At 46.2% G+C, this 122,672-nt stretch overlaps 9 protein-coding genes across 11 annotated transcripts in view; 4 read left to right on the forward strand and 5 right to left on the reverse strand.

Annotated features, from left to right (window-relative positions):
- Positions 1 to 3,388: 3,388 nt before the first annotated feature.
- CKMT1A (creatine kinase, mitochondrial 1A) lies at positions 3,389 to 10,774 on the forward strand. The gene is made up of 10 exons (XM_056134332.1): positions 3,389 to 3,735; positions 4,586 to 4,873; positions 5,504 to 5,702; positions 5,905 to 6,000; positions 6,348 to 6,569; positions 7,030 to 7,115; positions 7,233 to 7,356; positions 9,471 to 9,605; positions 9,818 to 9,943; positions 10,525 to 10,774. The coding sequence occupies exons 2-10, from the start codon at positions 4,725 to 4,727 to the stop codon at positions 10,639 to 10,641; spliced, it is 1,254 nt and encodes a 417-aa protein (XP_055990307.1). The 5' UTR covers positions 3,389 to 3,735; positions 4,586 to 4,724; the 3' UTR covers positions 10,642 to 10,774.
- Positions 10,775 to 11,035: 261 nt separating this feature from the next.
- STRC (stereocilin) lies at positions 11,036 to 33,771 on the reverse strand. Its single transcript, XM_056133977.1, has 29 exons — positions 33,720 to 33,771; positions 32,122 to 32,910; positions 32,006 to 32,030; positions 29,546 to 30,800; positions 28,576 to 28,638; positions 28,358 to 28,468; positions 27,959 to 28,125; positions 27,598 to 27,784; positions 27,346 to 27,461; positions 26,964 to 27,096; positions 26,413 to 26,595; positions 26,151 to 26,189; positions 25,801 to 25,968; positions 25,518 to 25,583; positions 24,785 to 24,913; positions 24,419 to 24,477; positions 23,031 to 23,154; positions 22,820 to 22,932; positions 18,457 to 18,592; positions 17,959 to 18,155; positions 17,703 to 17,793; positions 17,345 to 17,501; positions 15,931 to 16,100; positions 14,663 to 14,818; positions 12,172 to 12,314; positions 11,840 to 11,988; positions 11,528 to 11,625; positions 11,293 to 11,440; positions 11,036 to 11,133 (listed from the first exon to the last, which is right to left on the reverse strand). Exons 1-29 carry the CDS (start codon positions 33,769 to 33,771, stop codon positions 11,036 to 11,038), a joined length of 5,322 nt encoding a protein of 1,773 aa, XP_055989952.1.
- A 5,441-nt stretch (positions 33,772 to 39,212) lies between these two features.
- Positions 39,213 to 62,948, reverse strand: CATSPER2 (cation channel sperm associated 2). Its single transcript, XM_056134455.1, has 12 exons — positions 62,752 to 62,948; positions 61,596 to 61,769; positions 61,154 to 61,222; positions 53,970 to 54,142; positions 52,291 to 52,446; positions 51,897 to 52,021; positions 50,285 to 50,463; positions 49,971 to 50,070; positions 46,910 to 46,966; positions 42,632 to 42,828; positions 39,708 to 39,875; positions 39,213 to 39,332 (listed from the first exon to the last, which is right to left on the reverse strand). Exons 1-12 carry the CDS (start codon positions 62,936 to 62,938, stop codon positions 39,301 to 39,303), a joined length of 1,617 nt encoding a protein of 538 aa, XP_055990430.1. The 5' UTR covers positions 62,939 to 62,948; the 3' UTR covers positions 39,213 to 39,300.
- An 841-nt stretch (positions 62,949 to 63,789) lies between these two features.
- PDIA3 (protein disulfide isomerase family A member 3) lies at positions 63,790 to 83,996 on the forward strand. Its single transcript, XM_056134456.1, has 13 exons — positions 63,790 to 64,103; positions 70,721 to 70,799; positions 72,935 to 73,052; positions 75,562 to 75,669; positions 76,700 to 76,829; positions 78,359 to 78,475; positions 78,757 to 78,882; positions 79,821 to 80,003; positions 80,446 to 80,554; positions 81,613 to 81,741; positions 82,242 to 82,321; positions 83,107 to 83,164; positions 83,727 to 83,996. The coding sequence occupies exons 1-13, from the start codon at positions 63,937 to 63,939 to the stop codon at positions 83,838 to 83,840; spliced, it is 1,518 nt and encodes a 505-aa protein (XP_055990431.1). The 5' UTR covers positions 63,790 to 63,936; the 3' UTR covers positions 83,841 to 83,996.
- Positions 83,997 to 86,812: 2,816 nt separating this feature from the next.
- Positions 86,813 to 90,361, reverse strand: ELL3 (elongation factor for RNA polymerase II 3). The gene is made up of 11 exons (XM_056134458.1): positions 90,218 to 90,361; positions 89,970 to 90,005; positions 89,551 to 89,669; positions 89,229 to 89,418; positions 89,061 to 89,140; positions 88,843 to 88,918; positions 88,024 to 88,234; positions 87,899 to 87,941; positions 87,602 to 87,773; positions 87,164 to 87,208; positions 86,813 to 87,084 (listed from the first exon to the last, which is right to left on the reverse strand). The coding sequence occupies exons 1-11, from the start codon at positions 90,347 to 90,349 to the stop codon at positions 86,974 to 86,976; spliced, it is 1,215 nt and encodes a 404-aa protein (XP_055990433.1). The 5' UTR covers positions 90,350 to 90,361; the 3' UTR covers positions 86,813 to 86,973.
- A 10,883-nt stretch (positions 90,362 to 101,244) lies between these two features.
- SERF2 (small EDRK-rich factor 2) lies at positions 101,245 to 103,070 on the forward strand. 2 transcript variants are annotated; one of them, XM_056134462.1, is made up of 3 exons: positions 101,245 to 101,399; positions 101,983 to 102,091; positions 102,711 to 103,070. In XM_056134462.1, exons 1-3 carry the CDS (start codon positions 101,393 to 101,395, stop codon positions 102,994 to 102,996), a joined length of 402 nt encoding a protein of 133 aa, XP_055990437.1. In that variant the 5' UTR covers positions 101,245 to 101,392; the 3' UTR covers positions 102,997 to 103,070. The 2 variants fall into 2 exon arrangements, with proteins under 2 accessions (XP_055990437.1, XP_055990436.1); XM_056134461.1 differs by having other exon boundaries at positions 101,247 to 101,399; positions 102,734 to 103,070.
- A 195-nt stretch (positions 103,071 to 103,265) lies between these two features.
- On the reverse strand, positions 103,266 to 108,125 carry SERINC4 (serine incorporator 4). The gene is given in 10 exon segments (XM_056133978.1): positions 103,266 to 103,346; positions 104,042 to 104,234; positions 104,421 to 104,591; positions 104,709 to 104,752; positions 105,156 to 105,229; positions 105,807 to 105,935; positions 106,442 to 106,495; positions 106,498 to 106,576; positions 106,578 to 106,616; positions 108,114 to 108,125. Coding segments are annotated over 10 exon segments (876 nt in total).
- Positions 108,126 to 108,435: 310 nt separating this feature from the next.
- On the forward strand, positions 108,436 to 109,716 carry HYPK (huntingtin interacting protein K). 2 transcript variants are annotated; one of them, XM_056134459.1, is made up of 4 exons: positions 108,436 to 108,725; positions 108,971 to 109,026; positions 109,358 to 109,409; positions 109,555 to 109,716. In XM_056134459.1, exons 1-4 carry the CDS (start codon positions 108,564 to 108,566, stop codon positions 109,648 to 109,650), a joined length of 366 nt encoding a protein of 121 aa, XP_055990434.1. In that variant the 5' UTR covers positions 108,436 to 108,563; the 3' UTR covers positions 109,651 to 109,716. The 2 variants fall into 2 exon arrangements, with proteins under 2 accessions (XP_055990434.1, XP_055990435.1); XM_056134460.1 differs by lacking the exons at positions 108,971 to 109,026; positions 109,555 to 109,716 and having other exon boundaries at positions 108,475 to 108,725; positions 109,358 to 109,417.
- Positions 109,717 to 111,508: 1,792 nt separating this feature from the next.
- MFAP1 (microfibril associated protein 1) overlaps positions 111,509 to 122,672 on the reverse strand; it is an 11,775-nt gene continuing 611 nt past the window's right edge. The window contains exons 2-9 of the mRNA XM_056133482.1: positions 118,227 to 118,446; positions 116,256 to 116,385; positions 115,449 to 115,636; positions 114,719 to 114,827; positions 114,435 to 114,595; positions 113,400 to 113,559; positions 112,169 to 112,258; positions 111,509 to 112,076 (exon numbers count right to left, since the gene is read on the reverse strand). Coding sequence (XP_055989457.1) covers positions 111,894 to 112,076; positions 112,169 to 112,258; positions 113,400 to 113,559; positions 114,435 to 114,595; positions 114,719 to 114,827; positions 115,449 to 115,636; positions 116,256 to 116,385; positions 118,227 to 118,446 — 1,241 coding nt within the window. The 3' untranslated portion in view covers positions 111,509 to 111,893. The remainder of the gene's footprint in view (positions 112,077 to 112,168; positions 112,259 to 113,399; positions 113,560 to 114,434; positions 114,596 to 114,718; positions 114,828 to 115,448; positions 115,637 to 116,255; positions 116,386 to 118,226; positions 118,447 to 122,672) is intronic.

Below are 122,672 nucleotides of genomic sequence, written 5' to 3' on the forward strand. Positions count from 1 at the left end.
GTGAAAAGCGAAGCCTCTGTTTGTTTCGTGAGAACGGAGTATAGGGGCCGAGAGAGGGTACAGCGGCTAGGGCGCTTGCCTTGCACGCGACTGGTCTGGCTCGATCCCTGGCACCCTATGTGGTCCCACGAGCACTGTCCGGAGTGATTCCTGCGCGCAGACCAGGAGTGAGCCCTGAGCTCCGCCGGGTGTGGCCCCAAAACGAACAAAACCAAAACAAAAAACAAAAACGAAGTTTGAAATATGCAGAGAGCCAATAGATGTAGGTTTAAAGTGTTAGTAGAATCAGAGGGAGGTCGGGAGGTGGGAGACAAAAATAGAGGCAAAGCAACATCTGAAAGCTAAAGAAGCAGGTTTGTTTATGGTTTGAGGATGTGAAAGATATGAACAAGGCAGCAAGTAGTTTTTTTTTTCGTTTTGGGTCACACCCAGCGATGCTCAGGGGTTCCTTCTAGCTTTGCACTCGGGAGTTACTCCTGGCGGTGCTCGGGGGACCATATGGGATGCTGGGAATCGAACTGGGCTGGCCCTGTTCAAGGCAAAAGCCCTAGCCGTGTGCTATCGCTCCAGCCCAGCAAGTAGATTCTTATCCCCACAACTTAGCTTGTACAACTTTGCTTGTTCTCAACTACCCAGGTGTGGAATCAGACAAGTCCTGATTTTATTGCTTGTCTTCACTTTTCCCTAAGCTGTGCAGCCTTGTGAACTGAAGGTTTATGAACTTTCCTCAGCCTCCATTTTCTCATCTTTAAGAGAGTGAAATGAAAAACTAAACACGAGGATACTGAATATGCTCAGAGCTTTCTCCTGGCTCTGTGTACTGAGTGCTCAGGGTTCTGAGGATTAAAGCTGGGTTGGTGAATCAAGGCAAGTCCTTTGACTCCTGTACTGTATCTCGGGCCCTGTATTGTCATTATTTTTGCATCCTCATTTAGGTTTTCTTGGTCAAAAATTCCCTGCATCTTCTCTGCAGTCTCAAGGATCATACCAATTTATCAGTGGAGTGCCTCATTATCCTGACTCCCAAGCCTTCTAAATGAGGTGGAGAAGATTCTAAGGACTGACCCTAAGGCAAACAATATTTCCCTAATCCATGCTCAGACTTCAAAACAATTCCACCACTCCAATCTTTAAAACAGGTTATTAAAAAATCTTCTAGATTAGAGGCAGAGCAATAATACAGTGGATAGGGCCCTGGACTCAATCCTCAGTACCACATATGTTTCCCGAGCCCTGCCAGGAGTGACCTCTGAGCGCAAAGCCAGGAGTTGAGCACTGCTTGATGTGGCAATTCTAGATGTCTTCTATTCCTTCTAAAAATGAAGACTCATTTTCTAGTTATCTACTATTAAAAAATGTAAGGAACATACATTATTCCTCACACTATAAAGATATTGAATATTAATGATCACCATAATAATTATTAAATTCAATATCACATTGATGGGCTGGAGTGATAGCACAACACCCTTTATTTGGTGCTCCCTTCTCTATCTGAGCTGCTTTTTTCCCCTAGCATGTATGGCTGGCCTCCAAGCCATGGACTTTTAATGAGTCTTATGGCTAGAGAGATAGCTCGAAGAGTTGGAGCACATGTTTTGCATATGAGAGTCCTGGGTTAGTCACCAGCACTGCACGGTCCCCTGACACTTTGTGCTTTCTTACTCTCACTGAAAATAAATAGACAAACTTGGGTCTTTTCTTAGTAGAGATATTCTTCAAATTTGCATAGATGCTCTCCCTGAACTTGAAATATTTCTCTGCTCATCTAGGCAAGTCTTGATTTTTCTTCTGTAATTCTCTTTTCCTGTTCCCTGGTGGGTTTTTTTGTTGTTTGATTTTTTTTTGGTGTTTGGGGGCCAATCTGGCAGTACTCAGGGGACCATATATGGTGTCATGGATGGAAACAGGTTGGTTGTAAGCAAAGAAACATGGCAAGTCTTGTTTTTCCTTCTGTAATTCTCTTTTCCTTTTCCCTGGTGGATTTTTGTTTGTTTGCTTTTGTTTGGGGATTTGGGAACCACTCTAGCAGTATACAGGGGACCATATATGGTGCCAGGGATGGAAACAGGGTTTGGTTGTAAGCAAGGAAACACGTGCCCCCCCCCCCCCCACACACACACACAGGGCAAGATATCTTTCCTGCCCTGTTTCTTATTTTTATTAATGTTAATGGATATCCTCTCAATCAAATAACAACTCTTCTTCTCTGGAAAATTATCTCCTTCTTTTATCTGTGTAAATATACACAACCCCAGTAGTTTTACTTGATGGCTTTACTTGATAGTTTTAGTTGAGGTTTATTTGATAGCTACTCCTTAACCTACCTAATAAATCCCCGCAACACAAGTAATAGTTTCCAGCTCTCAGAAAATGACCACATGCCAACTGCTGAACTCTATCTCTTCTCTAATAATTGCTTTTTTGCCAGCAGTAGTTAAGTAATGGACCCAGAGGAAAAGGGCTAGGCTTCTAAGGATACCCACAAATGAAGGAGGCAGATAAAAGAATATAAGGGAAACCTGAGTGGAAGAAAGGGAATGAGAATGTAGGAGTAAGGTGAGTCTCAGCAGTGGAGTCCAAACACAGTGCGAAAGGGATTTCTTTTTCTCAAATATTCTACCAGAAGACTTCTGAGTATTTAACTCTCAGGGGGTCAGTGATAACTGAGGGAAGGACTAATGCCACTATATGTAGCACTGTAGCACTGTCCTCCCATTGTTCATCAATTTGCTCGAGCGGGCCCAGTAATGGCTCCATTGTGAAACTTATTGTTATTGTGTTTGGCATATCGAATACATCATGGGTAGCTTGCCAGGCTTTGCCGCACGGGCGAGATACTCTCGGTAGCTTGCTGGGCTCTCCATATGTAGCCTACTTTAACTAACCCTACACACACACACACACACACACACACACACACACTGTAGTTGTTTGTTTTTAGCCACAACCAGCAGTACTTAAGACTAACTCCTGTCTCTGTGCTGCAGGATCACTCCTGGCCATGCTCATGGGACCATATGCTGTGCTGGGAATCAAATCTGGGCTGGACTTATGCAAGGCAAGCGCCTGATCCCCTGTCCCCTGTTCTCTCTCTCTCTCTCTCTCTTGCTCTTTCGCTCTCTCCCCTCCCTATTCTGTTCTGATTTGGTTTGGGGGGCCATACCCCGTGGTGCTCAGAAGCTATTTCTGACTTTATACTTAGGAGTAAGTCGGGAGTAAGCCCTGGCAGCGCTCAGGGACCATATGTGAAGCTGGGGATCAAACCAGAATAGGTCACTTAAAAGGCAAGTGCCTCAACCCCTGTGCTATCTCTCAGTTCCCTTCCATCTCACCTCAATTTTGGCTCTAGCAATTTTCTCTTTCCTTCCAGGACTAAGATGGAATCTCACCCAAGTCTGTTGGAGCTGTGGAAACAAAGGCCTCTCATATCTGAACATGCACCTTCTGAGGAGAGAGAACTGGGTGAAGGTGGAGAATCCCTGTGCACACCCCTTACAATCTGGGGTAAATAGCATTAGGCAACCGAGAGAGAAAGCATATGTGGTTGGGAACCTGTGCCTGCCTGTTCCATTCCTGCACCCAATCATCTCACCACACCCTTCGCTTCACCTCACATCCTCCTCCAGCCCAGGAACTGGGAGCTCCAGAGAGGGGAGAGAAAGGAGAGGAGGGAGAGGAAACTAATACTTCTCCCCTGCCCAACTCCAGCACCAGGCTCTGTGTATCCAACAGGTAAGAAAGATTTCAGAGACACCCAGGGACTCCTGTGAGCAGCAAAGGGTCGGAGCCTGGAAATGAGGTGAAGTCAAAGACTAAAGGTGAAGTAGGGCATGGAAAGGAGGGGGAAATAGTGGGGGTTGATTGATGAGACATGGAGGTGAGGCTTACAGGGTTTCAGATTTGGCAGGATGAAGCAGGGGAAGACAGCAGCGTTGGGCTGGGGTGAGAGTGAAAGTTTCCCTGATTTCTTTTAGGGAACTTTTCTGAACCTTGTAAGGGAAGCCCAGTATTGGCAGGGTGGAGCCTGGGTCTTCTTCCAGGTTTACAGGGTAAAGGTGACCTTGAACCTGCGGGTATCTTTTCCGTGTCTGCCTGTTACTCGGTGTTTTTCTCCAGTGTCTTCCGTTCGGACTGTGTTTGTTGGGCGGTTTCCCCGCCGCCGCCTCCCCTGGGGAAGATGGAGAGGTTGCTGGGGCAGGCCAGTAGCGGAGACGAGGTTGGGCAATGTCACCCTTTCACACCCACGGAGTGACGGATCGGGTTTCCAATTCGGGGCAGACGCTGGGGGGAAGGGTGTTCGGGCTTCTCCAGTCCCCTTGGGTGCTGTCCTCCACTTGGTGCTGAAACCTGGGCGACCGCGTCCCTGTGGGACCCGCACCCTCTAGACCAGGGGGGCGCGAATCTCCTCCCCCTCCCACCTACCTGCGTAGCACTGCCCACCTCTGCCCCGCACACCTAGCCGGGTGGCAGGCGGGAAGGCGGGGCGAGCGTGAGCCCCACCCCTGGAGACTGCGGCTTTGCCTCCCTCCCCTTCGCCGCCCGCTGCCCGCCGCCTCTCGAGCTCATTGCGCCTCTGCTGCAGCCTGCCTGCTGCCGGCTCCCACTCCCGCTGCAGCCTCCCACCCAGCCTCGACCTCAGTCGGCTCCGTGACATCCTCCCCCTCCGCTCCTGCCCTGCGCCAGCTCCTGTCCCCGGGACTCCGTAGCCGGACCTTCAAGCCATGGCAGGTCCCTTTTCTCGTCTGCTGTCTGCCCGCCCGAGGCTCGGGCTCTTAGCTCTGGCCGGAGCTGGGTCTCTCGCCGCTGGGTTTCTGCTCCGCCCGGAACCTTTTCGAGCTGCCGGTGAACGACGGAGGCTCTATCCCCCGAGGTATCCGTGTCTGGGGCGTGTGGTGGGGTGTGGGGAGCGCCGGTGGTGATGAGAACGGAGGAGATGAGGTCCTACAACAGGGCCCTAATCCCCAAGGCTCTGGAGTGGGGCGCCATACAGTCTGGAAACCTCAGGGGGGTTGGGGATGGAGGCCCAAATCAGAAAGCACAGGCATTCATTCCTGGGGACCTGTAACCCGCAGTCCCCGCCCCCAAGATCAGCTCTCGGCCTGTGAGTTCTCGAGGCATCCACTTTGGCCGGGTCCGTAATTGAGACAGCGGGGTCAATCCTTTTTTCTCTTCCTCCATCTCCTTTCGATTCACCCCCATTTTCCGACTTCCCCTCTTTCGTTCCCCCCCCTCCTCCACCCCTAATGTTGTGTTCCTGGAAGGAGAGAACAGAGCTTATCAGGAGGAATTGAATCAGCCTGCCAGAGGAAGCTAGACCAGCTGGGAAAGAATAGACCCGAAAGAAAGTCCCTAACGAGATTACCAAGGATTAGGCTTTCTCCAATCCCCCCTCCTCCCCAGGAGCAAGCCAGACATGGCCAACTGGACAGCTCCTATCTGACAGCACAGGGTCTAGGCCCATGTGCCCTCCCTCCATGGTGACTGGGTCCCCCCTCCCTAGCGCTGAGTACCCAGACCTCCGAAAGCACAACAACTGCATGGCCAGTCACCTGACCCCAGCCGTATATGCCCGGCTCTGCGACAAGACCACACCCACTGGTTGGACGCTAGATCAGTGTATCCAGACTGGCGTGGACAACCCCGGCCACCCCTTCATCAAGACTGTGGGCATGGTAGCTGGAGATGAGGAGACCTATGAGGTAGGGGGCCCCCAGAGTTTCCCTGATGACCCAACTCATCTTCCCAGTAATCCCAACTCCTTCTCCCTAAAGACCCCTCGCCCACCTTTAAGACCAGACCATCCATACTTGTGTTTTCTGACCCAGTGAAATCAATTCACAACTAATGCCTGGGAACACATTTTCTCCTTAACCACTCCCTCTCCCTCTAAATCCACCTTAGGTATTTGCAGAGCTCTTTGACCCTGTGATCCAAGAGAGACACAATGGATATGACCCCCGGACAATGAAACACACCACTGATCTGGATGCCAGCAAGGTGAGCTCCATGTTCCCCTTCTGATTGCCTGATGAACAACACATTGTTTCTCCCCTGCTTTCACCTGTTTGACTTCCTGACTCATGGCAATTATCAGCTCAGATTTTAATCTTGGTATGAGGAAAGAATTGAATCCTAAGTAAAGTGCAGATATGTACAGGAGGAGGGCAAATGCAAGTGACTATGCCCCAAATGTGGTTGGTTTCGGGTAGGAGCCATAGTGCCCCATAAAGTGGACTGCTTGTCCACTGGAACCCTCCTTACAGTGCATGCAGCAAAGATCCCCAAGGCTCCCAGCTCCCACTCACAGTGTTTCTGTGGCTGTATTAACCTCTCTCATTCTCCAGATCCGTTCTGGCTACTTTGATGAGAGGTATGTATTATCCTCGAGAGTCAGAACTGGCCGAAGTATCCGGGGCCTCAGTCTGCCTCCAGCCTGCACTAGGGCAGAGCGACGAGAGGTTGAACGTGTGGTAGTAGATGCCCTGAGTGGCCTGAAGGGTGACCTGACTGGACGTTACTATCGGCTCAGTGAGATGACGGAGGCTGAACAGCAGCAGCTTATTGATGTGAGTAGCTTACTGAGAAGGATCTGATGTGGGGTGGGGGGTGGGGGGAATTAGAAGAAGCTAGGAGGAGGGTGGGCCCCGATGAGCTAGATGGGCTTTAAGAGGCCCAAAAACTACTACCAGGATTTTCAATTTTTAATTATTTAGTTTTGGATTTTGGTTCACACCTGGCAGTACTCGGGGAAGCAAGTGGTGCTGGTAATAGAACCCAAGGCCTTCCCCCATGCAGATTATGTGCTCTAGGCCTTTGAGTAATCTCCCCAGCCCTTGAATACTGCCAGGATTTTTTCGGGAGAGGGGAGGACACTACCAGCTGTGCTCAGGGGTTACCTCTGGCGGTGCTAGGGGGCCATGTGAAATGCTGGGAATTGAACCTGGGTCGGTGATGTGCAAGGCAAGCACCTTACTTGCTGTAGTATCACTCCAGGAGTCTTAACCCACATCTTTTCACTCTCTTTAGGACCACTTTCTCTTTGATAAACCTGTTTCTCCGTTGCTGACAGCAGCAGGAATGGCTCGAGACTGGCCCGATGCTCGTGGAATCTGGTATGAGGCTTCTTTTGCCTCTTTCGTCCCCATCAATGCCCTCTTTTTCTCTTAGATTCTCTAATTCTTACACTGCTTCTTGATCACTATCTCTCTCTCTCTTTCACCTGCCCTCAGGCACAACAATGAGAAGAGCTTCTTAATCTGGGTGAATGAGGAGGATCATACTCGGGTCATCTCCATGGAAAAGGGTGGCAACATGAAGAGAGTGTTTGAAAGATTCTGCAGAGGCCTCAAAGAGGTTGGAGAAGAGTGATAAGGGAACTAGGTGGGAGGATATAAGAGAGAAAAATAAAGACCAGGATATAATGACCATATAATTTATAAAACCACTCAGGGAACCTCTTTGTTTTTGGGGTCATACCTGGCTATACTCAGGGTTTATTCCTAACTGTGCTCAGGGATTACTATAGGAGGGGTTGGGGGGACCATATGGGTTGCCAGGGACCAAACCTGAGTCTGCTGTGTTTAAGACAGCTGTGTAAGTACCTCATCTACTGTACTATCTCTCTGACCCAACCCAGGGCACTTTTTTTTTCTTTTTTAATTTTTATTAGTGAAACACCATGAGGTACAGTTGTAGACTTATACATTTTTGTGCTTGGATTTCAGTTATACAATGATCAAATACTCAACCCTCCACCAGTGCACCCAGGGCACTTTTGGTAGTGAAAGGGACCATAATCAATCACTTCAATACTATAGGTATAACTTGGGATTTTTTCTGGGTGTGGGGTGAAGGAAATAAGATTTATGGTTACCTTATAAAGAACATTAGAAATCGAAGGCCATGGAGATAGTACAGCATGCCTTGCATGTGGCCATCTTAATCTCAATTCCCAGCACCACCCAATATGGTCCCCTGAATCCCACAAGGGATGATCCCTGAGCGCAGAGCTCAAATCATAAAACTAAAGGAATATCAGGAATTTAAGGAAGTAAATTAAGCAGCTAATACAATGAAGAAATGATTGAGATGGTGGGTGAGTGCCTGTGATGTGTAGTTAGGATGTTGGGGTATGGAGAGTAGGAAAAGGTAGGAGCCTGGGTAGATGTAGGGATGAAAGATTGATGTATTTATGTGTTCTAGTATGATCTATCCAGTTTGAGCCAGGGTAGGCCTTGCCTCTGAATTCTGTCAATTTTGTTTTCTAATGTATCATATCTGTGCTTTACGCTGAGAAGGGGAGGGAAATTGGGGGGAGGTCAAAGATGGAAAGGTTTAACATTCCAGAATATGTGGGTGTAGATGCAGGGTTGAACCGAATCCACCGACATATACGGAAATGGTCTCCATATTTAATTCTAGGTTATAAATCCTCACAAACCCTCTATCATTCTATTTTGGACTTGTAAAGAGAGGGAGCTCCTCTTGCTTTCAGATTCTAACAGGGATGTTTCTGTGCTTTGTGACAAGTAATGGGCAACAGATTCTGACTGTAAAAGGGTTGGGAAGTACTTCATTATGTCTCAGTTTTCTCATCTGTAAAAACAGGATAATAAGACTTCTTGTCTTTTAGGCTGGTGTAGGGGTTGAATGAGATCATGCATGTACCTGGCCCATAGTAAATGCTCCAAAATGTTAGCTGCTATTCTTAGATAAAAGGATTTCCTCACACTGAGCTTGTAAGATAGCCCCCTGTGCTATAGGCTTTTTGTTTATCTGCCTTTTTTCCCCCTAAACTGTGAATACAGTCTGCCTTACTCTTGTTAGACAGTGGTCTTCATGTCCATCCCTCTCACAGATGCCCTGGGCCTTAAACTCTCATAGTCATCTTTGTGATTAGGATGCTTAAGAGAAACAAAAACAGCTTCCCACGCTCCCTTTCTTTCTCACACAAATTTATGAGTCCAGCTCATTTAAACTGTTTTTACCTCTCTGCTCTCTCACATGTGCTTTTTTCCACAGCTAACAGAAGGTCTCTCTTGCCTCTTCCTGTTGCAAAGCCTACACCCTCATTTTCTGTCTGAAAGAAATCTTCCGAGCTCTAGGCTCTTTAGCAAAGCAAAGACAGTCAGTGCATGCTGACTGAGTTCCTTGGGTAATCAATCTTTTCTCGGTTCAGCTTACCACCTCTGTTCGTTTCCCTAGATTATTCTCAACGTCATTCCTCCAAGTTTCTCTTTTTCACACACAAGCTATTTTTCATAATCTCATCATTATGGGCTTGCAACATCAAAATTACCCATGAGCATGATAATAACAAACCACTGGAGGGGGAAAAAAAAAAGAATGGTGTCATTCTTCCATGCACCAAATTTCTGGTTCTAGACATATACTTAGATTTCCTGTGGGTCTGGCTAGGGGAGGGTCACCTAGTCTGGACTTTCACTAACAGTTTTTGTTGGATTCAGGTGGAGCGGCTGATTCAGGAGCGTGGCTGGGAGTTCATGTGGAATGAGCGTTTGGGCTACATCTTGACCTGTCCATCTAACCTGGGCACTGGACTTCGGGCAGGAGTACACATCAAGCTGCCCCTTCTCAGCAAAGTAAAGGAGTTGTGGGGTTCTCAAAGGGCATGAGTGAGGGTGGTGGCTGGGGACTGTGTTGGGACAGGAGAGTGGGCACTTCGGAAAGCAGTCAGGGATATTGTACCAGGAGGGCTGGGGGAACAACCTCTGAGCAGACTCAGGACTCTTACAAATTGACCACACTTTACCCCTACCGACCCTCCACCCCCCAAACCCTATCATCTCTCTAGGACAGCCGCTTCCCAAAGATTTTGGAGAATCTAAGACTCCAGAAACGTGGTACTGGAGGAGTGGACACGGCAGCCACTGGCAGTGTCTTTGACATCTCTAATCTGGATCGGCTGGGCAAGTCAGAGGTGAGATCCTTGGGGATCAGGGTAAAGACTGATCTAGGTATGTGGAAGTTTTGGTTTTATTCTTTGGGGGTCATACCCAGCAGTGCTCAGGGGTCACTCCTGGGCAGAACTTGGGGGGCAATATGGAGTGCCAGAACAGAACCTAGGTCAGCCACATGCAAGGCAAGTGCCCTGCCCCCTCGACTATCACTCCAGCATCGATGGAATTTATAGTATGATGTGAGTAAATCTCAGGATTTTTGTTTTGTTTTGTTTTGGCTTTTGGTCTTTTGGTTTTGGGGCCAGATCCAGCAATGCTCAGAGGTTATTCCTAGTTATTACTCAGGAGTCACTCCTGGCAGTGCTCAGGGGACCATATGGGATGCTGGAGATCAAACCCAGGTCAGCCACATGCAAGGCAAATGCCCTGCCTGCTGTTACTATCGTGTCGGCCCCAAATCTCAAGATTATAATAGAACTGGAAATAAAATTCAGGTTAACTGGGGAAGCAATTGGAAATGAATTCCCAGAGCAGACAAATCAGTGCTAAAGTAGGAAACTGAGGTTATAAGAAACAGAGACCAAGGATTAGTGTCTTTCAGGTGGAGCTGGTGCAGCTGGTCATCGATGGAGTAAACTATTTGATTGACTGTGAACGGCGTCTGGAGAGAGGCCAGGATATCCGCATTCCTCCCCCTCTTATCCATGGAAAGCATTAATTTTCCACTCCCAGAAGATGACTGAAGACCCCTAGGACTTTCATTCATTCTGTGGCCCATTTCCTTGGCCCTGGATGTCCCCTTCATCCCATCACTCCCTCTGTCCTAGTAAAAATGTCTTGCTATGCTCCAATTGTCCGTGTTATTTCTAATGGTGGAAAGGAGGGTGGGGAGGTGGGAGCGGCCTCCAAGAAGGAAAAAGAGGCAATTAAGTAATTTGTGAAAGAAAGAAATTCCAAAAGTGACCTTCCAGGTACATTGATTCTCAGGTAGCATTAGCATTAGCCTTTTAGCCCTCTTCCTCACTAGTTTCTGAAGAATTATTAGAATGCACATCCATTTGTACTTTATTCATTATGACTTAAGGTTTTTTTCCCAACAATCTCGAGCAGATTCACTCCAAGAGACTCAGCAGGTTGCTGAAGAAGCAGATGGTCAGTGCAAGGGCCCAGAAGGGTAGTGGCCATTGGAGTCCCCAGGCTGTGCTTCGACCTATCAGGAGATGGGGATTGAGGGACTAATTCACATCCTTCCCAGGCGCTCCTGAAATTTGGAAGCTATCTGCCTGGAGACCTTTCCTCTAGGGATCTCCCTGGATAGGTTCTACATGGACTCTAGCTCAAGAGGAAAGGGTCATGCTATATAGCTCACCCAGCTGTTCTGGGCTCTCCTTCCCCTCATGTTGGGCCCATGCCACTGCTCGCCGCTGCTCAGGACTCAGAAAGGCCATTTGCTCAGGAGTGACTGCTGCTGCCTGGACACTGGTGAGACTGGATAGCTGTGCAGGGTTGAACACCACCTGGGGGCGGGCATGGCTGGAATGGGTACACACTGTAGCCCATCAGGCACTGGCTTGCTTGTGGCTACCCCAGTCAGTGATACTTACAGCGAATTTAGGAGCAGGAATGACAGAAACAGCAAGAGGTGTAAGGCCTTGGATCTGTTCCCGCAGCAGAGCTGAAAGAGCCAGGTCAGGGATCCCAGCTGTTGAAGCAAGTGAGAAACGCATTCAGCATTGTCGTAGATTAGCCTGCTCCCTTCTCTTTCACACTGTAGAGTTCTCAGTCTTTCCAACACACATCTGGCCTCTTACCTTAATACCTCCTCCACTCCCACCTGAAGAATTCCAGAGTATTTCATCCATGGTATGGATGCCAGCCCCTGACAATTAGCACTGGCAGTAGTCCAGCCTCCCTACCTGCGATTGTGCCAATTTCAGTGAAGATCTCAGGCCCCCAGTCACTAACTGGGCCAAAACCTCCAGGCAGAACCAGAAGCTGGGCCAGAACCTCCAGCTGCTCCTCAGAGCACTGGAGACGCAAGTTGCCAAGGAACAGGGCTGCTTGGCTGCAGAATGAAAGAAGGGATATTCAACCCAGGGAGAGGTCTGTGGTCATAAGGAGGTAGAGTGGGCACAGCTGGCTTCAAGCGAGTGCCCTTCCTCCATGGCACCTCCCCTTCACAATCCTTTCCTCAGTGAGCCCCCCTTTGCCTTGGCACCTCCTCCCCTACACCTCCCCCACAGATAACCTAAACTCCCAGCTGTTGATATGCTGTAGTTCCTCCGGCCGCAGTCCGCAGAGCGTGTAGCCCAGCGCAGTCAAGTGAAGGAAGTCCAGGTGGCTCACGTGCCGGCCACTCTGCCGCAGGAAACTGGACACCACCACCCGGAGCTGGAGTGGCAGAGTGTGCAGAGAACAAGGAGAGAAGTGAAGTAGGTTAATGGGAGAAACTGGTCAGGGACGTAGCAAGTGCTTCTAGATTATCCTCATTCATAAATAAAATTGCAGGCTCCAAGAGCCACGGGAAAAGTTAAGCATCCACCTGAGGGGACAGCAAGAGAGGAGGCCTCCAGGAAGAGGCAAGAAGAATTATGTGTCCAGGGCCTCAAAGTGTATTAAAAAGAATCCTTAAGGCTGCTAATACTGGTATCAAGAAAAGTCAAAAGAGGCAGCAGGTTATGAGGTCCTGGGTTTGTTCCCTGGCACTGCAAAGAAAATAATATATATATATGGGAATTTAAGTGGGAGAGCACATGCCCTACATGTATAAGACCTTGATTTGTTTGTTTGTTTTGCTTTTTGGGTCACACCCGGTGGTGCTCAGGGGTTACTTCCTGACTCTGCACTCAGGAATTACTTCTGGCAGTGCTCTGGGGACCATATGGGATGCTTGGGATTGAACCCAGGTTGGCCGTGTATAAGGCAAACGCCCTACCTGCTGTACTATAGCTCCTGCCCCGAGACTTTCATTTCTATGAAGTGCCTGGGTTCCCAGAAACCAAAATAAAGAAAAACAGATAAAAGAATGGCCAACCAACAAATACATTAAAAGATGCTCAGCATCGTTAGTTATTATGGTTGTGTAAATTGAAACCACAATGAAATAGCACCTCATACCTGTTGGCTATTAAAAAAAAGATAACGACCTGCTGATATGAAAGTTGAGAGAATGTGTACGAACAAAACACCTTGTATACTGTTGTTGTGAACGTAATAATATAACCACTATGAAAAACAGTATTGAGGAGCCTCATAATACTAAAAATAGAATTATCATTCTATAAGCACTTCTACTTCTCAGAATATATCCAAAGGAAAAGAAAACATTAAATCCAAAAGATTTCTGCATCCCCATGTTCATCGCTGTACTGTTTACAATAGCCAAGCCATGCAAACAGCCTAGGTGACCATTGTACATATGTATGCAAATACAATGAAATATTATTCAGTCATAAAAACAAGAAATGTCTGGGGCTGGGGAGGTGGTGCAAAAGGCTGATCACATCCAAAGGCCCAAGCTCAATTCCCAGTACTTCATGGTTTCCTGAGTCCCACCAGGAGAGAAAATCAGCATTGAGCCAGTAGTGCTCCTTAAGCACCACCAGGTATGTCCCTCAAATAAAAGAGAGAGAGAGAGAAAGAGAATTCTGCCACTGTGACAACATAGATAATCCCTAAATTATGGATAAATCCCTTATCCATAGATAAGTCATCATGCTAAGTAAAATTTGTCAAAGTAAATAAGTATTGCGTGATCTCACTTATTATAGATAACACTGATAACACCGTCCTCCCGTTGTTCATCGATTTGTTCGAACGTCTCCATTTTGAAACTTGTTACTGTGTTTAGCACATTGAATACGTCACGGGTAACTTGCCAGGCTTTGCCATGCGGGCGAGATACTCTCGGTAGCTTGCCGGGCTCTCCGAGTAGCTTGCCAGGCTCTCCAACTTATTATAGAGAGTCTTAAAAAGTCCCAACAGATAAAAGCACAACTAACCAATCTCACAGGAAGAGAAACCAGATTTATAGTGATCAGAGGTGAAAGGTATAGGGGTAAGGGAGAATTGGAGGAAAGTAGCTAATGGCAGAAACTTCCAGTTATAAGATACTACATACATAATGACTGTAGCTAATACTGCTTTATGATATATAGGAAATGTATTAAAAGAGTAAATCTTGACAGGAGTAAATTCTGAACACAGCCCCAAAACAAAAACAAACAGAAAAGGAAATATTGAGAGTTTTCATCACCAGGAGAAAACTTGTTTCTTTCTATTCTTGTTTTCTTTCTATAACCTCTATATGAGAAGATGGAAGTTAGAGCAACCTATTATGTGATATCATTTCATAATACATATAAATCAAATCATCACCTTAAACATATACCATGATGTTTATCAATCATGTCTAAATAAAAAAATGAATTTTTAAAAATAATCCCCAAGGGATCAGAAAGATAATACAGTGGGTTAGGCGCTAGTCTTGCATGTAGCTGACCAAGGTTCAGTCCCTAGCACCCCATATGGTTCCCTGGGCCAGTCAGGAGTGATCCCTGAAATGAATGCCAGGAATTAGCTCTGAGAAAAACTGAGGGTGCCCAAAAAGGAAGACACCATGCAGGGCCACAGTTTAATATTCCTTGACCTTTAAATGACCCAGTGCCCACCCAGGTGGAATGATTGTTTGGCAGTAAGGCAGTAAGGCAGTAAGGCAGTAAGATGGAAGAAGAGATTACCTGGCCAGAACTCCAGCCGTCTATCTGCCCCAGCGTGCTCAGTACTCCCCAGTCCACCAGCATCAACTCCTGCAGCTCCCGTTCTCCTAGACCTATTAAGAGCCGACCCAGCTGCAGGATCTGCTCAGGACGAAATCCCCGGGGGGGACCCCACAACTAGGGGAAAGAGAGGAACAATGTAAATGGAAAAGGTACGAGAAAGAGCCAGCAGGTTGAGTGTTAGTTTTGTCTAAGACCTTAACTATGTAACTCTAGCAAAAAAGAAAAAAAAAAAGAAAAAAGTCACTCTACTTCTCTATCTTTTGTTTGTTTTCCCGCCTGTTAAATGAGAGGGTTTCATTAGGGTTCCTCTGACTCAGACATTATTAAAAGACATTATTATTTTCCTTTTATAAACTATAATAGGAAATAAGGGCAGACTAGTATGCAAGTCCTAAACTTTTATGTGCTTTCCCTGGTTCCTACTAAAATGTTGATGCTAAGATCCTGTTCCAGAGGTTCTTTAGTTAGTTTAGTATGTATGTGACTCTGTTGTCAGTATTAAAAAGAAAAGAGATGGGGCTGGAGCAATAGCACAGCGGGTAGGGCGTTTGCCTTGCATGCGGCCGACCCGGGTTCAATTCCCAGCATCCCATATGGTCCCCTGAGCACCGCCAGGGGTAATTCCTGAGTGCAGAGCCAGGAGTAACCCCTGTGCATGCCAGGTGTGACCCAAAAAGCAAAAAAAAAAAAAAAAGAAAAGAGAATTCTTTTCTCCTTATTATTACTATTATTACCCAGGGTCTCATGCAAAATTTGTGCTTTCCACTGAGCCTCATCCCAGCTTCCCAGATGATTTGATACACATTAAAGTTTGGTAACTTTTGCTCTAGTTCTTCCAACCTTTGCACTAACCTTCTTTCCTCAACATTTGTCCTTTTTAACTTCCTGCTCAGATTTTAATCCTTTTCATTCATGTTTTGTTTGTTTTTCATTTTGGGGCCACTCCCAGTGATACTCAGGCATTATTCTTGGCTCTGTGTTCAGGAATTATTCCTGGTAATGCTAGGGAAACCATGCGGGATGCTGGGATTGAACCAGGGTTGACCATATGCAAGGCAAATGCCTACCTGCTGCACTATCTCTCTGGCCCCTAAATCCCTTTCATTCTTTTTAGCTTCTGTTTCCCTACTCTTCCCCCCACTCTCTGTTCTCTGTCCCACATCATACCCATCCAAGTTCTTCATATTTCCCCATCTTCAAACCCGAATAATCTCTTCAGCCCTAACCTGCTTTGCCTTGTTCATCGCTGCCCGGAGTTCCTCAGGTCCAAGTCCTGTGTCCACCGAAAACAGTGCCAGGCAGTCCTCAAAATCAGAGAGCTCCATTTCTGCAATCTGGGCTGCAGACCAGGCTGCAGGGAAAGTGCCCCGCACATCTGCACAATCTGGTACAGGTTCTGAAAGGGAACAGCAGGGCCAGGAGGTGAGTGCAATGTTGAACTTTTCGAAGAGAAATATCTGGAGATGATGGGTAATCCCTCCAACCTTTGGAGGATGGGGCAGTGTGGACTGCTGGGATATAGATAGACTAGTGTGAGATTTATAGGAGTCTGGGTATTAGAGGAAAAAATGACAAAGCCTCAGTTTTTAGATGGAAGATTGATGGAGTTCTGCCCAAGAATTTAGAATGATATCACTGTCACTGTCACTGTCCTCCCATTGTTCATCTATTTGCTAGAGTGGGTCCAATAACGTCTCCATTGTGAGACTTGCTGTTATTGTGTTTGGCATATTGAATACGTCATGGGTAGCTTGCCAGGCTTTGCCATGTGGGCGAGATACTCTTGGTAGCTTGCTGGGCTCTCCGAGAGGGATGGAGGAACTGAACTCGGCTCAGCCGGGCAGGCTGTGCGCAAGGCAAATGCCCTACCGCTGTGCTATCGCTCCAGGCCAAGAATGATATCTACACTTTTTAATTTCTTTGTTCCTAGGGCCACATCTGGTGGGACTGGGGGGCGGGGGGGCTCATATCCTGTATAGTGCTTGGCAGTGCTCTGGGGTCACTCGTGGAAGTGCTCAGGAAAACTATGTGTACCAGGGCTAGAACCTATAGCTCCTGCATCCAAGCATGCTCTGCAGCTCCTTGATTTGTTTTTGTTTGTTTGTTTTGGTTTTGGTTTAGTTTAGTTTTGCTTCTTTGGCTCACACTCAGTGGCATTCAGGGGTTATTCCTGCCTCTGTACTCCTAGCTATGCTCAGGGGACTATAGGTGGTACTGGGAATTCAAACCAGGATCTCTCTGACCCCTTCAAGCCATCTCCTCAGTCCAGCCCAAGGACTTATGGCAGAACAAACTTAGCCCCAGATTCTTAGTCCACAGTGTCTTCTTCCTCCATCCTCAGCATCTCCCTAACTGCACACTTAGCCAGACCTAGAGATGAGTCAACTGGAGTAAGAGAACAGGAAAAGGAGACTTCTGAGCTTAAAAAAAAGGGAGTGTGGTGGTTACTGTTTTTAAATTCCCCAAGTTAAAAGAAGACTTGAAGCCTCTAACCTTCAGGTTTTCTAGGTGAGAAACACCAAGTGCAGGGAGCAGGGCACAGTGGACCGTGAGTCCAGATTCCAGACTTCACAATTGTACACCCCACTTCTCCCCTGCAAGTGGATGGACATATGCATGTTTGGGGGGGGGGGGGTTCACCTGGAAGATCATCCAAAGCAGGTCGCACAATTCCAGCAACCAGGGCCGTTTTCTTGGGAGTGAGCTGGGGCCCCCCACACATCTGTCCGACTCGGCTCCGCTCCCAGCTCTGCTGTTTCTCTAGGAGACGCTCCAGGGTCTCGGGGCCCAAGGCCTCCTACAGAACAAGGCAGAAGGAAGGTGGGGAGACCAGAGCAAGCGGCTGCAGCTCTGACTGCAGAACCTTCTCTCCTTCCCAGACATTTCCTTCAGACTCAGGCTGCATATCTGCTGCCCTCAACCTCCTTGTCCTTAGTCGCTCAGAGCCAGCTCACCAGTCCCCTCTGCATTCACTCCCTCCTTGTTTCCCCCACCTCACCCTGGGAATCAAGGAAAGAGCCTCAGCAGACAGAGTGAATAACAGGCGTCCAGCTTGCTCTATTTCATCCTGGCTCCACAACTCTGGTTTCCTGAGGGGGCATGAAGAAGATCAAGGGCTGAGATTCTTAGAGGAAGCAGGAAGAGGATATGCCAGGATTGGGGGCTCAGAGCTCAATGAATAGACCATCACTAACGATGGTGATTAAAAGGTGGGGAAGGATGAGTTGGAATCTCCAATGCCTGGAGGTCCATACCCGAGAACAGCTTCCTGGGACAGCAGCCAGCCCAGCTCTGTAGCAAATGGCTCCCCTAGGCAGAAGGCTTGCAGCTGGCTGAGATGGGCCAGTAGGATGTGGAGGGGAATCCGCCTTGTGCTCTCGATGCCCAAGAATCCAACCAAAGGGCCCAATGCCTCCAGCACTTCCCGTGAGACTTCTCTCTCCTTTGGAGCCTGGATGGGAGCATCAGCCTTGAAATAATGCACTTTCAACTCAGAGAACCAGATTCCAAACAAGACACCAAGATCCTTGATCCTCCCTCCCTCCAACTCCCAATTGGACACCTTACGCAGTTGACTGTCTTTGTTAGCTTTTTGTTACACAATGAATACAGTTAAGAGCAGACAGGCAGATTGGGAAGTAGAATCCAGTGAGGTTCATTGACACAGATTTTCAAGGTGTAGGACCCATAGAGCCGGGGCAAGAATTTCACAGATATTAGGCAATCCCAGGTCTGATCAGGTGGGTTCTCACCAGGTTTTGTAACACCTTCTCTGCCAGGGCTGCACGGTGCAGTGGGGTCAGGCTCAGCAGCTGCTCGGGAGCCCCCTGCACCAGCTCCACCACCAACATGACAGATTCATTGGACAATCTGTCCATCAACCGGACCCTGTAACAGTTTGATAGCAAGGATCCTCAGAGCTGAGCAAGCTGAGGGAGAAAACACCGAATGCCACATTCCTCAGAAAAGAGGACAACACCAAGCCAACAGGAACTCAAACTGAACAAGTCCCTAAATTCAAGTTCCACCACTGTGCTCAAAGGAAGAGAACAAAGGATGTGACCTAATTCTCGGGACCAGGGATGTAGCTCCATGGTAAAGTTTATGCTTTGTGAAACCCTGGACTCCATCCCTGGCCACCCCCTCCAAAATAAGAAAAGACATTTTCAGTCTTTCTGAAAAGAAATAACAATCCTACCTTATCCCATAGAATGAAAAGTCACAAATATAAATATAAAATACTACTTTTTTTATTTTCAAAGAGTTATTCACAGTAACTGATTACATTCAGCATTTCAACACCAATCCCACAACCATTACACCTCCCACCACCATTATTTCAGTTTTACTACCATCACCCAAGCCTGCCCCAAAAGCCGATGCTAAATAATTAATTTTGTTAAATACTACTTTTAAATGTTCTCATATTTGGCTAGAGAAATACAAAAGGGGATAAAGCACTTGCCTTGCACATCATTGACCCTGATTCTCTTCCTGGCACTGTATACCGTCCCTCTAGTACTGCCAGGAGTGACCCCAGAACAAAGAACAAGGAGTAAGACCTGAGCACACCTGTGTATGGTTCCAAAACAAAAACCAAAAGCAAAAGAACTATTAAATTGCCCTGACACAGAGGCAGGGTGGGGTGGGGGGATGGGGTGGGGTGGTGGGATCATTGGTGGTAGAGAATGGGCACTTGTAGAGGGAAGGGTACTTGATCATTGTATGACTGAACTGCAAACACAAAAGTTTCTAAGTCTGTAACTGTACCCCACAGTGATTCACTAATAAATATTTTTTAAAAAATGAACTATTTAACTTCCTCATATTATAGATTGAAAGACATTCACAGAGATCAAATGGTCAGGGTTTGCCCCCAATTCCCATTTTCCACAATGCCACTTTTCCTCCACTGCTGCAAAGTGGTTCTCTCCTGTTTGCAGTTATATAAGTTACATATATTTGATATGCTTTGTTTTCTCATTGGGCTGGAGTGATAGCACAGTGGGTAAGGCGTTTGCCTTGCACGCAGCCAACATGGCCGACCCGAGTTCGATTCCTCCGCCCCTCTCGGAGAGCCCGGCAAGCTACCGAGAGTATCTTGCCCGCACGGCAGAGCCTGGCAAGCTCCCCGTGACGTATTCGATCTGCCAAAAACAGTAACAACAAAGTCTCGAGATGGAGATGTTACTGGGCCCGCTTGAGAAAATCGATGAACAACAGGAGGACAGTGACAGTGACAGTGTTTTCTCATTAGATTCAATCTCAGCACCAAAGAAGAAAAGGAAGGAAGGAAGGAAGGAAGGAAGGAAGGAAGGAAGGAAGGAAGGAAGGAAGGAAGGAAGGAAGGAGATACCTATTTTACCCCTAGGTTTTTTCATATGAATCAAATGATAATGGTTCCCTGAGCACAGCCAGGAATCACTCCGGCATCACATGTAGTCCCCCGCAAGCACTGTCAGGGGTCACTTCTAAACATAGGGCCAGAAATAGCCCTTAAATACCAGCAGGTATGTCCTGATGACCTATGCATTTAATATAAATTTCCATGGATCTCATGTTTGTTTTAGGGTAACACATCCAGTGTTAGGGGTTGCATGCAATGGTGTTCAGGGGACCCTACAGTGCCAGGCAGGAATCAAACCTAGGAGTCCTGGTGCAAAACATGCATTCCAGAGCTAGAGCAATAGTATAGCGGGTAGGCCATTTGCTTTGCACACAGCCAACTTGGGTTTGATCTTTAGCATCCCATAAGGTCCCCTGAGCACCACCAAGAGTAATTCCTGAGTGCAGAGCCAGGAGTAACCCCTGAGCATCGCTAGGTGTTGACAACAAACAAAAACAAAACAAAGCATGCACTCCAACTTGAGTGGTATCCCTGGTATCTTAAATGGATTTTTGTAAGTCCTTTTTTTTTTATGATGTAAACATACATTAACTTTAATTAACCTGATAGTCTATTCACTACATTTAATAACAAAGATAATCGTTTTTGAAAATTTTTAACATTGAAGTTGGGGAATAGTACAAGGTTAAGGAACTTACACACAACAGACTCCTGTTTGATCCCTAAGCACATCTGGTTTGGTCCAACACACACCCCCCAAAACAAAAGAAAATTGTAGCATAAAATGTTTAATACTGCAGAATGAATATTTAGGAAGTTATGTGAAAATAAAAGATGTCAAAAGTCATGTGAAGCTAAAGCTAGAGTCTACAAGTCTTTAATTTTCATTTATGCTCATGCACTTAAGTGAAAATAACTCACCCTTCTCATCAATACGAAAACTTTCTGTGCTACTGATTAAACAGAAGAATGAGTTTAATAAGCAAATAGTTTTTAAGTAGAAAACCCTGTATAAAATTTTTCACAGATAATCTAGTAAAGTAAGAAAAATTATAACAAAATAACTGTGCTATCAAAAAGCATGTTTATCTATAGGAACCTCTACATTATTTTCAAGTAAAAAATTTTTACAGAAAAGTCTTTTTTCCTCCAAGAGAAAGTTAGTTTTCCATGGATTTTTATAAGTCCTTTTACCTAGAAATAACACATGGCATTCTGTACTCTAATGTTATTAATTCTGGAAAAATATCCAATAGTGCTACAGTCAAAATCCATGGAAAGGGCCTTTAAAAAACAGTAAATTGAATTGGAGTGATAATACCAAAGCAAGTAGGGTGTCTGCTTTGCATGCAGCGAACTGGGGTTAGATCCTTGGCACACTGTATGATCCCTCAAGTCCCACCGGGGCAATCTCTGAGTTCAGAGCTAGGAGTAAGCCTTGAGAACCACCCACAGTGGCTCAAAAACAAAAACAAAACAACAAGAAAGATAAGCCAACTGCTTTTTATCATTACCACAACCCCAGGATTAGCTTTTTTTCTACTCTGATTACAGTGGTTGGGGATGGGAGAAGAAGCCTATGAGTGAGAGAAGCAGAAACTCCTGAATCTCTGGGTTGGCAGGAGACTTAGGTTTAACTATCTTTTCTCTCTCGGCAACTCAGACTTGAATTTTTTCTACAACATTCCTGCTGAGGGGCCATTTTGCCTAGAGTTGACTACCTCTGATGGCTGGGAATTTATTACCTTAATATTTTTTATTATATTGTGAAAAAAACTGATTTCCATTTAATAGTTCTAGTCCAAATGGAACCATTTAAAAGCAAACCAGACTGAGGATATGGCTTAACCCAGGTATGCAAGAAACTTGGGTTCCATTCCCAGCACTGAAAAAAAACAAAACAAATGAAAGCATACCTGTCCTTTATACATTTGATAGTTCTTTGAATATTTGAAGGCGAATATCACACTTTTCATACATTCTATTCTGTCCCACGTGCTGAGAGCATAGTGCCCTAAGAAGATTCAATCATCTAGGGCAGATTAGACCACTGCCACCCTCGTTTATGTGTGTGTGTTTTGTTTGTTTTGTTTGGGAGACATGACCAGCTATATTCAGAGAGGGCTAAGGGGACCATATGGAATGCCTGAGATAGAATCCAGGATGGCTGTGTGGCCAGGCAAACACCCTACCCATTGTACTATTGTTTCATCTCTCTGCTGCCAGAGGTACTTCATCTTTATTAATGTGACCAAGCTAGTTGCTGGGAAGAGAGCACAGCAGTAAGGGAAATGTGCCTCTCTGCACAGGGACCAAGTTCAAGTTCAAGCATTGTGTGGCCCCCTGAGCACTGCCATTGTTACCCTGAACCCAAGTAATACCAGGATGGCCTTGGTGGGTATGCAGTAACAGTTGACCCAAATATTTAACCATCAGGGGTTAACCAAGAATCCCTGGGTATGGCCTCCAGGTCCCCAGAGCACTGCTTGGTACCCCCCCACTAAATAAATTAAATGATATGATGTAGGTTATATTAAGATTATTCATGAAGATCTATCGCTGTGTTCTCCCCTCTGCTGTCCCTCGTTCTGAGGGTTTGTCCATCAGTACAGAGAGCAACTTTGAACAGAATCCTCTGTTTGGGGGGTTATAACTGATGTCAGGGAGCAACAGACAGAAGCACCCTCACCTCTGGGACATTTCCTAAGGGCTGATCAATCCCAGGGTGAGCTTCCTGAGGATCCAGTATCTCCAGTGGTAGCACTTACGGTAAGTCCAGAAGGAGCTTGGTGTCTAGCCCGCTCAGTTCTGGCCCCAGGGTTGCTGGTTCTGGCTCTGGCATTGCCAGCCTCCTTTGTAGTTCTGCCCATATACAGGCCCTCTGGTGGAATAGAATGGGAGATGGGGTCAGGCCAGAGCTGAACATGGGAGCTAGGTTCTATATCCAGGGTCCCCTCCCTGCTCCCACACAGCTCTCACCAGGCTTCCTCGAACCCCAGTGGGCAGTTGATAGATCATATGAATCACTTCGAGGAAGTCTGCCATCAAGTTGATCTGCTGCAGAAACTCACAGGACATGCCCCCTGCCAGGGTTCCCAGAGCCCTGTGGATATGAGTGGGTAGATGCTCATTCAACACATGCCTCAACCTATCTGCTCCTTAATATTAATACACACCATAGGTACAGATATTCACTTCTGGTCATTTCCACTTTTAGAAATGCTTTTCCATAGATAATCTCATTGGCTCCCCCCAAAACAACATTGCTGGGGTGTTTGGGGGCGGGGTCTCCTGGTGATACTTATAGAGCCATAAAGTGCCATAGATTAAGCCCCAGGGCCTTGCACATTCAATGTGCAAGTTGAAACCTCAGTCCCAACATTATCAGTGCTTATCAGAGAAGAAACATGAAAATTTAATGAGGTCAACATTCCCAGCATTGTTCAACTATAAATGTGGTCAAGTAACACTAAAATCATGCACTTATTTATCTTCTTTCATTTGAGGAGGGGAGGGTCCTGGCTGTGCTCAGGTTTACTCCTGGCTCTGTACCCAACAATCACTCCCAGAGGTGCTCGGGAGACCATATGTGGTGCAAGGGATTGAACCAGATCAGGATGTGTGCAAGGCAAGCGACTTAACCCTAGTGCTACCTCTCTGACCCCATTTTAAAAGTTTTACACTTGCTTTTGTTTTGGGGACACACCCAACGCAATGCTCAGGGGCTGCTCCTGGCAGTGCTCAGAGGACCATGTGGTGTTGGATCCTTCAACACTCAGAGCACATACACGAGTCTCTGACCCTAAAACCATGTGTTTGAATTGTGGGGTCTTTGGGTCTCAAGGGTGTAGAGAAAGTGATGTTTAGTGCTACTCATCTGGTGGCTAGGAAAGTCACCTTGAATTAAACTAATAACTGAAAATGTCTACTGGGAACTCACACTGGGCCAGACACTGTATTATGCAAATTTTATTTTTTTGTCTTAGTTCTTTTCATCTTCACAACTACCTACAATGCAGGTATCATTTTAAACGTTTATCGTACAGAAAAAAAAAAAAAACAGAAACTTCGGCTAATTGACTTGCCCAAGATCACAAACAGGTGATGGGACCGAGACCTGAACCCAGATCTTCTGAATCCTCTAGATCAGTTAGGATGGAGAGTGGGGTTGGGTGGGGGCATGCAGGGGGCATTCCTGAAGAAAGGGCAGGAGAGTTAGGAGAGAGAAAGTCAGAAGAACAAGCCCAGGCTGGATACATGTGGCGCCCATCCCTAGATACCCCACAGTGATCACTGTGCCTGGTATAAGGTGAACACTCAGAACACAGGAGCGGAACTAAACTCACTGTTGCACGCTAGTTACTCACTGCAGATTCCTGAGGGTCAAGTTGGTGGGCACCTGCATCTTCTTCCAGAGAAACTGTGACTGTGAGAGAAATAAAGAGGGGCCACTGCCTCACAGCCATAACAGATACCATTCCCAAAACCGAAAGGGTTGCACCAATTCTGTCCTTGGATCCAGTTCTGTCTCTGAGCTTGTGGGACCGTGCCAGCCTCCTACTGTCCTAAATGGGGTGGGTGGGATGGGGGAAGAATAGGGAGAAGGAAGAAATAGTAAAACAAGTCACACTGTAAAGGGTCCTAGGTACATGGCCTCAATTAGGGCCCAGGGAGGGTGAGGGAGGAGGAAGAGAGTCAGAGAGTGGAGTTCTGAGGCACCTGGGAGCCGTTACCTGCTGCTCAGACCAGAGCAGCTGCCGGTAGCGCCTTCGGTCAGCCAGGAGAGCCGCAGAGTCCACCTGCAGCAGCTTCAGCGGGAGCAGTGGCAGCAGGCATTCTGGCCAGGTGGTGGGGACGGGCTGCTGGTGGGATGGGGATAGCAGTGCAGTGATGGAAGCCTCAGCCCTCAGTGAAGGGACCAAAGCTAGGAGAAGGTCTGGGCTGGCAGGAGGATCTGCTTCAGTGCCGCCCAGAGCCCTCCCATAGTCACAGTCAAATGTTGCGGCTTTTTAAGGCTCTTGCTGAAATAAATCCTTCCCCTTCCAGTCTTGGGCTCTTGGGCTGAAATTGTTGACCTGAGGGGCTGGAGCGATAGCACAGCGGGTAGGGTGTTTGCCTTGCATACGGTCAACCCGGGTTCAATCCCCAGCATCCCATATGGTCCCCCAAGCACTGCCAGGAGTAATTCCTGAGTGCATGAGCCAGAAGTAACCCCTGTGCAATGCCGGGTGTGACCCAAAAAGAAAAAAAAAAAGAGTTGACCTGAAAGATTTCTAGACCCTTTTGACATTCTAAGCTGGTATGAGGCGGGCTGTCCTGCACCTGGACCAGATAGGGCAGGTTATGCCTGAGTGGGCACCGAGGGAACCTAGACTCTCAAGACCAGCAGAGGAGAAGAGGAGGCTGCAGGGACCTATGAAAATGCCCTGGGTCATGGGGAGCTTAGCAGGGAGATCCCACACATACCTGACCAGGGATACACACAGCTGCACCAGCCCCTGTTGCACCCACTTTTTTCGCTCCATCTTTCACCTGCATGAGAAGTAGCAGTGTGTCTGTGAATGTATGTGAGCACATGGGCTTGTGTTTGCATTCATGCACGTGTGCATGTGCATACGTGTGACTGAGTGTATTGGGAAGTGGGGAGGGCGGGGAGGCTTTCCCTAGAGGGAATATGCTTTCCTGAGCCTAGGTCCCCATCCCTGCATAACTGCCCCCCACCCCCCATCTGGGCCCACTGCTGCCTTACGCGGAAGGTCTGCAGCAGAGCAGCTGTCTGGCAGGCTGAGAGGCGCGACAGTTCAGGGCCCAGGCAGGAACAGGCCCCCACCAGCACCCTCCGAGGGATGGCCTGGAGTGTCTGGGAGCTGAGGCCTGGCAGCAGAGGGTGCAAGGAGCAGAGTTCCTCGAGGGACATCTGGGGAGCAAGAGGGGCAAGAGGCCTGAAGAATGAGGCCAGGATGGTGGGAAGCTGGCCACCAGGGTGTGGCAAGGAGGTGCCAGGGAAGGGGAACTGAGGGGAAGGAAGGGGCGGACTTGGGAGCCAGGTAAAAAGAGCGAGAGGCCTCTGGGAGAGGTGGAAAAGTTGCTACTACTCACGTCATGTCGAGGGAGAAGCCGTCCAAGAAGCAAGACAGCCTAAGGCCAGGCAGGACAGGAAACGGAGCTCAGATCCCAGCAGCTAGGACCTGCCCCCCCCCCCCAATTGCCAGCTACCTCTCTAGACCCCTAGTGACCAGCATGGCTCAGGGTTGCTGATCTGAGGAAGGGGAATGAGGGGTGCCCTTTGAAACAGCCAAGGGGGCTTCGGCAGACCACTCTCTGGCCGGGGCTCTGGGAGCAGAGGATGCCAGCGGCCCACCTGGGCAGGGGTGATGCTGGTTCCCTGCAGGGCTGGAAGTAGGGCTCTAAGCTGCGGTTCAGACAACTCCTGCAGGAAGCGGAGACCCAACTGCGGAAAGAGGGGTGCCCAGACCCGCAGCTCCCGGGGGCTCAGCACTGCTCCTCCAGATGAACGCAAGACCCCCAGAAGTTCATATGCCACCTGGAAGTAAAGAAAGTTTGGGACTGGAGGGAAGAAACTAAGGTGGGGCAGGACAGGAAATCCCACTCTCCAATCCCACATCAGGATTTGCCAGGCCCAGAGCTCAGGTCTGGAACTGAGTCTGGACAAGGAGCATCCTGGGTTTGAGATGTCCATGTGGTGTCATAGACAAGACTGGGGCAGGACCAGGAAGGGGGGGGGGTAACAGGTAAGAGTGGCTATGACGTGAGGAGGGAAGGTCTCAGGAGGCAGGGGAGAGGGGGGAAACTGCTCCCTTTGTGGTCAGGCTTGGCTGAGATGACTGAGCATGTGGTCCACACAGTCCCGGGAAAACCTGCAGCCAGCGGGGCCTGCACCAAGGGCCTTACCCGCCCTTGTGGGCTGAGAGTCCCATTCGCAGCACATTCCAGCAGACCCCGTTCCACCGGCCCCATGGGATCATTCAGTGGTACCAGGCTCTGCAGCTCCTCAGGGCTCAAGAAACAGGCGAGAGGCCCCAGCCTGAGGGAGGGCATAAGGCTGGCCTGGGGGGCGGTCATTGAGGCTGGTGCTAGGCAGGGATCATGTGGGGACATGGAGTCGGCTGAGAACCAGGACTCGTGGGCAACATGAATAGCCTTTCCCTGGACCCCACACAGCTTAGGGTCACTGCCTACTCCCTTGAAGCCCTGCTTCCTTCCTAGAACCCCAACCCACCATGGCATCTGGTGCTCCTCTCCCCCTGGATCACTGCCCCCCAGCCCCACTCACCTGCGCACCTGCTCCTCCCCATCCTCCACACTCTGGTTCACCAGACTGCGCAGCACATGCCGGGCATGTCCTGGCCCAAGACCCGCTGCTGGCCAGCTGTCTTCCAGGGCCTGGATCTGGGAGGGGGAGGGTCAGCGCAGGTTGGGGTCTCCATGGAACACTAGGACAGGCTTTACTAGAAGAAACGCCTCTGACAGACTCCCATCCCCAGCAGAAAATGGGGTGGTCAAGCCCAGGGCAAGATTCTCACACCTGGTGAGGGCTGAGCTGCAGGAAGTTCTCCAGAGGGAGGTGGGGGAGCAGGGGCAGCACTGCCCACAGCAGCTCCTGGGGCCAGGCGGGCACTTCCCCAAACAGCTCCGGAGCCAGCAGTCGCCTGGCCAGAGCCTCCTTCTGCTCAGGCCTCATTTCTGGGCTGTAATCCCGGATGGCAGCCAGGCTGGAGAGAGGAATGGGTATTAATGGGTCCTCAGCCCTGTTCCAAGCTGTGTCCTGGATCTGCAATGCGGCTCTGCAACGCAGCTATGGCATGCAGGAAGGAGACTGTCCCTGGTTTGAATGGGTGGGGACACTGGTTCTGACAGAGCCAGGAGGGGTAGTGTGGGATCCTTACACGCTGTCATTGGCCAGAAGGGATGGTGGGAAACGCATTAGGTCAGAGACGGCCAAGAAGGGGATGAGTGGTGACAGGTCAATGAAGAGCTGGGAGGTGAGGCGAGGGTAACGTTGGAGCAGCAGAGCTGTCAGGCGACCCAGGGCTTGCTCCTCTGATGGTGGGACCTGGGGGCATGGGGGTCCAACAATGAATGATGAATGCTGGCTCTGGAGATGCTTAGTACCCTGTCCACCCCTTTGCATAGGTTCCTCTGTCCACTAGAGCAAGCCCTCTCTGCACAGGGGACTCTGGATTCCTTGACTCCCTGTCCTGCCCTTTGGCCACACACACACACACACACACACACAACACACACACACACACACACACACACACTCAGGCCCCCTCGGAACCCACCTGCAGCTGGGCCCAGGAACGGTGCATGAGTGTCAGGAAGCCCTGAGCAGCCTCCGTTTCTGCTGAAAGCACAAGCTGCTGGAGATTTTCTGGAGGCATGTGCAGATACGCCTGCGAGCAGAAGGGTACAGCTCACGGGCCAGGGCAGGACCCTCAGTTGGTACCCAGCATCCAGTCCACTCTGGGCTGTAATCCCGGATGGATCCCTCTCACATTACCTGCATCAGAATCTGCAGGGCCCATACACTCTTCTCCCTCTGGAGCAGATCCCACAGCACAGGCTGGTGGCGAGACAGACAAGAGGCCAGGAGAGCTTCTCCTCTGTCCCACCCGCGGCTGCTGCCTCCCTCCGCTGTGATGGCCAGGACGCATTGTTCTTCAACTGAAGCTGGGGTGTGTGTCTTCTCAAACAGTAAACTCCTTTAGGCCCGGGACCATGTCATCTCTGTAGCTGGCTCCATAAATACTTGTAGATCTGACCCAAATGACTCTGAGACAGTCTAATCCCATTTCACTGGTCTCAGCACTTGGTTAGCCCTGACATGGGAGTAAATAATCTTCCTGTACCCTACAGAACTGAATATAGCCCCTTACACAGAGTACAGGCTCTAGATGAATGAAATAGGGTTTTTACAAATTCTAGCCCCTTCTTTCTACAGAGGAGAAATTAAAGCCCAGGAAAGCTAAATGAAGTTACTTGCCTAAGCCCATGCTAATTTGTGACATAGCTGAACCTACAATTCAAATCTTTTGAATGTTTCTCAGATCTGCCCTGTTTCCCCATTTCTTATTTTGCCATCCTTTCATTTTTGCTCCTTGGGGGCAGAACGAGAGTCCTCTAACTTGATCCCTTTGCTTTCTGGAGCAGAAACAGGGTGAAGCGGAGTCAGAAGGAACAGTGAAATCACAGTAATTGCGTGGTGATGTCTCGTGGACCATACTCAGCCCATACTATTTCTGGTGAATCCTTCATCACCCTGACAATGTTCCCATTATCCCCTCCGACTCCCCATTTACAGAGGAGTTCTTCCAATATCCATCACAGAATTAAGACAGGAACATCGGCCTGACTTCAAAACTCTAAGTTTGGACCACTCTGCACTCTCCTCCACCTCTCCTGCCACAGGGAATTCCTCAGAGGGGCCCTTCCCTCTGTTCCAGGAAGTTCCGCACTGGCGCATCACTCACACTGAAGCAAGACAGCAGCTCCATTTTGCTTAGGCTTGAGTGCTGACTGCCAGAGGGTTCAAAGTCCAGCAGGGCCGCCTGCTCTTCCTGCTCCAGGTACTCCCCGACTGTCCGCAGCACACTGTGGCGGCCCTCGGGGCGGAAGGCATCCCAGAAGGAGCAGTTGTCTGGGAGACTGGAGAGAAGCAGGGCCTGCCCAAGCATCTCCTGGGCTTCGGTCCCTCCGGCCCCAGGACCCAGGAGGAAGGTCAGCAGGCGCAGGAGATAGTGGAGACGAGTAGGGTGGGCCAGGGCTGGCACAGATGACTGACAGCGTGGCAGCTGGGAGAGCATGCCAAGTAGGAAGGGGCCAGGGGTCAGGCAGAGCGGGGAGGGTCCCAGGGGTGGCAGAGAGGGCAAAAGAGGGCCTAGGAGCCCTTCTAGGAAGCAAGTATCATTGCCCCCACGACTTATCCTGCACTGACCTGCCAGCCAAGGCCAGAAGGGCACGAGAGCCTTGTAGATGGTATCATTGGCACAGACCATCATCAGAAAGCTGCCCCCCTCTGGGCAGCGCTCCCCACAGGGTCCTCTGTGGCAGGGTGGGGAGGCGGTGACGTGTGGGGTAGGGCCCTGACACACGTGTTGCACCCATGCCTGGTTGCTAGGGGGCACGGCCTGCAGGCTGGTCTCCCCACATAGCCGCTCAGCCCATAGAGTCTCATTCTCCAGGAAGCAGCCCCAGAAGATCTCTGGGGTGAGGGGAACAGGGGGCAGGCCCTCGGGGCAGCTGGTGGGGGGTGGAAGCAGGCCAGCACAGAGCTGTTTGACCAGGCGGCGGTTGGGGCCAGACAGGGCTGAAAAGGACAGGTTGCTACAGATGGCCTCCAGGAACTCATCGGGAAACTGGTCGTGGCAGGCCTGGAGCCAGCCCTGGGCGCCGGGGGCCCAGGAGACTGCATACCACACGGCTGTCTGGCAGACAGCGATGGTGCTGGGAGGGGGCTGCGGGGTGGCAGGCTTGGCATGCTGGCACAGCAAGTGGATGGAGAAGTTGGAAATGCTGTAGGGCGGTGCTGGGCCCGAATGGTTCTCGCAGAGGGCCTCCACGGAGATGGCGCGTCGCTGGCGAGGGCTGACGTGGGCTGCGGGCTGGGCAGCCCTGGGCAGAGGCACGCCCGCACTCAGGCAGTGGAGGAGGGCAGGGGCTGGGGGCGGCGATCCAGACAGAAATCCCAGTGCCTGGACATCCCAGGAGAGGTTGTGCCGGACACCCCTGGGCATGGAGGGAGGAGCAGGCAGGGTGTGGTCAGTTACTCTTCCCTCCAGCTGCACATTCTGACCCTGGCCCAGAAGCCTCTAGATGGGAGGGCAAGAATGGGCTTTTCCAAAAGTGAGGCCCCTGGCCATGGATTACTGATTTAAATGCTGGGGAGAGGGCATGATGAGCTAGAGCTCCAGGACTATTAGAGTCCCTTCTAGCCCCTGATCCCTTTCTCCTTTTACCTTTTCTTATATTATAAAAGTGTATTTTATACTTTCAGGTATAAACTATAACTGTCAGTTGACCAGATCAGGAAATCTGTCCAGCAACTGAATATAGCTGGCTGTCTCCTGACACTGTTGCACTGAAATTATAAGTGTAAGAATCCAGCCTCCTCTCCCCACCCCCCACCCCCGCACCCCCCATTCAGTTTTCTTGTTTTCGAGCTACACCTGATGGTGGTCAGGGCTTACTCCTGGCAGGACCTGGGAGACTATATGTGGTGCCTGAAATTTGAACCAGGACTAGCCACATGCAAACCAAGTGCCTTACACACTATTTCACCTCTCTGGCCACAGAAATCCAACCTTGTTCTTTCTTTCAAACCCCATCTTGCTTGGCTAACATTCATAAAGCACGGTGTGTCCTAGTGGAGTTACGCTCAGAGTAGCATCTCATTTTTTTTTCTTTTTGTGTCACACCCAGCAATGCACAGGGGTTACTCCTGGCTCTACACTCAGGAGTTACCCCCGGCGGTGCTCAGGGGAACCATATGAGATGCTGAGTGTCGAACCCGGGTCAGCCACGTGCAAGGCAAACGCCCTACCCTCTGTGCTATTGCTCCAGCCCCTCATTTAATTTCTTATCACAACTCTACGGCAGCTACCAGCATCCATATTTTGTGAGAGAGGAACTGAGGCATTGTATGAGAAAGGAATCTGCTCAAGGTCATAGCTGAGACACCAGCCCAGATGGTCTCATTCCAAAACTACTAAATCACGCCCCTCTGTCAGCTTCCTCTTATTATTTTTTTTTTTTTGGTGGGAGGGTCAAGTATACCTGGTGATGCTCAGGACTACTCCCAGCTCTGTGCTCAGTGTTACTTCTGGTGGTGCTCTAGGGACAACATGGTTCTGGGAATTGAACCAGGGTCTCCCATATGCAAAGCCTGCGCTCAGCCTTTTCCTTCCCTGTTGGAAGCACTCTCAGTTACTCACCATAAGAGCAGCTGCTGTAGGTTGCCTAGGAGGGAGAGAGCAGGAAAGAAGACTAACCCCCACACCTCACCCCTTCCCACTCTGCCACAGCCCAGCCGCAGCCCTGCAGTACTCACCTCCCTGACACTGCCCATTGGTATCAGGCTCTGGTTGGCCCAGAATGGAAAAAACCTCATCCTGCAGGGAGTGAGTGACACGGAGGAGCCCCTCCTGGAAGGCAGCATAGAGGGGGGCCCCAACAGTGCGCAGCAGACCTCCCCAGAGCGCCTCCTCTGAGCCCAGCTCCCCCGCGGGGGTGAGCAAACCCAACAGACCCTGCAAAAGGGGAGCTGGCTCCCTCCCGTGGAGGTCGGTGGCATTGGCGAGGTCCCGGCTGGGCTGCACCTGCACCAGCGCCTGCCAGCGCGTCCCCTCCAACAGCAGCAGCAGAGAAGGAAGCCAGTCGGCCTGCAGGACACAGTCTGGGGGCCCGTCGCGGCTGCATGGGGGCCGGGTGGGAGCAGGAGGCCCTCCAGGAACTAAGGCTCCCAGCAGGACTTCTGCTAGGCCACCTAGTACACCTGCCTGGTGGCCCAGGAAGTCGCGGGGGGTCTGCTCCCGCCCCAGCAGGGCCAGCACGTCCCCCAGCAGCCCGAGCATGGGCTCCCAGTCGGGGCTGCCTCTCAGCGTCACCAGGAAGTCGTGGAGGCGCAGGGCGGGGGGCTGGAGGGGCAGCAGCGGCGGCTCCCCCATGGATGCCTCCCCCACCCGCCCTGGCTCGAAGGAAGAGGAAATGTTGGCCAGGAATGCGGAGAAGCTGGAACGGCTGAGCGACCCCCGAGGCACCTGGTCCAGGGTGGAGAGCAATGACTTCAGAAAGGAGGGGAAAGAGTCCAAGGCCTGAGGCCCTGGAGGAGCCCGTGTCACTGGAAGGAGAGAAACCAGAGGTCACCAGAGCCTTGTCCCTGCCTGCAAGTCACTTCATTTTACTAACCCACAGTATATCATGGTCTACTTTTTCCCCTCCCCTGCCAACAGAGCAGGTGCCCAGAGGCTAGTTCCAGGATAGTGCCTGGGGGGGGGGGGGTGGTTCAGGGGGGTAGGGTGTTGCTGGACCATGTGGTGCTAGGTCTTCATCCCAGGCCTCCTGCACTTCAAGCTCTTTCTCTAGCCTTTGATCTGCTTTTCTTTTTTGTTTTCTTCTTGGGTCATACCCAGCGATGCTCAGGGGTTACTCCTGTATCTGCACTCAGGAATCACTCCTGGCAGTGCTCAGGGAACCATATGGGATGCTGGGGATCGAACCCAGGTCAGCCGGATGCAAGGCAAATGCCCTACTTGTTGTACTATCACTCCGACTCTTGATCTGTTTTCTTAACTCCCATTCCCTGGGTATGACCCTTGGCTCTAGTTGCTGATGCTTTTTCTTGTTCCTTTGTTGCCTGCCCATTGTGCTTATCTCTACATTCCTTTTATTTGGGGGAGGAGGGAAAGGGTGTGTGTGTGTGTGGGGGGGGGGTTACTTCCCAAGCAGTGCTGCAGGATACCAGGGCTCTAACCAGTGGTGCTCAGGAAGCCATGTGGCACCCAGGACAGAACCCAGGGCCACTGCCCATGCTGGCATATGTTCCAGCCCTTTGAGCAGTTTCCCTGGCCCCTCTGTCACTCTGCATATTCTTCAGCCTCTTACTGCTGACCACCCTCTTCCCCCAGCCTTGCTCCTGGCTCCTCTCACCTGCACAAGACAGCAGCAGCAGCACCAGCAGGGGCCAGAGGCTCGGAGCCATATTTCCAGGTAAGCGCTGGTCCTAGAAGGGAGTTCTGGTTCCTCTCACCTTTTGTGGGACAGCCAGGTGAGGGGAAGCACTGCAGGCCGTCTGCGTCTCCACTGACACCGTAATGTGGTCTTTCAGGAAACAATATCTGTAACCTGACAGCAGGTTTGTCACCTGAGCCACTGAATACCTGATCCTTGGTCTAGGGAGAAAGGTGTGCATCTGTGAGAGAGATGAATGATAGGGGATCCCAGGGGGCCCTTGGAGGAGCTCATGAAGAGAGTTTCACTTGGAGCCAGGATGCAGAGAGGTATAGGTAGGCCTGGACATACAACTGGAGACCAGGGGTGTAATTGAGGTGAGGGTAGGGTGTCTGCAGAAAATAAAAAGAACAATCAATAGGGCTCAAAAAGGTTTTGAAAAGCACATAGGGCTTGAGGGAATCCAGGAAGAAAGAGGATCGGGGAGAAAGGAACTGGGCATCATGGGAACAGAGAAGAGAAGCTGGAGCACATGCTGGCATGCACAGGACTTCAGTGAAATCCCTGGCTCTACATGGCCTTCCAAGCACCCCTACAGGGAGCCCTCTTGGTCCCTGAAAGCACTAGAAGGCCCAACAAAAGAAATGTGAATTGCAAAGAGAGAAAAGGAATGAAAATTAAGGTCTGGTCTCAGGATGGGGTGGTTCAGAAAAGAGGAGGGCCAGAAAGAGAGCTCAATGCAGAGCATGCATTGAGAAGACAGAGGTAGAGAGAAGATAAGAGTTCCATCTGTGACATGGCCTGGTTCCCCCAAGTGACTCCTGGGCACAGCTGGGTGTGACCAAAATAATTTTAAACATAATAATTACAAAACAATTGTAATTATTGTTTACAATTAACTTTTAACTTAGTACTCAGAATCACGTTAAAAGCTAGATAGAACTCTGGAGATCATATAGATCAAACCTTCCATCTGTTTTCCCTTTTCCAGTACTAGGCATAGTGCTTAATGCTCACACAAGCCTGGCCTGCAAGAGCCACATCCATGGCCTAAACCTCCCATCATACAGAGGCCAAAACAACAGTAATAGCTGGTAAGGCACTTGCCTTGCATGCAGCTCTCACGTATTCAATCCCTAGATAGCGCCTGAGCACTACCAGGAGTGATTCCTGAGTGCAGGGCCAGGAAAGTAATCCCTGAGAATCACTGTGTATGGCCCCAAAACAAAACAAAACAAAACAAAAAAGAATGAATGAGAAAGAAAGAAAAAGAAGGAAAGAAGGAAGAAGAGAAAAAGAAAGAAAGAAAAAGAGAGAGAGAGGGAGGGAGGGAGAGAGAAAGAAAGAGAGAAAGAGAGAAAGAAAGAAAGAAAGAAAGAAAGAAAGAAAGAAAGAAAGAAGGAAAGAAGGAAAGAAAGAAGGAGGGGAAGGGTGTGTGTGGGGGGGGGGAGAAAGAAAGAAAGGGAAGGAGGAAGAAAGAGTGAAAGAAGATACTTTAACCCTGACCGGATCCCTGAGCGTAAAGCCAGGAGTAAGCTCTGAGCACTGCCTCCCAAAAAAACTAAAAACTGACAAGGAAAAATCAAGTTAAGGAAGGAATAGTCAGCAAATGCCTATAACATCATGTTTTGAAACTTTAATGTGCAGATATGTATGTTACTTGATTCACAAGGCTCAAAATAGGTCCTGAGATGCTGTGAAACTTACAGGTGAGAGGCCAGAGCAACAGCACAACAGGTAAGGTGTTTGCTTTTCACACGACTAACCTAGGTTCAATCCCCAGCATCTCGTATGATCCCCATGCACCACCAAGAATAATTCCTGCATGCAGAGCCAAGAGTAACTCCTGGCATGGTCAAAAAAGAAGGTAAAGGTAAGGTAAAGGCCCTCCCGTTGATCGTCGATTTGCTCGAGCGGGCCCAGTAACGTCTCCATTGGAGACTTTGTTGTTACTGTGTCTGGCATATCGAATACTCTCGGTAGCTTGCCGGGCTCTCCGAGAGGGGCGGAGGAATCGAACTCGGGTCGGCCATGTTGGCCGCTTGTAAGGCAAACGCCCTACCCGCTGTGCTATCGCTCCAGCCCTGAAAACTGTCACTTTTGCCTGAGCACTGGGCAGCACTGGGATTTGAACTCAGGACCTTGTATTTACCAAGCAAACTCTTTAAGCCACTGAGCCATTCTCTGGTCAAAAAAGAAGAAGAAAAAAAAACTCACAGAAGAAATTTGAAGCTAATTTGCTGGTTTTATACCATACTTTGAGCAAAGCTACATAAAGATTCTGCATAGAGTCCATCTACTTTGTAACACTTGTAAAATTTATTAAATTATATGTATACAAGTGTGTAAACATAAACACATATATAATCCTCACATGTTGATTGCTAATGTGTTTTTTTGGTGGTGGTGATATAAGTTTTGGCCATACCCAGGGTTTCTTGTGGCTTACAACTGGCTCTGCGCTCAGGGAGCACTCCTGGCAGTGGCTGGGGAGCCAGAGATTGATCCTGGGTCTGCCACATACAAGGTGTCTTACCCACAGTACTATCTCTCCAGCCCCTCCATGCACAACTTTAAAAAAATGTTTATGGGCTGGAGTAGTAGTACAGAGGTTAGGGCATTCGCCTTGCATGTGGCCGAACGAGGTTCTATTCTCAGCATCCCATGTGGTCACCTGAGCACTGCCAGGAGTAATTCCTGAGTGCAAAGCCAGGAGTAACTCCTGTGCATCACCGGGTGTGACCCAAAAAGCAAAAAAAAAAGTTTATGACTTATTATCAGTAAATATTCATACATCTAATTTATATATCTGATGTATAGAAATTTCTCAGACAAATGGGGGTTATGATTGGGAAAAATTTAAGAAGCCCTGGTCTAAGTAATGGCTAGGAAATGGAATAAAAGCCCAAAAGCAGGTGAAAACGATACCTGCTTAAATTAAAAGTTGCACAGGGAAGCAATATTCATAGCCAGTGGGTATAACCTTTTATGCCTGGATTGAAAACTACCATTAGGCAACTGAAAGAGCATTTCTCAATGGTTACAACACTAACAGTCCCTGGCATCTTCTTCTCTTTCCCAGCCCCAACTCCAGAGGCCTTGAACCCACTGGTGAGAGAAAGGCTGGACCTCAGACTTACTTTATTTATTTATTTATTTATTTATTTATTTATTATTGGGCCGGAGCAATAGCACAGCGGTAGGGCGTTTGCCTTGCACGCAGCCAACATGGCCGACCTGAGTTCGATTCCTCCGCCCCTCTCGGAAAGCCTGGCAAGTTGCCGAGAGTATCTCGCCCACACAGCAAAGCCTGGCAAGCTCCCCATGACGTATTCGATACATCAAACACAGTAACAAGTGTCACAATGGAGACGTTACTGAACCCCGTGACATTATTATTATTTTAAATGAATCACCACTGTGAGGTATTGTTACAGACTTACAAACTTTCGTGCTTACATTTCAATGATTGAGTACCCATCCCTCCACTAGTGCCCATTCTTCACAACCAGTAATCCCAGTATCCCACCCACCACCCCCACCCCACCCTGCTTCTGTGGCACGGCATTCCCTTTTGCTCGCTCTCTCCCTTTGTGTGTTGTGGTTTACAATAGAGGTATTAAGTGGCCATCATGTTTGGACTATAGTCTACTCTCAGCTCACAACTCCCATCCTGAGTGGGCTCTCCAAACACCCTTTACTTGGTGGTCCCTTCTCTATCCCAGCTGACTCTTCCCCCAGCACGTGAGGCCGGCTTCCAAGCTGTGGAGTAATCCTCCTGGTACTCATCTCTACTATTCTTGGGTGTAAGTCTCCCATTCTGTTACTTTATATTCCACAAATGAGAGCAATCTTTCTATGTCTGTCCCTCTCTTTCTGACTCAATTCACTTAACATGATGCTCTCCATGTTGATCCACTTATATGTAAACTTCATGACTTCATCTTGTATTTCATTGTGTAGATGTACCAAAGTTTTTTTTTCTTTTTTGCCAGTTATGTAATATATATAAGATAGCTTTTTAAAAAAAAAATTTATTAGGCTGGAGCGATAGCACAGCAGTAGGGCATTTGCCTCGCACGTGGCTGGCTCGGCTGACCCAAGTTCGATTCCTCTGCCCTGCTCAGAGAGCCCAGCAAGCTACCAAGAGAGAGTATCTCGCCTGCACTGCAAAGCCTGGCAAGCTCCCTGTGACATATTCGATATGCCAAACACAGTAACAAGTCTCACAATGAAGTTACTGGTCCTGCTTGAGCAAATCGATGAACAACAGGAGGACAGTGCTATTAGTGAATTACCATGAGGTACAGTTACAGACTTACAAATTTTTATGTTTGCATTTCAGTGATACAATGGTCAAGTACCCATCCCTCCACCAGTGCCCATTTTCCACCACAAATGGTCCCAGCATGCCTCCCACCCCCACCCCATCCCCTCCACCCCACCCTGCCTCTTTGACAGGGCGTTCCCTTTTGCTCTCTCTCTCTCCTTTTGGGTGTTGTGGTTTGAAGCAGAGGTATTAAGTGGCCATCATGTTCAGTCTATAGTCTACTTTCAGCCCACATCTCCCACCCTAAGCAGGCCCTCCTAGCACCCTTTACTTGGCGGTCCCTTCTCTATCTGAGCTGCCTTTTCCCTCAGCTTGTATGGCCGGTTTTTAAGTTGTGGAGTAATCCTCCTGGTCCTTATCTCTAATGTTGTTGGGTGTTAGTCTCCCATTCTGTTATTTTTCATTCCACAGATGAATGCAATCTTTCTATGTCTGTCCCTCTCTTTCTGACTCATTTCACTTAACATGATACTTTCCATGTTGATCCACCTATATGCAAATTTCATGACTTCATCTTTTCTAACAGCTACATAGTATTTCATTGTGTAGATGTACCAGTTTCTTTAACCAGTCATCTGTTCTCGGGCACTCGGGTTTTTTCCAGATTCTGCCTATGTAAATAGTGCTGCAATGAACATACAAGTGCAGATGTCATTTCTACTATACTTTTTTGCATCTTCGGGATATATTCCCAGAAGTTGGACCTCAGATTTTAACCAGAGTGCAGAGCCAGGAGTAACCCCTGGTGTGGCCCAGAAGAAAACTGACAGGTGAAGCCAATTTGCTTGTCATTATCCTACAATGCGGGAAGGGTGGTAACTATAGTGACAAAGTCAAAAAGAGTCTGACTCAGGGGGCCAGGGAGATGGCTCAAAGGGCTGGAGTCCATGCCTGACATGTGCTCTGGACTTAATCTCTGGCGCCACATAGCCTCCAGAGCATTGCTGGATATAGCCCTGGTACCCTCCCCTGCCCCCCAGTACCAATGAAGAGCACCCTTCTCAAAAAAGACTCAGGGGCTTTGTAAAGGATAAAAGGGAGGACAGATTCCACAAAGGAGCCACATTTCCTACCAGATCTTGTACCATCAGTATCCCTTGTATCTCTAAAAACAGAGGAGTCAGCAATTATTAGCAGCATTTATTAGACATCTTGTACTCTGAATTCTCTGCTTCCAACTATCCCTTTCGTTATCTTTGCTAGAGATATAGAAGCCATCCATTGTAGGCTTTATTTGTCTTCAAAGCTCATTAGTGCCTGCACTGTAAAGAAACAGACTGTGAGGACTGGAGAGCTCAGAACATTCCAAATGGGCAAACATTTGGGGAAGACTTCACATTTCTGGGGCATGAGGTCGCAACACACACTCTTATTAATCTTTAAATCATACCGTATCAGTCTATAGTCCTTGGTGAGGTTCAGGGGATTCTATGAGGTGATCATACCAAGTGGGTCAGCTGCATGCAAGGCAAGTGCTCTACCTATTATACTGTTTCTCCAGAAACAGATTTGTCATTTATAGTGAAAATTCAAGGGTTGAAATGCCCAAACATTGGATAGTTTCACTCCTGTCTCCCACGTATGTAAGCTACACCAATGTACTTCATTCCTGGTCCCATGACTCCCTAAAGCCATACCTGCAAACTCTTGCAACTGCTTACGCTCCTCTAGGTTATATTGAAGTTTTTCTAGCAGCTCGAAATATCGGAAAAGTGAGTCCCTAGGCCACACAATGGATTCTTCCTGATCCATCTCCATCAGCCCAGGAAGATTCTGGTGGACGTGAGTCTCCCAATCCAAATAACCTATAGAAAGGAATGCTATTTAAATACAGAGACATATTTGTGAAGTTGAGAGAAAGTTGATAAATCCTTTTAAGGAAAAGAGGGGCTGGAGGTGGGTGGACAGAAATGAAAGAAGAGTAGAATGCAGGGAGGAAAGGCTCCAGTACAACAGGCCACTTTTTTTTTAAATAATGTAAGAATCCTGCTATTTGTTCAATCATTGATTAAGCTGATTGAATTGGGCATGAAATCCACATTACCTTTTTTTCTAATTGTATCACCATGAGATAGAGTCACAAAGCTTTCATGTTTGAGATTCAGCCATATGATGGACCATCCATCCCTCCACCAGTGCACATTCTCCACCATCCACATTCTGGTCCTCACCCTGCCTCTATGGCAGACAATTTCCCCTATACTCTCTCTAATTTTGGGCATTATGTTTTGCTCAAAATTTCCCACTACCATTCAAGCCTACCTACCAGGGGCAGATGCTAGATAATTTATTTTCCATTGCTCATTCTGAATAACATGAGAGCTCACATGGCCACGATTATAAATATAAATTTCTAGATTGTAAATGTCTGCGTTCCAGAGTCATCTCTGTATGGCACTACTCCATTTTGGGATTCAATTGGGAGTCTCTGGGCCAGGGCTGTTGGAGTGCTAAGATGGCTCCCAGAGGCAAATTGTGGGCTTGACAGACAATCTACTGGGTGGACGGGGACCCTGGGAAGGGTAGCCTGGGTCCTCTTCTGCTATGTGCCTGGAGATTTAGTCCTGGAACCTGCATGCAGGGGTGGGGAGGGGGGGTTGCTTGTGGAAGCTCTTGGTCACAGGGATTCCATCTGGAGTAGCGGGGAGAGCACACCTGCTCCATCTGGGATGCCCCAGTGAAATTGGTTTGGTATCAGACCCAGAGAGATCTCTGGCACTGCGGTATCTTCTGGGATTTCCTGCTGTGTCTCTGGGCCAGGTTGGTACACTAAGATGGTACTCAGAGGCAAATTGTGGGCATCACAACCAGTCTGCTGGGTGGGTGGGGACCCAGGGAGAGACAGCTCAGGTCCTCTGCCACCATGTGGTCTGATCTGAAGATTCAGTCCTGGAACCCAAATACCTGGGCCTTGCTTGTGGAAGCTCTTGGTCACAGGGATTCCATCTGGAGTAGGTGGAAAGACTGCACCTGCTCCATCTGGGGTGACCCAGTGAAACTGGCCTAGTATACAATAGACCACTTTTCACAGTAAGCAGAAAGAACCACAGATGCACTTACCCAAAGTGAAGCAGAAGTACAGGGGAAATGAAGAAGTAGAAAGAAAGTACTAAGAACCTGAGAGAGAGCATAGGGAGCTAGGGTGCCAGTTTGATGCCCAGTACTTCTGGTCCCCTAAGCCCTGCTGGGACTGCATACTGTCTGACTAGGATGATCAAGTTTGCTAGGGGGGGACCCCAGATCTCTAGAGCACTGCTTTAGAGCTCTCTCCCCCACCAAAAGAACAGAAAATCAGAGTGGGGAATAGATACTTTTTTTTTCAGTGTTGGGGGGATTTGGTATTTTGGTAGTTTTTATATACCAAAAGCAAAAATAGTGAAGTGAAAAACAAAATATAATTGTGAAGATTATTGTGAACTATATTACCTCAATAATCACAATCACAATCACAAATCATCCTGTTATTCGTCGATTGCCTCGAGCAGGCCCCAGTAACGTCTCCTTCATCCTAGCCCTGAGATTATATTCAAGGCTCTTTAGGAGAATGAGACCCATCATTGTTACTGGTATTTGGCATATTTGGTACGCCACGGGGAGTTTGCCGGACTCTGCCGTGTGGGCAGGCTACATTCGGTAGCCTGCCAGTTTGTCCAAAGTAGGAATGAGATAATAAGATGTCATAATAAGATGTCACAAGGCCGCGAATGCAGCTGCGCGGTTCCGGGAGCTGGTTTTTTACAGTCTCTGAGTCTTGGCCGCTGATGGGATTACACGGCGCCAGGGGGCCAGTTGGTGGGTGTGACCCCCGCCTACTGGCATTTGGAGGATCTGGGTGGAGGATGCTCGGCCCCAATCCGAGTAGGCTTGGAGATCTCGGCCCCGGAACCCGCGTGGCTTTGTCCCTCTGCCAGTACCTTCATGTGTGCGCACACCTCGATAATAAAAGTTTGAAAAAATTCTATAATCTCAAGTCACTGTCACTGTCACTGTCCTCCTGTTGTTCATCGATTTGCTCAAGCAGACCCAGTAACATCTCCATTGTGACAACTGTTACTATGTTTGGCATATCAAATACACCACAGGGAGCTTTCCAGGCTTTACAGTGCGGGCAAGATACTCTTGGTAGCTTGCCTGGCTCTGAGAGGGGCGGAGAACTCTAATCAATACAACCGCCATGTTTGCCGCTTGTAAGGCAAATGCTCTACCTGCTGTGTTATCACTCCAGTCCATAATCTCAAGAATAAAGATTAATTTATTCTTAGACAGGGATGTGACTCAGTGGTAGAGCTCCTGGCTGTATATGTGATGTTCTGGATTTGACAGGGATAGCTTATAAAGAGGAGTCTGTCTGCATTCAAATAGAATAAAACTAGGACTGGAGAGATAGTACAGCAGGTAAGGTGTTTGCCTTGCATGCTCCTGGCCAAGGTTTGATCCCCGGAAAACCACCAGAAGTAATTCCTGAGTGCAGAGTCAGGAATAACCCTTAAAGATCGCTGGGTGTGACCTACTCCCCCCCCCATAAAAATAAATAAACAAGTAAAATAAAACCTCTGCTTACCAGGAGTGTCAAATTGTATGGAGTCATCAGAGGAAACAGGAGAACGGAAAGATCCTGAGGGAGTTAAAGATGCAGACCTTTTTATATTTTGCTTGATTTCTTTTGAGGCTGTCATAGAACTGGAACTATCTCTATTGTCAGTGTCTGTGTACGTTTTCACTTCTACTGTGGACAAAGTTCCCTCTTGTTGACTGACTCTATAAATGAAAGGGAAAATCTGATTGCTTCAACTGCAATTATAAGTCATAACTAGTGTTTCCTTTACTCATCATCCCCCAGAACTGAGACTTAAGGTAATGAAAGCCAAACTACTTCCAAAGTCGGAGCAAACTCCTCAATCATCCCTTGCCCTTACCATACACCTTTTGGGCTGTTTTACTCAGTCTTCCACATTCCATAATCGTATTGATTTTTCCAACTGCCATTCCCCGCTCTGTGGTCCTGTGTCAATCATAATATAACTCTAGCCTTTGCCTTTCATCTCAGTTTAGGCCTGCTAATCTTTCCCAGATATAGCCATCCTTTGATGGACCCATCTCTGAGTTTAAATGTCTGCCTTCTCCCAAAATGAAACCTGTCATTCAGAACTTACTCCTCAACTCATATTTGCAGATACAAATGTTTCCAATTTATCATAACTTGAATGTCTACTGGACTTTTTGGAGGCTGGGCCACACTCTGCAGTGCTCAGGGCTTACTTACTCCTAGCACTCTGCTCAGGGATCACTCCTGGCAAGGTTATGGGACCATATGGGATGACGAGGATCAAACCTGTATATGTGATATCCTGGATTTGACAGGGATAGCTTATAAAGAGGAGCCTGTCTGCAATGCAAGTGCCCTACTGATGAACTGTCTCTCCAGCCACTTAAAGTTTTTTTTTTTTGGTGGGGGAGGAGGGAGAGAGAGAGGAAGGTAGTGTATACTGTGCCAAGGATAGAATCTGGGTTGGTCACATGCAGAGCAAGCATCCTACCCACTGCACTATGGCTCTGGTCCCCTATCTTTAATTTCTTGAGGAAACTCCATACATTTCCCAAAATGGCTGCCCTAATTTGTATTCTCACCAACAGTGCATGAGGTCCTTTTTCTCCACAACCTAACACTTGTTATTACTGCTGCTGTGAAGTAAGTTTTTCTCAAAGGTGTTAGCTCATTGTGGTCTAATTGCATTTCCTGCATGATCACTGTTAATGAGCATTAATGAGCATTTTTCATATTCTGTCCACAGCTATAAGTATGTCCTCTTTGGTGAAGTGCTTATTAAAATATCCTTCCCTTTTCTGATGGGTGGTTTTCGTTGTTATTGTCATTACATTGCGTGAGGCCTGTTTTGTTTGTTGTTGTTGTTTTGTTTTGGGGCCACACTTGGCGGTACTAGAGTTTACTCCTGGCTCTGCACTCAAGAGTCACTATCCTACCATGCTCAAGGGACCACCTGGGATGCCATGGAATTGAACCCAGGTCTGGGAGGTGCAAGGCAAGCATCCTATCCACTTGTACCATCTCTCCAGTCCAAGTTGCATGACTTCGTAATGAACCTTAGATATTAACCCCTTACTGGGGCCAGTCACATCCAAGCAAACTACCCTAACTCCTGTACTATCATTTTGGCCTTGTTTGTTTTTTGTTTTGGAGTCACAACTGGTGATGCTTAGGGAGAAGGTGGTGCCAGGAATTGAACCTTGACCTCTTCAGTAGGATGCTTGTTCAACCTGTTTATATTTTCTTTGATATACAGAAGTTTTTCACATTTTTTTTGCTTTATGGGTTACACCTGGCTATGCACAGGGGTTACTCCTGGCTCTGCACTCAGGAATTACCCCTGACGGTGCTCAGGGGACCATATGGGAATCGAACTGGGAATCGAACCCGGGTTGGCCACGTGCAAGGCAAACACCTTACCCGCTGTGCTATTGCTCCAGCCCCAGTTTTTCACATTTAATGCAAACCCAATTGTTTGATTTTTCTTACTGTTGTGGAGTCATCCAAAGCATGTATCCAATTTATCCAGAAAGCCTTTACTTTGTACATCATTTTCTTCCGATTGAGCTCTTTCCACTTTGTTGTGAATTGCAAATTTTCATATTTTTATTGCTGAAAATCATTTCATTGTTGGGCAAAGAGATGGCTCAATGAGCTGAAACAGTTTAGTGGCTTGGGCACATGCTTTGGATACAAGACTCCACAGTACTGGATATTTCCATAAGTACCATTGGAGTGGCCCAAAGATCAAAAGGAAAGCCAGTTAATATATATAATATATATATGTATGTGTGTATATCACTGTCACTGTCCTCTCATTGTTCATCAATTTGCTCTAGTGGGCCCAGTAATGTCTCCATTGTGAGAATTGTTACTGTGTTTGGCATTCGAATACGTCATGGGCAGCTTGCCAGGCTTTGCCATGCGGGCGAGATACTCTCGGTAGCTTGCTGGGCTGTCCGAGAGGGGCGGAGGAATCAAAACTGGGTCAGCCAGGTTGGCTGTGTGCAAGGCAAAAGCCCTACCTGCTGTGCTATCGCTCTAGCCCGTGTGTGTGTGTGTGTGTGTGTGTTTGTGTGTGTATATCCCCCACTGTACTGCTGGTACCACTCTGGCCTGAATCACTATCTTATTTAGTCTGGATAGCCTGATAATTTCTCTCTGCTCCTTCCTTTACTCATCTACAGTCTGTCATCAACGTAGCACTCAGAGTAATCCATCAACATAGCACCTAGAGTAATCCATGCGCATGTGTGTGTTTGTGTGTGTATGTGATGTGTACTGGAAATAAAATTCAAGGCCTCACACAAGTGTGTGAGATATATGCTTTGCTACTGAGTCACCTCACGGGCCCTAGAGTAATTCTTCATATCACTTCTCTGTTCTGTCCTCCATTTCACCCGGAGTTAGAGCCTAAGTCTCTAGAATGGCCTCCACAGAAGTACCAGATCAGGTTGCCACTATCGCTCTGACCTCATTTCCTATCTGTCTTCTCTCTGCTCACTTTGCTCAAGTCATAATGGTTTCCTTGCTGCCTCTCAAATACAATATACATGCTTCTGGCACACAACTTTTATATTAGCTTCTCTGCTGACTCTGTTAGAAACACTTTCTGTAGATATTCACAAAAAAATCCACTTACATTCTTCAAATCCTAGCTCAATTTTTTTGGGGGAATGGGGTTTGGGCCACACTGATAAGTGCTGGGGGGTCATTCCTGGTGGTGCTCAGAGGACCATATGCAACACCAGTGATCATACCAAGGTCACTAGTATCAAGGTAAGTACCTTCATCTCTGTTAACCTCTAGCCTCTTTAGCTCATATATTGTCTTTATAATGAGGCCATCCTGAATACCGTGTTTAAAATTGCAACCCATCTGCAGTCCCTCCCTACTCTCCAATATATTTTAACCTACTCAACCTTCTTTTCCATAATGTCTATTGTATGTTATCATATTATTTTAAATGTCCATCACTTTCCCCTTAAAAGTACATAAGCTGCATGAGACCTTGGTTTTTGTCTCTTTTATTCATTGATAGAACATTTAATTTCTAGAACAGCATCTGTTTCAGAGACAGTACTTGTATTAGTTTCCTGTGATTATTCTAACAAATGACCGCAAACTTGGAAGCATAAAACAAGAGAAATGTATTTTCTCAGATTTCTGTAAGCCAGAGTCTGAAATCACAGTGTCAGTAGCAATGCATGGCCTCTTGGAGCTCTAGAAAGTTCTGGGTTTCTTTGAGCTTCTGGCAGTGAGCATATATTCATGAGCTGCCTTTGGCTCTGACTGCATTACTCCTATCTTATCTCCATCTTCACATTGCCTTCTCCAGTTTTCAAAGTCTAAATCTTCTCTTCTGTCCTTTAAAAGGACATGTGGATACTCTAGGAATGATCACATCTCAAGATCCGTAACTATCTCTACAAGCCCAAGTTCTCCTGTGAGCACATATCTCACTTGCTTATGAGAAGACGTATCTCTTTTTGCTTTATCTATTCTGGAGAAGCCCTTGTCCTCCTCTTTTGAACGTGTACTACCTCTCTTTCTCTCCCCTCACATCTTCCTAAGTAAGTTAAATAAGAAACTACCCTGATTCGCTGGAGAAAAAAAATACTTAACTTTATTCCAGGCCCTTTTTTAAACTAAGGTCAAATTAATAGTCCCCAGGGGATTAGGAAAAAGACACACCATTCAATTCAGTACAAAAACTACTGAATGAATTATCTTTAGTTTTATACCCTCTTCTTCATGTATGTACACCCTAGTTCACATATCAACACTCCAAACCTGGCATCCAATTTGCTGGTAATTGATCTCAACCCATCAGGGGCCAGATTTTGTCTCCTATAAAGCAAAAATAAAAAGCATATAGATAGTTACTTACATTGAAGCAGTAGTGTAGTAAGGAGGGGGAAAGAGATATCAGAAAATTAAGAAACTCCCAAAATGAATTCATTCAAAGTGGGTTCAATATTAAGGAGCTGAAATAGGAAATGACATTCCCCAAGTGAAAAGAGGGCAACAATTATGGCTCCATAGTTGAGGCCCAGGTATAATTCCCAACACTAGCATTATATCACCCCACCACCACCACCACCCAAGACCCACTGCTGGATCTGAACACTGCAGGCAGTGGCCCCAACAACAATAACCAAAACTATTTTCATTTTTTAATTTTAAATTTTTGGTTTTAGGGCCTCGCCCTGCTGTGCTTAGGGCTTACTCCTGGCTCTGCACTCAGGAGTCACTCCTGCCAGGGATCAGGGGACCATATGAGGTGCTGGGAAATGAACTCGAGTTAGACACATACAAGACAAGCTCTTTACCTACTTTACTGTCTCTCCAGCCCTCTCAAATATTTTTTAAAATAAAGATATTCCATACCCGTAGATTGGGAAAAAGTAACATTGCTTTGGGGGTATTGTTTTGTTTTGTTTGGGGGCCATACCTGGCAATGCTCAGGAGTTACTCCTGGCTCTGTACTCAGGAACTATTCCTGACAAGCTTGGGGACCAAATGGGATGCCAGGGATTGAACTAAATAGGCCACATGCAAGGCTAGTACTTTTTCTATCTCTCTGGCCCAGAAATAACATTGTTAAGATGAGCATTTTTAGCCTGCCTCATGAGCTGGGAGAGAAGGCAGCTGGGATAGAGAAAGAATCACTAAGTCAATGATGGTTGGAGGGATTACATGGGATGGCAGATGTGTGCTGAATGTAAATAAAGGACCAAACATGATGACCTCTCAGTATCTGTACTGCAAACCATAATGCCCAAAAGTAGAGAGAGAGTAGGAAGGAAACTGTCTGCCATAGAGGCAGGGGGTGGGGTGGAGGTGGCGGGAGAGATACTGGGGATATATCAGTGGTGGAAAATGTACGAAAATGTACACTGGTGGAGGGATGGGTGTTCGATCATTGTATGACTGAAACTCAATCATGAAATCTTTGTAAACTGTATCTCACAGTGATTCAATAATAATTAAAAAATTGTGACCATCCCATCCAAAGTAATTTACAGATTCAATGCAATTTTATCAAAATTCTTCAATAAAATAAAATAGACATCGCTGAAATTCATATGAAACCACAAAGACCTTGAATAATTAAAGCAATTCCGAGGGAAGAAAAAAGGGTAAGACAGCATATTCTCTGACTTTAAACTATACTACAAAACCATAGTGATAAAAGCAGTATGATATTGAAACAAGAACAGACACATGAATCAATGGAATAGAATTGGAAACCTAGAAATAAATTCACACATATATGGACATTTAATTTATGACAAAGGGGTCAAGATATACAATGGAGAAATGAAAATATCAAATGGTGCTGGAAAACTGGATACCCACTTGCAGAAGAATGAAACTAGGACACTATCTCACACCATACACAAAAAATAATTCAAAATGGGTAAAAGACTTGGCTGGAAGATGTGAAACTATATATAGAGGAAACATGCAGAAGAATTCATGATATTGGCTTCAGCAATGTCTCTGGGGACTCAAATCCAACATAGTAAGGGGCTTACAATGACTGCTTTTTGTTGGTTTTTTTCTTTTTGAGTCACACCCGGTGATGCACAGGGGTTACTCCTGGTTCATGCACTCAGGTATTACTCCTGGTAGTGCTCAGGGGACTATATGGGATGCTGGGAATCAAACCTGGGTTGGCCGCGTGCAAGGCAAATGCCCTAACCACTGTGCTATCACTCCAGCCCCCACAATGACTGTTTTGTAAGCATGTGGTCAAGTGATAAATCTCCAGTATCTCATATGCACCACGCATGATTCTGGGGACTCTGTTGTGTGAGCCTAGTGTTCAGCTGTGATCGCCAGAGTCATGGGTAATTTGCAGGGTAAGACAGCATGTTCGCGTATAACTGCCACAAAAAAGGGGCACGAGCCCTGATAAGCACCACAACTAAAAAGATGTGTGAGAGACAGTCAGGAAGTGAAACCTCTGAATAGCATGTTCATAAGTTCTGAATCAACGCCCTGTGAGCACTAGCACCATTAATTGTATGCCTCAACTAAAACTGTTAGCCCAGATAAACACCATGACTAAATGAGTATAAAACTCAGCACCATGGCCAAGTGTGTGAGCACCACAAGTTGAGGTGTGACCCTCAGGAAGAACCACAGCTAAAAACTTTATTAGTGCCAGAGATGAGAGAGAAGGCATCTACTGGTGGTGGCAGGGAGAACTATTCCTGGCAGTGCTCAGGGGCCAAACAAAATAAGAGAAAGGCCAATACCAAAAATGCAAATGCTCGGGGGCCGGAGTGATAGCACAACGGATAGGCCGTCTGCCTGGCATGCGGCCGACCCAGGTTCAATCCTCTGCATCCTATATGGTCCCCTAGCACCGCCAGGAGTAATTCCTGAATGAAGATCCAGGGGTAATCCCTGAGCATCGCTGGGTGAGACCTAAAAAAGAAAAAAAAAAAGCAAATGCTCTCCTTTACATCACATGAACTATACAGAAACAAGGCAACAGAACAGGTAAAACCAATCTAAACCAATCCTTGAATTCAAACCTTGGAGCTGAGACTGCTGGAGGTGACACAGGTGATGGGGGGACGGGGAGGGGGAGGGGGGAAGGCAATGTGCGGGGAGGGTTGGAAGGGGCTCAGTGGATGGTGGTGATTTCTGCACTTTGATGGGGGCACTTTAACAACTTGCTTTTGAAAATGTGTGAAAAAGCACTCCTGAAACATACAATTATGTACACTGATATTACCCCATTAATAAAATACAATAATTAAAAATTTAAAAATAAAAGTGGAAATGAGGCCAAGAAATGCAAGCGAACTAAAGCTGGGTTTGAACGTGGGGATCTGACCTCTGAATAATCTGCTGCTTGAATAAGTCAGCTTTCTGTTGAACCTCCAGATGTACCATCTCCTCGTTCAGCTCATTCCTGATATTCTGGAAGTTAGTAACTGCCCCAAAGGGCATTAGGAGTTAGGAGATGGTGGTGACTAGACCTGAGGAGAGGGCTCGGGTGGGGAGAAACCAAGTGAAATATCTATTCAAGCCCCAAACTTCCCTACTAAATCAGGTTCTCTCTATCCATAATCACCAAACTTAGCTTTCACACTAATTTCTTTGCAGTCACACCTCCCATCAAGTCTCACCTCTTCTACAGATGCTTACCCATCATTGCCACAATGATATTTCGGAAGATAATGGAACCAAGTAATAACCAAAGGATGACATAGATGCTGGAGAAAAAGCGGCTGACTTCAGGGACTTTCCAGGTATCTTGTAGAAATGCATACCAATGATCCAAAGTGAAAAGAATGAACACTGTCACTAGGGAATTCAGCACATTCCTATAAAGAAAAAAGAAGTGTGCCTATGGAGTGAAGAGATCTGAACTTCTCAGAAACAATAGCATTTTTTTTTCCTTTTGGGTCACACCTGGCAATGGATAGGGGATACTCCTGGCTCTGCACTCAGAAATTACTCCTTCTGGTGCTTGAGGGACCATATGGGATTCTGGGAATCGAACCCAGGTCAGCCATGTGCAAAGCCAATGCCCTACCCACTGTACTACGCTCCAGCCCCATTCTAACACTTAAAATAATATAAAAATATTTCTTTGTAATTTCTTCTGATTTGAATTCCTTTTCTACAAAACTCATTTTTTCAGCTAATCATTCTTCAATTTCAGATTAGTTTTATTTGGTTTTATCATAAAAAACTATGAATATTTCCTACTATTCCACCCAAAACCAACACTGCATAGGTAGTGACTAAATTGGAAAAAAATTGAATCACCACCTATGTTTGTTTTAGGGCCCCCCCACCGGCAGTGATCAGGGTTTATTTCCAGCAGTACTCAGGGGACCATGTGTGGTGCTGGAGTTAAACTGGGTTCACTGCATCCAGGGCAAGCACTGTACTTTCTCCGGCCCCACAATAATAAAAATAAACAAAAAATGCTAGTTGAATAGAACTGAGAGGTGCTTTAGTGTCGCTGGCTGGCAGTGGGGTAGGGGGTAATGGGAAAGAAAATGGGGACACTGATGCTGGGAAATGTAGACTGGTGGAAGGATGGGTGTTGGAACACTGTATGACAGAAATCTAATCATGAACAGCTTTGTAAGGGTCTATCTCCCAGTGATTCAATTTTTTAAAAAAAGAAATTAGAGTGTATTTTCCTTGTGTATATATTAAACAGATTTTATCACTTAGAATGTGTTAAAAATCTGTGCTCAATGCTAATATTCATTAACTCATTTCCTCTCACATTCTTACAAGTTAGTACTACAAGTATTCTAATTTTTTCCAAAAGAGGTAACTTATACATAGGCTAAGTCTTAACTGCTAGAATCCTGCTACTTAAATACTGTCAAAGAGGGTGTGTTTGAATTTACAAATCCCAGAGCAAACCTGGAATAGTTGTCTATACTCGGGGCTGGAGCAACAGGACAGCAGGTAGGTCATTTGCCTTGCACTCGGCCAAATCGGGTTCAATTCTCTGGCATCCCATATTCCTGATCACTGCCAGGAGTAATTCTGGAGTGCAGAGCCAGGATTAAGCCCTGAGCATTGCCAACTGTGACCCAAAAGGCAAAAGGAAAAAAAAAAGTTGCCTGTCCTCAAAATCAGGGCTAAAACCACTTACTTTGTTTTCTCTTTCTTCTGTGTTATTTCAGTTTCTTACATACACTCTATTTTTGTATTACTAGTCATTGAACTAGCTTCCTAATCTCTTGCCCAATTTCTCTCCCCCATCCAGGTTTCCCCAAACCCTGCTTACGAGAAGTAAGTGTGATACTTCAGGTTCATAAGAGTTGAACGGGTGTAATTCTCGAAGACGTAGACACCAGCCACAGCAAAAATGTAGAAGAACATGAGCAGCAACATCAAGAGGAAGGTCATGCTCTAGAGGCATGACCTGAAGTCAGAGAAGGGCCAAACTAAGCTGACGTCCACCCGCAGCTCAGTCTAGCCCATCAGGTTGACCCCCACCAAACCCTCATATCTTCCTGAGTCAGATCTATAGATCACATAAGCTTGTCCTTGATACGTCCTCATGCGATCACATTTCACAGAGTTTCTTACTGCTTTCTCTGACCCACCTATCTTGCTTTATATCAAACCCTGATGTTCATCCACTTTGTCTACCCAGTTAGCAGTAAAAGTCAAATCACCTTAAGGGCCCGGACAAGGGCCAAAATAATGACGCGAATTTGAGGGAACTTTGCAAGGAACTTGAGGGACCTTAGCACCCGGCAGATCCTCAGCAACTGCAGCCACACAGGCTGACCTGTTACCTCTTCAAACACAATCACTTCAGGAAGCACGGCCTGGGGAAAATACGCACTTTGTGAGTAAGAGAGAGTACGATACTGCAAAGAAGCCCACACTGTTCTTATTTTCTTCATAGTTCCTTCTTTTTGGGGAGAGAGGGGAAACCGCATTGTTCAAGTGTGGCAGTGTTCAAGGCTTACTCCTTGCTCTGTGCTCAGGAATCTTTCCTGGTGGAACTGGGAGGACCCTATGGGGTGCTAGGGATCTAACCTGGGTCAGTTGTGTGCGAAGCAAGCACTGTACTTGCTGTACTATTGCTCCAACCCCCTCTATCTACTTCCATGGGGCTTACATCCTAATAAGCTTTCTATGGAAATTGTTTCCTATTCAAACTTTTTCTTTTCTTTTGGTGAAGAAATGGTGTATTGAAACTTTCTTAAGAGAAATATTAGGGAAGAGAGAGAGAGATTGAGATTTAAGGGCGAACACAGGCTTCTCCACCAGGTGAAAAGCATATCCAGGCTTTCTATATTAAATTATATAAACTACTTGCTCGATATAATAAGGGATAAATAGGGCCAGAGAGTTAGTACAGTGGGTAGGGCACCTGCCTTGCATAAGGCCAACTCAAGATTCCCCAGTACCCCGGTACCCCCTAGGCTGCCAGGGAGTAATTCCTGATGCAGAGCCATGAATTAGCCATAAGCACAGCAGGTGTGGCCCCAAAACCAAAGGGGGAAAGTAAAGAGATGGGGGGGAATAAATATAATGCTTATCGGACTGCTCTGAAACTCAAATGAGAAAACATATATGAAACACTTGGAACATGCCTGGCACCACATAAGTACCGAGAAACTGGTAGGAATTATTGTTGGTAGTCAATGCTGTGGTTAGAATCTTCCATGATATTAGTTATCAACAGTTCTTGTAAGAGTTAATTGGCTTTAGGAACTGGAGCGACTGTACAGCAGGTAGAGTGTTTACCTTGCATGCAGCTGACCCAGGTTAGAATCCCAGGATCCCATACGGCCCCAAGCACTTCCAGGAGTAATTCCTGAGTGCAGAGCCAGGAGTAACCCTTGAGGACTGCTGGGTGTGATTCAAAAAGACCAAAAAAAAAAAAGAATTAACTACTTTTTTCCACTCCAGCCATACCTGACAGTGGGCAGGTTCTACTCCTTGTACTTAGGATCTGCACCCAGCACACTGTTACTCCTGGCAGTACGCAGGGAATATGCAGTGTCAGGGATCAAACTCCAACTTCTTAAGGCAAAGCATGCGCAGTAGTCCACTGATCTATGTCTCCAGTCCATAATACTCTATTCTTTTTTGTTCGCAATGCCAGAGATGGAATTCTCTGGTCTCATGCAAGCAATGCATACAGGGTAAGTGATTGCTGTTGAGCCACATCCCAGGCCCACAATTAACTTTTAATTTAAGACCAAAAAAAATCAAAATAGGAAAGTTAGGCACATTTCTTTTGTTTCTTCCTATGATAGAAAGCTTATATTAACTTTTCTTATCATTTGGGGCACATTCCTCAATCCACTAAACTAATCCTTAGGATATCTATCCTTACCAACACAGTGACAATAAAGTCAAAGACATTCCAGGTATTCTTCCAGAATAGGGTAAAGCTGAATAGCCACATAATAATGATCTCCAAGAGGAAAGCAAGCAAGATGAACCAAGCTGCAGACTCCAGAGCCAGTTTGACTTGCCACAATGTTTCATCTGGGTCTTCTAGCAGTTCTGTGAGAGCAAAGGATTAACAAAGTTTAAGGGAGTAGGAAAACTAATCAGAAACCGCTGTAAATCACAGTTGTGCCCACGACCATTCCACTTGGAGTCTCGGGGCTGCTGTTCATGAAGCTCAGAGGTAGAGAATGATCTTGCATGTGTGAGGCCCTGGGTTCTATCCCTGGCACTGAAAAAAAAAAAACAAATAAAAACTTGGTCCTATTCTTCAGTGTTTCCTCTAGCACTTTCATCCTATGTATGTAGGATAGGACAGGATTGAGCAAATCGTGACTCATCTCAGGCTGCCTTTCCACTCTGGAGTCAAAGTCATCACTGGACTGCTCTCACCCACCATCAGCCCTGCTTCCTGTACTACTAAAGGTGCCTGGAGCCATAGTATAGCAGGTTAGGCCCTTGCCTTGCATGAAGCTGACACAGGTCAATCCCCAGAAGCACATATGGTCCCCCAGTCCCAACCAGGAGTGGTCCTGAGCACAGAGCCAGGAGTAAACTATAAGCATTGTTGTGTGTCACCCCCACCAAAAAGAAAGAGCCAGAACGGGGAGGGTGTTTGCCTTGCACGCAGCTGGCCTCGGTTCAATTCCCGGTATCCCATATGGTTCCCCAAACACAGCCAGGAGTAATTCCTGAGTGCAGATCCAGGAGTAAGCCCTAAGCATCACTAGGTGTGACCCAAAAAGAAAAAAAAAAGAAAAATTATATTACTATCTCTGTACCAAATTATAAGAAAGTAATAAACCTTGAGAATAGAATTAAAATATAGGTCCTTGGGAGCAGGAGCGATAGTACAATGGGTAGGGCGTTTGCCTTGCACATGGCCAACCTGGGTTCCATTCCCGGTATCCTATATGGTCCCCAGAGCACAACCAGAAGTAATCCCTGAGTGCAGAGCAAGGAGTAACCCCTGTGCATTGCTGGGTGTGACCCAAAAAGACCAAAAAAATAATAACAATAAAGTAAAAATACAGGCCTATGATATATGAAATGTTTTAAAGATTTAAAATTAAAGAAGGAGTTGAGCTCATGGAATATATTAAGCTATAATAAGAAATTACTTCGTTGCTAGCTTTTAAAGTTTTTTCTTCTCTGCCTTAAAATGACTTTGGTTTTCAAACAAAATATTTACTTCCTCTCTTGAGCTCTAGTAAATGTTATTTGGGGCCTGAGAGTTAATACAATGGGCAGGGCATTTGCTTCGAATGTGGCTGACCTGGGTTTGATCACCAGTATTCCACATGGTCCCACGAACACACCAGGAGCCAAGAGTAAGCCTTGACCCTCACCAGGTGTGCCCCCACCCCCACATTTTTGTTATTTATGTATTAGCTCTTTTTTCTTAGGAAGTGCTCCCAGTGATGCTCAGGGTTTACTCCTGGCTCTGCATTCAGAAATCACTCCTGGTGGTGCTCAGGGGACCATATGGATGCTGGGGATAAAAACTGGGTCAGGACTTGCAAGATAAGTGCCTTACCATCTGTACTATCGCTCCAGCTCTAAAAAATATATATTTTAAATTTAACTCATTGCCTTTATCTTTCACTTCTCTTATTTATTATTATTTTTAAAGAATTGTGTGCTTGGGTTACAGAGATAATATAAGGGCTATAAAGGGATTGCCTTGAATGCAGCCAACCCTGGTTTGATTCCAGTGCCTCATATAGTCCCCAGAGTACAGTCAGGAGTGATCCCTGAGCACAGAGCCAGGAATAAGTCCTGAGCACAGCCAATGTGGCCCAACCTGCCCCTCCCCTCTCAAAAAAAAAAAAAAAAACCTGTGCACTAAATTTTGTTAAAATTTTTGTTTGGAGGCCATACTCAGTAGTACTTAGGGTTTATTCCTGTCTCTATGCATAGGGGTCACTCCTGGCAGTGCTCAGAGAAGTATGCAGTGCGGGGAATCAAATCTGGTCTCCTGCATGTAAAGCATGTACTCCAGCCCATTAAGCTCTCTCTCACCCAGGATCATTGTTGAAAATCAATGAAATGTACCAGTTTAGCAGATGATTTTTCTTTCTTAGCAATATATATAAGGAGAATTTTACTATAGATGACAACTTAGATTCAGTAAAATTCAGGATCTAGAGAGATAGTACAGAGATTAAGGTGCTTGCCTTACACATGGCAATCCCAGTTCAATCCCAGGCACTGCACATGGTTCCTCAAGCACCAGTGGAAGTGATCCGTGAGCACAGAATTAGGAGCAAGCCCTGAGCAGTGCTTGGTGAGGTCCCCAAACAAACCAACAAACAAAAGCAATAAAATTCAATATTTTTTCAATAAAAATAGCCTGGAATCTAAGAAGAATGGGGTTATACTAGTAAAAGGAACTGAGGACCACATTTACAGATGGAAAATAGAGTACTGTAATTTTTATTTAGTTTTGCCTTTAAAACAGGTGTTTGGGCCATAGAGATAGCTTGAGGAACATATACATATACATGTTTTGTATATGGAAGGCCTGAGTTCGATCTTTGGTACCTGTGGTCATCCACGAATGGCCAAAAAGCCAGTCAGCCAGCCAGCAAAAGAGTACATCCTGAGTACCGACAGGACAAAATAGAAAAGTAGGGCCTGGATCTTGCTGGTGGAGCATGGGCACGGGTAGAGGGATGGATGGGTACTCACTCATGGGTCATGGTCTGACAGACATGTGAGCACGAAAGTTTGTCAGTCTATCCCTGTGCCTCACGGTGATCCATGACCCCTATATTACCACTGGTGTCATCTCTCCATGACCCCCACGCCTTCCCCCCAAAAAAGAAAAACAGGGTTTTAAAGATGATAAAGTAGTCTGAAAGGTCTTAAAGGAGAGTATATTGGGAGCAGAGTGATAGTACAGTGGGTAGGGCATTAACCTTGTGTGTGGCTTACCTCGGTTTGATCCCCTGGCCTCCTATAAGGTCCCCCAAGCACTACTGTCAGGAGTAATTCAGAGTACAGGGCCAGGAGTAACCTCTGAACATCACCAGGTCTGACCAAAAAAAAAAAAAAAAGAAAGAAAAAAAGAAAAAAGTAAAAGAGTATATATGAAAAAAGAAAAATAGGGAAGCCCAAATTGTGGAAGAAAAAGCATTTTCACTCTTTGGGGGAAGGGATACTTTTATAGGAGCTAAATGCTTGAGCGGGCCCAGTAACGTCTCCATTTTGAGACTTGTTACTGTGTTTGGCATATTGAATACATCATGGATAGTTTGCCAGTGCAGGCGAGATACTCTTGGTAGCTTGCTGGGCTCTCTGAGAGGGGCTGAGGAATCAAACTCAGGTTGGCGGGGCTGGCTTTGGGCAAGGCAAATGCCCTACCGCTGTGCTATTGCTCCAGCCCAGGAGCTAAATGAACCTAGGTAAATTAACAAAGTAGAAATTATCTTACCAGAACAAAATGTTCAAAATCAATTGCTTCCAATTCTATATTAATTGATGAAAATGTGTATGTACTACCTGGAAGTTGAAAGATAACTTTTTGGAGTTTTTTGGTGGGGGGGCCACAGCTGTAGGTGCTCAAGGGTTACTTTTCACTTGCTGCTCTGAGACTCTCCTGGCAGTGCTCTGGGGACCATGCATTACTCTAGATTGAATTAGGCCTTCAGCATATAAACCATGCAGACTAGCCCTCTATGCTATCTCCCTGACCCTAAAAGATAACTTTTAAAATACTTGGAATTGGGGCTGGAGCAATAGTATAGCGGGTAGGGCATTTGCCTTGCATGTGGCCGACCCGGGTTCGATTCCCAGCATCCCATATGGTCCCCCAAGCACCGCCACCAGGAGTAATTCCTGAGTGCAGGACCAGGAATAATCCCTGCCCATCACTGGGTTTGACCCAAAAAGAAAAAAAAAAGCTTGGAATTCCTGGCATTAGGAAAGTATTTTAGGACTACAGCACTTGTCCTGCACAAATGAAACCCTGGAAAAACAGATCAACTTCTGGAAAAACACATATGCATTCCTTTTCAATTTTTTCACTTAAAAAAATAGGGGACACGCCAGCCATGCTTCTATTTTTTGGGGGGCGGGGGAAGGGCACAACTGTGGTGCTCAGGGTTTACTCCTGGCTTTGCACTCAGGGATCACCCTTGATGGGTTTGGAGGACCCGATTTGGAAGGCAGGCATACCTTATCTTCTGTGCCATCACTCCAGCCAGAACTCAAGGCTCTGTACTTGTTAGGCATATGCCTTACCACTTGAACTGTCTCCCTGATCCAAATTCTTGGAATTCCTGGGGTCTGGGATGTAGCTCACTGGTTTTCTTCTTCTTCTTCTTTTTAATTGAATCATGAGATAGTTACAAATGTTCGAGACTCAGCTGTACAATGATCGAACACCCATCCCTCCACCAGTGCATACCTTCCACCACCAGTGTCCCCAGTATATGCCCCCTGCACCCCACATCTCAGTCCTCACCCTGCCTCCATGACAGGCATTTTCTCCAATACTCTCTCTCTCTACAAAAGTACATTACATTTTGCTCAAATTTTCCCACCACCATTCACGCCTGCCTTCGAGGGGCCGATGCTAGATCATTTATTTTCCATTGCTCATTTTGAATATCTTGGGTGCCGTGGCCACGCGCTTCTGGAATCCTAGATTGTAAGTGGTTGGGTTCCAGAGACACTTCTGTAGGGTACTAATCAATTTGGGGATTCATTTGGGCATTTCTGGATCAGGGCTGTCAGTGTCCTAAGATGGCGCCCGAAGTCACATTGTAGGGATGTCAGCCAGGCTGAGGAGCGGGTGGGGAGCCAGGGAGGGACAGCCTGGGGCCTCTGCTGCCATGTGGCATGGAGATTTAGTCCTGGAACCAGCATACCAGATAACCTGTTTGAAATTAGGCTGTCAGTTTCCAGATGTTTTGCATCTATAAAGTGATGAAAATAGCATTTACCTCAAAACTATGAGTAGCAAATATTAGAATGGATATAGCTCAATAGCTATTATTATTACACAGCTAGTTGTTTTTTTTTTTCTTTTTGGGTCACACCCGGCGATGCACAGGGGTTATTCCTGGCTCATGCACTCAGGAATTACTCCTGGCAGTGCTCGGGGGACCATATGGGATGCTGGGAATCGGACCCGGGTCGGCTGCTGCGTGCAGGGCAAACATCCTACCTGCTGTGCTATCGCTCCAGCCCCTACACAGCTAGTTTTATTGTTTCCAATTGTTTAATTTCCAACTTTCTGCTAAAGGTTCAAAATTTTGGTGGCCTTTATCTTCTCAGTAGATTCTATTATGATGTAAATCTCATTCAGGCATCATATAAATTTTGTTTTGTTTAGCTTGGGGGCCACACCAGTGATGTTCTTGGCTTGTGCCTGGCTCTTTGCTCAGGCTCACTCCTGATGGGGCTCCAGGGAGCATATGGGGTGCTGGGGATCAAACACGAGTTGGCTGCATGTGAGACAATGGCCTTAACTCCTCTACTACTAACTCAAGCTTTATTTTATTTTTATTTTCGTGTCACACCAGGCTATGCTCAGGCGTTACCCCTGGAGGTGCTCAGGGAAACATATGGGATGCCAGGGATCAAACCTGAGTTGGCTGCATGTAAGGTAAACACCCTACCTGCTGTCCTGTCACTCCAGCCCCACTGACCCAAACTTTAAAAGAAAAATTATTTTCTCTCCCAAATGATTACATTGGCCAAAAAATACTATTTGGGGGGCTAGAAACAGAAAAGTGGGAAGGGCACTTGCCTTGTGTAAAGTCAATCTACATTTGATCCCTGGCACCCCATGGTCCCCTGAGCCCCACCAGGAGTGATCTCTGAGAGCAAAGCCAGGAGTACGTGCTGAGTTCACTGAGTAATAATACATTGTTGAGTATTAGAAATGCTTTTAATATTATATCTAAAGTATTCAAAGACTGATCTATCTCAAAAACTGCAATTTTTTGTTTTTGTGCCATACCTGGTGATGCACAGGGTTTTCTCCTGGCTCTGCACTCAAGAATCACTCCTGGCAGTGCTTGGGGGACCATATGGGATGCTGGGAATCAAACCCAGGTCAGCTGCATGCAAGGCAAGTACCTTACTTGCTGTACTATGTCTCCAGCTGCGAAAGGACTGCATTTAAAAGATAACTCCCCCAAAATACTGAAGGAAGAACTAGGGAGAACTACCATCCTTTCACTTTTTTTTTTTTTTAAATGTAGGAGTATTGATATCCATCCTTTCACTGTTTCTAAGAAGTCTGAGACAGGAAGTGAGCTCGCGGACTCTCCAGCCAAGCTTTTGTTTTCAATACGCTTCACATAATTTGTTTTACAGCCACTTACTTTTTATTTTTTGTTTTGGGGCCACACCTGACAATGTTCAGGGGTTACTCCCGGTTCTATATTTCTGGCAGAGTTTAAGAGATTATATGGGATGCCAGCAACTGAACCCAGGTTGGCTGCATGCAAGGCAAATGTCCTACCTGGTGTACAGTTGCTCTGGCCCCAAGTCACTTACTCTTTAAATCATTTTTCTGGCTCATCTCTTATTTCTTTTTTGGCAGAGAGGGGTGAGAAATATATGCTTTGCAAATATTAGGGCTGGATCCCAGGCTCTAATATTTGCAAAGCATATGCTCTACCACTGAGCTACATCCCTGGGTTCATTTAGTATCTTAGTTGTACCTAACTGTACATATTATTCTTAATCTTCCTAAACATATTTATAAAAATAAAAGCTGCACAGGCATCTCTAACAGGTACTAGGCCCTCTAATAGAGAAGGTTAATTCAAACAAGCATTAGACTAACAGTAGAAATATGACTGGTCTTTTCATTTCCCATTCCTTGTGAGTCTAATTAAACCTGATCTCTAAAAGTCAGCTACCTTTTATCTACCAAAGTTTCAAGAGCCCTCCGTATGTGTTGAGGTCTCAGCAGTTGCATAAATTATCTTCTCAGTAACTTAATATAGATGTCCATATCATAACTCAAGAGTGTAAAACAGAATAACCAAGTTAAAGGGAAAAATGATTCCAACCTACTTTCTACTTACATTTAATGTCATATCTCACCTATTTCAGCCATCAGTACAATCGTATTCAAAAAAATGAGGAAGACAATGAAGTTTGTGAAGGGAGGACCTGTTTTCTCCTCTTAAGGAAACAAATAGAATTCTTTCATGACTTATGCAATGAATAAGGACAAGAATCAGTGAAAATGTAAAAGAAAATGGAATTTAGGAAGGAAAAAGTAAATTAGTTGGCAGATGAGGGGAGAGGTACAGTAAAAGCATGGGATGAAAAGAATGGCACATGGGGCCAGAAAAATAGTATAGAAGGCAGGGTGCTTGCAAGTGCCTGACTCAGGTTCAATCCCCAGCATACCTCATGGTCCCTGAGCACCACCAGGAGTGATTTCTTAGTGCAGAGCCAGGAGTAAACCCCTGAGCACTGCTGAGTGTGGGCCCCTCCCCCCAAAAATGGGAAAAAGAAAAAGAATGGCACGAAAGGATACACTCAAGAACCCATCCAGCCCACAAGGAAAGAGAGGCCCGCTTACTGCAGCGGATTTTTAGCCTGCTCAAAAGTCTCTGGCTATATGTGATCCGTTTCACATGATGAGGTCTTATGGAGAAGCGCACAAGTTGATGTTGATCTCCCAACATAATTTTCTTCTGACGAGAAGGATCTACAACAGAAATGTTAAAAGGCTCATGAATATACATAAAGAGAAGTCTGGGGGTGGGTAGGTATGAACGGTAGGCCAGGCTGGGGGTAGAGATATTGGTTGCTTAAAAGGATTACAGTGCAGGGCTTCTTGTCTTGCAGCGAGCTACTTTTACCACTCCAATATAAGCTTCGATTGACAAACTACATTGCTTATGACCAAAACTGTCCATGCCCAAGAAAAAAGGCAGCATGTACAACCCTCCAAAAGTGTTAAGTGCTGTTGGCAGAAATTTCTAAGTCAGCTGGTACCTATCCTAGGTTGAAAAGTGAGTGATATGGGTTCTACCTCCTAGATTAAAAATTTTTTGTTTTTTCCACAGCACTCAAAAGGAGAGATAACAAAAGGGAATGCCCTGCCACAGAGGTAGGGTGGGATTGGGGGATGGGGGTGGTAGGGATACTGGGACTGGTGGTGGTGGAGTATGGGCACTGGTGGAGGGATTGGTATTCGATCATTGTAAGAAAAAAAAATTTTGTTTTTTGGGCCACACGTGGTACTGCTCAAGGCTTACTCCTGACTCTTCATTCATTTCTGGCAGCCTTGGGGGACCAAATATGTTGCCCCAGATTTGCTGGGGATCAAAACCAGGTTGGCTATATGCAAGGTAAGTGCCCTACCTGCTATACTATTGCTTGCGCCCCAGAATTCTACTATAAAACCTTTGATGTACCAAGTTTGTTGTCACCCCCAAGCAATAAATAAACCCATCTTCCCCAAATTTTCCACCCTTAAAACTGACTTCCTTTGAAGGTGTACAGGTGAGTCTTTTTGGGCGGAGAGGGGAGGGTTTGGGCACAACTGTGTTTAGGAATTTCTCTTAGCATGGGCTTGGGGGACCATTACAGTGTCACAGGGGATTAGGCAAGCTCCTTAACCCAGTACATATCTCAGGCCCTGCAGAGGAGTCTTAAATTTATCCTAGGAAGAAATAGGAACTAACCAAGTATCTCTCTGACAGTGTGACGTGGCACTGCTTGGCTCAAGCCTTGCAGATGCTCAATGAGAGAGAAAGTATCAATGAGACGTGATCGAACGGCCTCCGCTCGCAACAGATGATATTGGTCTGCTTTTTGTTGTGTTTGGTGGTGAGTGGCCATGGTCTGTTTAAGAAAAGAAAAACTAAGCATCAGTTTATTCTTAGAATTACTCATTCCACAGGTTAGTTTTCTTCTCCATCCCACCCTCTTTGGCCTTAAGACAAACACATTGTATCAAAATCCAAGATTTGGGGGTGGGTGTTGCGCCTCACTTAACGGTGTTTCGGGTAGTGTCGGGGAATTGGACCAGATCGGCCAAACCTCAAGCCCAAACCCAAAATTTTTGAAACAAATGGAGCGATACTGCACAGTCGATAAGGGACCAGGCGTCTTTGTGTGACAAACTCCTAATGAAAAGCTACAGTTACAAGGACAACAGTCCATGGGCTGGAAGAAAAGGCAACAGTCAATGCAGTACGGCGGGTGGGAGGGCTGGGGTTGCCTTCAAAAGGCAGAACAAGTTTTAAAAGGAAAATGAACAAAAATACAACGGCCAACCCCCGCTGCCCCCTCGACCTCCTCCGCCCCCCCGTCCGGACCCAAAACAACAACAAAACCCAAAGAGCCCAGCGAATCCCATTTTAAGAGGGTCCATCCCAACAACAACGTTCCCCGGGATGTTGGCTCCCTCTCTCAGTCCCGCTTCCCTGGCCTCACTTCCGTCCAGCTTCTCTTAACTGCGCTCTGGGCCTGACTTCACCCGGCCACCGAGCCTGGCGCCCCCGGAGCGCGCCTCCAGCCACTCGGCAGGGGCCGAGCCCCGGCCGCGTACAACCCCACTCCCAGCTCCGGCCCGCCACGCCCCGCCCGCTCCCCAGTTCCGGCTCCCAGCCTTGGTCCCGCCCCGCGCTCTCGGCCACTCGTCGGTTACCGCCCGGTCCCGCCCCCCGCCGACGCAGGCGCCGCGCAGCCAATGGGCGGCTGCCACACTGCGGCCCGAGCGCTGGGGGCGGCCACCTCCGGCTGCAGGTCCGCCTGGGCCAGACGCGCGAGCGCAGGCCGTGGGTGCGTGGTCGCTGCCCCGGCTTCCGCAGTCCCCACCGAGCCCCGACCCTCCTGGCCGCCCCCACCCACCGCACCTCGCCGCCATGCGCCTCCGCCGCCGAGCGCTGTTCCCCGGCGTGGCCCTGCTTTTCGCCGCGGCCCGCCTCGTTGCTGCTTCCGACGTGCTGGAACTCACGGACGACAACTTCGAGAGTCGCGTCTCGGACACGGGCTCCGCGGGCCTCATGCTGGTCGAGTTTTTCGCTCCCTGGTGAGGACCACTAAAGCCAGGGCGGGGGAGGGAGGGCCGGGTTGGGCCGGGCCAGGCCGGGGGCGAAGGCCCCGAACGGTTGGGCCTGCGCAGCGCCGGCGTCCGCCACCATTCCGAGGGCTCCGCTGCGGCCGGGGAATAAATCCACCCCCGGGAAGCCTTGGTGCGAGCGCAAAAGTCAGTGCTGGTTTCCCGGGAGTGAGGCCCGAGAAGTAAAAGCTGGGGGCCTCCCTCCCGCAGGGCCACATCCTTTACATTCGTGCTGTTGCGGCACTTTTGGTTTGCAGAGGGTTTAACCTCCCCACCCCCACCCCCTCCGTTCGATTGGTATCATTAGTTTCTCGGTGAGTCAGTGTTAATGTTCTCCATTCTACGCGAAAAGCATCCCCAGGCCTTTTTGCAAGTCTACGTTTTCCCCCAAGAGCGGGGGACCCTTAACCACCCGGGTAGACTTCCTTTCTTCTGGTCCCACGCCTCGAAACCATTGGTTTCCAGCCAAGGTCACCCGGTGGCTGCGGAGTTAGGCATAAGTGCTTTCTTGAAGCATGCAGTTGTATTGTCCATCGCATGTTGCACTTCTCCCTTTACTGATTTCTCAGGCACTAGCAGAATCCTATCAAAAAGAACAGTTGAACAAGAAGAATAACGTCGGAATCTGTCTGCATTGTCAGGTTTAGGAGTTCTTAAAAATGCGGCCCCCTCCCCCAAGACTCCAGTGAAAAAGCGACCAGTATCATAGGAATGCGTCAGGGCGATTTAACTGAATGAGGGTGTGTAAATTCCTTAGGATAGAACTAGAAGTAGCAGCCTGGGTTGGGGGAATAACTTGCCCTGTAAACCAAAGTTTCTTATTCTTAACCATGGCAAAAAGCAAAAAGCTTTTTGCTTGGGACAGCTCTGTGTATCCATGCTAATTACAGAGCTTAATTTTCTCTTGCCTTAGTGACCCTTAATTTAAACCCATTTTGTATTCAAAGTGCCAGTAAAATGGAGTTACTGCTACTCACTGTCTCACTTCTTTCCTCTTCCATGCTACAAAGGCTCATCTGACTTATAGAGGGTTACATTAGAAATCCTGCAGTGATGACTGCTACAAACAGAAGGCAACAAATTGTTTCCAGATTCTTGTGTCTAGGGCATTCTTGGTCTCATAGGTGGTCTACATTCTTTAAGAAACAAATCTTGCCAAAGGTACAATCTTGGTGTTAGATTTGAGGGCATATCACTGCGGTATAACTGGAGCTATATATATATATATATTTTTTTTTTCCTATTGATGTGTTTGAAATTTGTTGCCTCTGCTTCCTTTTAAAAAAAAAAAACGATGTATCCCAGCATGCATCAAACTATCCCCCAAATTGGGTGGATCTCTGCTGTGCTGTCTGCTTTTAATTGGTCTAGAAGGTAAGGCTATTCTCCACAATGCTAGCAGGAAGGATCAGTTTTCTGAGTGAGTAATTTGGAGTCAAGGGTCTGGAGTTTGGTTGAAAAAGTCCTTGTTTCTGCTCATTCAACTTTTTATTAATGCCTCAGTTAATGTTTTCTAATTGCAATGTCCTTTTTGTGCAGATCAGGAGTAACTTCTTTTTCTCATTGGTTTCAGGGTTTTTTTTTTTCCTTTCATTTTGCAAGAGAAAGTGAAAGATTACAGTTGACTTTGTAGACTTTATTGTCATTATGGAATTAATCATTTTTGTATAAGAATTTTTAATTTTCTGGGGGATTTCTCCAGGGAAAAAGGATTTTATTAATAACTTTGTCAAACTATCAAAATGTTTGTAATTTCTGAAATTTTATCGAAAATGGTTAAACTTTAAGTCCTCAACATTCAGTTGTTTGTAGATTTGTATTCTGACCTTTTATACTTCTAGGAAAGAAGTCTTAAATAATACTTGATGCTATATTCTAGAATATGGAAAAACACTAGGGACAGTTTAACATATTCTACCTGGTTCCCCCCCAGTAATCTCTTCAACGCAGATGCTCAAAAATTTCTTCTGAACAAGTAACTGATTGCTTTACTTATATTGGGACCTAATGTTACTATCACTGCTGCTAGTTTTGTATATTCCCATAGGAGGAAAAAACTATCAGTTTTTCTACCACATACTAAAATAGCATTGGCACATTATAGGCATGAAATAATTGTTAGATGAATATATGTTAGGCTTCTTTTAACTTCCTGGTTCATAGAGTCATTTACATATGGGTGGGAGAAAGAAGTGGTTAATTTTAATGATCATCCTCAGACTCTGAGATAGAGAGTCTGGTGAATTTGGAGAACTTTACTCCAGCCTCACTGGTACTCCATTAATAATAGATTCTCTCTCTGCCTTTGATGGTAAGTCTCACTAATGGGCTCAGGCATGCAATGTTTAATTTTTTGTGGGTTTTTTTTTTTGTTTTTTGGTTTTTTTGGTTTGTTTTTGGGATATGGGACATTATGTAGTACCAGGGATGAGTCTGGAGTTCCTTCACGCAAAGCATGTGCTGCAGTCCCTTGAGCTATCTCCCCAGGCTGTGTGGTATGTGATTTTTTTTGTTTTTGTTTTTAATGCTCCATGGATAGATATTATTTATGTGTATCTGGATCGAAACCTACTTATTTAGCATGACTGTACAATTCAGTTGTTTTGGGATTATTAAGGTACTTTTTTACCTTTTGGGAGTGGGCTTCCATGCAGTGCTCAGGTTGCCTGGGTAGGTGATTGCCTGAGGTGTCAATAAAGCCATACATTTTTTTACTTTGTGGTCCACATCTGGCAGTGCTTAGGGCTTACACCTGGCTCTGTGCTCAGATTCTTGGTGGGGCTTCAATGGACCATATATAGTGCTGGGGATGAAACCAGGTTTGATTTTGTGCAGGGTCTTTCCTGCTGTACTATCTCGCTGACCCCAGGTGTCTTTATTATTTTTGGGGAAAGGGGCACACTCAGTGGTGCTCAAGGCTTACTCGAGCTCTGTGCTCAGAGATCACTCCTGTCCTTGTGGAGATGAATAACAGATTGGCCACATGTGAACAAACAAGCTGTTCTGCTATCTCTTAGGTCCCACGTGGCTTTATTTTTCTGTTTTCCTCTTTTCAGTCCTATATTTTTGACTGATATAGTATTAGTATACAAAACAGTATAAAATGTTTCACATGGGGCTGGAGTGATAGTACAGCAAGTAGGGCATTTACCTTGCACGCTGCCTACTCAGGTTCAATTCCCAGCATCCCATATAGTTCCCTGATCACCGCCAGGAGTAATTCCTGAGTGCAAAGCTAGGAGTAATCTCTATGCATCGCTGGATGTGACCCAAAATGATCTACATCTAAGGGGTCCACATCTAAAATAGAGCTTTTTAAACTTTTCACTTACCACCCCTTTATGCCTGAGAAACACAGTGTGGACAAGCGCTGCTGTCACGTTTGATTTTAAATTAAATGTTGGTTGTTGTGCATTAAGAAACCTTTTTACTGTTGCCAGTATTTTTGTGACTCCCACATCCTTTACCCAACCTCATATAGAGTCACTACCCACAGTTTAAAAATCTGGGCTTTTGGACAATACAGTGGGTAGGGCACTTAACTTTGCCTGTGGTCAACCTGGATTTGATCTTTGGCACTCCATATGGTGCCCCCAGCTCACCAAAAGTGATCCCTGAATGTAGAGTCTGTATTGAGTCCCTGAGCAGCAGGGTGTGGAATTACATACAGAAAATATATTTTGTGTACATATGTTTGTATACACTGTATAAGTGGGAAAAAAAAACCTAAGCTCTAAAATGCCCTCTTGTATTCTGTTAATTTTTTAATTTTTGTGATGCGAGACTTGAACCCAGGCCTTACACGTGCAAGATAAGTGCACTGCAGCTGAGCTGGACCTTCCTATTCTTTCCCTTTTGTCCTTTTCCCTTTTTATTTTTTGGTTTTTGGTCCCTGGTTCTGTACTTAGGAACTGTGGTGCTACGCTTCAAATTTGGGTCCTAAATGCAAAGCATGTGCTCTAACCATTGAGTATTTCCTTGGCCTTACTTTTTAAAATTCAGATTTTACTGTCTGTGGGGCAGATTTAGAACTCACCATCTCTGCATATGATTCTTCAGCAACCCGTTGTTTTTTCAAGAGATATTAGACAGCTGGTGCTATCTGTTGATGAAGAGTTTCTCAGGGGGTGGGGGTGGGGGAGCTGAAGCAGTAGTATACTAGGTAGGGCTTTTGCCTTGCACTCAGCCGACCCAGGTTTGATCCCAGGCATCCCATATGGTCCCCCCAAGCAGCACCAGGAGTGGTTCCTGAGCACAGAGCCAGGAGTAATTCCTGAGCATTACTGGGTGTGCCCAAAAACAAAAAACACAAACTTTCTCCCCACGGCTGCAGCTGCTTATAGTTAACCCGTGGGACTATTAAGTCTGGAGGCAGCAGGTGTTTCTGATGGTTCTTTGGGAAATATTCCTTTTGACATTTTTTATCTTCGTTCTTACAGCCAGGTGAAACATGTAGCTGGTTTGCTAAAAATCAGGCTACCATCATAAATATATTCCAATGTTGTTGTGTTGAAACACAACTGATAAAAAACAAGACCTTCAAAAACTGCTCGATCTTGCTTAAAACTTTCCCCACTCAGGATACCTTTATTTTAATTTTTGGTTTTGATTCAGGGCTACAGCCAGGTCTTCTGGTTTTGAGCTCAAGGATCACTCCTAGTTGTGCGCTGGGGGACCATAAGATTTTTGTTGTTGTTTTTTTGTTTGTTTGTTTGTTTGTTTGCTTTTTGAGTCACACCCAGCGATGCACAGTGGTTACTCCTGGCTCTCCACTCAGGAATTACCCCTGGCGGTGCTCAGGGGACCATATGGGATGCTGGGAATCAAACCCGGGTCGGCGGCATGCAAGGCAAACGCCCTACCCGCTGTGCTATTGCTTCAGCCCCCCCATAGGATTTTTTTTGAACCCCACATTCAGCTTAAGAAGATAGGTGCCAGAGTGTATTAAACAAGTGTTATCTGAGCCTCTTTGGTTTCTGGTAAAAGATTCAAAAAATGGAGAAGGGACCAAAGAAAGTACTGTTGCCTTGCATGTGACTGGCCTCAGTTTGAATCCCTGGTACCATGTAGGATGCCCTGAGCACACTGTTCCTCCTGAAAGGAATAGAGAAAATGTACCTGATGGAGATGGGGGGGGGGGGGGGGTTGCTGGAGGCACATCCTGTGATAGTCAGGGCATAATTCTGGGTCTGCACTAAGGAATCATTCCTTGAGGTGCTCAGGGAACCATGTGGGATGCCAGGGATTAAACCTCCATCAGCCATGTGCAAGGCAAGCACCCTACCCACTCTACTATCACTCTGACCTCTTGATGAAGCTTTTTAAAATCAGGGGTTGAAGAGAGGTAATACTGTGAATAATGTGCTTAGCTTGCATGAGGCCGACCCATATTTGGTCCCCGGCATCCCATATAGTAGTCCCTTGAATGCAGAGCCTATGGTAAATCCTGAGCACTGCTAGGTGTGGCCCAAAAGCCATTAAAAAAAAAAAGTAAATATCAGGCCTGGGATCTTTATCTCTTTTAGGGGGTCACATCTAGCAATGCTCAGGGGATTATTCCTGGCTGCTCTGTACTCAGGAATTACTCTTGGTGGTGCTCGGGGTACCATATGGGATTCTGGGGATTGAACCCGGGTCAACCTCATGCGAGGCAAACACCCTACTTGCTATGCTATTGCTCCCACCCAGCCAGGGATCTTTCAATAGTTCAGTCACTATATAGGAACTACAGTGCTGAGACTGGAGAGATAGTATAGCGGAAGGCACTTACTTACCTTGCCCGTGGGTAACCCAGGTTTGATCCCCGACATCCCATATGGTCCCCCAAACACCACTAGGAGTGTTTCTTGTGCACAGAGCCAGGAGTAAGGCCTGAACATTGCTGGGTGTAGTCCAAACACTACTATCCTGCCCTGACTCTAAACAAAATACAAAAACTGCAGTGGTTGTTTCCAAAAGAAAAAGATGTACCTGCCTTTGGGGAGAGCTATCAAAACTGGCCTTATTACTATCATTGCTTCATTTTATCATTAAAGGGTCAAAAGGGCTTGAGTCCCATTCTAGGACTCAGTTGCACTTTTGGTTTGGGAACCACACCCAGCAGTGCTTAGCCTACTACGATGTTGGTACGCAGGGGACCATGTGGTCCAAGGGATCAAACCCAGGCTTTGTGCATGTGAAATGTATGCTCCATACCCTGAACTATCTCTTGGACTTGGACCTTTTAGTAGTTCTTGTAATTGGGAAACATTTCGCTCTGGACTAAGCTAGTCCTATAGAGTCAACCTCAGGCTCGAAATTGTATCTTGACCTTCTGAGAGATTCTAAAGAAAGTTGAGCCAGAGAGTGGGTACAGGGAGTAAGGCGCTTGTTTGGCATGAGTTTCCCCAAGCACCACCAGAAGAAACGCTGAGCACAGAGCCAGGAGTAGCCCCAGAGCACCGCTGGATATGGCCCCAAAACACATTGTGACGCCCAAACCCCCCCCTCCAAATAAAGTTAATGAATTTAAAGGGTTAAATTGAGAGTTTGGCTTTAAGAAAAGAAAAGCAAAACAAAACGTTATATCTATATGACTGTCTATATAGGTGTGGACACTGCAAGAGACTTGCCCCCGAATATGAAGCTGCAGCTACCAGATTAAAAGGAATAGTCCCATTAGCAAAGGTGAGTATAAGTGGGTTGTTCATTAAAGAAAAGGAGTTTTCAGAATGATCTCATATGAGTGAGATCATTGAGCTAGGTAGCCACAAAGGGTCAAAGGCATCACAATGGGAGAACTGATCTATTCAGTTGATTTGGGGGGGTCTTTGAAAGAGAGGGGCATTGAGATTCTTAGGGAAGGGAGGTGGGTGCACTTCTGATGGGTGTGGTATTGAAACGATGTGCATGAGAAACCACCACAGAAGTTCAATTAAAAAGGGGGGGTATGGGGTATTTTAAATGGTAGTTTGGAAAATTAACCTTTTTCTACCCTGAAGGTGCAAAGAACAACACTAGTTCCTCAGCAGAAACCCAAATAAATTTAATTGGGGCTTCAAAGCACTAGAACTAATATACATAGTAATAAAAATTGGGGAGGGCAACGATAATATAGCTGATAAGCCATCTTGTACGTGGCTGACTCAGGTTCAATCCCTGGCACGACATATGGTCCCCCAAACCCTGCCAAGAGTAAGCTCTGAGCACCACTTAGTGGTGGCCCCCTTGCCACTCCCCCCCTCAAAGAAGGGACAGATATGAAAGAAAAGAATAATAAGTAAAAATGGGAGCAGGGGGATAATACAGTGGGTAAGTTGCTTGCTTTGCATGCATCTGACCTGGGTTTGATCAGAACCGACTAGCCACACCGAGCTATTTTCAGAGCTTTCTGCTAGCTCTTTGCTCAGGGATCACTCTGGCCAGGGTTCAGGGGACTACTTAGGATACCAGGGATCAAACCCAGGTCCCATAAGTATAAGACAAGTGCCTTAACCCACTGTGCTGTCTCTGCCTCAAGAGAAATTTATTTCTCGTATTCCTTTTTTTTTTAATGTTCTGAGGTAGAAAAAAGATGAAGATAGTTGCATTTTTTAAAAAGTCAGGGATAAAAGTAAAGGCCAATATTTCCTAAAGTGGGTGATAACACTCTGTGGGGTGGGGGAACTAAAATGATCCAGGGGTTGGTACTAGCTTTGGGTACCATTGGGGGTATCTGTTTGCTTCCTTCAAGTCAAAGGGATGCTGACTGGTTCTTTTTTTGAAAGGGGGTTTAGGCCCAATAAGTTTGGGATGCTCTATTTAGATGTAGAGATCCCAGGGGTAGAATTTAACAGGTGATTTGTGTATAGTATACAACACAAAGGAATCTGAATTTTAAACAACTACATAGATGGTTCTGTCCCAGCTTCAGTTTGCCTTTAAGGTCTAATACTCTAGCGCAGTGATTCCCAGCAGCATTTCTCTACCACGGGGCACATACCAGACTAGTAAGCCTACTGATACTACTGGGGGTGGGAAGACAAGACAAAAACAAGGTTGGAAGGGGGCCACTCCTGGAAAAATTGAGAAAAATTGGCTTCCGTTGCCTGCCTTGGAAGAGTGTTGTGTTCATGAGTCCAAATTCCCATGTCCTCCGTGTACCCATCATGATTCTGAAACTTGGCAACTCAGATTGTCTTAAATCCATGACCCCACGAGCAATTTATGGCCTAACTAAAGCCAGATGCTTATAAGCACCACAAAAGTAGTGTTTTGGGGCTGGAGCGATAGCACAGCAGGTAGGGCGTTTGCCTTGCACGCGGCTGACCTGGGTTTGATTCATAGCATACCATATGGTCCCCCAAGCACCGCCAGGAGTAACCCCTGTGCATTGCCTGGTGTGACCCAAAATGCAAATAAATAAATAAATAAAGGTGGTGTTTCTCAACTAAGACTGTGAACCCGGATGAAGCTGGAGCGATAGTCTAGTGGGTATTTGTCTTAGATGTGGCCGAACTAGGTTTGATCCCTGGCATCCTATAGGGGTCTCTGAGCACTGCCAGAAGTGATCCCTGAGCACTGCCGGGTGGGTACAGCCCCCAAAAATAAGGGAAAAAAAAAGTGTGAGCCAGAAAGCACATGTGCAAGCAACTAAAGAATTGTATATCTCAGTGAGCACTGTGGTAGCAACGAAGGGGAGAGAGGGAAAATACAATATTCTGTGGCAAATAAGTCCAGAATTGCCCCTCTTTTGATTTCACATATCCCAATAATTTGGGAATGTAGGAAGAGCCTGTGGCAGGCTGTTTGCCATCAAGTGGTTTGTGTATTTCCATCTTTAGGTCGATTGTACTGCCAACACAAACACGTGTAATAAATACGGAGTCAGTGGATATCCGACCCTGAAAATATTTAGAGATGGTGAAGAAGCAGGTGCTTATGATGGACCCAGGACTGCAGGTAAGAATCCTTGTTTTACGTTGTGGAAACTAAATTTATGAAGTATCTTGTGGAATAGGGCTGAGCACATGCTTTGTATGCATGAAGTCTGTATTTGATTTCTGGCACCACACAGGCAACATTGGGAGTGACCCCAAAACAACGAGCTGTGAGTAGCCAATAGCACCAACAGGTGTGGCCTCTATTGTCGTGCTTCTTGATTTTGGGGCCACAACTGGTATTGCTTAGGGCTTACTCCTGGCAGGGCACTGGGGAATCTAACCCAGATCAGCCATATCAAGGCAAGAGCATTATGCCCTGTTCCAACCCTAATTTTTTTTTTCTCCTTTAAGAGGTCAGTTTGGGGGCTGGGGCGATAGCACAGCGGGTAGGGCGTTTGCCTTGCATGCGGCCAACACTGGTTTGAATCCCAGCATCCCATATGGTCCCCTGAGCACCGCCAGGAGTAATTCCTGAGTGAAGAGCCAGGAGTAACCCCTGTGCATCGTCAGGTGTGACTCAAAAAGAAGGAAAAAAAAAAGGTCAGTTTAGTTGGTAGCTAGCTAACAAAATCCTCTAAGTGAACAAATTAAGACAGAAAATACTCGAACTTGAGTAGTAATGTGAACTGAGCATGTTTTAAAAGTGACACATTTGGGGCTGGGGCAATAGCACAGCGGGTAGGGCATTTGCCTTGTACGCTGCCGATCCAGGTTCAATTCCCAGCATCCCATATGGTCCCCTGAGCACCGCTAGGAGTGATTCCTGACTGCATGAACCAGGAGTAACTCCTGTGCATCGCCTGGTGTGACCCAAAAAAACCAAAAAGAAAAAAATAGTGACACATATAATTGAGGTTTTATTAACTCTGTGAGATACCATTCTGTTTATAAGAAGTGCTTGGTGTTATTTAATATTCTGCAAGTGGGAAGGAGTGTTCTGCCACATGCAGTAGGCTTTTCTTCCTGGATTTGTGCTCAAGAGTGACCTCTGGTGGGGTTAGGAGGCGAGGCAACTAACTGCCTTACCTTGTGTACAATATGTGTATCCTCTGTGTTTAGTATTTATTTATAGATAAAAGACTCAGGGTTCAGGCCAGAGAAGTAGTGCATAGTTTAAGGTATATGTAGCCAAAAGAACTGAAAATAGGCTATATGCTCAGCAGGCTGGAGCAATGCTTCATCTAGGTTCAGTCAACACCACACAGTCCTCCAAGCACCAAACTGGGAGCATTGGTGGATATAGCCCCCAAAATTTGAAAGCAGTTATTGAAATCTTTGTATACCCTTACTTATAACTACATAATTCACAGTAGCAAAAAATGATAGAAGCAGACCAAGTCTCCATCAATTTATATGGCAATATCACCGTCCTCCCGTTATTCATAGATTTGCTCAAGCGGGCCCAGTAACATCTCCATCATGAGACTTGTTATTGTGTTTGGCATATCGAATACATCACGGGTAGCTTGCCAGGCTTTGCCGTGTGGGCGAGATACTCTCGGTAGCTTTCCAGGCTCTCCGAGAGGGGCTGAGGAATTGAACCTGGCTTGGCCAGGCCAGCTGCACGCAAGGCAAATGCCCTACCACTGTGCTATTGCTCCAGCCCATATGGCAATATCTGAAATGTAATATATACAAAGGAATATTCAACCTTTAAAAAATAAGCCCTGAAGAAGCAATGGGGGCAGGGATCAAGGGAATTCAGCTACATTGATGGTAGTGCTAACTATCCAGACCACAGAGTTAGCAACACTGAAATCACTGAAATCACGAGTCCCAAACTTGAATAAACAAATTTGAAAGATGCCTCTCGAGATGGAAGGCTGGGGTGGGGTTGGAGGTAAGAGAGGGAACCTGGAAACACTGGTGGAGGGAAGGGACATTGGTGGTGGCATTAGTGATGGAATATTGTGTGTTAAAAACCCAAAGTGCTGGAGCGGAAGTTTTACATGCAGGAGTTAATTTCCAGAACCACATGCTCCCCTGAGCTATGCTCAGGAGTGACCCCTAAAACTGTGGCTCAAATACCGAAGGGGGAAAAGCAAAAGAAATGAATTTTTCCATTGACCCTGTGATGTGCATCCAGGAACTTACCATACAGATAAACTCTTCTGTGTACATTGACAGTAATACAACATTGTTTATTGCAGAAGTGTTTGTAACAGTGTATTTCAAACAGAAACTTGAAGTGTTTTGTGACTGGGTGATACATTATGGCACATTCATGTAGTGAATCACCATGGAGTTATAAAAAAGTAAGAGGTCGGTGCTGGATTGCTGACTAAAAAGGCTAGCACACTTTTTTTGCATCCTGGAGCCTTGTGTTTGATCCCTAACATACCACGGTCCCCTTTCTGTACCAGTACCACCCCTGGGTGTGTCCCCAAAACCAAAACCATTTAGAACATTAAAAACTATATTTAGGTTACCACTTATGTGTATATGTCTGAATTTTTTTACTTTTGTTAAATGTTTATTCTTTTAGATTTATATAAAATATGTATTGATATGTTATTTCCTCTTTCAAGATGGAATTGTCAGCCATTTGAAGAAGCAGGCAGGACCAGCTTCAGTACCTCTCAAGACTGAAGAAGAATTTGAGAAATTCATTGGTGACAAAGATGCTTCTGTTGTGGGTAAGTAAGAAATACTTTATTATGCCACAAAATTATCTTGATCTCAGAAATCTTTGAGTAACAACAAAGCAAAAGGCAGTTTAGGGGGCCAGAGAGATGCCCAAAGAATTGGAATGTATGTTTTACATGTGGGAGCTCCATAATTACACTTCATGGTCTTACAAGCACTACTGAGTTCCCCACTTTTAGCTGCACAAAAACAAAAACAGAACTCCGTTCTGGTTCAAAACAGGTTAGGAAGGTTCACGGTAGTTTCGGAAGATTCTGTCTTTGACCTGGTTTTGTATTCTTAATAGATTCTTATGTATTCTTAAAGATTCAGTGTCAGTTGAATGTGCTGTGGAGGAATAGCTTCAGTTTTTCTCTGTGGTCTATCCTCAAGGTCCCCTGAGCTTTTCTATTACTTCTTAAACCCTGAATATTTACTCAAAACAAGAGGGTAGTTAGGACTGGGAAAAAAGGATAGATACCGAGAAATAGTTACGCCAGGGATCCAGCCAGGGTTGGTCTCATGCAAGGCAAGTACCGACTCACTCCTATCTCTGCAGCTCCACTCTGCTTTTTGAGCTCTCCCTGGCCCTCAGTCACTTCCTATAGCCTGGATTTTACTGACCATATTTTGTTCAAGTTAACTATAAACATATTAAACCATTATGTTTAAGTCACTTTTCTAGATCTTAAGTTCTTAATACAAGTTAAAAATAAAAAAAGATGTTTACTTCTTTTTTTGTTTTTGTTTGTTTTTTTTGTTTTATCTTAGTGACTTATTTAATCCTCTGTAGAATTGACTATCTTAAGTTGCCCCCATTTAGGGTCCTGTAGTGCCTGGGCAGCTCTGACATTGCACCATTTTCCCTGCTTCCATCTTAATATTTTGTCGATATTCTGGGTTACGCATGACAATGCAGTCACTTGCTTGGGCCCGCTCGAGCAAATCTGTAATAGAATAAATGCTAAAAATAGAATTTAGAAGTTTTAGGTCTCAATACTTTTTTCTTCATCATATTTGATTTTTTTTTAATCAAAATAGGCTTTTTCAAGGATTTATTCAGTGAAGCACATGCTGAGTTTCTGAAAGCAGCCAGCAATTTGAGAGATAACTACCGATTTGCACACACCAATGTTGAGTCTCTGGTGAACAAGTATGATGATGATGGAGAGTAAGTAACAGATAAGTTCCCTTGTAAATTTCTTGACCATGTGCTGTAGTATAAACTGATGAGCTTTATGTCTTTTTATAAAAGGTCTAGTGAGTAATTGCTAGGTATTAAACTAAGTGCTAGAAATTATTACTATCTTTCAGAGATAGCTTCTTGGCAGAGATAGTAAAAATAGGCAGAGATAGTAAATAGACATAAAAATATGTGTAGAGGTCGGAGCGATAATATAGCAGGTAGGGCATTTTACTTGCATGTGGATCACCCGGGTTCGATCCCAGACGTCCCATATGTCCATATGGTCCCCTGAGCACTGTCAGGAGTAATTCCTGAGAATGGCTGAGTGTGACCCAAAAAGAAACAGAAACAACAACTCTCTGTGTGTGTGTGTGTGTGTGTGTGTGTGTGTGTGTGTGTGTGTTTAAATGTAAAGGGGCTGGAGAGATAGTAGAGTGTCTGGAGCTGTTGCCTTGCATGTGGCCAACCTGAGTTCAATCCCCCATGGCCTCTATGGTCCCCTGAGCACTGCCAGGAGTAATTTCCTGAGCGCAGAGCCAGGAGTAACCCATGAGCAGTGCCAGGTGTGGCCCCCAAAACAAAACAAAAAAAATGTCTAGGGGCTGGAATGATAGAACAGTGAATAGGGCACTTGTCTTGCATGCGACTCACACAGTTTGTTCCCTGGCACCCAGTGTGGTCCCCAAGCCCTGCCCAAGTAGTGATCCCTGAGAACAGCCAGATGCAACACAAAAACAAATCAAGTATGTGTGTAAGTATATGTTTGTGTGTGATGGGCCAAAGAGATAGTATAGTTGGCAAGAGGTTTACATTGCAAATTTGCTCCTAAGTCACAAGTTCATGTCTAGTACCAGTTTTTCAAGAACTAGTCTTAACTGCATATGCTACTCACTGTGTATGTACTTTTACACACATGTGCATACATTTGGATATTCATTTGCATGCAAGGTAATACCTCTACTGCTGAGCTATACTGTTCCCTAACCACCAATATCTTTTATATACTCAGCCTCAGTGCTCATGCACATTTTGGCTGTACTATGGTCCTGAATGAGTCCTTTGGGATCAGAGAGATAGAACAGTGGGTAAGGTGCTTTCCTTGCATGCATTCGACCTTAGTTTGAGCCCCGGGACCATGGCACCTTCTATGGCCCCCCGTGGCACCTTATATGGCCCCCCAACCCCCTCCTGGAGTGATCTCTGAGTACAGAATCAGGAGAAACCCTGGGTACCATCAGAAAACAAGCAAAAAGTGGCAGCAAGATTAATTTGAGTTTTGTAAAGAAGATGTGATGGGGACAAAGTGATAGTACAGTGGATAGGGCATTTGCCTTGCTCAGAGCTGATCTGGGTTCAGTCCCCAACACCCCATATCTTGAGCCTCGTCAGGAGTGACTGCTGATTGCAGGACCAGGTGTAGCCCCTGAGCACCGCTGGATGTTGACCCCAAACAGAAACAAACACAAGCAAAAGATGGGACACAGTTCTGCTGGTAACCTTTTTTTTTTTTTAAGGGGGATTACCTTGTTTCGTCCTTCACATCTGACTAATAAGTTTGAGGACAAGTCTGTGGCATATTCAGAACAGAAAATGACCAGTGGCAAGATTAAAAAATTTATCCAGGAAAACATGTGAGTACCTCATGTTGGAGAATTCTTTGGTTTGCTTACCTCATTTATTAAACATAGACATGTTTTAGATTAAGAGGGACTGTAATGACAATAGCTGAGGTTACTAGTAAATGAGTAATGTGTGGGCCCTAGAGTACTTGTAGTGATCATTATAAGTGTATTATTCAGTACTTATCCTGGATGCTTGAAAATTTCATTCTGTTGAAAGTGTTATCAGTTTGACAATTCTATAATAGACTTGTAAGCTTATTCAAACTTGATAATGTATTATTTCATTTTAGTTTTGGTATCTGCCCTCACATGACAGAAGAAAATAAAGATTTGATACAGGGCAAGGATTTACTTATGGCTTACTATGATGTGGACTATGAAAAGAATGCTAAAGGTTCCAACTACTGGAGAAACAGGTAATGAATTGCCCCTCTTTTTGTAAACAACCTTTACTTTTACCTGATGTGATATGTGTGAATAGTTCTCCTTAACTGTTCTGTTAGCATCTGTTGTGTGAAAATAAGAATGGGGCTGGAGAGATAATATAAACAGGCAGGACTTCTGCCTTGCATGTGGCAGACCTGGGCTTGATTTCCTAGTACCCTGTATGGTCCCCAAAGCCCCATGAGGAGTGACCCCTGAATGCAGAGGAAAGAGGAAGCTAGCCCTGAGCACTACCTGGTTTGGCAAAGGCAAAAAGAAAAGGAAAGAAAACAGAGTTCAGAGAGATAGTGTGGTGCATAGGACATTTATTTGCCTTACACATGGCAATCTAGGTTTGATCCCTAGGTCCCCATATGGTCTCCCAAGTCTGCCAGAAGTGATCCCTGAGCACCATTGGGTATGACCAAAAGGAAAAAATCAAAGAAGAATGGAAATAGTTTGCTCTAGAAAAATACCTTAATGACAGATGAAATTAACTATATCTAAAGTGTATGAACTTTCTCCATAGATTTTCCTTTGCATTGTCACATAGCTTATTACTACTTTCCAAATCTGAAAGGAGAAAAAAAAATAGGGGCAGTGTAGAGCCGGAGAGATACTCAGAGGGGGGAGTGAGTGTTTTCATGTAGCACCACATGCACGTGGTCCCCAGCACCATGCTGGGAATAGCCCCTGAATCCTACCAGTGTGGTCCCAAAATGAGATGATAGGCCACTGTGATCTAAAGCGTCATGCCTACTGCATATGCTATACCATGAGCCCTTGTCAGTGCCCAGGAACACCAGTTTGGACTGATTCTATTGAACTACATAGACTGCAAAACAATCTTTACTTTCTCTTTGCTTTGTTGTTTAGAAAAGTACTTTACCACCCTTGTCTGGTCCTGACATGAACGCTTTGATTTTCACAGAGTAATGATGGTGGCAAAGAAATTCCTGGATGCTGGAAAGAAGCTCAGCTATGCTATAGCCAGCCGCAAAGCCTTTAGCCATGAACTTTCTGATTTTGGCTTGGAAAGCACTACTGGAGAGATCCCTGTTGTTGCTATCAGAACCGCGAAAGGAGAGAAGTTTGTCATGCAGGAAGAATTCTCGTGAGTTTGGAATTATTTCTTTTTCTATGACTGTAGAAATAGTAGGGAACATTGAACTCTTGGAGGTGGATATAATTTCAGACCAATCCAACCCCCTCCCACTCCTACAAATATTTTGTTGGAAAACTCCATTGAACTAAAGTTAAATTCAGGTGCTTGGAAGGATCCTCAGGCCCCAGATATTTTTGACCTTCACCTTCTGAAACATTAGAAGATAAAGAGGAGAAAAATTTCCTGTGAGCCGGTCAATAAAATAAGATACAGTAAATAGGCACTATTCTCCAGAGGAACAAAATAGTACCTGATTTGTGTGCAGAGATGAAATTTTCAGACAAGTAATACTTTATTGGCACAGAGAACACACAAAATATAAGAGGTGGTTATAATCTAAGAAATTGCAGTAGGGAATAAATGAACAAACCTGACACCTTTTTGTGTACAGACGTGATGGCAAGGCTCTTGAGAGATTTCTGCAGGATTACTTTGATGGCAACCTAAAAAGATACCTGAAGTCTGAGCCCATCCCAGAGAGCAATGATGGACCTGTCAAGGTGAGGCTAATGGACTTTTAGAACTGCATCCTCTATTTCTTCTTCTTGGTTTTCTTTAGTTATAGTGTATTGTCTCTTAGTTTGTTTGTTTGTTTTTGGATCACACTGAACGGTGGTCAGGCTACTCCTGGCAGTGCTTGGGGGCCCATGACAGGTATCTGACCCAGATAACCTGCAGGCAGGACATGTGCTCTAGCCCATCGAGCTGTCTTTCTGACCCTTTCCTTATTTCTTTATTCCAAAAATAAACGAAGGTAGGGTCTAAATAAAAACTTTCTTGACTGGTTTTGTTTATCCTCCGCTCCCTGGGTCATGAATAAGCATTGCCAGTGCTCATGATACTTAATTAGAGCCAGGTTATTTTTTTGGAATAGAGCAAGCTAAACTCTTAGAATAGTTTGTTTTTGGATTCGAGCTATAGTATAGTAGGTAGGGCATTTGCATTGCATGTGGTAAAACAGGGTTTATTACCTGGCACCACATACGATCCCCCGAGCTCTGACAGGAGTAATTCCTGAGTGCAGAGCCAGGAGTGTAACCCCTGAGCATTGCTGGGTACTTTCCCTACATCCCCCACCAAAAACCAAAAATCATCCCAATAGCTTGTTTTGTTCTGCTTTTTAGAAATGGTGGGGATTACTAGGCCATACCTGGTAGTTCTGTGCTCAGGAATGATTCTCTGGATTCTCAAGAAGCCATCTGCAGTGCATGGATCAAACCCAAGTCAGATGCATGCAGGATCAATGCCTTACCCCTTGTACTCTCACCAGCCCCAAGAATAGTTTTCATTTTGTTTTTGTTTAATTGTTGCTGGTGGCCCGGAGAGACAGCAGTGGCTGACCCCAGGATGATACTACTGGGTGTGGCCCAACCTCCTCTCCCATCTCCCTAAAAATACAAGCTTTTTATTTTTTAAATAGTTGTTCTGAGGGACAGGGAAATTAATTCAGATCATAGAACACATATCAAGTTTGGAAGGGTTGGGTCCAGAAGCAAATGTAGCTCATGAGTTCATTCTTAAGCATGCTTAGTGACTAAAGAAATTTCTGTTTTTCTAGGTTGTGGTAGCAGAGAATTTTGATGAAATAGTGAATAATGAAAAGAAAGATGTACTGATTGAATTTTATGCTCCTTGGTGTGGACACTGTAAGAATCTGGAACCCAAGTATAAAGAACTGGGGGAGAAGGTAAGTATAAACCATATTGAGAAAATGATATGCTCAGTTAGCATTGAGCAGTTACTCTAATTAGCTATGAGTTAATGACAAGTTTTTTTTCACAGCTCTCTCCTAACTGCCCTCTAGTGCCCTTAGGCTGTGCGCCTCCTCAGACACCTGCTGACAGGGAAGTTTGATCAGCTGTAGATGACAGTAAAAGTAACCAGCAGCTTCTTAGTTTTGATCAGTTTGTGTGTTTATTTTAAAATGCTTTGCAATAAGACATTGTTTAATTTATTGAACCAGGAAAATTTGACAGTAGCTGTATATAGACTTAATAAGTAGGAACTGAGAAAGTAAAAAAGAGAGACTTAAGGAAGGTTAGAGACTGTATGTGAATATCACTGATCATCTGCAAAGCAAGTTATCCAGGTGTATCTGAAGAATGAGATTAAGTCCTGAATTGACCTAAATGTCCACGCTCACGCTTTGAACATTGAAACTTAAAGGTGTAACCTTTTTAATTACAGCTCAGTAAAGATCCCAATATTGTCATAGCCAAAATGGATGCCACAGCCAATGATGTGCCTTCTCCATATGAAGTCAGAGGGTATGTAGATCAAAAACTCAAAAAAGCGCCTGTGCAGTTGGGAAGGAAAAGTAGACTTGTAGAACATTTCATCATTCAACCTGGTTATGGGGTGGAAAAAGCAGAGCCTTTGTTCGGGAGTCATGCTATCCCTGGAGATCTTCGTCCTGGCTTCGAGGTCTGGAGCGTGGGCCCACATAACTGCCATGAATTTTGAGAGCTCTCAGATTGCTGAGGGTTTTTTTGTTTTGTTTTGTTTTTCTCTTTTTGGGTCACACCCAGCGATGCACAGGGGTTACTCCTGGCTCTGTATTCAGGAGTTACTCCTGGCGGTGCTCGGGGGGCCATATGGGATGTTGGGAATCAAACCCGGGTCGGCTGCGTGCAAGGCAAACGCCCTACCCGCTGTGCTATCGCTCCAGCCCAGATTGCTGAGTTTTTTAAGAGGATGAAAATTTTGCCACATTAGAGAAAAAAAAGTATCTGGCCAAATTGGGGGGGGGGTTGTTGGGGAGGGCACATCAGTGTTGGGTGCCACACCCAGCAGTGCTCAGGGTTAGTTACTCCTGGCTCTCCACTAGGAATCACTCCTGGTAGTGCTCAGGGAGTCATATGGGATGCTGGGGATCAAACCCAGATCAGCCAACATGCAAAGCAAGTGTCCTACCTGCTGTACTATCGCTCCAGCCTAGTCTGGTCAAAGTAGAAATCAGGAAAAGTTATTGCCAGAAACAGCTACTGAGGAAGTATTTGTGACAGTTAATATGGAACCTAAAGTTTGCTTCTTTTTTTTCCCCCTTTGCCAGTTTTCCTACTATCTACTTCTCTCCAGCCAACAAGAAGCTAAGTCCAAAGAAATATGAAGTAAGTGCCTTGCCTCATCTATACACACACAAATATATTCAATTCTTTAATTACACTTAACAAGGAATTTTTCTGGTGCCAGGGGTAGGACTCACTAGGCAGGTCTGAGGCTTGCAAGGTGTATGCACTGTGTCACTGAGCCCGATCCCCAGCCCTAACTAGAAACTTCTGTTTTAAGGTTCTACTCAAAGGTTTTGAGGGCTGCTCCTGTCTCAAAGCTCAGTGGTTCCAGGGGTGAAATCCAGGGCTTCTCCATGCAAATCATGCACTTTGACCTATCTCCCCACCCCAACACTTTAAACTCTTAGTCAAAATAAGTAATTGCGAATGTGTCCTTGTTTTGTTTCATGTCTTTACTTATGCCCAGTAGTACTTACTTGGGTTATTTCTGGCTCTGCTCAGGGGACCGTGTGTGGTACCAGAGTTGGCCGTATGCAGTACCTCCTGTTCCTCAAGCCCAACTGTTACTGTGGTTTTACAAACTCAAAAATCCTCCTACTGGAAGGGAAAACCTAGAGGATTTTATAGAATTGATTTTTCAAAGCAATCTTTCTATTTTTAGGGTGGACGTGAGTTAAATGATTTTATTAGCTACCTACAGCGAGAGGCTACAAACACCCCTATAATTCAAGAAGAAAAACCTAAGAAGAAGAAGAAGGCACAGGAGGATCTCTAAAGCATCAGCCAAATATACCACTTTGTTAAAAAAGGACTCTTCCACCAGAGATGGGAAACCATTGGGGAGGACGGGACCCATATGGGTTTATTACCTCTCATCCCTGAGAGAACAGAATGGATGTAATCTGAATCCTGTTAAATTTTCTCTAAACTATTTCTTAGCTGCACTGTTTATGGAAATACCAGGACCAGTTTATGTTTTTGGTTTGGGGGGAAAATTATTTGTGTTGGGGGAGGGAATGTTGTGGGGGTGGGGGAAATTGAGTTGGGGGGGTTATTTTCTAATTTTTTTTGTACATTTGGAACAGTGACAATAAATGAGCCCCCTTTAAACTGTTTTTTTTTTTTTACCCCCCTGAGGATGGGGAACCAAAGGTTCTCTAGATCAGCGTTGTGCAGCAGAACTTTCTGCACTAACGGAAATGTCTGTAAATTCTCATTGTCCAGTACACATACTATTAAATATGTGAAACGTAGCTAATAACTTTTTTTTTTTTTTTGGAGGGGCAGATTTCGGAACACACCTGGCAGTGCTCAGGGGTTACTCCTAACTCTGGACTCAGGAGTGACATTTGGCTATGCTCAGGGGACCACATGTGGTACCAGGGATTTGAACCAGGGATGTGACCACTGTATCCACATGCAGGGCATGTGCCTTATCTCCTGTACTATCTCTCTGACCCTTGTAACTATTCGAGACTTACATTAAATAACCTTAATGCCCCTAAGCCTCCTAAACCAGCTCATGAGACCCCTGTGTCAGGTTATATAACAATGTGGAGGTCGTGAAAATTTGGCAGCAGTAACTGGTTTCTGAATTCATAGTAACCAAAAATTAAGTCAGAATCAACCATGTTAGGAGACTGGAGAGATAGTATAGAGGGTAGAGCACATGCTTTACATGCAGTCAACCTGGGTTCAATCCTGGCCACCCCCATATGGCGCTCTAAGCATCTCTAGGAGTGATCCTTGAGCACAATGTAGGAGTAATCCCTGAGTGTAGCTGGGTACCCCCCAAAACTAAAAAAAAAATGTTAATCTAAGGTGTTTCTGGCAGTGCTCCCCTTTTTCCATTTCTCAGGCAAAAAGAGATTGAGTGGGGAAAGTTTTAAGAAGTCCTGGTTTAATGTTAAGCCTGTATAGTGTATACCACATAACTGGGTCCGTATTTTCTGTAAATACTGTCTGAATTCCAGCTCTTCCCTAATTGTTTTTATTTTGTTTGAGGGCCACTCCCAGTGATGCTCAGGGGTTATTCCTGACTCTGCACTCAGGAATTACCCCTGGTGATATTCAGGGGACCATATAGGATTGAACCTGGGGCGGCTATGTGCAAAGCAAGCATCCTATCTGCTGTATTATTGATCAGCCCCACTTTTCTAATGTTTATTGTCAATATAAACTAATAGTTAACAGATTAAAGAGCCTTTCTTTTGGGCTCTGTTTCTGACCCTGACCATGACATAAATAAGGTTGGTTGCAATTTATCTCTGCCTTGCAGCTGAGCATGCTTATTTCTCCTAAGGGCTGTTCTCTGCCCATAAATACCCTATATGGGTGTGGCATCAAGCTGGAGTTCTAAGTTGTCCAACGAATTGTTTATACTGCTAAATGCTGCTCTCTTGCCCCAAAAGCACAATGTTTGTCCCATTATCCTTCCTCTTCAGTGGAGCTGTGAATGGTAGTGTTGTATCTGGTTATGACTAAAATTCTTTTTACAGCAATAAGAAACAAAAAGGGTAGAGTTGGTATAGTCTTTTGTTCTGATAAATTGAACTATTTTCTTCTTTGTGGTGAATTCCAAATCTTGTTCACAGTGTTCAGAGTTTCAGCAACTAATTAGATAGGATCCCTAAATGTGGGTGAGCCAAAACTTCTGTTAGAAAAGGAGAGCTAGATTCCACTCTAATCTCTACTTGTTAATTTTGAGGTGGATTTGGTAGAGCTGATAGAAATGTATTATCAGGATCATTCATACTGCTTTGAAAAAGTAAAAATGCCTAAACCATAATCTGGGAAAGTAATTCGTAGGATCTAGGCTGGGGTCTAAGGAGTGTGTGTGGGTATATGTGTGCATGTTGGGATCTGAGGTGTATGTGGGACCCATGGCCTCACTTATAGCAAGTGTTATATCACTGACTAAATGCTGCACTTCCCTACCAGCGATGCTCAGGAGTTATTCCTGACTCTAGAAGTACTGCTGGCAGACTCGAGGGACCATGTGGGATGCTAGGGATAGAACCTGGGTTTGCTGCATACAAGGCAAGCGCCCTATCCATTGTTCTTTCACTCTGGTCCTAAATCTAGAGAGCTCCAAATATACCCGGAATTAAAAATGATCTGTGGAGTGATTTAAGGGAAAAAATATGTTATTTTTTGTCATGCTGGGTGAACCCAGAGCTCCTTGCTTGCCAAGCGTGTGCTTTACCACTGAGCCCGATTCCCAGCCCAAGGAAAGCCTTGAACTTGTATAAAGGACACAGAAGCAGTTTTCATTTTAAAACCATGTTTGTAAAAGAATTCATTTTCAGTAGACAAGTTAATACGAAATCCTTCTCCCATTATATCCAGGTATTGCAAGGTCCTTTAGCTCCGTTACTAGACTACTACTCCGTTACTACTACATTGTCTTTAGGAAGGATACCAGGTTTCATTTTCTGTTCCATCATGATTGTTTCTGAACCATACCAGCAGTGTTCAGCAAGTGCTCTTAGCTCAGGGGATTGTGCATGGTGCTAAGAATTGAACCCAGACTTCTTGCAAATAAAATGCTCTCCAGCCCTTTGAGCTACCTTCTTAATTCATTTAATAAATCTAATATCTTAAAGGCACCTTGTCCTAAAATTGTGCCATTACTCAGCATTTGAAAATGATTTGACCAAAGTAAAGGTGAGGAAACCAAACCTTTGCCACTTTTCCTAATCTGATCACAGAAGGACTTGTATAATCACAAATCCTACAAGAACTAGCACTGCCCACACCCTAAAGATTATGACAACAATGAAAAACCATTAGAACCAGAAGCAGCTTTACTACTTGCCACCCTGGACTCCGCAACAAGAACAAACAATTGGACTCTGGTTTATGACTGCATTTTCCTCAGACCTCTCAATGCACAGACTAAAAACCTTTCAGCTGCCCCTGTTCTTTTCTTCAAATTCCAGGATGAGGCCTTTAATGTGGGATAATTTCTGATGCAGGTACTCACAGCGATGCTTTTCTTCCCTGTATCCTGGGTATCGCTGCAGAGGGGAGAAAAATCCTTTTTTGAAAATCTGCCATTTCTGCCTTCTTAATCACCATTTCCAGACCTTGTCTTACCTTCCTGAACTTTTTGTATTCCTGTAGTATCTTTTCTTCCAGCACCTGAAACAGAGAAAATGGTAGCACCAAGTTTGTCATTGTCCCACATGGTCCCCCGAGTCTGCCAGCAGTACTTCTAGAACCAGGAGTGTGGAGTCTTATTTTCTTTATAGGAGGGGAGTTACTTTCCTTCTTATTTTATGATTTTGTTTTTCTCAAAATAGGCCTGCTTTTGGAGCTGGAGCAATAGTACAGCGGGTAGGGCGTTTGCCTTGCACGCGGCTGACCTGGGTTAGATTCCCAACATCCCATATGGTTCCCCGAGCACTGCCAGGAGTAATTCCTGAGTGCAGAGCCAGGAGTAACCCCTGAGCATTGCCGGGTGTGACCCAAATGGGTAGTTAATGGGGATTTTGACCTGAAGAGTCTGGAAAGCCAATCTGGCTCCAATCCTACCTTGTGTTCTGGAGTTCCTCGCTGAACTCTGTTGATCTCTGCTCCCAGTTCTACGAATCTTTGGCTTGCAGCCCCAACACGAGCGTGCAGGATGCGGTACTCAGCATAATCTGTCTCAAAGTCCTGCTCATAAGCCTGTTGCTGTTCTGCACTGTGGATGGTGCTGTACTGCCTGTCAGGACCAGAGAGCTGTCACCTTGCATGGAACTGTGCCTGAAAGCTCCCAGCCCCTAGGAGGTTTATCCTACTATCTCCTGGACAAAGCTTGATAAAAATTGGAAATGGCAGAGAACTCACAGAAGGTAATCTGGTACCTCTTCAGGACTTGGGGATTCAGAGTCTAGGAAGGAAGCAAAAAGACACAAAATTGACTTATAGGCCTTTTATCCCGGCATGGCAGTTTGACCCTCACTAGCACTCACCTGCCTGATCTGAGGGACTGTGGCCCAGCCTGGGACCCAGGTCTTCATCTTTATCTTCTTCCTCCCAGTCGTCGTCTTCGTCGTCGTCGTCGTCGTCATCATCTTCTTGTAGATCCTGATTGGACAGACTTTGGAGGGGACTTGTTGCTGAATGCAAAGTTCTGAGTCTTTTTTCTTTTTGGTCTAGAGCTGCTGTCGTTGCTGGACGTTTCTTTGGGTGGAAAATATGTGTCATAAGCAGATATTGAGAAGACTCCTGCCCTTTTCTTTATTTTGGGGGTTTGGGCTATACTTAGCAATGCTCTGGTTAGTCCTGGCTCTTGCATTCAGGAATTATTCCTGGCAATACTCAGGACCATATGGGATGCGGGGGATCGAACCCAGATCAGCTGCATGAAAAGCAAGCATCCTACCCACTGTACTATCTGTCCAGTCCCTCGTCCTCTTAATTATGGGTTTCCAGTATTGAAAGTTTTAGCCAAGATTAGACATAGCTCTCATTGAAGAAACTTTTTTGGGGGGAGGGGGTGTTTGGGGGCCATACTCAGAGATGCTCAGGGCTTACTCCTGGCTTTGTGCTCAGGGATCATTCCTGTTAGGGCTCAGGAGACCATACATGGTGTTGGGGATTGAACCTGGGCCAGGTATGTGCAAAGCAAATGTCCTACCTGTTGTACTATCTTTCCAGCCCCCCAAAACTCTTAAAATTTGATTGTTATGTTGTGTTGTGTCATGTTGTGTTATGTTGTGTTCGGAGGCTTATGCATGCAAGGCCAATTCTCTACCGCAGAGCTATATTCCTGCCAGATTACAACTTACCTTGTCTAGATGTTTCTGGCTGGTGGATGAAGGCAATGTCTGATCAGGCTCTCTGTTTGGAAGATAGATCTGATTCCTTAGATATTTGAAGAGGGGATAAGAGATGAAGACTAGTCTAGGAGGTAGGACTAGATCTCTTATTACAGCATTTAGGGTGGCGATTAAAAAGGAAGACAATACCTGACCTTCCCAGGTTGGTCCCACCCAGCCCCAGGTACCTCACTTCCCACTTTGCCATGGGTTCCCTCGAGGATCCTGGGAGTGACTGTCCTTGGCTGTTTGCCAATGAACCTGATGCCTGGCAGGGAAAGTGGTAGGGGCACTTGGTTCCCTCGGCTCAGGCTCTGCCCCACCTTATCCTAATTCCCTGAGGTTTCTGGCCTCACCTCCTCTAGTGCCACCTGGGGCTGGGATACAGCGGCTCCTCCACTGTAGTCTGTTGTGCTGCACCAGCTCTCAGGATTCCTGTCATCGTGCAGATGGGATCCCTGAACTGAAGATGTAGAATCCATAGCTGTGCAAATAGTAAGGCGCTCTCTGAGTGGGCCCAGGCAATGGAGGAGGTTAGGTGCAGATCTGTAAAGGATGGTAGTGGGAAGAAAGCGGGCAGGTGGTGGTGAACTTTTAAGCATCTCTGGGCATTTCCCAAAATTCCCCACAAACCCTGTCTTACCTGCTACCTGTTTCCCCCCACCACCACCACCTTACCTGCCTAAGCGCTGGCACACCAGGTCCAAACTGCCACCGCCTCCACCAAGTTCCTGACCACACTGGGACAGCACGAAGGAAAACAGACAGGACCAGCCAGGTCCCGGGAGCCTCAGATACTAGGAGCAAAATGAGACCCTCAGCCCCGGGAAGTCATCTCCTCCCCCTCCTGCCAATGTCTTTCCTCCCAGAGGCGTGGCAGGGTGAAGGAGGGTCCCCAGGGGCTCGTTAGCACACCAGGTGCACCTGAGCCTGTGCTCCTCAGAAGGCAGAGACGACAGACACAGCCTCCTCAACCGCAGCCCCCGGGGAGCCAGCCCCAGCAGTACCATTTGCGAGGGTTCAGTTCTCAGAACTTCTCCAGCCCTGACTGCCCTCCCCACCCCCAGCAGCGCCACACACCCTGGGGGCGTACTTACACCTCGGTTGCCTTGGAAAGCGATCACTGGCCGGACCTGCGTGGGGGGGAAACAGGCGCTGGCAGAGGGCAGGAGCGGCGCCCCCGGGTCCGGCGTCGGGTGCACAGCGGCATTTGCCGCGCGCGCCTCATGAGGGAAGTGGGGCGGGTGGGAGTGGGAGAGCCTTCGAACGCCGCCCCTTCATCCCCAGGCCGGGTCACCGGCAGAGACAGAAGGCCCAGGAGGTCAGGGCGCGGAGACCCGCGTACCTGTTGCAGCTGGCAGTCGTGCAGAGCCCGCAGAGCCGCATCGTTGAGCCTGAGCAGCAGGAGACTGGTCCGAGCAGCCGGGGCGAAGCACAGGCGGAGACTCCCACTCGGAAACTTCTGGGGTCCCTCCATGGTCGCGAAGTCGAGCGCGGCACTCGGCGAGCCACTCGCGCCGCGCTGTGCTGGGCTGGCGCGCTAGTCGCCTCCGGGCGGCCCCGCCCTCCGCGGGGACCCCACCCCCAGCTTCCCGGCTGCGTGGGCGGGCGGCGCCCCCGGGGACCTGGGCTCGGCCCCCGGCCGCTTCTGCTGGGCTCAGCGCTCACCGCTGGGACTTCCGAGGGGGGCGATCCCACTTCGGAGTGGAGAGTCTGCGGCCCAGTTCAAACCTGCCTCGGTTTCCCTAGCTAACCTACAGTCGGAGATGCTGTCGCCGGGTGAAGCGGAGAGTGCCACCTGGAAAGGGTTTCGGGCGCTGAGGGCTGGGCGGCAGGGCCCGGTTGCTGGGCGGGTTCTGCCACGAGTCCCCGAGGGACTTGGGGATAGCGAACCTGAAGGGGACTTCCTGACTCCACCAATTGGCCCAGCGCCGGGCGGCAGTCCTGGTTAGAGACAGCAGACAGATGGACAGACGGACGGACGGACGGACACACACACACACACACACACGGGCCAAGAAGGCAGGCAAAAGACGTGGGTGGTCGCAGGAGAGTCGCAGGGCATAGATTGTAAGAGAACCTGAGATTGATGTGAAAGAGAGCTGCCCCACTTCCTCCAGAGGGTAAGGGGTGCCATTCCCTGGTCCAAATTCTCAGAGAGCACTCACATCCATCTCAGGCCAGCCAGCTCTTGGTTCATTTTGCCCCTATATTGATCTGTTTCCCAAGAGCCCTGATGTTGTTCTCTTTCCTAGCTAGGATCCCTTTGCTACATCCCTGAGCTAAGTGCTCTTAATGCCCTTCACCTCAAATAAGATTTCCCCTGTGTTTGTCAGAATTCATCCAATAGACACATTATATCACGATCACGATCATCCTGTTGTTCGTGGATTTCCTTGAGCAGGCACCAGTAACGTCTCCTTCTTCCTAGCCCTGAGATTTTAAAAGAGCCATTTCAATGCTCCTTCAGGATTAGGAGAATGAGACCCATCATTTTTACTGGTATTTGGCATATTAAGTACGACGCGGGAAGTTTGCTAGACTCTGCCGTGCAGGCAGGATACTTTTGGTAGCCTGCCAGGTTCTCCAAAGGAAAAAGATGTCGCACGGTCGTGAATGTGGCTGCGCGCTTCCAGGAGCTGGGTTTTATAATCTCTGCGTCTTGGCCGTTGATGGGACCAACCTGGCGCTGGCGGCAGCTGGTGGGTGTGATGCCTACCTACTGGAAGATGGGGGGTCTGGGTGGAGAAGGCCCAGTCCCAATCCGAGTAGGCTTGGAGACCTCAACCCCAGGACTCGCATGCCTGGGTTCCTCTGCCAGTTCTTTCATGCATGAGGCCCGTCCAGATGTGTGGAGAGTGGTCCCAGCATGGCCGTGGCTGGCTCCGGAGGTCCTTAGCTGCTGGGGCTCTGCTCGGGGCGGCGGGGGGTGGGGGGGAGTAAGAGACTCCTGCAGAGTCTCCTGCCCCCCGCGCCTGGCTGTCCTCCTCACCGGGGCCCCTTGGAGTGGGGAGGGTTAAATTTCTCTCCCCCCCACGCCCTGCCTCGAGCAGAGCCCCAGCAGCTGAGGACCTCCGGAGTCAGCCACGGCCATGCTGGGACCACTCTCCACACGTCCGGACGGGCCTCATGCTTGAAAGAACTGGCAGAGGAACCCAGGCATGCGAGTCCCGGGGTTGAGGTCTCCAAGCCTACTCGGATTGGGACTGGGCCTTCTCCACCCAGACCCCCCATCTTCCAGTAGGTAGGCGTCACACCCACCAGCTGCCGCCAGCGCCAGGTTGGTCCCATCAACGGCCAAGACACAGAGACTATATAAAACCCAGCTCCCAGAGGAGAACAGCGCAGAGTCTCCTGCCCCCGCGCCTGGCTGTCCTAACCGGGGCCCCTTGGAGGGGGGAGGGTTAAGACATATTATATATAGCATGTAAATGATTACAGTTGATTTTAAAAATCAGTTGCAGAGGCTAGAGTGAGAGTACAGTGGGTAGGGTGTTTGCCATACACTTGGCCTATCGTGGTTAGATCGACAGCATTCCATATAGTCCCCAGAGCCTGCCAGGAGTGGGCCCTGAGAGCCCCTATCACCTGTGGTCTGTCCTCCCATTATTCATCAATTTGCTCGAGCAGGCCCAGTAACGTCTTCATTGTGAGACTTGTTACTGTGTTTGGCATATCAAATACGTCACGGGTAGCTTGTCAGGCTTTGCCGTGCGGGTGAGATACTCTCGGTAGTTGCTGGGCTCTCCAAGAGGACCGAAGGAATTGAACCTGGGCCGACCAGGTCGGCCGTGTGCAAGGTAAACCCCCTACCTGCTGTGCTATCGCTCCTGCCCACCTGTGGTCTAGCAAAAAAAAAAAAAAGAAAAGAAATCAGTTGCAGGTACCGGATTGATAGTACAGCAAGTAAGGCCCTTGCCTTGCACACTTCAGGCAGAAGTTCAATCCCTAACACCCATCTTATACCCCAGTCCTGCCAATCTGCCAGGGAATGATCCCAGAGCACAGCCAGGAATAAGCCCTAAGCACAGGGTGTGCACAGGGTGTGCTACCCCCTCCTTGGCACCCCACCCCCCAAATAAAATCACTGCAACAGTCTCATATGTGCGAGGCCCTGGTTCAAAGCAGTGTGGAGGGAGTGGGCGGGGAGAGATGACAACAAACCTGCAACTCTAGCAATGAAAACATTTACCTGTCTAGCTCCTCAGGGCTCCCTGCCTCTCTGCTCAACACCTGATAAAAGTTGTGACAGTGGATACAGTTGGTCTCTCAGGGTTCCCTTTCTTCTCAGATGGCACCATGACCTTTTATTAGATTTTTCCAGGATTTAAATTCAAAAGGAAAGACTAGAATGGGGATCAAAGCAATAGTACAGGGGATAGGGCGTTTGCCTTGCATGAGGCCGACCTAGGTTTGATCTCTGGCATCCCCTGAGTACTGCCAGGAGTAACTCCTGAGTGCAAAGCCCCTGAGCATTGCCGGATATGGTCCAAAAAAACAAAATTTAAACAAAGACTAGGATGGTGAAATTTTCCATAGAAGAAGGAGAAAGCAGTGCTGAAAGTGTAGGCAATTGGGGATATACTGGAGGAAGGTAGAAAGGAGACAGGAATCTAACAATTATTGGGTGCCTATTGTGTGTCTGAAATTTTTGCTTAGGAGTTTAAGCAACAGTACAGAAAGTAGGGTGTTTGCCTTGCATAGGCTGACCCAGCTTCCATCCCTGGCACCACATATGGTCCCCAAGCCGACCAAGAGTGATTCCTGAGTGCAAAGCCAGGAGCACCACTGGGTGTGACCTAAAACAAAAATTTAAAAAAAGGAAAGGAAAGAAGGGAAGGATGTAAGGAAAGAAGGGAAAGAAAGAAAAGAAAGAAAACATTATTCAGCCCAGGAAAAATCTCCTTCCTGCTTGCAGGCTTTTTATGTTTGCTTGTTTTATGTTTACTTGTTTTTTTTGTAGTTCTAGGGGTTTAACCCAGGACCTCAAACATGTAAGACAAGTACTCTACTAAGGAGCCACATTCCCAGCTTGATTATTGTTTTTATGGAAGCTATACATGTACATACAAGTCTTATGCAAGACTTATAATAAAAATTTGTACCTTTATTCCATTCTGCTTCCCACTATTTAAAGGAGATTATAACTTAGGTTGTTTCTTCTGATATTTACTGTTTTTCTAAATATCAAGCAATTTCTGGAGGCTGGAGAAACCATATAGCAAGAGTAGCCTCTGAGCATTTCTGGGTATGGCCCCAAAACCACACCCAGCAATGCTCAGAGGCTTTATATAAATAAATTATTTATTACAATAAATAAATAAAAAGTCATTTCTGGATTCTTTTTTCTGACAACACTTGGTTGTGCTCAGGGTTTGCTTCTGACTCTGTACTCAGATATCATCCTGGTAGTGCTCAGAAGACCATATGTGGTACAAGAGATTTGGACCAGTGTCAGTTGTGTGAGAGGAAAACACCTTATCTGCTTGTACTCTCTCTCTGGCCCTTATCTGGAATTTCTTTTTATTCCCCATACCTACAGTGCTCAGGGTTTACTCATGGCAGTGCTCAAGGAGCTATATATGATGCCTGATATTGAACCATGGTTGGCTGTATTCAAGGCAAGCACCTTGCCTTATATATGACCCCACTACCCCCAAATTCCTTATTTTTGCCCAAATCAATATAAATTTCAGTTATCCATTACTAAATGAGTACTAGCATCCCCAATATCTCCTTAATTTCGTGTACCTGCTTCAATCTCTCCCCCCCCCCAGAGAATTATCTCTTCAAAATTTATGTCCCAGAGGCAGGAGTAACAGTCCAGCATGTAGGACAGTTTGCATTGCATGCAGCCCTAACCCTGTGGCTCTTGATGGAGTAAATTACAGGAGCGGGAGCCCGAAGCCTTCTTTGTTTGTTTTTGTTTGGGGCCACACCTGGCCATACTCAAGGCTTACTCCTGCCTCTCTCACTCCTGGAGGGCTAGAGGACATATGGGGTGCTCTTGGACATGTGCAAGGTAATGGTCTTACCTGCCATATTATTGCTTCAGACCCATTCTTCAGGTGTATTGCTCACTATCTTAAAATGTCCTCTTGTTCATCATCCTTTGGCTTGTGTAAGTCTTTATTCTTCTACATCAGCCATACGTCACTTGTTAGGGTTGGAGTGTACAGCAGGTAGGTCGCCTGTCTTGTACACAGCTGACATAGGTTCAGTCCCCAGCATCCCAGAGGGGTGCCTGAACCCTCCAGGAATAAGCCCTGAGCATTGCTGAATGTGACCAAAAACACCCCAAAACCAAACAAACAACCCCCCAATCAACCCCTTCATAATACCCATCAGTATGATAAAAGGAAAAGTGGAAAAGTAGAAAAAAATGTTTATAGATAGCTTTTATGCAGATTATACTAACATCTGTTCTCACTGTTATTCATTTTTGGCCACACCTTGAAATTCTCAGAAGACCTGGTGGCAGTGTTTTGCCTGGATTTAAGCTGGGGTTTCCCACATGCAAAGCACATGCTCTGGCCCTTTGAGCTACTTCCCTGCCCCCAACATCTGTTTTAACGGGTAGTTGCTTATGCTGTGCGCCATGTTAGATACTTTGAATATCATCCTTGCATAGACTCTGCTACTTTCCTTTAAAGTAATTATAACTATCAATTTTCATATCATAAATTTGTACACACAGAAATAATAGGCCTATTTATATACGAAAGAGAAAGCTGTTTCCTCTCTACACTCTGTTCTAAAAGTATATAGCTGGTGTGTAGTTGGTGTACAAAACAGTATTTGTTGGAATAATAATTTTTTTATTAACTCATATAAAATTAGAATGGAAATGTGGAGACAGTGTAGGTTCTAAAAGGACTAAAAATGGACTCTGGCACGGAAGTAGACTAGAATGATTTGTTGTTGTTGGGGCCATACCAAGCATTGCTCAAAGGTTATTCTTCTGGCCCCAGGTTGGAGTGCTCTGCTCTCTCACCTTCCTACATCGATGGATTTGACATAGAGGTAGCAGGTGCCCAAAAGAACTTGCTTCTCAGGGCCAGTGTGATAGTACAGCAGGTAGGTGGCTTGCCTTGCACATAACTGACCCAGCATCCATTTCTGGCACTCTATATGCTTCCCCAAATCCTGCCGGTAGGGATCCCTGTGTGTAGAGTTAGGGATAAGCTGTGAGGAAAGTCCAATATGACCCCAAAACAAAACAAAAACAAAAAAATTTACTTCCCCATTCTACACTCATCTTTGGCTAGTACAGTTATCCCCATGGGGCTGGTACTGCGTCACTATATTGCACATAACTGTTCTAATTCTGGAGGTGGGAAATTGTAAAGGGTATTATGGCACTTGCGTTGCATGTGGTTGACCCTGGTTCAATCCCTGGCAACATATAGGAGTGAGCACTGCTAGGAGGGATCCCTGAGCATAAAACCCGGAGCAAGCCAAAAGCATTGCCATTTCTGCCCCCCAAAGCAACAACAACAGCAGCAACAACAAAACCCCAAAACAAACCCACAAATTCAAAAATTAAACAAAAAGAAACTATCTTGATTTAGATATTCAAGAGTACATATTAAAAGAGAAAAGGGAATGGGGTCAGAGAGATAGTATAGTGGGTAAGGAGTTTGCTTTGCCCACAGTGATCTGGGTTTAATATCCAGCACCCCTTATGGTTCCATAAACCTTACCAGAAGTGATCCCTGAGCAGAAATCCCTGGGCACTGCTGCTAGATGTGGTTCAGTTCCTTCTCCAATTTTTTTTTTTTTGGCTTTTTGGGTCACACCCGGCGATGCACAGGGGTTACTCCTGGCTCTGCGCTCAGGAATTACCCCTGGCGGTGCTCAGGGGACCATATGGGACGCTGGGAATTGAACTTGGGTCTGTCATGTGCAAGGCAAACGCCCTACCCACTGTGCTATTGCTCCAGCCCCTCCAATTTTTAAAATAAATAAAAATAGAGAGAAAGGGATCAGTAATTGCCATCTCAGAAATTGGCTGTAGCACTGTAGAACTGTCCTCCTCTTGTTCATCGATTTGCTCAAGCTGGTACCAGTAACATCTCACAACAAATTGTGAGACTTATTGTTACTGTTTTTGGCATACCGAACACGTCATGGGTAGCTTGCCAGGCTTTGCCATGTGGGTGAGAAACTCTCAGTAGCTTGCCGGGCTCTCTGAGAGGGGCCGAGGAATCGAACCCGGGTTGACCACGTGCAAGGCAAATGCCCTACCCACTGTGCTACCGCTCCAGCCCAGAAACTGGCTAATACTGATTAAAAGAATTAGGAAGGGTGTGAATGTGGTTCAACCATAAAGCATGTGCCTTGCACACATGAGTCTTGAATTATATCCCTGTCCTGAAAAAAAAGAAGGGAAAAATTTACAGTGTGAAGAAGGAAGATAGAGATTTTTGTGCTTGTCTTGGTTCTCATACTGGGTGGCTCAAGAAGTGGGTATATTCAGCTCAATGCTTTGGAGTCATTCCTGGAAGTGCTTGGTGGACTATGGAGTGCTGGAGACTAAACTTGGGTCTCCATTCCAAGCCGATGCTCCATTCCTTTGAGCTACCTCTCTAGCCCTGATCTGGGAGCAAGACAACCTCTGAGACAGTGTTCAGGGGATCCAAGAATAAGCCCTGAGCACAACTGGGTGTTGCCTCCACACCAACAAATTTAATTAAATATTCACTATTTTTTGTTTGTTTGGGGGCAACACCTGGTGATGCTCAGGGGTTACTCCTGGCTCTGTGCTCAGAAATTACTCTTGGCAGTGCTCAGGGGACCATATGGGATGTTGGTGATTGAACTTGAGTTGGCCATGTGCAAGGCAAATGCCTACCTGCTTTATTATCATTTTGGTCTTAAATGTTTTCTTATAAAGCCCTCAGTTTAGGAAATCATGTGCTACTGCCTTCATAACGTTTGTTAACTTCTCTCTCTTCTTTCTCACTCTCCATATTACCTTTTCTCTCTTTTTTCTTTGGTGGGGGAGTGAGGGGGTGTATCACTTGCAATGCAGCAGTTTTCAGGGGCTATTCCTTGTTATGTGCTCAGGAGTAATCTCAGCAGTGCTTGGAAGACAATATGTGGTGCTGGGGATTGAACTGGGCTTGGTTGAATGCAAGACAAGTTCCTTAATATGTGTTATCTCTCTTGCCCTCCCTTAACAAACACATTCTTTCTCATTTGAGTCATACCCAGTGGTGCCTAGGGATTACTCCTGGTGGTGTTCAGGGGACAATATGAGCTGCCAGGGATTGAACTGGGGTCATCCATGAGCAAGGCAAGCACATTACCCTCCCATGTACTATATCTCTGGCTTAATTTTTCTCAATATTGTGACTTACAATACTGATAATGGTAGTTTCATGCAAATACCATTTCAATATCACACTCCCAGCAGAGTACCCACCTCCCTCTATCAAAGTCCCAAATGCCTGGTTCTGTGGAGCAACTTTCCAGTTCTGTTGTCTTTGGGCATTTGTTGCACCTTTACTGTTTGTGTGTTGTTAGGTCCCACATATGAGAGATCTGTGTTTCCTCTTTTTCTTCTTCTCCATCTTTTCCTCCTCCTCCCCTCTTCCCTTTTCTTCCTCTGCTTTCTCACCCTTCTTCCTCCTCTTCTCCACCCTCTTCCTCTTCTTTCTCTGTTTTGGGACCACACCTGGTGGTGTTAAGGGTTACTCCTGTCTCTGCACTCAGGAGTTACTCCTGGTAGGGCTTAGGGGACCATGGGGGATGTCGGAATAGCTTTCTGGATCTGTAATTGAGTATTTGGATTATTTCTGTATTGGCTATTGTACTAAGTGCTACAGTGATTATCAGTGTGCATATGTTCTTTTGAATTAATTCTTAACTTCTCTCTCTCTTTCTCTCTCTTTTTGCTTTTTGAGTCACAACTAGGGATGCTCAAGGGTTACTCAGGAATTACTCATGGTGGTGCTCAGGGGATCATATGGGGTGTCAAGGATCAAACCCAGGTTGACTGTGAGCAAGGCAAATGCCCTATCCACTGTACTATCGCTCTGGCCCTTTAACCTCTCTTTTAAAGAGGTGGTATGGCCAAGGAGATGGCTCAAAGGGCTGGAGCATGGGCACAGTGCTGGGAGTGGACATTTTTCCCCCAGCACAGTTAGATGTGACATCAAAACAAAAACCAAACAACTGTAAGAGCAAATGGCGAAAATAATAAATACTGGATGATCTTGCTTGTCTGTTAGAATAGAGAAATGACAAACCCTTGGCCTTGGGTTACCAAACTCAGACCACCAAGCAATGTGTTGAGGGGCATGAAGAGGTGGATTAGAAGTGGGCACTCTGGTGGTGTACAAAGGGTACAGGTCTCTGTATACCCAGACCATATATATGAACACTTTTGTAACCATGATACCTACCTGTAAATAATAAATTTGAAAAATTTTAAGAAAGAGCAAGATAGGTCCCACTTTCAGCACTTCTGACAGTATTATTTTAAGAAAATGCAATAATGTATTTCATTTGTTCATTGTATTTTTCTCTTATTTTGTTTTTTGGAAACACACAGCAGTGCTCTTGGACTACTTAGTGCCCGGGGATCACTCCTGGCAGTGCTCAGGGAGTCTACTAGTATGGTGTCAGGATTTGAACCCAATTCTCTTGCATGCAAAGCATATACTCAGCTGTTGAGTTCTCTCCCTCCGGCCTCACTGCTTTAATTTTTATAACTATTTCCAGTGTATGGGCTGGAGCGATAGCACAGCGGTAGGGCATTTGCCTTGCACGCAGCCAATATGGCCGACCCAAGTTCAATTCCTCCGCCCCTCTCGGAGAGCCTGGCAAGCTATTGAGAGTATCTCACCCTCACGGCAGAGCCTGGCAAGCTACCCGTGATGTATTCAATATGCCAAACACAGTAACAAGTCTCACAATGGAGACGTTACTGGGCCCGCTCAAGAAAATCGATGAACAATGGGAGGACTGTGGTTCCTGTGTATGAGCAAGTTGTACTGATTTTATTTTTTAAAGTTTTATTTATGTTTAAAAAATTCTTTTTGGCCACACCCAAATGCTCAGGGCTCTGCACTAAGGATCACTCTTGGTAGGGATCACTTGGAATCCCATATGGAACCATATGGGATACCAAGGACTGCAGTCATATAGATCATGTGCAAGGCAAACTGCCCTACTTGCTGTACTATCACTTGAGCTTCCCCTCCCTTCCTTCCTCTTTCTCATGAATTCTCCAGGATGGCTGAGGTGTGAGGCATTATATAAACAGAATATTAATAAATCTGATAATAAGAATTAGTGGGATATCTTAGTTTCTGGTCCTATTGCACTGCTGCTTACAAACAGGGCTGATGGAGATGGTACTGGGAAGAAAATGGGGGAAAGGAGATAATATGCACAATTCCCATTCTCTCAGTACTTGATCTATCAAACAATTTGTGGGTTTTGGACTCCTCTAATTGTTACAAAACACTGTATTGCGGATGGAGAGCTAGTTCAGGGCTTAAGGTGCTCCCCTTGCATACGGCCAACCTTGGTTTTATAACTGGGACTACAAGATACCTAGAGCTCTGAAATAAGCAACTTCTGAGCTCCAAGCTGGTGTTACCACATGGCCCCCAAACCAAAATCCCAGAAGTAAATTTTTGTATTGGAATCAGCCAGGAAGTGAATCCAAGGCCTCAAAATTAAAGTTGCTTTAGTTTTTGTTTGGTTTTGGTTCACACCCAGCAGTGCTCAGAGATTACTCCTGGAGGGTCATATGGAGTGCTGAAGATTGATCTTGGGTCTGTTTTTGTACATGATTGTTGTTTGGGGCCACATCTGGCATCTATATATTCTTCTGGCTCTGCTTTTATGGATCACCCCTGGAGGAAGGGAAACACAAGGGGTGTCCGAGATTGAACCCGGGTCAGCAAAGTGCAAGTCAAACTTCTTATCCACTATACTATCTTTCCAGCCCCTTTTTGTACATGATTTTACAAGGTGTGAACAACTCAAATAACCAGGAGGGTGAGTGAAGGGTTGTACTATGTAACAGCTTAGTCCCAAAGTACCTGATAATACAGAACCGACTTCATCATAAAGATCCCCGCGAAGCACCACCCTCAGCCCAGCAGCATTCCCTCTGGACGAGCCTGCCAGTGTCCCAAAAGCGTCCCGGTATGAGGTCACCGGCGGGGCACGTGACCGAGCGCCACATCGCCAGCCGCACCCCTCTACCCCCACCCTACCACGTGACCGGCCTACTTTCTCCCAGTTCGACCTGACGTCTCGTTCGAGAAGCCCCGCCCCACGCAGCGTGCTCGGCCTGCGAACTTCCACCCTTCCTCCGCCCGGGCTCAAGCCGGGCCCGCGGGCCCACGTGCTCCCTCTCGTCCAATAGGAGCCGCCACCCGGGCGCAAAGGGGCGGGGCGAGAGGACGACTGTTTTACGTCGCGAGAAAGGGGCGTGGCCTGCAACGTCGGCCAGAGCGAGGGGACGCAACGGAGGCAGGCCGGAGCCGCTGCCGTCGCCATGACCCGTGAGCACCGAGACCCCCTCCGCGTCCCCGTCTTGCCCTTTTCTCTCCGTCCAACCTCCGCACGGTTGCCGAATCCCGGCACTAACTGCCTTTGGGCTTCCCCGGCCGGGCCTTTTTCTGGGAGCTTTCCTCAGCGATCCGCAGCCGGAGCCCGGAAATCAGCCCTTAGCCCCCGCCACTTCTTGAGACGCCCCTTCCCCGCCATCAGGCTGAGGCCCTCGCCGATGCGGCGGGTAGCCCCGCTCGCCCGGGGAGCCCCAGCGCCCCTCTAGTCCAGACCCCAGCCCATCCCCCACAGAGCCCCAAACCTTCCTCAGCTATCACCACCTGTCTGGACCCCCTCCCCTTCATCCCGCCGGCAGCCCCGAAACAGCTCCTTCCCGAAAGGCTCCTGGGGACCGTTCTCTCCGCCCCCCGGTTTGACCTCTCCCCTGGCAGCTCACCTCCGCCCGCACCCTCCCGGGCAGAGCGCCGTGGCCCCTGCGGCCCGGTGTCCGGGCCCCGGCAGGGGCGAGTGTGAGGGTCGAGGGTCGCCGGCGCGTCCCCAGGGGCGCCGCGCCTCACCTCTCCCCTTTCCCTCTAGGCGGTAACCAGCGCGAGCTCGCCCGCCAGAAGAATATGAAAAAGCAGAGCGACTCGGTTAAGGGAAAGCGCCGAGATGACGGGCTTTCTGCTGCCGCCCGCAAGCAGAGGTAGCCCCAGGGAGGGGAGGGGACGGGAGGGCCCGAGACGGGACAGGCTGGGCTGGGCCGGGGACGCTGAGGCCCGAGTTGACCCAGGTTTGGAGCAGGAGAGAGCTGCCTCAGGGCCTGCGTCTGGACAGCGAGGGCCAGCGGTTGCTTCCTCTAGGGTTTTGTTTCCTCCCCACCCTCCGGATTGTTAGCTCTTCGCCTTGCAGGAAGGGACTGGGGCAGTGCCAGCCCTTGATGTGATTTCTGAGTGCCCGTGGGCCTGACCCAAGGGCAAGGGCAGGGAGCTTCACGTTTCACATGTCTAGTGGTTTTGACAGCGGATACTTTGCCCCTCCTTGCTGTTGGTTTTTCCACCCTTCTCCCAGCCTTCTCACTGGTGTTGCTGGGTGTGGTGCTGGGCACAGGATAGAGAGCCTTGGGCCCGAGTGGCCAGACTTCTGACTCTTGGGCAACAGCCAGATAAAGACTGATTGCCTTGCGAGTCTCAGCTCTCTTCCTCTTGTTCTCCTAGGGTGGGAATACAGCAACCACATGCTGAACTTTGTCCCATCCTCCATCTTATCCTCTGTGCCCTTCATCCCCCTGCATCTTGTCCTTTTTGCCCTCTGGTACCTCCCAGTGCCCCATCATCTCTACCCCCAGGGACTCGGAGATCATGCAGCAGAAGCAGAAAAAGGCAAACGAGAAGAAGGAGGAACCCAAGTAGCTTTGTGGCTTCGTGTCCAACCCTCTTGCCCTTCGCCTGTGTGCCTGGAGCCAGTCCCACCACGCTCGCGTTTCCTCCTGTAGTGCTCACAGGTCCCAGCACCGATGGCATTCCCTTTGCCCTGAGTCTGCAGCGGGTCCCTTACGTGCTTCCTTCCCCTCGGGTAGCCTCTCTCCCCCTGGGCCACTCCTGGGGGTGAGAGGGCTACCTCTTCCCAGTGTTTTTTATTCCTGTGGGGCTCACCCCAAAGTATTAAAAGTAGCTTTGTAATTCCTTGAGCGCCTGGTTTGACTGAGGGTTTGGGGGGATGGGGATGGAGGAGTGGCTGCCCTTTCCCACCAGCCGGGGAGAGAACTTTAGACTCTAAGAGGTTGTGAATATGTAGACTGATGGAAACATCACAGATAAATCCTTTATTCTACTATGACCAACAGGCAGGTTTTCTGGAAATGCGAGGGAGGAACCCTCTTAAGAACCATAGGGATTTCTTTCTGATTTTTGTGCCTCACCCAAGACCTTGGCCATCATCACAGCAATGAGGTTGGGGGCCTAAGAGGGAAGGCTGCAAGACCTACTTTATGCTCCTCTTCTTCATTCTTCCTGTTTGTTCACTTGCTCGAAAGTTGGCTCCCAGATCCTGCTGCTCACTGACCTCCCATCAGCTGTTGTCAGGTGTTCACATTCTCTTCCATTCCGTCATTCCGTGTGGAATGAGGGTGGTAGTTGTCTTCCCATTTCCTTTGACCTCTTAGATCAGGATTAAAACCTAGGGTAGTTTGTTCCTTTCTTCCTGTATCCTGGTTCGTTCTGGAGTTTCTGGGCTTCTTACAGCCCCGTGCCCAGGTCTGAGTTGCTTGTTTTCCTTTCTACCTCTAAGGGCAGAGCCACCTAAGTCTTCAGTCCCGGTGGTATTTCCCTGTCCCCGCCTTAAGAACCAACAAAGGGCTAGTGCCACACTGTCCACCGGAATCATGGTTCGTGAGCTGCTGGTTTGGGAGTTAGGTTCTTGAGCCAGCATGAAGACTTAACAGTAGCTCCAGTGAGTCAGAAACTAGAGACTGCCCAGGGCATTAGGGCACATATTATTGACTTAAGCTTAAAGGGAGGTAACTGCCCATTGTCCTTTTGTTACCTGCTGGACTAGACAGTTACTCTGAGTCAGAATTAGGGTCACCATCTCAAAAAAAAAAAAAAAGAAAAAGAAAAAAGCAAACAAAAACCAAAAGTTGGTTTGTTTAAAATACCTGGAGTGGGTATTTGTTATCTGGCAATATTGATGCAATGTCGACTGAAGATAGGGTTCTGGATGGCCGAAAGAATGGTTCGAGGAGCAGCCCCAGATAGAGCAGTGCATAGACCCAGCATGATGTAACCTTGACCCAGAAGGTAGCCCAGCTACCCCTGGTGAAAGTCGTCTCCAGTTCTGCTCCCTCATAGCTGTAGAAAGTCAAGTCTGGTTAGAGAACACAAGGCCTTAGCTTTTAAGCCTGACCTGTCTCTCCACCAAAGGTTATGGCAGATCCAGGTGTGTCTCCTGAGAACCCTTAAAAATGACTTGGAATTTCTCATTCCATGAAGTGACTAGTTTTTCTGGAGAGTATTCCCGGCCCACCTTCATCTTACCTGAACCAGTTGGTAATGGTAACCATGACATATAGTAAGGCAAGGAAGAAGACAAAGTAGAATGTAGAGTAGCTGTAGGAAAGATTCTGGGCTTGCCGTAGAGGAGCTGGAGAGGTCTCTTGGTCAGCTGGCTCAGCAGCCCCAGCCCTGTGTCCTGGAGTGAGGGGAGGGCTGCACTGAACTGTGCTACCAACACACACCCTCCTTCCCCGTCTCCAGCTTCTGTCAGAGTGTGAGGGCTCTTTGGCACTGCAGAAATTTCTACTCCTACGGATCATCACTTAACACTCACCTTCCACAGTTTGTGGGCAGCAAAAAAGGAGTGTGGTCTTCTGTAAATCAAAGGCAGCATGTTTCCAAATGACTATGAAATAGAAGGTCACATTCTTTGAAAAGATTATAGTCTCGTAAAATGTGGAGGCACAACTGGGTTCAAATTTTAATTCCAGCATATAAATGGCCACGGGAACTTTGGTAAGATGTTTAATCTTCTGTGCCTCAATTTCTCCATTTGTAAAATGGAGCTAATACCTACCTCACAGGGTTGTTGTGAGGATTAAATTAAATGAGATTGTGTATGTAACATCTAGCACAGTGCCTAGCACATTGTGGGTACTCAATAAAAGGTAATAGCAGTTAGAATCTGAACATTCTGGGAGGTTGGTAGGATGTGTGTGTATGTGTCTGAGTCTGGGGGGGGAAGGGTTATTGGGAACACTGAGCTCTCCACCTTACCTGGAACTCATAGCTGTAAACATTGATGATCCACATCCCAAATAATCCAGCCAGGTAGGAAGTTTCATTCATTGCTGAGAAGGAATTTTCAAACTGCTCTAGTACAATAACAGGAGGGATGGCCTGAGGGTACTTCTTATTGTCAGCTAATCTAACCCTCAAGAAGGTGCTGTGTTCCCAAATTCCTGCCATTACCAGAGATTATGAGCACACAAAAAACATTTGCATAGTGTTTTTTTCTGTTTTCTGGTCTTTTGGGATTTTTTTTTTTTGAGGTGGTCACACCCCTCAGCGGTGCTCCTGGCTCTGTACCAAGGGATTACTCCTGGCTGGGCTCTGTGTACCATGAGATGCTTGAGGTTGAATCTGGGTCAGCTCTGTGCAAGGCATGGGCCTTACTTGCTCTGCTGTTGCTCCAGTTCAATATTTTCAATTTTCATTATATTCCCCTCCTCCCTTTATCTCATACAGATCATCTGACAAGGGCTAGTCTTAAAATTGTTTTGTCTCATGGGGAGTTTTTTGTTTTTTTTTTAAACTATAGTCCTAAAGTTCAGATAAACTATGATCCCTGACATTTCTGGACCATCCACTCCTGTCCTGGCATTGCCCTCCCTACCTCCTACACCTTTTCCCTTAAAATCTTTACGCACCAAGCAAAAAGCACACAAGCATACATGAAGCCAGCACTTAGCACTGCCAGAAATGTATCTGGTGTTTGGGATTCCATTTTACTTAGTCCAGGCAGGCACAGAGTGTGATCCTGTCCCTGAAGGATTACTGAGAAGAGGCAATAGAGAACATAGAGACCAAGCAGAAACAGCAGCTTGAGGATCCAGAAGCTTGTTAGTATGGAAAGAGAAAACAACATTCAGAAGAAAAGGCAGAGTAAACAGTGCCTTTTAGAGTAAGGCAAAGATTCTTGAAAGCAAAATTGTAGAAAAAGGGAGAAGAAACAAGTAGGAAAAGAGGAACCAATTCTGTGTGAGTTGGGACTGGAAACAGGGTCACTGCAGCCTAACTCAGATCTTAATATCTGGACAGTTTTACAATTGAGGATGCATACAGTACCCTACCTATTAGCCAGTGAGAAATGCAAGGAGAGGTGTGTAGCTCACTGTCACAAATATAATGGAAACATTATATTTCCATTAAACCCATTTTCAGGTTTTTTTTTTTGACATGGCACCATTAGTGCTACTGCTTAATCTCAAAATTTTCTTATTCAGCTTCTGTCTCCTTCCCTCTAGTCCTCTTTGCACCCAGGGTTCACACAAACCTGTTACATAGCTGTGCCTGCAGGCTGGTAGGGGAGTGGATGTGGACCAGCAGCACGCCTACAGCAGGTGAAAGGTGGCAGTCACTGCACATACTCAGTACACTGCTGCAGAGCTACTGAGCATTGGACAATGAGAGAGGCCAGCCAAGTAGATGGGTACACAGTTCAGAAGGCATCCGGATCTGGAGGGTGTGGATGAGAAATGTCTTGGCAGCATGGACAGAAGTAGCTACTTCTCAGGGGCTTGCCCCTTCGTCCCCTCCCTGAATCTTCTGTCGAAGGGTTCTCCTTTTATCCTTTGCTGTGTTGCAACCTGGCTACCTCCCACTCCATGTGCCTTGCCCCAGACTCTCCCCTACTGTCCTTGATAGCAAGCAGGAGGCAACAGAGTGGGGCAGACTGCTGAGGCCCCTAAGTGCAGGAGGGTGTGGAACGTACAGCTCAAAGTACACTCCGTGAGAGGGCGCCACTGGAAGTCGCAGCAGCAAGTATAAGGAACAGGCCCACAGCAAGACATCTGAGAGTAGAGCAAATACAGAGCAGCTGGGTGATTCGATTCACTGAGGATTTACATGTGGACAATCAACCTATGAGGTTGAGTTCCAAAATTTCCACTTCTCCCCTTTTACTCAGAAATTCTCGGAATTTCTGGTTCTAAGCTGTGTAGGTTTTTTCTTTTTTTGGGGGGGGGGGGAGGACGGTATACACTGTTGGGAGTGCCATGTGCTCCATACTTCTGAACTATCTTTGAACCCTTGAAGCTATTTAGAATTGTCTTCTGTTAAGTAGACAATTTACCCATGATTGCAATTCTCTTTCATCATAAGAGACAGAGTAACAACAAAGTCTCCAGTGGAGACGTTACTGGGCCTGCTCGAGCAAATCGACGATCAACGGGAGGGCCTTTACCTTTACCTTTACCATAAGAGACCTGCAATCATGGGTAGACTTTCCCGAACACTTCTGTAGCACCTATCCTCTAACCTTTCCCTAGACCTAAACATTTGCAGCTGGGCCTATGGGAGGAGTTTTCTGATAATCTTAGAGGGCAAAGCCTGGCCTATTTTTATTTTGGTTTTGGAACACACCTGATGGTGCTTAGGACCATGGGTACTGATTATACAAAAATCTGCATGTAGCAGTGGTGGGGAATGTTCAGCTGGCAGGTATGCAAGGCCAGTAAAGTCATGTAATCTGGTCCTGATACTGGTATATGATGGGACAGACACGGATGCCTCCTCAGCTGCCCTGTGACTCAGGAATGATGTAAGTATCAAATGACCCTTGGCAGACAAAAAGGTTCCTACCCCTATTTCTCTTCCTCTAGGAAGGCCCAATACCTCTATTGGCTCAGGTGGGTTTACTTACCCAGCCTCAGCCCACATCCAATTTTCTTCTGATCGCTCTTTTAGAAGGGAGCTTTCAGATCTTTATGCCCAAATAGAACTCTCTCCTTGATAGAAGGGAGGGTTCCCTAAGATACTGTTGACTCCACTCACTGCGTTGCCGTGCCACGTGGATGGAGTTGCTGGAGCTTTTGTTGACTGTTGGACCCACCGTCTTATCCCAGGGATTACATCCTGGGATACCAGGTGGATGGTAGAGGCATCTTTCTTTGCTCATCCATCCCATTGAACTGAGGAGTGTCGCCCACTGCAAGGCAGGATATAGTACAATACCAGAAAAGACATACGGGCGAACCGCCAGAGGTCCGTCAGGCCCCACGGCCTGGTCTCCGCCCTAACGGGATTCATTTGCACATCTGGTCTGGGGGATTAGCATTCTTGCTTGGTTTAAGATTAGACAGCCTTTGTGGCTGAACGGGAGTTTGGTGGAGGGAAGTTGTGTTTGTGAATCTAGGTGGAGGGAAGGATGTCGGTTGGGTAGCGGACACCGGAGGGGTAACTAGCGGTCACCAGTGGGGAGGGAACCTTTCACAAGACAACCCTGCGGAAGCCCGAGAAGCCGCGAGAGAACAGTTCCCCGGTGAAGCTTCTAGAACCAGAGTATAAAGAAGGTGCAGCCCGGGGGAAGCCCCGCCTTCTCCGCTCCGGGCGGAAGTTGCGGAGCCCTTACCGGAAGTCGTCGTGAGGCGGGGTGGGGTCTGTGCCGCGGCGCGGTGGATCGATATGGCGACCGAGGGGGACGTGGAACTGGAGTTGGAGACGGAGACCAGCGGCCCCGAGCGGCCTCCCGAGAAGCCGCGGAAGCATGACAGTGGAGCGGCGGACCTGGAGCGAGTCACCGACTATGCGGAGGAGAAGGAGATCCAGAGTTCCAACCTGGAGACGGTGAGGATGGCCGGGAGCGTGCTGCGGCGGGCTGGAGGCGGAGGGGCTCTATGCTGGGACCGACAGCTGCGGGGCCCACCGGGGAGGAGCCGCCGCGCCACTTAGGAGGGCTTTAGGATGAACCTCAAGTTCACTAAATTGGATTAATCACTTGGCTCACCGGGAATATGCGTTTGTCACTGGCTCTCCCTGATTACTGGGAATTGTGCAGTGTAGAGGAGTAACTAGATCTGCCTTTCCCTTAGGCCATGTCGGTGATCGGAGACCGACGGTCCCGGGAGCAGAAAGCCAAACAGGAGCGGTAAGTCCTTTGCAGGCAGCCAGCCCTACCAGATTTTCTTTGCCCCAGACAAAATTAACCACTGATCGTATTGCTCGACCCAGTCACCCGTTCATGAAGATCTAAGGTTTAAAACTGTATACTCTGGAAGGAAAGGTCCCCTGGCTACATTTGCTGTTTAAAGACTCCAGGGGGAAAGACCAGGTTATGCGAGGGAAGGGGTTGGGGGTCATTTTTATATATTCATTCAATAGGCAAGCCTTTTATTTGGAAAACATAGCTGGGAATGATTCTTCCCTGTAATTTCTGCTCGGTTTAGAGAATAAGAATTAATATAATTGAATATTTGCAGGGAGAAGGAACTGGCAAAAGTCACCATCAAGAAGGAAGATCTGGAACTGATAGTGAGTAGCAATGGCTAATGTATGAGCCCAATTAAATTTTGCTTAATTTGTGTTGTTAGTGAAGTAAGTCAAGTCAGCATGTTTTGTGGCATATGAAATGACCTGGGGAACGCTTTGTTAGCATCATTGCTTCCTTTTCCTGCAGATGACAGAAATGGAGATCTCCCGAGCAGCTGCAGAACGAAGTCTGAGGGAACACATGGGCAACGTGGTAGAGGCTCTTATTGCCTTAACCAACTGACCGGTGCATTATCAGGTTTACCCAGTGGATTAACTTATTTCAATAAAGAGTTTTTTTTTCCCCCCAGTTTTGTCTTGGATCAATAGCAATCTTTGTTGTCTTTTACTGTGAACAGTTATTGTGTTGGAGTATAATGATTGAATTCCACCAGCCACATCTTTAGTGGACAGAGAGAAAGGATTAGCATGGGCAAAGGATCACTTGTGCTAATGCTAGATGACAGGCCGGGCTCATACATCTGACAATCTCACCAGTATTCAAGGTAATTTAAAATCTCAGCAGTGTCACTGTGCCCTATGGCATGTCTGTAGGCTGGTTTGGAATAGCTAAACAGTTTTTAAAGCTGGCTAGGAACCACTCTGTACCTATGTCACCACTCTAGTTCATAAGCCAACTTTAGAATTAGATTTTATGTACCTGAGGTGGGAACACATAAGAGCATAAGATACCAAAGCAAAGAGTCTCACAGAATTAATACATAAAAGATTTTCATTTAGAACCAGGAAAATAGTAAAGCAAGTAGAGTGTTTGCCTTGCATGTGACAAACCTGGGTTTGATCCCTGGGACCACACATGTTCTGGTCCTTTGAGCACTGCTGGGTGTTGCCCACCTCTGAGCAGTGCTCAGCACTTACTCCTGGCTCTGTACTCAGGGATCACTGCTGGCTTAGGGGTTGATAAGGAGCCCCAGGAATTGAACCTATGTCAGCTACATGCCTCACCCAATATATTATCTCCAGGCCAAGTCATTCCTTCTAATTCTAGAATTCCAGTGCTCTGCCATGTTTGGTGGTTATATGTAAATCTATTGTGTGTATGTGGGTGCTAGGGATTGACATACATAAAAGGCATGAGGTTTTCCATTAAGCCATATTACTGGACCCTATATTTAGTGTGATGTCACTATACTGCCCAGAGTACAGTGTTAACCTGGAAAGGTAAGTAGGTAAGAATAAGTTAACAATAGGTACTTGGAATCCCCATTTCATAGGTAAACTTTGGTGTTCCATACAACTAAAACTTAAGAGAACAATTAATAAAACTGGGTTGTCACTTAGAATATAGCCTTCTTATAACTGGAGAGTATTTTACTTATTTTGGGTCATATCTAGTGATGCTCAGGGCTTACTCTTGGCGTTGCTCAAGGAACATATGGGATGCCTGGTATTGAACCCAGCTGGGCTGCGTGCAAGGCAAACACCCTACCTGCTGTACTATTGCTCTGCCCCCCTGAGTGTTTCAGATCAAGGGGGATGATCAAAATCTGAAATAGCCTCTGCCTCACAATGCTTTTTGTTTTGGGGCCACACCCTATGATGCTCAGGCAAGTGCTTTACTCACTATACAATCTCTCCAGCCCTTTTAATGACTTTCTTTAGTATGGGAGATACTTGTCAGCCTGCACATTTTATATACGGTGTAGTTTTATTCCTTTGATTTTGGGGCCACACCAGGCTGTACTCAGGGGGACCCCATAGGGTACTGGAGATTGAACTTGGGTTAATGATGTGCAAGTGTAGGTAGACCCTACCTGCTGTACTCTGACCCTTATCTAGTATCTTTTTTTGGGGGGGGGGGGGAATTACACCTGCCAATGCTCTGGGGTTATTCTTGGCTCTGCACTCAGGAATTATTCCTGGCGGTGCTCAGGGGACCATATGGGATGCTGGGGATTGAACCCAGGTTGGCCGTGAGCAAGGCAAATGCCCTACCCACTGTACTATTTCTCTGGTCTCCCCATCTAGTATCATTAAAAAACACCCTTCTTGGTGTGTGATTCTTTTATTTCTTGGCACACACAAATGGATCAAAAAGTGTGTTCACGTAGAAAAACAGACTCCAATTAAAAACTCAAAAGAGGTTTCAAGAGCATAGAATTTTCTGTAAAATACATTGTTTATATGTCCACATTTCTCAACCAAGCTAAGGGGCTGGGAAAAGAAACCTGGAATAGTCCAAGTGAATTTCGGAAGCCAGGGTAGTAAGACCTACGGTCTCTCACACCTAGTTTTAAATGGGTATCTTCTGATCCTATCTGAATAGTGCTTTTCTGTGGTTTTCTCAGTCTGAGTCCAAACCTCACAACGCACCTTCAAAGACCGCATCACCAATGTCCACAAGTTATGGCAGTAATTCCAACAGGATGGTTACAGGGTCCATGTAAATAATGGTAAAAGAAAACCAAGGACCAGATGCTGAGACTTCCTCTTGTTCCACAGCTAAAAGAATAAATAGTCGAACTCTTAGGTGGTTTTCCGCTTCTTGGCAGATGGTCGTTCAAATACATCTCGTACCCCTGCTGCTTTTTGTTTAAAGAATTTTGTGTTCTGGGCACTCTCTTGACCCCATGCTGAATCAAAGGAAGTGGTGTCTTGATCCACAAGATGGGTATATTTGGTACGACCAGAGCGCCCAAAGTTCTTGACCTAATAGAAAGACAAACATGTTATACTACTAAACAGATCCTAGCCCAAAGTAACATTACTTTTTATCCCCATTCTTATTAAAGTACCCATACCTGCATGACTTTAGGAAGAATGGTTTTATTGAAATGATCCTCGAGAGTAGGTGCACTGAAATCTCTCTTGTAAACTTCTTCATCCTCATCCTGTAAAAAAAGTCTTATTATTAATCTGTGGTTTTATTTCTCATATATTCAAACTACAATTTTAATAAATTGCAATGAGGGATACGAAGAAAGCAGAGGATACTAAACTTTTTTTTTTTGAGCTTATACCTAGCTGAAACATTTTACTTTGTCTTTCTTATTCCTAAAGAGACTTTTTTTTTTGACCACACTGTTGGTGTGCCGGTATCATTTCTGCTAGGGCTTGAGAGATTTTGAGAGCGTAGAATTTTCTGTAAAATACATTGTTTATATGTCCACATTTCTCAACCAAGCTAAGGGGCTGGGAAAAGAAACCTGGAATAGTCCAAGTGAATTTCAGAAGCCAGGATAGTAAGACCTATGGTTTCTCACACCTAGTTTTAAATGGAGGTAATACAGCAAGTACAATGCTGGGCCATGTACAAGGTACTGCTATGTTAAGAAACACTGAGGGGCCAGAGCATTAATAGATCAGGTAGGGCGCTTTCAATGCATGAGGTTGACCTGGGCTCAATTCCCAGCACCACATATGGTCCTCTGGGCCTGCCAGGAGTGACCCCTGAGGCAAAGCCAGGAGTAAGCCCTGAGTGTGGACATCCGTGGCCCCCAAATTAACAGCAACATCCACAAGAAACACTGAAGCTGCTGAAATGCTTAAATATACTTTGTGACTCTGAAATAGTACAAGAAATAATTTCCACTGACCCCATTCTCCATGTAGAAAACTACTGGACTGAGTATCTAGATAATGAGCAAGCATTTTCTGCTTATCAGAAAACACTGAATAGGGCCTGAGAGAGAGTATAGCGGGTAAAGCTCTTGCCTTGTGGGGATGACTCAGGTTCAATTCCTGGCATGCCATATGGTCCCCTGAGCACTGCCAGGAGTAATTCCCAAGTGAAGAGCCAGGAGTGACCCCTGCACATTATTGGGGTTGGCCTAGAAAAACAAACCCCCAAAAATTCACCACTGATGATTTTAGTTGAACTAAATATTTTATTGGGTTTATATTCTACAGCGGTAAAAAAGTAAATGGAAGTAACTGGTAATATCCCAAGATCCGTTTATTCTTGAATGGGAGAGGAAAACTCAAAGCTTAGTTATTTCTACTGCCCAACTTTTTCATTCCCTTTTCACTTACCATGAAGAAGGCACCACGGTGATAATATTTCTGTAAGAACTTGTATTTGCCCTTGACAGCTTTGTTGGTAATGACTTTACCATTTGCCCGAAGTTCTGCTCTCCTCTCTTCCTCAGTCAGATTTCGCATGCGCTCAATTTCTGCCTTTTCCTTCTCCAGCCTGTCCAAAGAACAAAAGTCGTCTAGTTCGAGTTTCAGAAAGACCAGTGTGGCTTCCTTCAAACACTGTTTTGCCAGAGAGAGAGTGCTCAAAGGACTGAGTATAGTATGCTCTGCATGCAGGAGGCCCAAGATTCAAAAGTTGCCCCCTCATCCCCCAACACAGACACACTACTGGGTATCATCCCAAACAAAAACTCCAGGTGAAATAACTCAAGAGGCCTGGGCATAAACCTGTTGTACTATCCTGCTACGCCCCCCTGAATTGCTGTACATGGCTCCAAACCCAAAATGAAAGTAAAAAGGGGCTGGAGAGATAGTACAGCAGGTCGGGTGTTTATGTTGCCCATGGCCAAACAGAGTTTGATCCTGGTCTTTGAAGCCCTAGTGATCCCTGAGCACAGAGCCAGGAGTTAGCCCTGAGCACTGCCAGGTGTGGCCCCAAAAATCAGAGGCAAAAAAAAAAAAGATGAGATCATTATGTCTTCAAGAGCAGGTATTGAAAACTTTCAGAAGTTAAATTTAGATTATGAAGTTCAGCTATACTGCTTGACTACACAACATAGGTACTTCCTTCCTAAAAAATCTTGGAAGGGCTGGAGAGATAGTACAGTGGCTAAGGTGCTAAAAGCTGGTTTGATCCCTGGCAACTGCATAAGTGCCTGAAGCACAGCTAAGGGTTACTTGTGAGTTGGAATGCCACAGATCCACTGGTTGGAGTTAAAGATCCACTCTCCAGAAAAATACAATGTAAGGAAATTGAAGCAGGAACCCTAAAGGAACCTAGAATGGGACTCACAGCAGGGCCTGTGCCTTAGAACTATCCCTAACCTAGCCCATTAGTGGCATTAACTGTGGGCCCAACTTATTACTCACGCTTCTCGATCTTCTCTGTCTCTCTTGATTCTTTTTAGCTCACGAACTTTCCATGCCTCATACTCCTCCTCATCATTTTCATCATCAGTATTGAGTGCATCCAGTGCAGCTAGGGACCGCTTGTTCTCCTCTAGCTCTTTCTTGGTCTCCTCTTCTACAATCTAGATAGGAAAAATAATTAAACTATTGGACTTCCTTACATTCCTCAGATAAGCTTTTACTGCTATGCTTCTCTTACTCTAAATCCTTACACTAAATCCTCACAGCCAGCCACACCCTTTTACCTTGAGTGTATACTTGCGTCTCTCTTCAGCCATGCGTTTTGCCTCCTGTTCCAGTTCCTTTTGTTTCAATGCTTCAGCTTCACGTTCTTGAACTGTTACTCGGTCCTTCCTGTAGCATAGATGTCATGTTAACTGCTGAGTATCTTAGAATAGGTAGATGTCTTTGTTAAGGTTCTGAACATTCCCCACCTCATATTCCTCTTTATCATAATCATCATCACTCCTGAGTGCATTCAATGCAGCCACAGATGGCTTTTACTCTTTCACCTCTTTCTTGGTCCCTAAATCAAGTCTCATCCAAATCAGGCAAAACCAAAAATAATCTCTGGCTCTATTCATTGCAAAGACCCAAATGAGAGTCAACTCAGATCAACATAGCATCAGAATTTATCTTTGAGATAAAAGCAAGGAACCTGTTAAATTCTAAATAGTGGGATATCCATCAGGAAGGGGATAGGAATCTACTTTCAAGCTTATTTTGTGCATAACATAATTTATAACCTTGGATAAACATATGGTTTATAATGGGAAGGGAGACAGGAAAACTCACTGGGATGTGTTGCCAACACCAAGGTATTCCTCAGTAAATATTCTGCAGAGTTGATTAATGGGCAGATTTCACTTTCTGTGTAAGTTTTGGAAGAGCATGGGATATAAATAGGTGACTTTTATTTTCAGATCTGGAAAATGGTGACCATATGGACTCAGGCATGGTTTGTAAAATACTTACTTTCTAATGAAGACTGGCTTGAGGCGGGGCTCCATCTCATCTTCGCTGTCTGTGTACTCTTCATACTCAGACTCTGATTCTGACTCCTCCCCAGAACGTCCCTCATCTTCCACCTCCATCACTTCCAGCTCTTCATTTTTTCTCTCCTGTGCTCGCTGACGCATCATACCACGGCGCCTCTCGATTTCCTACCAAGTCACACACCCAGTCAGCCAAACGCTGTGTGTCCTATGCTGGCCTTTTATTTATTTACTTTGGGTTTTTTGGGTTACACCCAGCAGTGCTCAGGACTTATTCCTGGCTGTGTGCTAAGGGACCACTCCTGGCTGGGCTATATTGGGATGGCAGGGATTGAACCTGGATTGGCCATATGCAAGGCAAGCACCTTACCCGGTGTGCTATTGCTCCAGCCCTGAAGTTGGCTTTTTAATTTCTCTCATCAAACTCAAGAAATTATGATGAGTAAATGCAATTTAACAATATTCTACTTTCAAATCTACTCCCAACAGGAAACACTGGAAGAGTTCTGTCCAATCTTCTGCTTAGCGCTTAGAAAAGCAGCACAGGCCCTAACTTTTAGCATGTAAAGAAAGAACTTCTTATTTTCCTTTTTTTTTTTTTTTTTTGGCTTTTTGGGTCATACCCGGCGATGCACAGGGGTTACTCCTGGCTCATGCACTCAGGAATCACTCCTGGTGGTGCTCGGGGGACCAGATGGGATGCTGGGAATCAAACCCAGGTTGGCAAGGCAAATGCCCTACCCACTATGCTATGGCTCCAGCCCCTTAGTTTCCTTTTTGTATATACCTCATCATCAATTTCCTCCTCCTCTTCTTCACTGGTATCTTCTCGTTCCACACGCCAAGCATCCCCTTCTACCTCTGAGTCACTTTCTCCAACTACTTCCGGTTCCACTATTTTCCGATGTCGGGCCAATCTGGAAAAAAACAAAACAGTATTTCTAAGTGTAAAACTAGTATTACCAAAACTGAGGGGCATCAACTGCATTTCCATAGTCACTGAGCACCTTGAAATTATGTCTATTTTTATTAATAATGAAGTTTTAGGGCTGAAGCGATAGTAGAACGGGTAAGGAGCTGGCCCTGCATATGGCCAACACAGATTCAATTCTTGGTTTGGCTCCAGAGCTTTCGAGGCATGATCCCAGAGGGCAGATTCAGGATTAAGTCCTGAGTGCTACTGGATGTGGACTAAAACAAAATAATGAATTTTTATAGTATCTTAATGTACAGAGTGAGGTTCATAACAAAGAAATTAACTCAAAGTCAGTATCAGAGCAAACAGATAACATTGGACCTAAAATATTAATTATACCAAGGTTTTTAGATCACTGCAAGAAACTCATGGAAGTGCACTGGAATATACATAATAGTTCAAAGTAATTTACAGTTTAAACACTAGATCACATGTTTTTTGCAATGGCAATCATATACCCGTAAAACCAAGTTTTTGGTAGCTGCAGTGATAAAAGCATTTACTGCATAAAAATTAATGTGGAACAAGACACAGTGGTAACACTGTCAATCTAATTCCAAGGACTGAGAAACTGTATGTAAAAAGAGGCACAGAAATTAGTAGCAATGAACTTTTATGTGAGAATAAAGAGTATTTTCCTTTTATGTGCATTCTATTACACAGAAATAGAACAAAATTATAATTCAAGTATCTGGATCAGATTAACAAAACTATCTGGACAAAACTTTGGGTTCTGCGAAAAAAATTCCTGAGGCAGCAAAGATACAGTACATGAGTTAAGGCTCATGTGTTGCATTAAGCTGACCCCAGTCTGAGTCTTGCCATCACATGATCCCCGAAGCATCTGTAGGTTCAGCCCTAGAGAGGTTCCTAGAGGTCGCTGAGCACCCAAGGTATGGCTCTGGAGGACATACAGCACTGTAGGAACTGAGTAGTATTGCACCCTTGGGCCTCAGCACTGACTTACTCATCTGCTTGGCTGAACATTGCCAGGAATGGCCACCAGGACTCCTGAGTACTACTAGGGAGTCTCCTCCCAAGAAAATATTCAGCAGACAATATAAAAGTTGGAAACTTTGGGATTTATGATTTACTCTGTAAAGGGTGCCACCCCTTTCCCCCCTTTTTGGGGCACACTTGGCGATGCTGAGAGCTTCTGGCTGTGTGCTCAGGGATCACACTTGATGGGCTCAGGGGACCAAGCGAGTGCAAGGAGATTGAACCCAGGTTCTACCACGTGCAAGGCAAATATCCTACCAGCTCTTCTATCTTTCTGGCCCCATGTAAGGTAAGGCTTTAATCAACACAACAATATTTAAAATCCCTTGTGGGGAGACTCCCTTTTCTCTGTGAGACCATTAGGCTTCATTCCTGCTTTATCAGTGTATTTTCTCCAATAGTCTCTAGAAGCTACGAATGGGTGAATCAGCTTAAGTTTTATGAAACATCTTTGTGTTTCCCATCAACAAATCAACCCATGAGCTGCATTTTCTTTTTCCTTAATGAGTTAATCAGGGCCTTCCTTTGGGTTACCTGCTGTTTACGGTTGCCACTTACCTCTCTAACGTTGGTTGTTCTTCCCTAGAGACTTTGTGCGTGAGTGTTCTTATTTGGAAAATGGGGAAAGTAATACCTACTACATAAGTTTACTGTACGAGTCATGAGAATTAGTAAAGGTACTTAGAACAATGTTTAGCATATAGCAAGATTCAGGTATAATTTCTTATTACTGTTGTTCTTATTAACCTGTAAGGGTTCTGGGAAGCACAAATCTTAGCTTACCTTTCTTCCACATCTTCACTAATGCGGTTCTGCAAACGACGCAGCCGAGGGTCACTGGATGAATCTTCCTCCTGTTCCTCAGGCTCTGCTTCTTGTTCTTTGGCTTTCTTAATGAACTGAAATTCTTCATCCTCCTCATCGGAGGATTCCATAGGGGCATAGTCCGGCCTCTTTCCTGACACATAACGTTTCACCTTCACTTTCTCCATCGAAATCTCACCTGGGTAAGAAAGATAATATTATGCTTCAGTAGCTTCCTTCTCAATGTCCTTCAGCTCTTGGCATGTGCAGGTAGAGCCTTGTACTCATAGTTAAAAACAAAAGAGGGGCCAGAGCAATGGTGAACAATGGGAGGGTGGAGGGCATTTGCCTTGTCGTTGCTGACCTGGGTTCTATGCCAGCACCCCATAAGGTCCTCCAACCCTGCCGGAAGTGATCCTTCATTGCAGAGCCAGAACTAAGCCCTGAATCAGTGTGGCCCAAAACCAAACAACGGAAGGAAGAGTGAAGCAATGGAAAAACACAAATTCAAACAGATACGTTCACTTTTATGTTCACTACACCATTACTTTTCATAGTTAAAAAAAAAGGAAATAAGTGTACACTGATGAAGTGGGTGGATAAATAAGTGGTCTATATATACATTGGAATACTACTCCATTATAAAAAATTTAGGTAACAACCAACTATTACCTCACCAGCTGAGAAAGGGAATCAACTGTACAATAAAACATGGAAAACAGACTTAGTGGCAATCATAATTCAACATATGCAAATTCAAATTATAATGCTGCATTTTTTAAATCTATGCAATGTTTAAAACCAAGTTGCCTCAATAAAAATGGGGGGACAGGGTCAGAGAGACAGGAGAAGGCAGGCCACCCCAGTTCAATCCATGGTACCTCATATAGACCCCTAGCACTGCAAGGAGTGATTCCTGAGCATAGTCAGGAATAAGCCCTGGGCACCAATGTGTGGCTCCAAAATTAAAAAGCAAAACAGTTAAAACAAACAAACAAAAAGAACCATAATAAAAACGCAAACCTAAAGTAAAAATATCATTTACAGGGGCCAAACAGATATTTCATAGTTGAATGCATGCTTTGCATGCTGAAGGCCTGGGTCTGATCCCTGGCACTACGGGTCTCCTGGGCTGAGCATGGGGAGCAATCCCTAAGCAGTGTTTGAAGTGGCCTTAGAACAAGCACAAGCATAGCTGTATGTGGCCTAAAAACAAGTACAAAATCATTAACAGGGGCCAGGGACATAACAGATCAACAGTGGAGTACATACATTGCATATGTGACATCCTGGGTTTGATGCCACTCGGGGCTTTGTGCTCACGGTGGGCCTAATACAAGGCAAGCACTTAACCCCTATCTATCTGGCATTGCATGTATTGAGGTTGGGTATATATGGAAAACTGCTCTACCTTTGAATTTTGTTGTGAACTAATCTGCTCTTTTAAAAAAAAGTTGTATGGGACATAGAGATAGTACACCAGACGCTTACCTTTCCTATAGCTGATATGGATTCAATCCCCCAGCCCCACCAGGAATGATCCCTGAGCACAGAGCCAGGAATAGGCCATGAGCACCACTGATGTTGTCCAAAAAACCAAATACCATCTCCCCATAAAAACCAAAACAAAAGATTTATTTAAATGAACAGTAATTAAAAGAACGATCTCACTGACTTCTACCACAAAACATGGAAACAAACCCAAGAACTTGATATTGTAGAAGTGATATTAAAAATCAGAGGACACAATGCCCAAAAGGGTGGGAGGGAGGGGGGGAGGGAGAAGAAAAGAGGCATAGAGGCAGGCAGGGGGTGGGGGGTAATGGGAGGGAGCCTGGGGACACTGGTGTGCTGGGAAATGTACACTGGTGGAGGGATGGGTGTTGGAACACTGTATGACTGAAATCTAAAAATCGAATCATGAACCAGCTTTGTAAGGGCCTATCTCACAGTGATTCAATAGAAAAGTTTAAAAATCAGTGGAAGGGACTGGAGTGGTAGTACAGCAGATAGAGTGCTTGCCTAGAACCCTGAATAGCTCCCCAAGCACCACTAGGAGTGATCGCTGAGCAACAGAACTAGGAGTAAGCCCTGAACACTGCCAGGTGTAGCCCAAAAACAAAACAGGAAAAAAAAATCAGTGGGTTAGTCATATAAGAGTACTAGGGATAACTAGCTAGCCATAAGGTACAGTGAAAAATCTGATCTTTGCGGACTGGAGAGATAATACAGTGGGTAAGGTGCTTGCCTTGCATACTGCTGACCTGGCTTTGAACCCTGACATCCCATATTGTTCCCAGAGCACTGCCAGGAGTAATTCCTGAGTGCAGAGCCAGGAGTAAGTCCTGAGCAACCTCAGGTCTGAGGCCTTGAACCCCAACACAAAAACCAAAAATCCGATCTCTGATACCAGACAGACAAAAACCTCTAGGCCTGGGAATGTGGAGATGGCTCCAAGGACTAGAGTGCATGCTTTGCATTTGGGAGCCCGGAGTTTGAACCCTGAACCACATGTCCTTTAGAACACTTCTTGAAGGTCCCCAGCAGAGCAGGATCTGTGGACGGATCTTCATCCTCAAAGCCCAGCATTGACTCACTGGCCTGGATGACCAAGCGTCACTGTGCACCTGGGCCACAGTACTCAGTCCCATACCTCCCCCAACCCAAGATAAATTTATGTATGAAGAGGAAATAAACATGAACAAGATGTTTCAGCTTACTAGTAATGAGAGAAAAGCAAATTAGAATGAGATACTGTTTCATACACATTTGTCTGGTTAAACACATTTAGGTTTTCAAGAGTGTTCCTAGCTCTGTGCTCAGGTGACCATGTGGTGCTGGTTGAATGTAAGGTAAGCGCCTTAACCCCTATCAGCTGACCTGGAGAAGTAACTCTCAAAACTCTTACAAAGGACCGTGGAGAACAATTGGTAACAGGCAGTTAAGTCGATGAAATTCTAATCATCTGCTCTAAAGAAATTATACAAATAAACTGAGCAGAAATTTTTTGATCTGTTTAATATTAATTTATTTGATCTAATTTTGATTAATCTGTCTTTTTTTTTAAATTCTCATCAGTGAAACACCATGAGGTACAGTTGTAGACTTACAAATTTTTGTGCTTGAGTTTCAGTTATACAATGATTGAGTACCCATCCCTCCACCGGTGCCCACCACTAATCCCAGTATCCCTCCCATCCTCCCACCCCCCCACCCCGCCTCTGTGGCAGGGCATTCCCTTTTGTTCTCTCTCTCCTTTTGGGTGCTGTGGTTTGCAAAAGAGGAATTGAGTGCAATCATGTTCGGTCTGTAGTCTACTTTCACCATGCATCTCCCATCCTGGGCAGATCTTCCCAACACCCTTTACTTGGTGATGAGCAGAAATTTTTAAAGATGACAACTGAAACACTTTGTTACAGGAGAAAAAAAATGCAACAAAAGTCCTTCAATAGGGAAAAAACCTGCAGTTTAATTACACAGTGGAATTTGGAAGCAGTTAAAATGAATCAGAACTACCTATAAATAGTGAACAATTTTCAAAAGCCTTAATTTTTTTTATAAGGCGGCACAAGGAAAGTTATAGAATTAAAACAAATCCGATTATTTTCTAAAATCCTTACTAAAAAATTGACTTTTTGGGGTCTAACTCCTTAAATAAGTATGGTGTTCCTTCTTCCACATGCAATATCAAAAATCCTAAACTTTCTCTGCCCTCAGATATAGCACTTGTTTCATATACCTAAAGGAAGTATGATAGAAAAGATCTCACACTGCTTAAAATATGCCTCTTTATAAACATCTCATGTCTATTAAAAGTTTTTTCTTTTTTCTTGTTTTGGCTTTCAGCAACCAACGATGCTCTGGGGTTACTCCTGGCTCTGCAGTCAGGAATTAATCCTTCCGGTGCTCGAAGGACCACATGGGATGCAGAGGATCAAAGCTTGGTTGGCCACATGCAAGGCATAAGCCCGACCGTTGTACTGTTGCTCAGGCCCATGAAATACGAGTTTCTTAAGGTTAAGGGCCTGTCTTGTACAATTCTGAATTCAATTCAATAAATACAGCGACTGCATTGATTGAAAGGGCTAGAAAGCTTCTTAGTTAAGACATGGGGTGAAGTGGGGTGGAAAGAAGCCACCAGGGTGCAATCCCCGGTACCCCAGATGGTCCCTGAGCTCACCAGAAGTAATTCCCGAGCACAGACCCAGGAGTAACCCCTGAGCATCGCTAGGTGTGGTCCCAAACCTGACAAAAACCAAAAAGCAAGAAAGACATGGATCTGGTCTCAAGTTGCTCAGGAGCTCAAGATCTACAAGACCGAAATAAACACATAAGTATCTGTGGCGATGAGTTTAAAAAGAGGGAGAGGAGCCAGAGCCATAGTACAGCGGCGGAGAAAGGGCGCATGCTGGCATGAAGCAGACC

Source organism: Sorex fumeus, unplaced genomic scaffold, assembly GCF_029834395.1.
Source record: "Sorex fumeus unplaced genomic scaffold, SorFum_2.1 ptg000098l, whole genome shotgun sequence".
NCBI classification, from domain to species: domain Eukaryota; kingdom Metazoa; phylum Chordata; class Mammalia; order Eulipotyphla; family Soricidae; genus Sorex; species Sorex fumeus.

Excerpts from the sequence above, each read along its gene's own strand:
- CKMT1A (XM_056134332.1), top strand. The coding sequence starts at position 4,725 with ATGGCAGGTCCCTTTTCTCGTCTGCTGTCTGCCCGCCCGAGGCTCGGG. Across the intron at positions 6,001-6,347 it reads CTGATCTGGATGCCAGCAAG|ATCCGTTCTGGCTACTTTGA; the intron begins GTGAGCTCCATG and ends CTCATTCTCCAG. Across the intron at positions 9,606-9,817 it reads AGCTGCCCCTTCTCAGCAAA|GACAGCCGCTTCCCAAAGAT; the intron begins GTAAAGGAGTTG and ends TCATCTCTCTAG.
- STRC (XM_056133977.1), bottom strand. The coding sequence starts at position 33,771 with ATGGCTCCGAGCCTCTGGCCCCTGCTGGTGCTGCTGCTGCTGTCTTGT. Across the intron at positions 27,462-27,597 it reads TGCAGCTCAGCCCTCACCAG|ATCCAGGCCCTGGAAGACAG; the intron begins GTGTGAGAATCT and ends TCCCCCTCCCAG. Across the intron at positions 25,969-26,150 it reads GGCTTCTCCCTCGACATGAC|ATGTCCCTCGAGGAACTCTG; the intron begins GTGAGTAGTAGC and ends CTTGCTCCCCAG.
- CATSPER2 (XM_056134455.1), bottom strand. The coding sequence starts at position 62,938 with ATGCTTAGTTTTTCTTTTCTTAAACAGACCATGGCCACTCACCACCAA. Across the intron at positions 61,223-61,595 it reads GGCTGGATGGGTTCTTGAGT|GTCCTCCCTTCACAAACTTC; the intron begins GTATCCTTTCGT and ends AGGAGAAAACAG. Across the intron at positions 42,829-46,909 it reads ACCAGCAAATTGGATGCCAG|AGTCAGTCAACAAGAGGGAA; the intron begins GTTTGGAGTGTT and ends TTTCATTTATAG.
- PDIA3 (XM_056134456.1), top strand. The coding sequence starts at position 63,937 with ATGCGCCTCCGCCGCCGAGCGCTGTTCCCCGGCGTGGCCCTGCTTTTC. Across the intron at positions 64,104-70,720 it reads GTCGAGTTTTTCGCTCCCTG|GTGTGGACACTGCAAGAGAC; the intron begins GTGAGGACCACT and ends CTGTCTATATAG. Across the intron at positions 76,830-78,358 it reads AAGTATGATGATGATGGAGA|GGGGATTACCTTGTTTCGTC; the intron begins GTAAGTAACAGA and ends TTTTTTTTTAAG.
- ELL3 (XM_056134458.1), bottom strand. The coding sequence starts at position 90,349 with ATGGAGGGACCCCAGAAGTTTCCGAGTGGGAGTCTCCGCCTGTGCTTC. Across the intron at positions 90,006-90,217 it reads ACGACTGCCAGCTGCAACAG|GTCCGGCCAGTGATCGCTTT; the intron begins GTACGCGGGTCT and ends CCCCCCACGCAG. Across the intron at positions 88,235-88,842 it reads GCCAGAAACATCTAGACAAG|AAACGTCCAGCAACGACAGC; the intron begins GTAAGTTGTAAT and ends TTCCACCCAAAG.
- SERF2 (XM_056134462.1), top strand. Across the intron at positions 102,092-102,710 it reads GCTGCCGCCCGCAAGCAGAG|TGCCCCATCATCTCTACCCC; the intron begins GTAGCCCCAGGG and ends GGTACCTCCCAG.
- HYPK (XM_056134459.1), top strand. The coding sequence starts at position 108,564 with ATGGCGACCGAGGGGGACGTGGAACTGGAGTTGGAGACGGAGACCAGC. Across the intron at positions 108,726-108,970 it reads AGAGTTCCAACCTGGAGACG|GCCATGTCGGTGATCGGAGA; the intron begins GTGAGGATGGCC and ends CCTTTCCCTTAG. Across the intron at positions 109,027-109,357 it reads CAGAAAGCCAAACAGGAGCG|GGAGAAGGAACTGGCAAAAG; the intron begins GTAAGTCCTTTG and ends GAATATTTGCAG.